Below are 116598 nucleotides of genomic sequence, written 5' to 3'. Positions count from 1 at the left end.
TTAAGAAAAGAATACTGTGGGGGCTTTCTAATCTGCTAAAGCAATGAGCCCGTCATGTATTTTTATGAGCACTCAACTATGAATGCCATCGTATGACATGCATCATGCCTACGCTCTGAGGTTCAGCTTGCACTGAAGTTTGAAGGTTACTTCCTGTTAAAAGTAAAACTGCACACTGCCTTCATGTCAAGACTACTGAATAGATACTTTTCGTTTTCGCCTTTGTGCCTAGTGGCCCAACATTTTAACTGGTCTTACAAGGGCTGGTCTTACAAAGGTCAATAAAACAAACGTAAAAGTACAATGGCTGCTACACAACTCTGAAAAAAATTGAGCTTTATTCAACCGAAGTATTCCCCACATCCACCAGTGGATACAACAAAATTATAAACAAGTTTAAGCTATTTTCAGCGCATAGGCCATACCAAGAAAAAAAAAAGACAGCAGGTAGATATGCATGTGCAGAAACACTCTTTCTCGTTGTCCTAATAAGCTCCTCTACCCTCAGCCAGTAAGCGAAAAAGCCAAGCCACGTTCTTCACATCCGCGTGATTTTCTTTCGGGATTCTGTTTTACACAGAAGGAAGTGGGAGTCACCCAAGGCGGTTACTCAATGTTGAAAACGGCATCTTTGACGTCAACTGGTCAACCGCTGTATAAATTAAGGAAGGGGGGGGGATTGAATATGTTGTTCGGATCCTGTCGTCCGATACCCGAGGGCAGGTTAGAACATCAAATAGTACGATTTTTTTTGTTGCACAACATCGCTGAAATATCTTCGACACATTTGTCTCCTTTTCTGTTTTAGAGCCCTTGCCCGTACGGTTATAACTATTGGTGCGTTTGGGTTGTTCAAACATCTAACCACCCACCCATATTCTTGCACGCTTTTGACTTTTCTGTTGATGCTGAAATATTTACACGCCCTCACATCGATCTCTAGCTAACAAAGTTGGCCATTGTATATATAAACAACCCCGAGAAAATTCTTGCGTGATGCCTTGATTCCCGATAATGTGAAACTAAACAAAAAGAAAGTCATTAAAGAAGTGCCTTTACAAGCGAGTTTTAAAAGGTATTACCTGAATAGACTACGTGATCTACATATGGGCACGGTAGGGTTAGAAATTAGTAAATATTGCCAGATTTCACAGAAGCACGCCCGTTTTGTGACAGACAACTATAAGGCAGTGAGCCATAGTGTAGAGAGTGAATGCACAAACTTTTGGAAACGTTCCAATCGTACACTGTAAACCAGTGTGAACCCCCAATGATACACTGTAAATCAGTTTGCACCCCTAATTGTACACTTTAAACCAGCTTGCACCCCCAAATGCACACTGGAAACCAGTTAGAGCACCTAATTGTACACTGTAAACGACTTTTCACCCTCAATTGTACACTGGCAACCAGTGTGCATCCCCGATTGCGTATTGTAAACAAGTTTGCACCCCTTGATTTTACAATGTATACCGGTTTGACCCCTAATTGTACACTGTAAACCAGTTTGCACTCCCAGTTGTACACTGGAAACAAGCTTGCATCCCCAGTTGTACACTATAAACCAGTTTGCACCCTTAACTATACACTCTAAACCAGTTTGCACCCCCAATTGAGCACTCTAAACCAGTTTGCACCCCCAATTGTACACTGTTAACCAGTTTGCACCCACAATTGTACAATGTAAACCAGTTTGCACCCAAAATTGTACACTGTATACTAGGTTTTACCTTTCAAGGTGCTCTACATGTCTCTAAATAACATCCTTATTGTAGGATGTTAGTTAGACACAAAAAAAACACCCTTAAATGTGCAAACTGCTTTACAGTGTAACCCGTCATTGTTTGCGTCTTTTTTTGTGTCACGGTGCACACTTTTGAGCCTCTAGAAACTGAGCAAGAGTTGAAAGGTGAAATAGTTCGTACATGTGTGAAGAAAGGGATTAAAAGCATTGCAACACAAAGGTGGTTTCGTGATTGTGGTGCTACACTGGTGACCCTGAAAACGTTGAATCGAGTGCTAGCCACGCCAGCCTCATTTCAAAGAAAGTGGAATGCTAGAGACACGTGTACCTAGACTTCGGTGTGCATTAACCAACCTCAGGTGGTCGAAATTTTCGGAGCTTTTCACTGTGACGTTCCTCATAGTGATATTGCGGTTTTGAGCGCTAAACTCCATCACTTATATAAAAAATTTTACACGCGTCACTACGCACATAAGGTTGCTCAAAACAACATAACGGTGAAGTAAATGAGCAGGGAGGATCGCCAGATATCGGTACTTTGGAGTATACGCACCGTCATGCGTTTTATTAAATAAAAAAGCACTGGCACATTCAGTGCATTTTCTATTCCTTGACGTGTCGTTTCTTTTAAGGGGGCTCTCGCAGTAGCTGCAGTCAGGGCATACTCTGCGCCCATAGTTTGTGCAGAACCCTGAAGTTTTACTTGCTTAAAACTCTTAAAATTTTATTATTAACAATATAGAACCTGGCAGCAATAAGAGGTGCTGCCACACGTACTGAACAAAGCGGCCCCGAAGACGCTTCGTCTGAGAAACGCATTTTATCACGTCCGCACTTCGCTGTCCTGGCTTGGCTCCGCCGCATATTGATGAGCGTTCTAAATTTCATACCACGTGCACCTACTCCAAAAAGCGAGGGTGCCTTCTCTCACTGGTACAGGCGCGTCAACGAATATGGTCCACCTTGAATGCGGCCATTTTTAATAAGACGCGACAGCACCTCACCTGCCTATTCGCAGAAACTCAAACACCCATGAATAAGAGAGGGAATTCTATGACGACACAGGGGTGAAAATTGAGTAGATAAAAAGGGAGGTGTTCTTTCGGTGCGCTATAGAAAGTTATCTTGATGGAGATGCATAGCAATCGCCTTACAAAATGCTAGACAACACTGCCGACGCAACCTGTACAGGGAGAGTGTTAAAACTGACTCGCTTGGCAGGCTTTAGTCGACAAAGTGTACTTAAGAAAAGCCTTGTAGCAAATGTTCGGGATGGTTGACTCTAGAGCACTAATACGATAGGAAACAGAGAAAATCGCACACCAATATGTATATGCAAACTTGAATGTACGTCAGTTGGACGAACAATCTTGAAATCTAGAGCCATCACTCCCATTGCTAACGCATTTTAGTTAAATAGTATTATTGCGGAGCGCATTTCTCTTCTGTAAACATATTTATGACTCACACCTGATATTGATAAGATATTTTCGAAAGACTGCGTACAGAGAGGCCTTGCGTTTCGAGGACTACTTTATTGGTGACTCTAGTGTCTAGTGGATACTGTGAGACACTCGGTAGATAGTGTGTCAGCACGTGATAAAATCACGTACTACGCAAAACCAACAAAAAAAAAAAACGAGTGTCCCACACTCTCCGCAATGGCAACAGGTGGCGCTGACTGACTCTTCCACGTTTTAATTCATATATATCTCCCATGGGAAAAAGTGGGGATTGCGCCGTGGATTGCCAATTTCGTGGAGCATCAAACACGTTATTCGAAGGTCGCAGGTTGGGTCCATGCCCACGACAAGCTATCTGTTCGTTCACTTTTCTTTCGTCGCAGTTACATACAATTACTTTTAATAACACTCATATACTTTCCTCCACCTAATTGTTTGTCAGTTTTTATTATTATTTTGTCTGACAAAAAAACCAAGCCCTTCAGTTTACCTTTCTTTCCTTCTATCTCAGAAAGAAGAAGATCAGGAAAAACAAAAACTCTTTTTGAGGAAACAGAAAAAAATTGAAAGAAGCACTGATGTACTTGAAAAAAAAAGGGAAGCCCATTGCTGTCAATATCAGAGCGACGCGCCGGGCAAGAATTGTGAGAGTTTGGACACAGTGGCTAAATTCATGGCCAACAGTAGTAAAAGCATAACAAAGAAAAATAGCGAGTTAGTTTAGGTTGATAAACTGCACTCTGAGATCTCTAATGTCATAAGATCCACCGCCATACGTTCATTATTAGCGACGACAATGAAGGTTAAAGTCGAACTTTTAAAATTCGCTCCACAATCTCCGCGCGAGACGCAAAAAATTCCCCAATGTGTTTTTGTTCTTACGTGACAGTGGTATGATGAAATCTTCTGAGTCTCCGTATGCTAAGTGTATAGAACCCACATATTAAAATGTACTTAAATTTTATGAAATAGAAACTTTGTCTGACCCAGTACACGCCCACAAAATTTATGGCGTCATACTGCCGGTTGCGGGTATCTGAAAAGGGCGTCTCCACCAACAGTTTCTTTTCGCATGATTTCTCCAGTACCAGGGCTTGTGTCGCGGTAAGAATGATGTTTTCGATATTGTGAAAATGTACTTATACGCGAAAAACCGCTTTACTATAGTTCCCTTAAATGATTAATTGGTCAGCCTCGACGGTTGAATGCCTAGGGTGCTGGGTAACTGACAACGAAGGTCATTGGTTCGATGGCGGCCAAATTCTGATGGAGCCGAAAATTCCGGAGTGCCGCACAACGGCATCCCTCATAATCAAATCATGGTTTCGGGGCGTACAATCCCACATACTATTAATATGTTATTTTGAGTGCTTGATTGTGGCAAAGTATTAGTAAATTCTTCAAAAAACGCTAAATTAGCTGATATTCAGCTTCGAATAAGCAGTGTTTTGAACAAAAGTTTAAATTTTATTTGAACCACGGAAGTTTTAACCATTTAGAGCAACTTTTAGCCAGCTATAGCTTTCATTTTAGCAAAAATTATTTGGGAGACGGACCTAAAAATTGTTCAGCTGAAGTTACACTGTATACTGAATAATCTGCATCCCCAAAAGCACTGCTCATTATAACCACACACACTAAAAAAATTCCTTCTTCCGATGCCCGAACGCAGTTTAGAACATCAGACAGTTTGATGTTCTTACTTTGTTGCGCAATATCGCTGTACTATCTTTGACACATTCGCTTTCTTTTTTTTTCTGACAGGGGTTCCGTAAGTGCTATGGCCACTGAATTCCCGCACAGCCCCGAAATTCCTAAGCTTGTACAGAGAAATGAAATGCTGCATTGTCAAAAACAGAGCGCCCGCGTTCTCGTGTTTCCTTGTTGCCGCACAAACCATGAACGCATAGTTTATGCGGCAACAAGGTTTGCGCTATATAGACCTTTGTTTTGTCAATATAGCTGCTCATTGACCCGTACTATATTCGCGCTCGGTAGATTAGAAGCATTTCTAGTGGCTAAGGTACTCGGCCGCTGACCCGCAGGTCGCGGGATCAAATCCGGGCTGCGGCGGCTGCATTTCCGATGGAGGCGAAAATGCTGTAGGCCTGTTTGTTCAGACTTGGGTGTACGTTAAAGAACCCCAGGTGGTCGAAATATTCAGAACCCTCCACTACGGTGTCTCTCATAATGATGTGGTGGTTTTGGGACGTTAACCCCCACAAATATAATCACTCAATTTGTTTAGAAGTGTGAACCTAGTAGCCCCTAAACAAGTTATGTTAAAATGTATGGAACCTTATACGTGCCAAAACTACGACATGAGCAGGAGGCTTTTGGTCTGATGGTCTTTGCCTGACATCGCTCAGTCTACTCTACCACTTCGACCCCATCAAAGAGAGACCACCAAGTCCTCGTTTGATCCCTCCTGGTACCCCTCATCTTCAGGTCAATTCAATTCAATATTTAACTTTAATGTCCAACCACTACCTTGTTTAAAAATGAAGCTATGATAGAGAAATAAATGACAACAGAGTTCTAGTTTACAGAACAATGTGGATTTTTAACTGTTTGAGGGAATTTTTATGAGCGCCAAATTACGAAGCACCGTTATAAAAACTGTTAAAAAAAGCTGGTAAAAAACTAACGCAAACAAAACATCTTGTTCTTCATTCGCAACACTGACGCGTCAATATTAGAAGGTCAGAGTAGCGTGGAGAAAATTGTCGAGTTTGGAAAATTGCGAGAAAGATTTTATATCTTTGTGCAGTGGTTCCTTTGGCGGGAACTGTTGTCGTTGCGCAAACAGCCTATAGTGAAGCCCATCTCGTCCTGCGTCGACAAAGAATTTTTTTTTTCTAGCCTACCCGTCTCATACGGCTGACAAGAAAGACGTGGTTCACTGGGTCACTGGGACGTGAACGGAGCTGTCACTTGCCAGATGGTGCTGACATTAGGGAGTATAGATCATCTTGTTTGAGCCACGTTTGAGAAGGTCGTTAGCAAGCAAACAAACATGAAACATCACGTGTGTTATTTTCCTCCTCCCAATGAATGTTTCATGTTTAGCATAATGGTTTTTCAAATAGCCAATAATTCTACATCAACAACTCCAAAATAAAACAGAGTATACTCCAAAAAATATAGCTTCTGGAACACACGCTCTCTGAGATAATTTCACTACTTTTTAGCCACGTAGCCTTGTATGCCCTTTAACGGTCATTCATTCTTTTCTGCTATCTCCACATATGACATTACCAGCCATGGTAGTATAGTGACTAAGGCATTTGGCTGCTGACCCGCAGGAGCAAATCCCGGACGCAGTGGCCGTATTTTAGAAATAAGTGAAAATGCTTGAGGCCCGTGTTCTTTGATTTGTGTGCACGTTAAAGAACCCCAGGTGATCAAAATTTCCGGAGCCCTCCACTACAACGTCTCGTACAATCATAAGGTGTTTTAATTTATGTAGTATTGCCATTTATAACATTTCAGCTGCTTGCTTCTCGAGCGCACATGTTCACTGTTTCCTATTTTGGCGCCTTGTGGTACACATACACGTTCTCTGCACGAATGTGCTCACATTCCTGTGAATGTTTTTTGTTATTTAAGCGGCGAAGCTCCTTAAGGTTGATGCTTGTGCAGCGTTGTTGTGTGCCGTGTTCACCGCCTACCATGACGATGATGCTGATAATGATTAAGAACCAGCGCGTTCCAGAGCCAGATTCTCTTTCTGCCATGACATGCAAGGTACCCACTATACACCATGACGACGACGCAGATTACGATTAAAATCATGACGGTGATGATCACGGACAATGACTGGCTTGCGCAGCAGATTACGTCTCGATGTCCTCTACGATGTATTTGTTATTGCTGTGAAGAATCCAAAACCACCATCGGAACCTGCCCAAACTTCGTCTTCATCAACATCATGCTACATTCGACGCCACAAAGCAGTAGCAATGAAGGCAAAACAAAATTCACATATTAACCCATCATACCAGTTATTATCAATAAACTTTTTTATATACCTGTACACAGCCTTGTCACTCGTTTACCTGCATGAGTGATGAATTTCGCGAGGTATCCAAATGCTCTCACTGCTTCACTCACTCATCATAACTCACTTCACGGATATGCCACGATTTTTTTCGCTCCATCTCACCTCGTTCACTTATCAAGCCCTATTGTCAATATTTCGCTGGAAATCAACATTCGTTAACCAGTTCGTTCGTTCAAAGCATCACAAAGAAGTTTGGTCGCGTGCTCATCTCTTAGGAACTCTCGTTGTGCAGCCTCGAAAAGCTTAACGTAGAATTCTACGTTGAAGGGTAGATATAACGGCTCAAGCTTGAAAAAGGAGCCCCGCCGCGGTGGTGTATCGTGGCTAAGCTACTCGGCTGTAGACCCGCAGATTGTGGGATCAAATCCCGGCTGCGGCGGCTGCAATTTCAATGGAGGCGAAAATGATGTAGGCCCGTGTGATCAGATTTGGGTGCACGCTAAAAAACCGCAGGTGGTTGAAATTTCCGAAGTCCTCCACCAAGGCGTCTCTCATAATCATATGGTGGATTTGCGACGTGAAACCCCACATATCAAATCAAGCTTAAAAAAAAGATGAAAGAAGAAAGAGAAGTGAGCAGAAAGGTTGGGCGCTCATCTTCAATAGTTTGTTTGAAAGAACAAGCCACCAGCTTTCAACTATCTCCGCATGCATGTATCAGTATTGGCAAGAAGTGTTCATACTAGCCTGTCAGAGAGCTGCTTCTCATTTTGGAAAAGTGACACACACGTATCACCGATAGCTCGTGCCAATATTCTTAGTGTGAAAGTGATAGCAATCAGTGATACATCCGTCTCACCTTTGAGAAGTGAGATGCAGCTCTTTAATATGCGTGTGTGACCACTTTATTCCGATCTACATGCACGCACGCGCGCATCTGTTATTTCAAATAACCAATCGCACTTTAGCGACTGACATTTCCGCTTCCTCTTACCTTTTTCGTGTCCCAGCAAACTACATGCAGTCAAATAATTATATATATATATATATATATATATATATATATATATATATATATATATATATATATATATATATATATATATATATATATATATGTGTGTGTGTGTGTGTGTGTGTGTGTGTGTGTGTGTGTGTGTGTGTGTGTGTGTGTGTGTGTGTGTGTGTGTGTGTTTATTCACTAGCTGAATGTGGTTAGGAAGGGCACTTCTGAAAAAAAAAACGTGAATAAAGCGTGCGTAGTTATACGAAGGAGCAACTGAGCAACTCTTGTGCAAAAGATGCTCTCGGATGGACAAGGATCTTGTGGCTCAGTGCCGCTTCCTCTTCGCTTGTGTATGTAGGGGGTACAGCACAACGAAAATAGCTAAAACATAGGAGATAGAAAAGAGGAATGTTCCTATTCCTGTCATTCCACTGGAGCACGCCACAGCGTCGACATTTCACAGCGTTTTGGAAGATAAATTGAATATCAATTGATGCTGTAGCGAGAAGAACAACCAACGATATTCCATTTTTTTTTTCAGTAAGTCAAAAATGTAACATCGAAATGTGGGGAGAACCGAACCATAAAAGGAATCGAAAAAAAAAGGTAACGCATAAATAAGAAAAGTAGAGGATAATGATGCGATATACAGAAAACGATAACAGCAAAGCATTGGTGCACGAGTCAAAGAATGAAATTAGGAAAGCCGATCCTCGACGCCAAGAGACAACTTGAGCTATGTGAACCGGCTACGTAATAACAGGTGCTACAAAATGGTACTTCAAGCCGTGCACAATGTCATCCTTACGAAACAAATACAACACACGTATGCTCACACAGTATCATAATTTAAGGGTAAGACTACGTCACGATGATATAAACTGAGACAAATGAAAGGAGAAAGGAAACACATTAGAGGACAAGCGTATGTTCTTGTGTTATCTACTTATTCAAAATAACTGTGCGCAAGCTAATCAATAATAATTGTAATATAACTAATACATTGTTAGAAGTAATCTTGAACATGTATAGATATATATATATCTGGGGCTAAAATAATGACTGAGAAACGAAAAAAATACCGCGTAAGTTCTGCACTACACTAGCACCACTTAACGCAGCCGGCTCGAAGATCTGCACAGGAAATTATTCGTAAGCATTTTTCCTGTTGTAGTCATATTTGGATATTTGAGGAGGCAGTAGTGTAGAAAAGGATATTTTATGCTTAGAATAACGAATTTGCTGGGCAAATATTTTTCAAGTCTAATAAATGTCATGAACAACCACAATTACTATCTCGACACGACTACTTTCAGAGAAAAAGTGCGTTCTTCTGTGAATTTATGTATTGAATTATCTCTTACCTGTAAAGTTCTCTTCACTTCTGTAATTTGTCTTTAATGTTTAAGCATGTAGCAGCCTATAAAAAGCATATTTTATGATCATGATTACTTATTTAGTCGATGAGTTATTTTATTAGGTAAAGAAATGCCACACAAAAATGGAGGTGCTCTGTTCGACTGCGCCGCAGTAAAGGTGTGTTCTTCTGTACTGACATGCATTGATTTCTTTCATTGCTACGAAAGACTCTCCACCGCAGATGAGACTCGTTGCAGGTATAGCGTAAAAAAAGGGCGATCGACAAAAATGTATCAAATAGCCATCTACTGCTGTAAACAGGTGTACGCGGCCTGGCCTGAGAGAGTAAACTGCCTTATTTTTGAACGAACAGGTTTTATTCCTGAAAAGTTGCAGAAATACAAAGCGAAGGTAAAGGCCATTCGGCCTGAGGTGGCTTCGCTACGCGGAATGGAGTGAGAAGCCGAGGATGCCGATTCGTGCACATTAGTTTCGCACAAAACCTAAGTGTCGTTTCATTTTGCCGCTAAAAGCATTCGACGCACCTGGTTTTCGCCTTCGCTGCACCAACACGCGCCGCGGCAATAAGTGTTCACTTGTCGTCCGTGAAAACAACTGCATAATTAAATTCTTTCCTCCGTCTTTCAAAGCAGGAATAGCGCAATATTAGTTTTCCCAGTTTGGTGAGCTAGAACATGGAAACCCAGAAAAGAAAAATAGAGAAAAGAAAGTGTTTTAGCTTGTTGCTTGTTCATCGCTAAGTAGAATACGCAGCGAAGAAAAGAAGACAGCACGTATTCTATCGTCTTGTGCTGTACTCTTTGTAAGTCGGACACCTCGAAGTAACAACTGCGATGCTTATTCGCGTTCATCTGTATCTGTGAGTACGTTTCGTGCGTCATGTGGGCCTGACAAATGCGGGGCACGTTCGGCCTGCTTGCCATTCTGCACGTGACCTTCCAATGAACAGTTTTCAACAATCTGCTAGGAAGCTTTTCAGTAAGGTTTGTTTTCCAATTGAAGAAGAACGGCTATTTGGGCTTGTTGGTTTGAATTCATGGTAATAAGGGCTCCAGCGCGAGCACGAAGGTGCTAGAAAAAACGAATGAAAGACGAGGCAAGAAAAGCAAAGAGGACAAAGTGTTTCTTCTAGCACCTGCGTGCTCGCGCTGCAGCCCTTATTACTATGAATTGTTTTCCAACCAAAAACTCTTGTCCACCGACTGCTTTTCTCGCTCATCTATCTATCTATCTATCTATCTATCTATCTATCTATCTATCTATCTATCTATCTATCTATCTATCTATCTATCTATCTATCTATCTATCTATCTATCTATCTATCTATCTATCAAGCTATCTATCTATCTATCTATCAAGCTATCTATCTATCTATCTATCTATCTATCTATCTATCCATCTATCTATCTGTCTGTCTGTCTGTCTGTCTGTCTGTCTGTCTATCTATCTATCTATCTATCTATCTATCTATCTATCTATCAAGCTATCTATCTATCTATCAAGCTATCTATCTATCTATCTATCTATCCATCTATCTAACTATCTATACATAGGCAAACGGATAGACAGACGGAGAGATAGATAGATTGATATGTGGGGTTTAATGTCCCAAAACCCCCATATAATAGATATATAGATAGATAGATAGATAGATAGATAGATAGATAGATAGATAGATAGATAGATAGATAGATAGATAGATAGATAGATAGATAGATAGATAGATAGATAGATAGATAGATAGATAGATAGATAGATAGATAGATAGATAGATAGATAGATAGATAGATAGATATTGAGCATGATCTTCACATTCAGTAAAAGGCCACTGAATTTTTTAAAGTTATTAACCACATGGTCAGATTTAGTACAAAACATGTGATTTTATTTGTTCAAAAGAAAATATCTTATGTTTTTAACAACAGCAAACGTTCATGAAACGCTCTTGCCGTACACTCTAGTGAGCGCGTATGAACATGTATCACATAGAATTGAATCACGTGCTACACATAGTACATAATTTCACAGTGCAATACGTAAAGACACTTTCACAGCTTGCACGCTCGGGATCACAAGGGGAATAAGTGGCTATAAGGGAGACGTATGGTTTGGCCTTTTGTGAATCCATGTTTGTGACATGCACTTTGTCTTTTTCATAGATGAGCTTATATAGAGTCGTGCTTTGTGTGTTCGCCTTGTTCACATTTTACGTGCAACTTAGAACTAAAGATCGTATTTTAAAATAGTTACGTGAGGTTTATTTACGTATCTCAATACGTGGTGTCCTCAACATATGGTGTCCAGGTGCCAGGTGTCTCCTCTGCACAGTTTGATAAAAACCAGTGACACAGTTGCTGTGATTCAAGCCCGATAGGTGATGGTTACCTCTGTAGCCAGTCATCTGTATACTGTCATCATTACTTCACTCAAAGGAAACCATTCTTGAGCTACCAAACGAAGCTTACAACACTCCTCTGAGCCTTTCTAAGAGAACCATTTTCAACAAAAGCTCGGGTTGACATCAGAATTGCATCATTACATCAGCATCACATCAGTGTTGTGAATAACAAGTAAGATGAGACATCCTGTCGCGATGAGTACGCTGCAAACGAAGTTAGACAGCCAGATCACATTACAAACGGTAAAACGTTTATTAACGTTCGCGGTGACTTTGAAGCACTCTAACACTCGGGAAACAGTCGGTTAAGTGGTTAGAAATCTTGCGTTACCTACCGCCATATTTGATGCATTACAACATATGGGGAATATATGCACGGTCGAGCTATCTGACAATTCTTGGTTAAACCCTTCATGGAAATATTTTTTTTCTTAATTTGTAGATGACAACTTCGTATTCACGTTGCGAAACACACCATTGTGTAATTAAACATTTGGCTTCGAGAGTGTTTACACAGTTTGCAATGCCCTCTAGCCGAAACCACCACACTTCTAAGTTGCAATGCCCACCGTGCAAGAGTTGCCAACAGACTTTTCGCTCAGGTATGCACATAAATATCTGAATAATTGATAGATTCTTTTGCTTTATGGAAAGCATTTTATTATAGCTAGAGCAAATCACCTGCACTACATTTAGTTTAAGTGCCTTGTTTGAAAGGAGCTACAGGTGATTGAAAATTCACTCTCCTGTGAATACGTGTTTTTTCTTCTCAGCTTTTTGCTTTGGCCGAGTGACGCGGACGAAACTCTTCTCTCCGCGATTGTCGGCCACCGTGTGGAAGATCACTAAGACCATAACATGCGTACATTTAGTTCATCTCAGCGCCACCGCTGGCGCTGTGTCACTTGGTATTTTACAAACGCAGGTAACCAATCAGGTCAGTCGTGCAAGAGACGTCGCAAGGCCTCACATCGTCACCAATGTAGCGACGTCTAAAGATTTGATATGGTGGCGCTGTGATCCGCACCAATTCTGGCATCTAAAAACCGGCAATAAATGACTTTATTCGGTGCACCTATGTCACTCTCCTGATTATCAGATATACTGAGGCAACCTTCTCAGAAGGTTTGCGAGTAGTTTCAAATATTGTTAGGGGTCTCATTAAAAATACTCGCAAAGGGACCCCATAAAAACGAGCTGAATGTTCTCAACTTCGTTTACAGCAGTCGTTGGTACCAGCGCAATGGCTCCAATCCCTGGTTCTCTTGTGTTTCCGTACAACATAGCGTATATCTTAAGCAAGTACTTTGCTCCAGTGGAAGAGAGACAATACACACGGGATTATATAGGAACACTATGCATTTGAGCTCAAGTATAAGACAGGCTGTGAGTTATTTTATGTGATCGGAAATAATCTTTTCTCTTAATTAGGGCGTGGCCTGAGAGCACAATTTTTCACACGAACCATGACAATGATACGTACACGAGAGAAGCGGAGTGCATCGCCAGCACGCATGCAAATGTGGGATGGTTTATACAAGTGCAATAATGTTTTTTTTTAGTTTTCAAAAATATAGACCACTAGATTATATCGTCGGGCATAACGTATGTAGAGATAAGAATGCGTTACTATTCTTCAGTGTATCTAAAGAGCGCCCTCCTTTATAAGGCGCTTTGTGTAAACAGGGTATCTATGAATAATTTCTAACACGAAGTCTCAGTCTTATAATCTAATTTATGTTCACCCTTTCATGAATGCCATAAACACGTGTCAATTACACAATGTTTAGCACGCCTCGGGGCAAATCACTACAAATCACCCCAATCACTACTAATCGCGTAGAAAAAACCTGATGCCCAGGAAGCAGCGCCGTTGGTCTTGGGGTTTCTTTGCGCCGTTACTCTTTGTCGGCGTCTCTTGTATTTGAGACTCAAGGACGGATTCATGCTTGACTTTTTTTTTTGTGAACGAGGCTGGTGCAGTTTTGAAGTGTAATCGCAGAACTTTCCAAGTTGATTACATTATCAACGTGCGTACATTTATACCAAAGCTTATCTTCCTTTGGTCGATTCTGTAAATTCACCTTATCTGAACACTGAATACTCCATTTGCAATTTTTTGGGGGGCGGAAAAAACTTGAATTACGTAGAACGGTGGAAAGTGTTGCTGTTTGGGTGCTGGGGCTGGGCTATTTCTTGTTAAAAATAAAGCAAACGGCGAAAAGACAGGCGCAGCAGGCTGGGACACATTAGTTGCCTAACTCTACTCTTATGCGCTCGAGTTTGTACGCCCTAAATTTTTTACTAATAGGCTCAAAACACTTCACCACGAAAATATTCATAAGTTTAACAACTGGAAAACCTGGATTTTAATAACTGGAAGCTTGCAAACAATCTAAAAGACTTCTTCAAAACGCATAATTTTTTAAGAAATAAAACACGCTTTTTCAACCAGACCTTTTATCCTATAAAATGCTGCTTCTTTGGTTGTCACATATGTAGATATTCTAGCACCATTCTGTCCATCTGCATCTAATTCCAAGGACCAGTTTGACGTGTGGAACGATTTGGAATTTAAACGCTCTTAAGGTACCATGATAAGAAAAACTAATACATTTGCACTTCCTTTCGTGCAATGAGTCAGAGCACTAATGTGGAAAGTGGGCTGTTAAATCTTTCTCACAGCATTGACCCTCTCCCGCCTCGGATATCAAACTAGAAATTCTCACCGAAACAACTTAATTTCTTTCCTCTGAGCTTCATCGTCACAGACGGAAGACTTGCTGTTTATGCATGAGCTGGAAAATAAGTGCAGTTGTATCCAATTGCAACTGTCTCTGATGTGGAATTCTTCGAAATGTGCCTGACAAGCTTGAGTATATCTTCAAGTGAAGTGCTCAGTATAAAGCGTTCATGATACATCATCGTCATGGCATTACACTTTCGTCAATTTGCAAGCCATTCATGTAGTAAAATTGTCTGCAAGACATATCAGCCTGTGGTTCGTTTTTTTTTTTGCTTCGTGACGTGTATTACCATCCAAACAGTCATAGGCACATAATACCAATTTTACCTATGAAAGAAAGTCCTTTCATAACCGTATAGTACGTATAGCGGACGGCATAGCGATAACCGCAACTAGCACGCAATGACATCTCGAGTTACAGTCGCACTTTTATGAGCACCATTACACCACCAGTCTTCGTTCGAATGATGTCCATAACACAGTCTTACTCCCACGCACACTTAGCTCCATTCAATATCACGTCATAGAGCTTCAATACGTGCCTTGGCGATATCAGCCAAACATCCTCGAATGCCTCTAGATACAGTAAACAAGTTTATTGTAAGAACATTAAAAGAGCATCAGCACCCATCCAATACCATCTTTGTTGTCACACCTTTATCTGCAATGTACACTTGAATACGTTTTGCGTGGCGTCATCCCCCGGTCAACACATACTCCAGAGGCTCTAGCCAAGAACTCCGGAATGCCGGAGGCTCAACCACATATACTAGTGAAAAGGCAGGGCACATGTGATTTCGCACTCAGTATAATCTTGTCCTTGCTCACAACAGTCATGTCACTACATAGAGACAGTCTAGCCGTGTATAATTGTTTCCCCGCACTTTGTGCTAAATGAGAACACAGTAAACCTACGTCAACCTTTCGGGTTGGCATACGGTTCTTGTCCCCTCCACTGTGTTCACCGTACATTTACAATAAACATGTCATACCTTAGCAACGCAACCTTTTGTAATGCCTGAGCTTCCCATGAGATGAAGGAGTAACACTTTTTTGATCAACAGCTTCGCTGAATTTGTGGTTTAGAGAACTGCACCGCAACGTTAGCACGATTTCTCATTTACTGTTTCCCTGCAGATCTTGAACGTCTTATTTCGTCGGGACTTCATTCTCACGCACACAAGGAAGGGACCGACTACTTTTCAAAACGACACTGCAGTACCGAAGCTCTAACTGAACTGCTGCAAAACCTACACAGCTTTTCAAGACATCAAATATCATAGTTCTGTAAGGGCTTGGACCTGGATCTCACTAATAAGATTCCCTTTTTTGTACCGCTTTCAATAGTTCTGTAAACGACACTGTTCGAGGACGGGGCTTAGTGTCTCAGACGGACTTCTCAAAACCACGATGTCTCCCCCCCGATGCACTCGTGCGATTAATCTTTTCTCGCGGCCCTTTATCAACTTTTCCTCGTGGCTGCAAGCTGAATGGCGATCATCACTGCGTGGTGCCTCGTCGTTTTGACGTCATTACCGGGTCGATTTGGGGCAACATTTTGGATACGGAAGGCAGGCTTCCATTTTCAGGACAGAAGAGATTGTGTCTTGTCAACATAGAGTCGCTCAGAGCCCGACGATGCTGTTCGGTCATGCTGTCGACCTGGACTACGTTCTTGGCAGCGATGGTGGCGAAGAGCGAGAGCAGTCCGGTGTCCGTGGTGGTGGCCGTGTCTCTGAGGACGTTGCCGTTGGCGAGTCTAGCCTGCCTCGCGTTCCTCAACGCCACCGCCACTCGATGCTGGGGGTGAGTCCCCGGGAGTGCCATGTGCGTCTGGGTGTCGCTCTGCGACCCACTGGACGCAGTCGACAGCAGGCTGGTTCCGTTCGGCAGCCGATGGAGGCGAAGCCGGAACGACGATGAATAGGCGGGAACCGCAGGCCTGCGATTGTGGTCACAGAAAGAGAAGAAAAGAGTATAGCAAAAAAAAATACCAGATGTTCACGCACCAATACATCCGGAGGTGGTCTAGTACAGAATATCTTAGATACAATTATCTAATGAAGAGAGGATGGTAGCTTCTTATAATATACCGGATCGCCTTTTACATGTAAGTATTTTTTATTACGATACGGGGAAGCATAGCCGATGTTTGTGCTGCTCATAAAACGAGTGCCCAATTCTCGAAATTCGAAGGTCATTATCATCAACGAAAGTGATAATTTAGGAATGGCGCTGGTACAAGTATAGACATAGACGCACTTGAGGGCGGGGGGTGTAGAATAGCGGTACACCTCCTTTAATATTAGAAGGGGGCTTCCAACTCAGTCGCGTACCTGTACTCAGTTGAGCCTGGGCGGCTATTACTCGAAGGACAAGGTTAATGCCACGCACGTTATTGATGATAATTAATGAGAGTTGAGGGCACTTGATCTTGCATTCTATGAACTGTTGCCTGCTTATTATTACCCTCGCAATGCCGGGAACGAAAGAGATACCGGGGCCTCAAGAAGTACGTAGTAAGACACAAAGAAAATTTTGCCTTCAAAATATTTTTACAAAGTACGAAAATGAATGTCGCTCAAATATCAACGAGACTTTAAATATGTTTTATTTGTTTTGCACAGTAAAACGTGCGCTACTGGTAGAAAGAAGCACACAGCTACTTTTCAACATTGTACCGAAAGTAGTCTCTATTCGGCTACATGTACAGTCAGCGTCAAATGAAACTCGCACAGCGGCAAGCCTTCCTGATGGTAGAAGGCTCGTCGTCCACTTATCACTATGGACCGCTACGCACATTTGCGCAGACTTCCTGAACAGCATGCGCGCACCTGCCAAGGGTGACAACTGGATGGCACGCAATATAGCATTACGAAGACTTGGCGCTGTTTGGGTTTCATTTGACCCTGAATATTTAATATGTTGGCCAGTGCATATTTATGAATACTTCTTGATTCATTCGACGTCACTTCAAAGCAACACTGAGCTAGTCAAAGTCAACGACGGAACAACTAAAATCATCATCACAAAAATAAGTACACTTGCTAGGGAAATGGAGATAAGCAAAAAAATCACGGCATATACACGAAGCGAATGATGATGAGTGTGGCGAAGCGTCCGTCTGCCCACCCGTTCGTGTGTCCGTCCGTCCGTGCATTCGTCCTTGTGTCCGATCGCGTTCGAGAATTCCGACGGCGTGCGGGTAACATCGACAATACACGAGCCAAGGAAGCTGAGCGCAAGCTACTCGCGAGCCAAGTCACAGCCTGCGCAGCAGCCAATAGGAGAGTAGCGTTACAGCGCCATCTAGAATATCCTCCCTCAACTGCAGTTTCTACGTACGTCTATCAGACAGTGCTGTCTCATATACTGTTCGGGAGATACTGCCTTTTTTTCTTTCTCATGTCTTCTTCTCTCGGTTATGCATGGCGCATGACAAAGTTAGGCTAAGAGTAGCTTCACCCCTAAAAAATGCGACAAGCTACTGTAAATTGCTAAGTTACTTGGCAAAAAATAAAACCAAGTCAACCTATTATAACTGAAACGGACACATGTGTGGTAGCGCAAGATAACAGAAAAGGGAAAACGGAAGTAACAAAAAAAAACTCTGAAGCTCCAAAGATGAAATGTATGGCTGTGAAGAGCCATATGAAAGCACTTAGGTGGAGAGCACAGCTTTGCACATTTCGTCACGTCCAGACATGGATGCTCAGTGACAAATCGGATATCCTCCATAAATGCCGGGTAGGCTTAATCAGAGCACAGCATATGATAGCGCAAAAGCCAATATTCCCTGTGAAGAAACTGCCACGTGCATAATTTAGGAGGATGTGGCGCCCACTCACTAGGCGTTGCGTCTCTGGCACCATTAAATTACATCATGCTTCCCTGCCTAAGTAAAACCAAACACAAATATGTAAATAACTGCGCTCTCACGTTCCTTCTCGCTAGAAGAATAAAAGAGGCAACTGCTCTAAAAGAGCCGGAAGTTCGCTTAGCAAGTAATGGTATTCCTCCACACACTGCACTACATAGAGCTTTGTATTTGCCGACTGAACTGCACTCTACGGATGTGGAGAACGTAGCTTAAATAAATCTTGTTTAAGCTCAACGACATTTACCCGGCTTTTCGTATTCACTATCTTTAGGTTTGCAGTTGCACGCCGACACACATGCACCATAGAGAGCATGAAACAAGATTAGCCAGACAAGACAAAGACAGACTAAGCGTTGACGTACAACCGCTCACTTAGAGCTTTCTAAGTCAGAACTTGGCATACGTCCTTGTAATATTTGTCTTTTCGGGCTAGTTTTCTTACTTTATGTACATGCACCAGTTCAACCAAATGAGCACCATAGTGCAAGATGCACCTGTACCCGTCTACATCGGAAGCTAGAAGCTACAGATCTGTGATATTCAGTGTCGAGTTTAGGTACTCAGGTACAGACGCACGCGCTTCCAGTTTGAACACCGCACCGTGAGGCCAGTGCTCCGTGGAGCGCCATTCGTGGGCGCTTGTGGAACTATCGGGCAAGTGGATTGTCATCTGTAGGTGGAGCTTTCGCCATGTCGTCTTTTGTAGCGTGGTGGCGCCGCTGAATCACAAGAATTTTGCGGTGAAGCTAACTTTGCCTTGCAAATAGGGGATCATATGTTCAGAAAAAAAAACACGAGCTTGGCGTTTTTTTTTAAACATGTTCATATGGCCATATTCATATAGCCATGTGTGTTCATGTTGATTGGGCCGAGTAGCCGTTTGATGATGTGCATTTCCCAGATGACTTAAAAAGCTGGAAGGTGAGTTCAGTTCGTACTTCAAGACTCTGTACAGCTGCTCGACAATATATGAACTTACAGGGGTGTGGCCTCTTTAAAGACGATGCTTAGATTTCCGCAATTCATTTGGTTCTACAACGTGTGCCCCAAATGGGGCTGGATTCTTTGAAACATATCAATAAACGCAGGAATTGGGAACATTTTGCGAGGGTAGGCAACCTTTGAGGCAGAAAGCTAAGCTGTATGAAGCGGACACCACGGGAGCTGGAGGGCTAATCGGGGAGAGAGAGCTTCCAAGACATCAGCTGGGGGCAAAGCGGACGAATTCGGTTCATTGACAATAATTCGCAAAACTAGAGTTGAATTAATGTATACTTTAGGCACGCATTTCAGAAGGTTGTAATAGCAATTAGACAGGGTCTTTCTACGTTCCTGTCTAACGACATTTAAGGTATGAAATACCAAGTCATTCTTCAGATAGGAAACAACTACGACCGGAGGGAGTTCTGGTGCCGTGCAGGGAGCGGGAAGTTTCCAACTTTGTCATAATGCATAACTCAGGTAGGCATGCAACAGACTGGTCACTCCGGAAGTGATATGACAAAACCGCATGCTGACGAACAACGGGCGGGGCAGCTCACTGGCCTTGCGGTGGGCGGCCAGCCGGATCTGGAATTGCAGCTTCCGATGCAGGCGACCGGAAGCAGGATGCGCCGGAAGCCGCCCCGGAAGCGCCTGCTCATGGCCGCGTAGATGAATGGGTTGACGCACGAATTGAGAAACGCAAGCAGGTTGATGCTGAGCATGGTGAAGAAGTAGTTCTGCTTTTCCAGGTAGTTGGTGCCGAACTGCGTCCACATGGACACCAGGAAGTATGGTGTCCACGACAGGGCGAATGCCGCGGCCACGACCATCACCATCTTGGCCACCTGCGAGTAAGACGATTGGTGCGTGAAGCTTCAATATCCACTAACAAAAAAAGTCTTTGGTAATCGTTAACTCATAAATTCATATATTAGTACATAATGAATGAAATCGTCGCGTAGCACTAATTTTAATGGATAACGATCAAATATTGTTTCATGGAACAAATGAGGGAACTCGCATCGTAATATGTTTAGGTCGAGCATGATGAACGTTTGTTAAGCTTCTCAGAGAGTAATGTGCATATTTTCGAAAGATTTCTGTGTGGTGGTGTAAAAGAGGTCTAGATGTTGAACGCGCTTTCTTACTTTTATTGTAAATATGGAATATGTTTAAATACTTTGTCACTCTAAAGGACGAGAATACTCGGCATAGTGGTGATGCAACTTTTTCTGAGCTGCTGCATGAGGTTTTAAAAGTTTCAACGCATTACGTTGTTGTGGTTAGTGAAGCGGACGCGTGCAGACATAATGTAGCAACCCTTTCTTGTCCGATAGTGCTCAATGTACATGCCAATGGCTGCTAATGGGGATCGCAGCGTGCGCGTTGACTAGAAGCCGAATGCTCCTGTCTCTCATTCCCCATTAGCTGCCATTGGCATGTACATTGAGCACTATTTTTTATTGTTAAACAACGCACAGAAGAAATCTCTCACCGGCACCACGTTGGAGGTCAAATGTTATACCTATTTCGGGTATGTGCCACTGGTGGTTACGTACTACGAGGGACGCCCAAGCCACGCCATAAGGAGCTTCGCCCCTAAAATATGTTCGGGCGAAAGTGCGTCGAGGGAATTCACATTCAGTAGAGAGGAAAATGTATGCCTTACAGGGGGTTGGTATCTCTATCTAACGGTGAATTGTCTTCTAGCGTGTTCTCCGATGCACGTAACAAGTTGCACAAAAAGGTGAAAAAATTCATTTCAGTTTTGCGAACATTACCTGCAACAACGTTGCAATTTTGCCCTCAAAGGTAAACATTCAGTTGTATGATAATCACAGGTATCGTATCAATCGTGAACACTTGAAGGAATACCTGTGGAAATGGTTTGAAAAATAATGTTCTGGGCGTCATTTTACCGCTCATATGACATTGGTAATCTCATTTTGAATCATTGATGAAATAATTATCGTTTGCTGCTGGTGTTCTGTCACGATGTCAGCCTTTCCGGAAAAGGCGAATGTACAGAACCATCACGCTCTGTTTTTTTTTAACATAAATTACGACCTTCTTGTATGGGTCACCATAATCGTAGATAATGTATAATCAATTTGACCACTGAAAAAAAGGGGCACTATATTTAAATGTTCCTCGCAGTACTTCTGCGGGCGCTTTGTTCCACCGCTATACTCCATGTGAAACATATGTACAACGTTCGAATATTTTCTAAGTACTTTTTTTTGCAAGGAAACCATTCCGCACATTCGATTAGCCTCATCGCGGTGGTCTAGGGGCTAAGGTAGTCGGCTGCTGACCCGCAGGTCGCAGGATCGAGTCCCGGCGGCAGCGGCTGCATTTTCGATGGAGGCGAAAAGGCTGTAGGCCTGTGTGCTCAGATTTGGGATCACGTTAACAAACCCGAGGTGGTCCAAATTTCCTGAGTCATCCATTATGGCGTCTCTCATATTCATAATTATTATTTATTTATTTATTTATTTATTTATTTATCTAATAATTTATTCTATTTATTTATTTATAAAGTACTGTAAACTCAAAGTCCAGGCCGAGTGGGTAATAGAGATACAAATAAAGTAATACAGATATGAATAAAGTATCAAAAGGAAAACTGAAACAATCAAGGGCGAAGAAGGTTATTTGGTAAGGCAATTCATTCATCACATGTATTTGTAAGGCAGTTTCATTCACATGTGGCTTTTGGAAAGTACGAAAATTTCAGTAGGTCGGTGCGAGCAAAATATGGAATCAAGGCTTTTGTGTGGTGGTGTCAAGTGGGCTGGCTGCTTAGGGGTGGAAAATACGGCGATGGCTCTAGAGCTAGTTTTATGTTGAAAAGTTTATCAAGAAAATTCTAATCTAGCTTTTTGTCTTCACGTCTGGTGGTTTTGGGACGTTCAACCTCACATATCATCATCATGAATTCAACTAGATAATTATCAAACATAAGTAAACAACACACGTATTCATAGGCCCAAAGTTCGGACAGATGGCTCGTTCCTCGTTCTTGCCCCAACTATTTTCTAGAGTCTCTTAGATAAACATGATTTTCCCTGCTTACTAAATATGTAAATAATGACCACAACTTCGTTATGTTTGCAAAAAAAACGAGAGGTTATTTTTAATCTTGCCTAGTGTTTTGTTATGATGTATAAATGCTATCAGAACAAAATCATTACTCTCTTATATCACGTTTTTCGTCTGTTAATTACCTTCACTTTCTTCTTGTTCATTTCATTCATGATCAAACATACATTGTTATTCAATCAACCAATCAGTAAACCACTCAATCAATCAGCCACACTACTGCGCATTGACAATGCTCCGGCCCTCTATAAAGCCCAGCAGCAAAATTTGTCTAGTCGAAGAAAAAAAACTGTGCTGGAAATAAAACACAGACTCAATGCACTAAAACGAATAGTGACAGCATATAGTAGCAGCTACAGGTTGAACACATAAATATTTAATTCTTCATGACACATTTTACGTAGTGAGACACAATGATGCGACTCATAAGAATAAAGGAGGCAAAGGAAATAAGAAAGGCGCGTCTAAATTGAAGAGATTGTAACCCATACAACATAAGTTGTTAGTTAAAGCCAACAAAGCACTACTAAGACAATTAATGCACAACAGAAGCAGAGAAAAATGAAAAGCAATGAAAGCGATGAAAACGCCATGCACCCAACAAATACGTATAAGAAATTGATTATCACAACCAGATGCTACTAGAAAACAAAATTGTATCATCACCCGATAAAAATTGAGTTCGGTGCGTTTCTGTGTTTTATTGTTCTATTTGAACAATTTTGTCAACACATTTTTGTTAATTTTTCCCGCTTTGGTTCACTCTAATTGTCAAGAGCATGAATTCAGAGGCTGCTGTAATCTGCGTAGACCCTCTGTCATTCTAAAGTGATTTTATAACCGCTTTTTTCCTGAGGCACCGCCAATTTGTTAAAAACGTGCATGTTGGAAGATAAATACTGATTTTTTTTTCATTTTGTTACATTGAAACTTGCGTCACTTTCTTGCAAACGTTCCTAAAAAAAATCCAAGGCAGCATTGCTATACTACCGCTAAGTCTGAAGGAGCAGCAAAGTTGGTTGGCCTTCTATAGAGAAAGTAGGCTTAAAGTGGCCTTGTTTCATATATCTTGCTTTTCTTGGCTTGTAACACTATTTCGCTTGTACTGCTTTTTGTGTATTTGAATTAACATGCTTACGGTGTTCTAAGCTTTCCCAAATTTCAATAGACTATTAACGAAAGTTTGACCCGCAGGTCGCGGGTTCGAATCCCGGCTGCGGCGGCTGCATTTCCGATGAAGGCGGAAATGTTGTAGGTCCGTGTTCTCAGAATTGGGTGCACGTTAAAGAACCCCAGGTGGTCGAAATTTCCGGAGCCCTCCACTACGGCGTCTCTCATAATCATATGGTGGTTTTGGGACGTTAAACTCCACAAATCAAATCAACTATTAACGAAAGTTGGCTTAGCAATCAAACACCATTGCCCCGGTAAATGCGCATTAGGTTCTTGTGTTATCCTCCTCCATTATGGCTCAACACCTTTACATCAAAAATGCTCACCCTCATTTACTACGCACAGCTATATTTTAGGAGCTGCTTGGCACATATCATCTTTCTGTGGTACCTACCTACTCTTTTTCCAGTTCAAGCATCATAGCCCGGCTTAAACAGCCCGGTCACTAAACAATTCAATAACGTATCACATATTAAGTGAAACAATATGAAGAAGAACCCATGAAGAACTAACAGATTCTTTCGAGTGACAAATGTCCCTTAAGTGTTCGTTCCATTGAAACTCAAGCAAACACACAAAACAGGTACGCAGAGATACACGCAAGCACGCGCACACACGTTCAGCCCAAGAGCAGTTTTTTCAGTTGAAATTTGGCACTTAAGTTCAAGACATTCGTTGCTAGACACACTTCAACTTGTAAACTCATGGGATACCTCAATTTCTATAGACTTTTATGGTCGCAAATAAATAGACGTTTCGCTTTTACAGCAATTTTCAAAATAATATTCATGTGTAATTCCCAATCGCTTCTTAATGTTTTTACAACCATCTTTATGATTTCCGTTATGTTACAAAAGATGAGAAGCCGGCGCAGCCCACAGGCAGGTGCAGCTTGCTGGAAACTGTGGCGAACGACACTCAAACAAATGCGACTTGAGCGTGCATGTGCGGAGCACATAAGTTCAAGCCGTGCAGAACATTAAGCGGAGATCTGAATTATGATGCACTTTCTAACATTTTTTGTATACGCAGGGATACATAATAGCTTTATGCAAAGTGTATATAGTCTCGTTTGCCAAAAGCCTGTAACACTATTATCAAGAAGGGCGCATAAAATATTCGCCAGATGCTGCAATACGCAATAACTAAAGGACGATGTGAGTACGGAGAGGAAGTGGCCCTGATCGAACATGCTCAGTAAAGTAAACAAACTATTCTTATAGAAGCACTGGCGCGAGTTGGGAACAACTATATACACACGAACACACAAAATCGTTCACTCGTCCATGATGCGAGGCAAACATGGTGGTGTTCATAAGGCTGCTCAGAGACAAAGTTCACATCCGGGCCTTTCAATTTTTCTTATCAGCAGCACCAGCTGCAGCGATTCATCGATCGCTTTGTTTATTAACACACGGCGCACTGGTTTCTTTCGAAAAATGTTTTCGCAAGAATAAAGGTGTCCTCAAGGTCAAGCTATAGGATGATCGGCATTAAAGGTTTATTTCTCATGAAGCATGCCAGTAAAAATGTTCACCGCTACAGAGAGCTCTGTGTGATGCTATAAATTGGTCAGTATGATATAGCCATTAAGGCTGAAGCTTTAGACACCGCATCAATTGAGAAAAGTGACTGTCGACGCCAGCAAAATTACGCAAAACACATCACATTGTAACAAAAGCCTGAAACGTCTTGATTACGTCAGCTTTCGCAAAATTTTGTGATATTATGTGATGACATAACACGATGGGCCAATCCAGAGACTTGCAAGTGACTTAGTATTATGAGCCTTTCGCTTTTGGGTCGCCTTAGCCAAGTGCGTCAGCAATATTGTTAGTTTCTGTTATTTCCTTTACAAGGTACTTTAAAGAAGAGCAATACCAGCAGCAAATATTTGGTTTCAGCTGGAGGTGTGAAAGGGTTAAAGTGAACCACGACTGTTATTTAATAACAAAATGAAATGTTTTACGTTCCAAACCCACGATGTGCTTGGGAGGGGCGCCATAGCGAAGAGCTACAAAATTTTTCCCGATTTGGGGCTCTTTCACGTACTCTGACATTAAAGAGTGCACATGCCTCTACAAAGCCGTGAATGTACAGCATCGCCATCTGTTTGGGGGAACGCTCAGCATAGCGGTTACATGCGGGTTACATGCCTTTGCAGCCGGCGCGGACGCGCAAGGAAGCTTGGCGGCGCATGCGCACAGAGACCCATGGGTCGTCTGCTAAGCGCGCCTTTCCGTATAGTAACCACCATGCAGTTTACTACAGTTTTTACTAGCAGAAACCCTGCCGCTGCAATCGTTCAGCCGCCGTGAGAATGATGGGTAGAACGCGGATTTGCTAATATATTGTCTCCGTGTTTTCGGGCTTTGGATGCACTAGGGGCCTTATTTATTATGTTTTCATTTTGTTTCAAATAAAAAAGCTAAGCGTTGTGAACTACGAGAGCCCATTTGAATTGCAGGAGCTAAAAAGGTGAAGATGGCGAAGCGTAACCCTTTGCTGAACTTCGCTTTGCGGCAAAATGGATTCAGGCCACACGAAGCCAAACGAAGCCACAAGAACGAAAAGTAGACAAATCTGTGTATAAACCGTCGTTCTCACGTCAGCCTAAGCACCGTGCGTCGCAGCCGCTATAGACGTTAGCGTAACATCTCTCTGTGTTGTACTTGTCGGAAACGCTATGTTGGTCGCCATGGCCATGGTGCCGCTCTCGCTTAGCTGCATGCATTGTTGCATAGTACAGAAAGAGCGGCCCATTCGTTTGCACCTGCGCCACTTTGATTCGATGCGTGGCAGTGCCGCGAACGCACTGGTGCTCCTCGTAGCATGTTCGCCCTGAGCCGTGTTCACCCGAAGAGCGTACGCTGCTGTACGTGGTGGTATGTTAGAAGCGCCGTTCTTAAAGTGTGTACATAGGATTGCTTAACAAACAAAATGTTTTATGAAGGTATCGATGTTCTTGAACCGTACGTATTTTTTTCAATAGTGTAACACGTACGAAAACGACATTTTACATTATTAATCATTTTCTTGAGCATTTTTTTTTTCTGCAACTCTCTCACATGCATTTACATCTCAAGTTTTACAAAAAAAAGTGTGTCTGCTGGTGCATTAAGACAAAACATTTTCAGGTAAGCTTTGAAGTTCTTTTTTTCTCTCGGACTTCATCAAAAATACTTGGTTTACCAAGCATGGCCCAGAGCTGGTTGGTGCAATACTTCCTCGTATTTTATTGCTGTTTACAAAACTGCAAAAGGTACGACAAATGAGAATTCACCGCCCTTTTATAGCGTCCAATCGTGCATATATATAGTCGCATTTCAACCGTAAAAACGGTATTCGCAGTTGAATAACTCTGGCGTCTTTGATCGAGTATCCATTTCTTCTATGTAAACACTAAATTATTAGTCTTTCATGTGTTAAGGTTTGGTCCGCTTTTCCGAAATCATATATCATGCGACTGCGATGAACCTTTTTGTGTTGGTATCTACTTAATCAATGTTATTGTACTGCAACAATGTTGCCTTTGCGGTTGCGCAGCCTGTGTTATCCTTTATGCGTTACGAAATACTAGATTTCACACCATTATCAGTATTGTTAAGCGCACAGGCGGAACCATTGTATATGAAGACATAAACACAGCAAATGACGTATTTCTGGAAGTACGCGAACAGAGTTTCTCAAGGAGCGCACAAAAAAAAAAACATGGGCATAAATTTGGGTTTTGTTTTAAATTTTACCTTCCTGTTATAGTCGAACATCAATGGAAAATATATATTCTTTCAATGTAAGTGTTTTGCGTGATCTATAGAGCTTTAAACATTATTCGAAGGAGGATGAAGTTACCGGGAAGTTAGGCGGTGTCCATGGCTGTTGGAACAGCCCAACGATAATTCAACAACAGCATTCTGTCAGCGTTGTGAAACCATGCTTAAGATCTGAAGACACTGAAACCAATGTATTTTGTTTTTATTTATTTATTTTACACGTGTCACCACCTGCAGCTTCGTTAATCGAGTGTTTGGACCTTTTCTATCTGATAACCCTGTCGATAACGCAGTAAAATTGCATTCTGGAATCATAAAGCACTAGGCGGTGATGTGAAACGAGAAAATATGGCGGTGTAAAATGAAGTCCTCTTATGAAAGACGTCCGCGTAATAGGTGATGGCTAGAGCGAAAACTTGATGGCTGTGTATATATAAAAACAGGTTGACGCAGGAGAGATATAACGCAAAGAACTACATGTATATGTATATTTCTTGCTGTTACACTCCTTTTGTAGATGCTCTCTTTTTTTATTGAATCACCTAGTACAAGTTTTGACATCTGCAATATCGCGTTATTCACATGATTTTTGTTAGTTTAGTCAGAATGCTTGTTTGTCAACAACAATTTACTGGTTATTGTGAGATGCTCGTTTTTACGTAACGCTATAATTTATGCTTCTCTCTTGCGTTCACGCTCTTGCATGACACGCTATGTGTGAGCGAAAAGCGAAGGAACGAACCACCACGCCGCAATGACGCACCAAGCATGACGTTGGTGGACCGTTGTTCATATTGGGACCGGGCAGCGGCGTTACGAAATTTACGACCAACGTCTCTCGAAGCTCGACGGAAAACATAAAAATTTGAAGGCCTCGTAAAAAGCATGCTTGCACGAGAACTCGCCACCATGCCCTATCGGCAATAAGCGGCCTCTATGGGCGAGAAGTTGTGAGAAATTGTTGAGCAGGGAACGAGCCCGAGTTGCAAGTTTCTGCGGAGCCAACAAATAAACAATCATTCCAAAAGAAGCTTGCAAGGGCAGTGTTGCTCTCGTGAAGTCACCCCAATATAGGCCGAATTCAATGAATTTTTGTTTCTGGGATATTTTTCATAGTAAAAAATGCAGCGCAGCCTCCACAAGTGGCACAAGGCTAGAACCAGCAGCGCAGCTATGTTGTCGTTTTGTTTCTTTTTATTTTTCTCTTTCTTTGTATTACCATCTTTATCTCTCTATTTCTCGCTACCTCTGTATCTATCATCAAAGAAACAAGTGTAAATTCAAGGGCTTGTTTTCTTCATCACCCTAAATATTATTGAGAACCAACAGAGAGTGATGCCAAGAAAATGATAGGAGATGTTATTAGAAGTAATTGTAATGTAATTGCGAAGAAAGGGAAGTAGACGAAAATATAGCTTACCAGCGCCTGGTACCGAAGCTACGACCTTCGATTATGGTGTCAGATGTTCGCAGCCACTGAGCTATGATGGCGGTCATCTCTCCGTTCACTTTATAGGCAATATATGTGCTTATAAACGTGGGAGTGTGATCAGTTCCCTTCCATTCACTTTACAGGCTATATATGTGCATTTACACGTGGGAGCGTACATCAGCGCCACCTCTTGCTATCACGGCAAATGTAAAACTCCCTTGATTGCCTGTTGGTGTCACGTAGCACGTAATCTCATTAAAACCCGGCAGGTGGTCAATAATCCCTGGCATATTACCCGAAGGCATAAACTCTACCAGAACGAGACGCTCGCAAGAAATTAGGGAAAGTGTAACATTTTATTTAGGAGATCATTTTCTTTGTCCAGATTGAAGACTTTGCGTGGCTCTGTGGCCGAGTACATGATTGCCGCGCAGAACTATTGTGTTTGGTGCCTGCTCCAAGCCTGATTTTAAATGCGAAATATTTATTAGCGAACTGCAAGAAAAATGAATCTATCTATCTATCTATCTATCTATCTATCTATCTATCTATCTATCTATCTATCTATCTATCTATCTATCTATCTATCTATCTATCTATCTATCTATCTATCTATCTATCTATCTGTCTGTCTGTCTGTCTGTCTGTCTGTCTGTCTGTCTGTCTGTCTGTCTGTCTGCCTGTCTGTCTGTCTGTCTGTCTGTCTGTCTGTCTGTCTGTCTGTCTGTCTGTCTGTCTGTCTGTCCGTCCGTCCGTCCGTCCGTCTGTCTGTCATGTATGTCTCTCGAAGGTTTGATAATACCATATGCGTTATCATCTACGCAAAAATCTACATGACATTGCCATTCGGGATTGAGCAAGGCACGAGTTATTGAGGATAATGCTTTTCATTAGACATTGAAATCCTTAGCACCGTTTGCGCGTCGCCCACCCGGCCATCTACAACGTATCTTCACCTCAAGCTCCACTTTTCACATTATTAGTACCATGTACATGTGGACAATGCTCTCTAGTCTTTTCTTCTTTATTTGGTTTTTTTTTCTGTAAAGTTGTGGCGATGGTTGTACACTCCGGTCTCATAGCTCTGGCTTCCACTTACGTGCCCCTCTTGAAAATTTGCTTGCGTTCTAAAGTGAAAGCACTGCATATGAAAGCAAGCCGTGTTTTGCCCCCTTCCCTTCTATGACGTTCGAACAACTCTTAACAGGGGCTACGCTAAATCGGGTAATTAATTAGTAAGTGCAAGTTATTATCGCGAGCCTAAAAAATGCTAGGGTAACTGCACCCTTCGCGCATGCAATCATATAAACATGGTGTCACTAATCTTAGAACTCACGTTCCGTGGAATCTAGCTCATTAAGGCGGGGGACGCTTTTGAGAATTATGGTGAAAATTTCGCACGACTTATTTTGCTTCCTCAAATACCATTTCTTGCTTAGTCGAGGTACATGCCATTGAATAATTTAGGAAGCAACCGGATGTATCTCTGGTTAACCTCCCTGCCTTCTCCCTTTCGTTGCTTTCTTCCTTCCAAACTGAGTGCACACCAATCTCTTGCAATCTAGAGGTCACGCCTGCACAAGTGGCTGATGAGGTAACAAGACACGATCTCAAATATCAGTTCAACGACCGTTATACACTTTTATGTCGTCGCTAGGTCAGTGCCCTTGCTCTTAGCTCTTCCTTATTTGATATACGGTTCGATGTTTCATCGCTTTGAGCAAAAGGCGCCTTTAAAAACAAGGCAGGAAAATTTTTCTCTGCAAGGATAGATTTACTGCCATATTATTTACTAAAGTAACTTGAGACACACAATACTTCTCGCTTCAAAAAATGGTTCACTAGCCTTTCATGCGGTGTCTTCACTAATCTGCCATTTTTGTTGTATCAGAAGCTGTAACCTATCACCTTTTTTTTCTTTAAGTGCTGTTTATCTTGAACTTTTCTGAATAAGTTGTGCAGTTGCGCGCCTGTGCTTTTCTTGGTTTTCATGTTTTACGGCTGGTTTTACAGAACAAAAAAAGCCTTTGTTGGCCGATAGAAAATACTCTTATTGCCTTAGAAGGGAAGCAAGATTCTGTAAACTAAGTTGAATGTCCTCTGGAAACTCGCTTTTAAGGCAGGCAACTGTATTGCAGTATACTCAAAGTGTGGAATGGAAGTGCGATGTTTGTCAAACATAACTGTAATGCAGCGTGGGTACTGAGTATCAACTTTGCCGACGCGAAGATGAATATTAGTGCGAACTCGTGATGTGTTAGCCAAAAGCAACGTACTCTGATTACTGACGTGTATCAGTCGGTAAGTACCTTTGTGATAGCAATACCACAGATAGAGTGGCGTGCAAACGTAACATGGGGTATAATCCACCCTTAAAGTGCAAAGCTCAATTGCACTTTCGAATCATGATTAGGAAGCTTGTATCTAAGGCTTAGCGCCTCGTTAACATATATTTTACTTGGAGTGTAGACCCAGACCCCAAGATTCAATTTAAGGTGAACCGCCGAGAACACTCTGCAAGCTTAAACTGGGTGTGGTGTAAATGATCGACATGCACAGGTGTGACTTCAATAAATAAGGGTTCAGAATCGGCAGTACCATTGTTGTGTTGACTGTTAAAAAGTTTAGGTCGATGAGCGAAAACAAAAGCTACAAAAAAACAAAACCGACAAGTTTTCATATGCGCTAATTGTAGACTACTCCAAGACGAAGAACATTTGGTAAGGCCATTTAACAGTGCTTGTAAAATAACTTGAACGCTGCTTTTGGTAGTCACACGAATGCCTCAAAGAGGAAGTGAATGCGCACATTACGGAGTCACGTGATATATCTGCTTTTGTAACTTTTGTCATTCTAACGGTGCCAAGACAAAACAAACGACTTGCTCAAGATCGATTCAGCTTTCTTGCTTGATTTTCTGCACACTTGCTTTTCCTTCAAGATCACGCTCGTATGTGACGTGCGTGAGTTTTTCCCTAAAAAAAAATCGCCCGCCTTTTCAACTCTACTAAGTTTACTATAACATATTTTATTATTTACAGTGACACTTTTTATTAAGACATCTCTCTTGCTAATAAGCTAAAAAAGAAGACTAAACTGAAGCCGACAAAATGGGAAGTGTGTCTTGACATTTCATTTCTGAATCAAAATATTCCTGGATAGGTGGCATAAAAACGCTCGTTCGAAATGTGTATGCAAGATGTACCATCTATCTCGAATAACGCTGTGCGCGCAGCGAGGAACTTTTTGCGCGAATGAAGGCTCAGTGTAATTTTTTTTTGCCATTCTACGCCATATTGCATTAAAAAATGTATAAACAGCTGCCTTACAAGCTCAAGTTTCACAATATTGATGTGTTTGATTTCGTTGTTGGGCGTTTATGAAACGCACAAGTACGAAACATTCGATACGGGATTGTGGGGGATTTGTTCGATGAATCTTTGGCGGTAATTAATGGCACGGCTAATTAATAAAATTTTGTGTAAACTACACTCTTTTTTTACTATCGGGAAACTACACGGAGAGAGTGAAAGATAAAGGAGCAACGCAGAACGCCACTTTTCTTGTCCCATCAAACATAGATGCATAGTTCGGCAGTGAAAGTCCGTGGCTGCTATGCAAAAAAAAAAAGAAATGACGCCAGTGCCTTACTTCAGAAGTTCGCTAAAGTCTTTAAACTCAGCACTTGGACTAATACACACAATTTAGCATGAGAGACATTTTGGATAAGCATATTCCCCCCCCCCCCCCTATTCCCCCGAAAAAAAAAAGCCCGCAAATCCCTACTCCTATATATAATTTCTCTCGTAATACTTAGTATATTCTGTTTATTATTCGCTGATGCTGAACTTTCTTTTGCGGGTAAAAGCAGTTTTCAAATGGGCGTTCTCGGATTCCTGACAATGCAGGTTCCGGGCTGGCCCTTTGCAACTTTATAGAAAGAGCTTGGTAATAAACACCCAGGCTGCATTTTCCACGCTCATTCGTGGTTCTATACAAGCCATGAAATAAATCGACAACTCTTTCTGCAATTGAAAGCAGATGAGCCTCACTAGGGCACGCTTCCTCTGGGTTTTTTATTTACACTTCAACTTAACGTCGCCAACGATGGCAGAAGGAGCAATTTATTCGGGACCGGTACAAAATGCGGGCCTGCTTCAGTTTCGACGATAATCTTTGGCTGAAATATTGATTACTAACACAGTGTTATTTATGTGATACCACAAAGACGTTTTTGTTGCCGGAAATCCTTATCTCTCCATAGATTTCTTGTTGCTGTCGCAACATACTGCCATTCCGATGTCAGAGTTATTTAAGGTGCGATGAAATATTGTTCTGTCAGTGTGCTTTCTGAATGGCAAGCCTAATTAACTAACGATATTTACTGCATTGTGATTGACTGAAAGAAAATGTTGTGGACAATGGCAGCGTCAGATGTTTTTGAGAACACATGCCCAGTTTTCACTGAAGGGCATGAGGGGAATGCTCCACATGCTTATCAGTATTACATGCCTGCTTTGTGCCACTCGCCTTTTTTCCTTCATTTGTTTTCAGTTGTTCATCTTTACCGATGACGGACATTTGCTCTATGTGTATGAAGCCGTTCGTTGCTCAAAAAAATTCAGTTTCTGGTATCTACTAGTCGTGACATCTGTTAACGTATCCATTGATAACAGCGCTTTAACATGGTAAGCAACGCTTTAAAAGCTGATTTTGTTTTTGCGAACGTACAGAGAGGCAAAGAGTATTACCTTTCGCCGGTTCGCCTCCTGTCGGCGCAGACTACCCTGTCGGGTGAGAGCGATGCCCCTGAGTAGACAGCGGGCGATGCGGCCGCACGTCCAGCCAATGAACGCCAAGGGCAGCAGGTACATCAGCACGAATAGGCTCGCGTAGTAGGCCCTGCATTGTTCATGAAGTCGTCAGTTGTAGAAGTAGTGAGACAAAGAGTCAATCAGCCAACATTTAGCTTTCACTTGGCTGAACTACCAACGTGTTATGTGCGTGCTGCACAGCGCTTGGTGAAAAGTTAGAAAAGGTCCATAAAAATTTGATCAGACGAACATGCTTCTTCGAACCCTACACCAAAAGTACACTACAAGTTGAAGAAATAAAATTTAACTTTATATGGTAGATCTGCAAAGACGAGAGAGATAGTGATTGCAACATGCACTTAAAACTGATTTTTGTTGCTTTATTTGAAATCACTTCAAGTTTCAGCACTAAAATGTGGTATTGTATTCAATCCTGTTAACTTTAGTAATATACTACTTAGTGGGCAGCTGGCCAGATTCAAAAGTTGTACTTTGACAGCGCCAGCATATAATAAAAAGAATATTTAATAACAGTAATAAAAAGTAGACACTACACACGCAACTTAATACAACAGCGCGGCACACTGACATGAAATATTGTTCATATATTTTTTTCCATTAGGATGTTTTAGATGATTTTTGTATGTCACAGATCATGCAGTAATGCCTGCTCCGGAAATAGTTCTGAATGATTAATGACGGAAGGAACAGATTTTGTTTGGTGCTTGTTGGTTTTATCAGGTAAACGTCCCTGCATTTCCCTTTCCATCTATTTCTTTCTCTCTTATTGTTTTGGCCCCAAGGATAGCTTTAAGTTGTAGAGCCAAAAGATCTATAAATCTTACAACATCCGGATAACAGACTGTAACGCGTGTATGTAATACGCAAATAGTTCTAGCAGACGATGTCTTTTTTTTATTGCCCAGGGTCAGAGAAGGGGTCAACAAAAAGGACTATAATCGTAATAGTCACAGTCCTAACAAAAATAGTCAACATAGATTTTGCGCGAATTTCGCTGTATGCTTGTGGCACCCTGTCTAGTACTTAGAGAATCCGGGTTTCGCGTCCTAAAGCCATTTAGTTAGTACTTACTTCAGAGTAAAAGCTACCCATAGGGCACATGCATTACAATGCCTGACCACAAGGGTGCCACAATAGTTGCCGATATACCAGACTGCGGGCATTATCAGCTCCTGAGCCACTTGCAAGCTTGCAAGACTTGATGGTAGTATTCGGTTTTTGGCGGAGTTACTGAAATTGAGGCCGCCTAATGTAGACTTGTAAGCGTGTGTCAACAGAAAACGCAGACGATGTCGCATTGTGACTTACGATACGCCCAATCATACGCGATCTCGAATGAAAGAGGATAAGTGGTGCAATCAAGCAAAAGCGCGTGCTCATGTTTGTTCCTTCGCCACGAGTCTTGCTAGCAATAAATTATCTAAGAGCCTCGAATCTTTCTTCGAAACATTTCAAGTGAACGCCGGACACTGTTCGCATATCTTTCATGCGTATGAAGCACCTGTGTTTGAATTATATTATAGTATTATTAGCCTTGTTTAGGACAAATTTCCGCCATTTTGGTGATAGTCACACTCACAACAATCACAATGGCAGTGTAAAGGTGGCGTGGTTGGGGCTTTTTCAGCATAGCTTCTCCTCTATAGCACTCATACTATCTCTGTGCCACCCACAATTTCGCTACGTGAAGCTACAATGCTTTCTCTGTTGGAGGTAAGCGTAGCCTTTCAGCTCATTCAGCTATAGCAATTGTGTAGCTGACTCGCACAACTGTAATCACTGCAACTGCGTTGAAGCTCTTTACCGCGTCCTGTGCCAATGTCCCGATATTCAACACGAAAGCCAGACTTTCCAGTATTCCTTGATGACACTGATTGATCGTCCCTTTACTTGAACAAAAATATTTGGTGCGTGGTCTCACAGTACATCAGCCCAGAATGCTGCACGAGCTCTGCTACAATTCTCGAAGGCAAGTTCACTGAGTGATCACTTGTGAAACTAGATATGCACTTTGTGTTGGTGTGCACTGTGCATTTCCTCTCTCTCTCCCTCTCGTTTACTCTCTGATTTTCATTTCTCTTCCCCACGTGTAGGGTAGCAAAAAAACGTATCTAATTGAATTGAATGATATGTGAAGTTTAACGTCCCAAAACCACCATATGATTATGAGAGACGCCGTAGTGGAGGGCGCCGGAAATTTCTACCACCTGAGGTTCTTTAACGTGCACCCAAATCTGAACACACGGGCCTACAACATTTCCACCTCCATCGGGAATGCAGCCGCCGCAGGCGAGATTCGACCCCGCGACGTGCGGGTCATCAGCCGAGTACCTTGGCCACTAGACCACCACGGCGGGGCTAGGACATATCTAGTTAACCCCTCTACCGTTCTTATCTTGCTACTTTCTCTTTGTGTGGGTGTGCTTTTACCTGTCCCTTTCGTAAGTTCCTTTGGTGGTAAATAAAATTCGTATTGATTTAAATTATAATCACCATGCTTACCTCCTGAAGCTTGGATCGAGCGTGATGAGGCAGCTTCTCCGTGAGATGCTGCCGTACTGGGACCACAGGGTGTCGGACTCGGCCCTCGCGGGCTGGAGGAATGGCGATGCCAGCAAGCACGGGGCGGCCCAGACTCCCAGCAGGATGCGTTTCGCCCGTGCCTTGCTCTGCTGAGCTCTAGAGACGAGGGGATGCACAATGGCCAGATACCTGCGGTACACAGAAGAGGACACCACATGATCGGACGAGAGCTAATCATGTCTTGGAACGCACATACTGAGAAGCTATCTGGCAATCTATCAAGGACTTCACACAAATTATAGCGAGTGCGTTTATCGCTACCCAAGGAGTGAAACTTCTAATCTATAAATCTTTGTTTTTATCTCCTGTTAACTACTGTCATCTAGTTTGGGGTACTACAACGTTACCAAATAGCCGCAAATTGCGCGTCATAAAGAAAAGACTGTTCGTGGCATTGCAAATATTTCTCATTGCTGTCACACCACTCCCGCATTTCAGGAAATTAATCCACTAACTCTAACAGAATGCTACCGTGCAGTGTTCGTGAAACGTTATCAAGCAGGATTAAGATGCCACAACTTTTTAAGAACCATTGCCGTCCTAAACCACCACAAAGTTGTTAAAAACACCCGTTTCAATCACACGTGGTTTATCACAGGCACGCGCAGCAACAACGGCAAAGACATGCTTCGATTTTCCTTGTCGTTTCACTTAAATGTCTTATCTGCCATCTGAGTAAAATTATGCGTATGTTTTATTGATCTTTCAAAACACTTTGTGCCTCTTATCACATAACGCATGCCCGATTAGACTTTGTGGTGCAATTGCAGTAGTACTTGTATCATTATACTCTAATAATGATTTTCGTATGTACAAGGAATGATTACAATTAATTGTATTTTTACAAAATAACCTTTTTAGTTTAATATTTTGCAATCTTTTGTTTTATTACACTTGCATAAAGTGGCACTATAACTGCTTGCTCAATTGTCCTATTTTTATTGCAATAAAAAGTTGTCTATGCCACGCGTTTCTGAAGGAGATGTGGTCCCAGAGACTTTCTGACCACTGCCCTCAGCAGCTCGAATGGTGAAATAACGAAAGTTTCAAAGTTTCAAAAGTTCAAGGCATTGCTGTGGTAAGAACAAGAGTAAAACTGACAAAAGGATTCGCTGCAAAGGTCCCCAAATAGTGTTCTTGCGAAGGATGGTAATGGCGCACTTAAAACGAGAACACAAACAAGGCACACACACGCACACACAAAACTATATGCTTGTGTGTGTGTGTGTGTGTGTGTGTGTGTGTGTGTGTGTGTGTGTGTGTGTGTGTGTGTGTGTGTGTGTGTGTGTGTGTGTGTGTGTGTGTGTGTGTGTGTGTGTGTCTGTGTGTGTGTGTCTTCTTCGTGTCCTCATTTTCAGTGCGCTATTACCATTCTTAACTTGGAATATCAGTATTCCCAGATATCCACCTTGGTTCTTGCGAAACAAGTTGACCAAGTGATCGACAGTTGTCTGTCGTATACGGCAAACAGATTCAATCTAATGCTATAGCATTTGTTCCCGTACATACCCCGATACAACTATCTCACATTTCTTGCATTGCAAGTCAATAGCCACACTTCGCCACATTATCTGGGAATGCAGGGAAGACGCCCCACCAACTCTGAATCTCCTTGCCACTGCCTGACCTGAGGGGTGGGAGGCATGGCCGTCGGCCGCAGAGGAAACAAAATGAGCACCTAACCACCCTCAAGCCTCGCTAGCAGTTGCCTCCCATGACCTACACCAGCACACCCTCTTCCCCTGCCGAGATGCAACACAAGTTTGCACACACAAAAACAAAGTACTGCCAACTGCCATAGTGGGAAGAGGTTCCGATTTTAACCCACATGGGAGTTCAGCTCAAGGCCATATAGTGGGCAAAAGGTGGTCATCAGACTCAGCCTGATGAATCGTCTATATCTGGGAATACTAACGACAATAACGTTGTGTTCTCGCAATCTCTTTCTCTCTCTCCACACGCAACTATTTTGTGTTGAAGATCCAAGGTTCTTAGGCCTTGGATAATTTGAGAGGAAATGTTGTGTTCTCTAAACCGATCGATATCGGAAGAAGGTGCCAAGAACATTTCACCACGAAACAGCAACAGCATCAACAACAACAATGAACTAAGTCCTACAAAGTAAGAGACGTTGAACACTGCACCCCTGGGGACAGTTTTCGAAAAGCTATCTTATGACCACGTTCCGAAGGCCCTGAAGTCATATCGCATAGTGAGCAACCGACAAAGGAAACTAAATACAAACCACTCTTGTATCTCGGGAAATGGGCTTTGAACCTAAGCCTAGCCTGGTCGGGGCGCACCAGAATGGTTCTCCTGGGAAAATGGCGTTGCACTGAGGTTACGCAACCCTGACATTGAAATCAATAGCCCTTCAACACGGAGGGGAGGAGGGGTGCTGCGGTGATTTCATCTTTGCTACGTGCATGACAAGACGTAGGCTATAAGACTGTAATAAAAGCAATGCTTTGAATGAGTGTGCGAGAAATAAAAAAACAGAAAAAGACACGCAGGCACGCGTGGGGGCGTAGGCAGGAACATTCACTTTTTCGTGCGGTTCTGTGAGCGGATTTTCGCTCGCCGTTCCGAATGACCACGTTTGTACTTCCTGTGTCAGAGCTCTTCCTGTTTTCGGCCTCTCACATTTACCTCGTAATGTGTACTGTCACGGGGTCGTGACGTGGACGAAGGAAGCCAACTTCAATTACCAGATGAAACTTTTCATTCGGTCGAACTTGTGGCCCGTAAATTGGATGTCAGATTACAGTGAAGCTCACAGGCACTAACAGGTGTGAACAAAGCGTCGGCGGTTGAGAAACTGACAAACGCTTAAGTGCGTCTGCATTTAAACACTTGAAATCGAATATTAGAGCGTTATAGCTAGCAGTGACGTTGATTCCAGGGCATTTTGTAATGTTCACGAGGTGGGTTTAACCTTAACAAAATGATATACTGCAGTTCTGAAGCTTCTGCAACACTGCAAGCGCAGTTGGCGGTGAGGATTACTTACAGAAAAATGGGGCGATAAGAAAACTTGAGGAAATGTGGTAATATTTGTTGTGCTTGCTGTGAGACTATGCGCTCTGTGTGGCAATATCTTTTCTTGACGTAGTCGCGAGGCTGTTTACTTTCTGGTGCATGACTTTTTCGCTTAGTATTTGGTCGAGTCTATTTTCCCCTTAACCTACCAAATGTTCTTGCACGACGTGAATTAGTTCTAAGATGGTCTCGTTCTTGTCACGTGTTTTTGCTTCAGGTCGATGTTCTGTTAAGCCTGATGATGTTCGCTTGCCTTGCTGGTGCATTTACGCACCTCATATGAACATTTCATTGGTATTTCGTTACGTCGGCATTCTCTGTTGCTTTCTAATAATGCATAATGTCCTAACAATATAAACCCCAGATGAAAAACTTAATTCAGCGCACCCCACCAAGCGGCTTGCCTCATACTATTTTTTTCTTTTTGCTTTGGCAGAGACACTGCGTACTATCGATCAAATGTTTATTATATAATACTATGCCAAAAATATGTGAGAGACTGAGAAACCATGCCATGCAATAGGACGTTTTAACAGGGCTCGCAAGGTAAAACTCTTCGAAAAAGCACCACGACTAACGAGAGACACGTTGAAAGAATACGAGCAAGACACCTTAGCGCTGTGTTGTGCCCAAATCCCTTCAGTTGTCCGTGTCGTTTTCTCGTCGAGTTTCAAAAGGGTCAACAGCCAATAACCAACGAACTCAGTTGTCGTTTCTTTCACGGCGCACTTTAAAACTCCGAGAGACAAGGTCCGGGCATAATTTCATCAAATATAAAGTCTATATCAACGTGCAATTACAACTAAGCCTTGTCAACAATTATAGCGAGTCGTTCACAGCGTTTACCCGTTAGCCGCACGCACGAATAGTCAGGAGTAAACGCCCCGAGTGACTATGGCGGGAACCCTGCTTTGTGCACTAATGGGTAGCGTTCAGATATTCTGGCCGGATGATCAATAATACATCAAATCACTTGCGGTCATGATTGAGTTATGAAGTCTAATAAAAAGGCTTAGTTCACGCAGGGTTTTTTGTAAGGGTGAAAAAAAGAGCACCTGCCAATGGCCGTAGCAGCGGCCCCAAGTGTTCACATTTGCACAGGGCCTTCTATTCATGTGCACTCTCGAAAAACCTACCAGCAGGCACGTTTACCTGTCGCTAGGCAGACTGCGCTAGGCAGCTTATCTTCAGCCTTGTGCCCACCAATGGGTTCCAGCTGGAATGTTTATTCACAGTGGTGAATCACCACCAATTTTTTTTATTTGGAAAGCTATAATACTTCTTCGTTTACCGTGTCTTGGACCTGCATGAGACATTAGCGTTTGGGCCTAAGTGTTTTAGTGGTTCCAAGCTCACACCACAAAAAAAAAGAGACCTTGAAGAAGTCCATCACGGTGCTGAATCACCCACGCAGTTTGCGAAGTGTCGTGGAGGGGGCACGGATTAGCGTTAGGAAAAGTATATGAAGTTTCAAAGACGCATACCGAAAAAACAGGCAACATTATAACGACTGTAGTTCTCATCGACCTTGTTTCGTCATCTTAAATCGCTGCCATTTGCATGAACAATACGTCCATTGCCATGAAAGTTAAAAGGAATTCTGGGCAAGCACACTCACTAAGCGCAGAGGGCTTCATCGTAGTTTAATTTTTTGAAGAATGGCGATTTTATTTGTGTTTCTTGGCATAACCTGATTTCCTTTTTATAAGGACTCTTAACTGTTCAAATTTCCGCATGCGGCCGCTTCGCTCTACGCATTAAGTGAAAGGATTCTTTTTGAAAAAGACTTATTCTGTCGGTTTTTTTTCTTCTTTCTCCGTGCCACAAAGGTCTCGTTGCTGATGTAGTTATCATTAAATTCTCCTCAAGTTTCAAGCTGCAACAACTGAACTGTGCATCAGTAGGTGGAAATTCATTATGTAAACCGCGAGGAAGAGCTCCGAGATGGAAAGCATAAATGATGCACTTGAATCGCATGATGCCATATTTTACTCTGCTTTGTAGTTGATTGAACTGACCCTTTTCAAATTATTGTCACCATTTTGATTCGCTGTGAGAAGAGGAAAACAACAACAACAAGGACGTTGCATCAGGTTATCTCGCCCATTATGTGTCATGGTCAGGGTAACCAAAACATACACGTCCTACGCCAGTTACCAAGGGAAGTTCTGGAAATCTACAGGACCACCACAAGTGACCACAGTAATAAACTCCGCTAGTGTGCAGAAGACTGAGGCGCAAAAAACATATCGTGAAGCTGGAAGAGCAGAAGAGAAGACAGAACAGCGCCGTTTTGTCTTCTCTCCTGCTCTTCCTGCTTCACGATATGTTTTGTTGCGCCTCAGTCTTCTGCACCGAGTATGCACCAACTAGCCCAAAAACAAGTCCTATTGGAATCCGCTAGTGTGTTTCAGTTTCTACTGATTGGTTCAATGCTCCAACTACTTTGAATAGGGAAATTTATAGCGTCTATATGATAGCTGCTGCGTGCACCCACAGTATATACTGATAGAGATAGAGACAGTAAAGTTATTGACACTAGATTCTTCGACACTGCAGTCACTTGTAAACAATTCAGATACACTAGCAGCGTTCAAGCCTTTACTACATGCACTGTAGGTGCAGTACGCATCGTAGATGCTCGTAATGTCTATGACGTTTAATTGACAGTTGCTTCAAGAAAATAAATGCTGCAGTGTAGTGAAGCAACTGCGTTATCGTGCTGAACGCACTTGCGTGCCTGACGCAGGCATGGATACCATGTATTTGAAGATAATTCCCCCGCGCCAGTGCGATATTACTGTAGTTGCATTTGAAGTAGGTGTGCGCGCTCTGCGACTGCCTCTCGCATAACTTCGACAGGAATCATAGACGGTTCCCGCGGCAATTTCGAAGCCACAACTTCAACCACTGGCCTGCCTTCACTCCTTATGCTTGAGAAAAAAAAAAGAGGAGGGTTGCATACATCCAGAAAAGAATTGGGTCTAGCGTCCCTTCTGCTCATCGATTTACCATTAGAACGTACGTGTATATTTCGCCGAACTTCTTTCTTGTCTGAACAGATTTCGTTACATGCCAAAATTAAAGCAGTTAAGCCGATAGTCTAGAATCAACACACCTATGGATTTCGAAACGTCATTGCAATAAAAAGACAGACATACGTACAAATACAAGAAAAGGAAATGAAAGGGGGTGACAAGATGATCGTCTCGTTCGCTACCATTCTTTGTTCGATGTACAAAAAACCACGAAAATCCACGAACGTCAACGAAACACCTATTCAGAGTGGTTGCCTTGCAGGTTGAGCACAACTGACAAAAAATAAAGTATAAATTAACAGGACGGTGAGAACATAAACCTTCCGTGGTAAAGGGTAACAACCGGCTTCGCTTTCAGAGACAAGGATTCTTGCAAACAACACGGATCATTGATTTCTCCTTGGAGATGGTCGATTGCCTCTTCATTCGGCCAGTGACCGCAGTCTCCTTGCATTGTCAGTTTGCGGCCGCCCTGGAGAAGTGATGAGCGCCTGAAGAAGGCAAGGTAGTGATGCTCGTCGTGTATGTTGGAAATTCCGAGAGTACTTGAAGATGTTTGCAAAGGAATTATTGTTGGTTGCTATACGCGTATTCTGGTTACATCCAATGATATTTTCGCGTACTGCAAAAAACACTCGGGTCAGTTTTATTCTAATTTTATAACATTTCTTGTTATTCTGGAGAAAGGAAGTGGGGTTGTGCGCTTTAATAACGGAGCGGTTCTGGTGTTTGCCTGTTCAATCGAAATTCGCTCGTTGAATTCCAGCCGTGGTGCTCTCATTTCCAGGACACGAGAGACTTGGAAGACGGACGCTAGAGTGCTGCGTAAGGTCAGTGCACGATGAAGAAGACCACATGTTCTAAACCTCCAGAGCCTCTCTCTACTGTGAATAGCCTTACTGTATTTTGGTTTTGATACTTAAAATCTCGTATCTTATCAGGAAGTAACGTTCCTTTTTTTCAGCTCAGTAATATGATTCGCACCAAAAAGGGGTTAAGGTCACCCTTTTACTCCCATACCAAACGAGAAGGCATATAAATAAGGGGCATACGTGCAGAAGTAAACAGGAGCGAGCCTAATCATTCGATGAAACGAGGACTCAAAAGACCCTGTCATATCGAGAAACGTACAATGGGTCCCTGTCTCATGTTACACCCGGCTGCGATTGTTTCCCTACGCGTCAATAGATACTTGTCGGCTGGGACATTTGACTGCTCTCCTTGAGTTCTTGTGTCACGTCAGGAGTGACCCTAGGGAATAGCAGTGTTAGGGGTAACCTGGTTTCACAATGGCATTCTTTCGTTTTAGTATTGATTTCTTTTTGTTCCTTACATCTCTGGTGTTTGCGAGAGTTATGTTACGAAATCGCTTTGCGAAAGTAGACTCCAAACCAAGTTCGGTTTCCTTTTACTTCGGTGTTTTCAGCTTGTGCAACCGGGAATTGAGGTCCGGTGTCTGCACTGTTAATTGTTCGGCGATAACTAAGAAGACCTCCATGCAGAGCTATCTGTTACAGGCGAAATAACAGAAGATTTGGGAGTGCAGAAAATTGTGGTAAAACTTGATCTGGTCGTGGCATCTACATAAGGCGGTGGATGCGCTATAGGTTTTAACGTGCTAGGCAGCCGTTAGGGGCGCTCTTCCGCTAACTGTTGGCACTCCCGCTTCGCTACCCGCCGCTCCGAAATGGCAGTTGATTGAGCACGGTTGGCCGCTTGCAAAGTTAACGCAACATACAGAAATCGCACAAAGAATGGTAGACGAGTTGTATCAATATGCCCACCCATAACTACCTATAGATATACAAGCGCGTGTATCATTGCAGGCTGTTTGATCGATTGATTGATATGTGGGGTTTCACGTCCCAAGACTACCATATGATTATGAAAGACGTCGTAGTGGAAAGTTCCGGAAATTTTGACCACCTGGGGTTCTTTGACCTGCAACCAAATCTGAGCACACGGGCCTACAACATTTCCGCCTCCATCGGAAATGCAGCCGCCGCAGCCAGGATTCGATCCCGCTACCTGCGGGTCAGCAGCCGAGTACCTTAGCCACTAGACCACCGTGACGGAGTCATTGCAGGCTGCGTCACTACTGTTACTTCAGCAGCTACATTAGGCTGATGTGTAACTGCAGGTGCGACTGTGTGCGTTCATGGGAATTCGTATCAACACTTTAGAGGCTACTGACACGCTATAAGTTGTCGATTTGCAGCAACAATATCGAGGTGGGACTGTCAGAAGCTAGCGGAATCGAGGCGCCTTTTTCACTTTATTTTCAATAGCGACCACTGCGAATCAAGCGATGTATAAGAATTGAGGCAATCCGCCATGAGTTCTTCCGTTCGACCTCATGTTTCTCACCATAGTACAAATCGTATTCTAATCAGAAAATTTGGGTTGAGACCACAAACACCCCGATGGTCATTTTGTTTGCTGCCGAGACAGTTCTTTCTTACGCCACAGTTTTGTTTACTTATGTAAATCTGGATGCTAAAAGAGTAACTTACTAGACTGATATCGAATAAAATTGCGACTCGTTGCTATGACATTACTGCTTCAGCCCTCTGGCGAAACTGGTGCTTGTTCGTGCTATTGTAGCAGCTTTCTGCTTTCTGTCTATGTAGTTCTTCCAGGAAACAAAAATGCAAATATTTAAGCCATCAGTCCGTAAAAAAAAAACTGGGGCATAATTATCTGGCGCTGACAAATAACAAATGTGCAAAGATAAAAATTTAAGAGTATGACCTACAGTTCCTGGAGGCTAATCCTGTGCTCTTAACGGCGCGATACGCATCCAGTCATCACCATGGTAACCATCACATTAATAATATAATTTTGTTTGTCGGTTATAAAAAGGGCAGTCGATAATATGTAATTGGTCTGACTTTCGTTATATTTAGCTGCATTTTGTTGTTCACTTCCCTAAAATTTTCAGCGGCCAAGTTGCTGCATGTCCACTTCGAGCAACCAGAAGTTGCTGGCTTAGTTAAAAAGACTAGGGATATATCGTGTATTGGCAACTCGTTTTTCATAATTATGATTGCTTTATCCGCAAAGTATTGACTGTTTATTGAAAAGTTATTATCTCATCAAGGTATGCTTTTTTTTTTCTTCTGTGAAGCACAACCCCGCATTCGTTCAGGAAAGATTTTGTTAAACGTTAGGTACTATTGCAGGATTTTCTTTAACCATATCAATTTCAGTAGTTTGAACATAGTTTTGAACGTTTGCTAAACATAGCTACGAAGCTGATTTAGTGGTTATTTGCTGTAAGCTAGGATTATAAAAAGTTTTGGGGGGTTCTTGTTGCTTTCTTTTTCTCTGTTTTTCCTTCGCTTACTTTTATTTCTTTTCATAAGCACCAGGAACTTTTTCCCTACAGCTTCGAACGTTTCGCTATGCCCAAATCATGCGTTTTTTTTATTCAAGGAAAGGCCCGCACCATGAGCGATGACTGCCACGCAGTTCATATGAACGACGCACTGCAAATTGAGTCAGACTAAAAGCAACAAATGCACGGTTTAGTTTGACTGCATCACTTGTTTGGTCTTAAAGACAAACAACCTTAACGCTGTGAGCTGACTAAGTCGTACTCTTTCAAACATGAAGAAAATGGTGACTGGTAAAGAAATATCTTCATAATTATCCGGAGATGCTTGTCTTGCTTTTCACCCGAGATGCTACGCTCCAAGCACTGGGTTATGATATATGGGGTAGTAACTACATTTCGACCCCACGACCTCAAAGACCTCCTTCGGCAGTATGTTCAAACCTAAAGGTAACCTAAAGGAGGCAAAAGTAACTGAGGGCACGTTTTCTTTGTTAGACAAAATACCAATGAGAACTAACAGACAATGATGTGAAGGAAAGTATACGGCATGTTATTTGTAGTAGTTTTATTGCAAATTTGAAGTGTGTCTCATCAAAACACTTTTATAGAAAGTACTTAAATTTTCCAACTGCAATTATTAACAATCCATATATATTATTTTGCATCATTTTCTGTTCTCACTGATAGAAGCAGCCTAACAAATGCTCCAAGGTATACCGATGCCGAGTTTCCAGGACCACAACTAGATACCTTTGCCAATGGTTAGAGCCACATCCGATCTTAATTATTCTTGTAGTAGATAGTCTTGCGCTTATTAGGGCACGTGATATATTCCCTTTATGGAGTTTGTTGAGACGAGGTCACATAATATGCAGGGTTATTCGGGGGTGATCACTTGTGAGAATTATCATTCGACGAGTTTTTCAAAAGAATAGGCATATAAGCGCGTCCTAGCAACATCGAATGTGTGAGGTGTGCACCTTACGGTAGAAGTCCTCTTCACTGCCCTCTGCGACATGGGATGCCAACAATGGAACAGAGCAATGATCGGAGAGATCGGGTTAAACAACCTGGGTGGTGCAATAGACGATAGTTCGGCCGTTCGCCCGTGGATTACGTTGAACGAAGATAGAGGGCTGTTGAAATGCATGCAAAAAAATGGCCTCACTTGCGCACTACTGATTTTATTGTACAAGGCGGCATATCGCTCTCTAGGGTGTTTTTTGTTGCTGCAAGATGGACGCAAAAAGCAATAAATACATTTTTTTGATGGTGTCAAGGTTTGGAATACGCCCTTTTGTAATGCATAACTTTCGTTTTCATATTATTATAGGTGGGGTTTAACGTCCCAAAACCACCATATTATTCTGAGAGACTCGTAGTGGAGGGCTCCGCAAATTCTGACCACGTGGGGTTTTTTAACGTGCACACAAATCTGAGCACACGGGCCTACAGCGTTTTTGTCTCCATCAGAAATGCAGCCACCACCCCCGGAATTCAATTCCGTGACATGCAATGTATAAGTTTCAGCTTCGGCCTTCCTACTTTGGCGGTCTGCGAGCAAGGACTGTAAACGCAGAAAGCCCAGCTTGTTTATGTTAGTTGTCTCACGAAATCACTCTATATTGTTGAAATATGCGTTTATAAACGGAAATACGTACGTTAAGCTTACTGATTGGAAGTATAAAACGTATGTAGGAGACGAAAAGAACCAAAACATGGTGTCTAAATAATTATGCCCAATTACCCTAGCGAAACACACACCCAGCATAGCCTAAAGTTATGCTCAGTTTCGTTTTTTAGAAAGTAGTCATAAAGTTAAATAATATGGCAGTCTTATGAGTGTGAGAAAGCAGCTGTTTCATAACCACAGAAGGGAGCAGCATAGCGCATTTCTTTAGAGGGATGCCTCAATAGAGCTCTTGTCGTGCAACCTAATGACTCTTGCACGAACGCCTGAATGTTTTGCACAAACATGAAGACAACATTGTTTTCATTTTATGAGCTTGCTCGTCAAACTTCGTATGCTCGCGCCTTATTCGTCGTCGGCAGCCTGTACACTGGTTCCCATTGCTCCCGCTAGAGGTGCCATTGTGCTTTATCGCAGCAGCGCTCTCTCCGGCGAGTCACGTAAACGGCGCGCCGCCACTGAGCCAGCGCCCGCACACTGCCCGCACACTCAGCGCTGCTTGATTTAGTTATATAAGTGACCGCTAGAGGGCGCACCGGTACGTAGCAATAGCACTTGACGCGCTACCTTTGTGTCCACTGGAAGCTGACCCAGCCAACACTCTTCATTACCGCTCCTCAGCCTCAACGCCCCAGAAGCCAAGGCATCAGTACAGTGGGCTTGCAGCGCAGCAGAAACGGCTCACCTCCAGACCTTGCGGTGAAAGCCCGCGGGACCGAAGTGGCGAGGACTCGCCATCAAGTAAACTCGTCGAGGCTTTACATATGGCAGATGAATGTGTACGGATGGGTCGTGGGTTAGCTGGTTATTTCCGATCAAGCTCATCTAACATCATTCACTTCGTAGACACGGTGGTGATCTTTTTTTTTTTCAACATTTTTATAGAGGATGCTGTGCCAGCGCTTCTTTGCAAATGACCGCTTTTCCAGATAGATGAAAGTTTTTGGTGGTAAAAGCAACGAAGTTTCGCTGTAGAGGTTTGTTCGAGCGCCTTCGACTCGACTGCGTCTCCAGCTGTTTCGTTCTTTCACAGCTTTTTTTTTATATTCACAATAACGTTTCCAAGCTTGTCTGCGTTAATCAGTGAATCACAGTTGGTTTTGGTCACAGTACATAGTTACGCGTGATTCCGTTCTGCGTGGTTAATTAGGTAACAAAAGGTCATGGGTTATGGCTCCCTCAGCCTACGAAGTTAATTAAAAAAGCTGACTTTATACCGCACATATTTTTTTCGCACACTAGTACTAATAAGCCATTATATCGGGTAGTTCCAAAGCTCCACGAATAGAGGCTGATAGCATCGCTGCTAATAAAACAAGAAAAAAGGTAGGTTACAAAGCTGTATTAACGATTTCCATGGCCATGCAATTACCCCAACTCAACCCTCTCAAACGCCAGTGCTGTCGTGGTCGGATCTCGTGAAATGTCGAGCCTTCACACGAACACTATAATGGACAATACCAAAGTAGGCGGTAAGCAGAAGATTTTCGAAAAGAAAGGAAAAAAAAAGAAGCCGGTTTTAATCACGGTGTCTATAGCTCCACGCTAACGCATAACGAATGCCAGTGCGCTGTTACCAGTAAACGAGGTGGCAGAATTATCGCGTTCACGTACTATTTACCACATATGTTCTTATTGTTCTCATTGTTATTGCTTTTCATTTTATTCTCCTTCACCTAATCATTTTGTCTTTATAAAGCGCAATAGCGGTTCTGCTTTCAATGCATAAATAAATAACAGTGTGATCTAATAAGCAGTTCTTTCCTTGCTGCTGGCGTTTGCGACAAAGGTCATGACGAACCCAGCTGCAACAAAACAATAATCTCGAGTTCTTCGCGCGCCGTGCCCATTGTCACAAGACAGACGTTTTCGCATGCTTATGCAGAGCTTCTGCGAATACCCGACTACAGACAGAGCTTTATTGTCGAGACTCTCACGTGGCTTACCTACCCAAGTTATTGCGTTCTATTGTATCTCCTCGGGTGCGGCTGGCCAGAAGAAGAAAGAGGGGTCGGTACAAAAGAACGCCAATATACGGGGACCCAATGGATGAGGGTTGCCAAAACTGATTTCCCTATTATTACCAGGTCTCGATGCCGGCTGTGTCGATGCCTTTAGGCAGAGTAAACTAGGCTTTATACTGGCCAGATGCCTGGGCCTAAAACTTCGCACAATACATTACACCGTCCGGTGTGATGTAATGTTAATCACAATGTCACACCTTAATCACACTTTCTGGCACTCCGAAGTTGGCGGTGCAAATATTTGTACCCGATGAAAAACATGACTCTTCATACTCTGGTGACCTGGATCGACTTCTGGGCGGAATTTCAGCTACGACGGTTGATCTGCCATGCTTGTCACGTCACGCTTAATTTTGTAGTTTCAACCAATGATAGCGCAATGATGAGCTACGGTGCCGGAAACTTCAGCTTACCTTTCATTCTGCAGCATGGTTGTCATGCTAGTGGATTTTCATCATACACTTAAAAATATTTTGCCGTTAGTTTAGGTGGTACGCATATTACAGTTATTTCTGGAAGCAGTGGCACCAGAATTGTTGCTGTTATTTGCAAGGAAATTCAATTTTTTTTCATTCGTAAACCAGTTATGTTAGCCGGTATTTGTGTGGACATATCACCTGCCTTAAGTACGCGAAGTGTGTTTGACGTCATGAGAATGAGCACGTGGATTTCTTTGATGAATCTGTACACAGCTTGTATCGGTTGAACAGTGAAGGCTGTGGACCGAGATTAGATTTATTCTGAGACTTTAACCGACTACAAAGCCCTAACGCATTAATAGGTATTTCTGTACATCAATCACAGCCTATAGCTAATGAACACACCACCATATCTTGTGCAGGTGCTACCGTTTTCTGCTTAGCCGGCTACCTGTTTTCTTTCATCACGTCTTGTCTTTCTCTCTTGCTTATACTTCGCAGGGCAAACGTTGTTCTGGCTCGAGTGTTTCAGTTTGCACTGTGCAGGAATGCTGGGACGATGCTTTTTAAAAATCTTGTGCATGAATGCATCCGCGTCTTTGGCACATTTTAGGGGATTTGTTTATCGTGGCGAGTCGTTATATATGGCCTAACAAGTTTTGTCAAGCAGGTACTACTTGATTATTGTACTAGGTCAGAATTTTAGAGCTACGAAGTCTCTCCTTTAGGTGGAGAGCGTTAAGGTGGAAGCTTCTGGCAGTTGTTTTTTTTAGTATGAGTAAGTGAGCGAAGACATCATTGTTAATGCCCGGTAGTATTTAGTGGGACGGGGCTACAAGCAACCCAGATTATAGGTGACGGCCTCGAGTCCTTGGACACGGGTGGCTTCCTGGGCGTGCCGCATAGCCGGCACTTTATCGGCCAGCCTGTGGCTGAACAGAGCCGTCTTCCATTGCACCTCCCGCTTCGAAACTGCCATGTCTACCTGATTAGTAGGATACTGCTGCTCCCAACCGGTACATTCCAAATACATATTCTGCAGCATGGCTCTGACTGATCACACTTAACAGTCATCGGATGTATAAATGTCAGGATAACAGAGGCGTGGGATCACTGGGTTCGAGTACATGTGAGTCTGTACCTTTCTTCAGGCACCCTTCTATTTTGTGTTTAGTTTGTCATGGGCTGGTGGATATTTTTTTCATATATTCGACCTGTAGTGTTGCGTGATGTCTCTGAAAGTGGTCACGTCATCCCCCTCCGTCCACGCCCGCATCACTGTCGAATGAGTTGCAATATATTTCACACTTATATGAAATCACGAAAATTGGTAATATACCTGTCTTATAACTGAATGTCTTAGACAGCGCCATCTCTCGTACATGTACAGGCTACACTTTCGAGCATGTCAATCATAAAAATAACTAAATTTAAATGTCCTAAACACCACTTCGACCGACCGTAGTACAGAAATTGTTGTCGCTTCCGAACTGCATCCTCATTTCTACTTATTGAAGGGACACCAATATGTGAACGCAAATCTTATTACGTGCGCAGATTCATTCTTCTTCTTCTTTGAAATAAAGCCGGAAACAGGGAATTGTCAGAAGCAATTGAAACGACGTCTATCTGTAGCCCCGAATCCTAGAGGTTCATATAGTAAGCTGCCTTGCTGAATAGCCCAATGCATAACTGAAATAGGGCAAAGAAAATGTAAATTTGGCCGTGAGAGCGAGTGCCCAAGAGAAATATTGGTTGTCACTCACAAAGAAAAAAAAGGAATTGTCAGTATGAGTTGTGCACAATGTCCAGGTGAGATAGAAAGTGCAGGCATAAAGGAGACCGCATTCACACGTGTCAAGACGTGTCGACCTCGTTGAGAGGCAAGGCAAGGTTATAGTGGACAGGTGGAGGATGTAGAGGAAATAGGGAGGCTAACCAGTTCTAAGATGTCACGCCGCGGTTGTCTAGTGGTTATGGCACTAGACGGCTTACCTGAAGGTCGCAGGATCGAATGAAGGCTGAGGCGAAAATGCTCGAGTCCCGTGTGTGCAAATACGAGTGCACGTTAAAGAACCCCAGTTGGTCAAAATTTTCGGAGCCCTTCACAACGGCGTCTCTAATATTCACATTGCGCTTTTGTGACTTGAAACCCCAGATATAAAAAAAATATTGAAACCATTTTTCAGGCCAGCTGGCTACCCTTTGCTGGGAAGAGGGGAGTAAAAAAAGTTGAAAAATATGTCACAAAGAGGAGATCAATAAAAAAAGAGGAGAATAATAATATGACAAGTGAAGCTGCTTCGAGTCTTTCTCTGAGACCAGCAGCCCGCTAAAAGCGCAACAACAGTCTCAATGCTTTGCATGCTGAGGACGGTCTCGACCTGTGTCCCGAGACCTTTTCCTCCGACAGCTGGGCGGCTTCGACATAAATGCAGGGGTTACTCTAAGGTAACAAATTGATTCAGCGGGAGCCACTTTTGTGTGAGGTGTTTCAACGTCGACTTATATAGCAAGGACTTCCTTTAGGTTACGTCACATTGCACACTTATCGTTCCATGTATGTCAATGACTTTCGTTTTCATTTATTGAAATTTCGTTCTTATTTTCTTTCTAGGAGACAAACAGAAACCCCGTCGTTTTTGTTCTTAGGCTGCTCGCAATGCACGGTGTTTTCCCGTTCTTTCTAAAGGATGAACAACAAAAAACAACAACAACAACAACAACAACAATAATAATAATAATAATAATAATAATAATAATAATAATAATAATAATAATAATAATAATAATAATAAACTAAGCAATAGGATAAGCAGTCTTCGGAGAAGAAGTCACTATAGCCCGTTACTTTTATTCAATGTTGGTGTTTTTATATGTGGTCGGCTGTAATTGGTCGGTTGGTGCATGTATTCAAGGCGCACTTGTTTCCTTGACATAAAGTCTTCGCTATAGCTTCGTTCTTATTTCAAGCGTAATTTATTCTTGTTAAATAAAGTCTACTTTTTCAATGTACGTTGGATTCGCTTAACAAGCCAAACTTCTCTAATTGTCCCTAAGGGCGCAACAAAAAAAAAAAAAACACTTTGCTGCAGTGATTCAGTTCACTACTTTATATGCAGCTAAACTTTGAATAACAGATTAGCTCAGTGAAGCTGTATTATGCGAAAGCAAGCTCAAAAATTACAAAAAAACTAAAAAAAAACGTCATTCACATCACAACCACTGCTGAACAGGTGGAAGATGTAAAGAAGTAAAGGGAGGCTAACCAGTTCTGAAGGTACTGAAGAAACAGGTACATATTTTCTCAGAGAGTCTCGCAATTCAAAATTGACTCAAGCTAGTCGTGCTTATGGGTTTGTCTAGCAAAGAAAAACTAGGACAAGGAGATAAAAAACATAAAGTAGGCAGATTATCCTAAACAGGTATGACAGCTGGACGAATTTGCTAGAGATTTCCGAAAAAACTTACGCAGCCTTTTTGTGTATCCTACCGCTTGCGTCGGGTAGACGTCAATCTTTTTTTTTTGCTTTCACATTACGAAAACTTATCTTTGAACCATGTGGCACTTTACAAAACAGTTTTCTACATTATTTGCCTTGTCAAATTATACTTCCTTTTTATCGGTCATTTTATTACCAGTATCTTCTTCTACTCAGGCAACTGGTGGACCTTGCACCACGCCACGTCCTTCGGTAACCCTTCAATACCTTAAAGAATGCCGAAGCCACAATTCAGTATACGTTCTGTGTTCTTAAGGAAACGTCAGTCTGCATGTTGGAAGAACTCTGTCTATATTTGTACAGGTGGCGCATTGCGTTTGCATTGTCTGGCGCTTTTCCATCCCTACTTTACATATGCACACAATGCGTTCGGCATTCAAGAAATGTTCCAAGATATTTGCTAATGTAACTTCTTCTTCCAAGGTGACTGTATATTCTGAATAATAAGCCATGCCTAAAAAAATCAAGAAGAGCACTTTCTCGAATACGGGTTGATTTAGAGATGACGCCATGGCATAGCGTCATGGCAGTCTATTTTAGTCAAGAAGAGCCTTTTCTCGAATACGGGTTGATTTAGAGATGACACCATGGCATAGCTTCATGACAGTCTATTTTAGTCAAGAAGAGCCTTTTCTCGAATACGGGTTGATTTAGAGATGACACCATGGCATAGCGTCATGGCAGTCTATTTTAGTCAAGAAGAGTTTTTTCTCCAATACGGGTTGATTTAGAGATGGCGCCATGACATAGTGTCATGGCAGCCTATTTTAGTCAAGAAGAGCCTTTTCTCGAATACGGGTTGATTTAGAGATGACGCCATGGCATATAGTCATGGCAGTCTATTTTAGTCAAGAAGAGTCTTTTCGTTGAAACGGATTGATTTAGAGATGGCGCCATGGCATAGTGTCATGGCAGTTTATTTTAGTTCTTGCTTTGTTACACGCCATCGCGCTGTATTTTACGTTTTCTTAGAAAGCCTAAAATAGACCACAGGCACGACATTTGACTTCAGCTGTCGCGGTGGTCTTGTTAAGGGGCTCGAATATATACCTGAAAGGCCGTGGGAACGAATCCCGGCCGCGTCGGGCACATTGCGATGCCACTGAAAGACCCGTGTACTTACATTTTGACTCTCGCTAAAGAATCACAGGTGGAGATTCTTTGCGGGATCCTCCCCCGCACCCCTCCCCCGTTTTTTATAGTGTAATATAGAGGATTTGGGACGTAAAATACTTACAAATGTACTGAACCATGATTAACACAATGTAACACCTAAATTCATCAAGTGTAATATTGTCACGTAAGAGTGAGGGTAGCCCGAAGACAGGAGACCGGGAGGTTAGTAGAAATAGAAGGAGATCCGTTTATTTGGCGGACTTGCGCCCACTAAAGGAAAACAGACGCGCCGGCTTAGCGGGTGGCGAACAGCGCGTTCGACGGCCGTCGGGGAACAGAAAGTCCCACTGGAACGCAAGGCGCGTTCACCATCCGAGATGCAGTCGCCGTAGCGTCTGGCGCTACGGCGATTCCTCGCGGCAATATTTTGCAATAGATGACAGATATTGATTATTACAGGGAGTCTGGGGAATCACAGCGTTGAAATTGACGAAAATTGCACCCCCGCTGGCATAGAACCGGGACATGCAACTACTCTCCAAGAAAGAAAGGAGTCATTTTGGCAGGTTTTTAGGGGCGAAGCTCTTTATAGCGGCACCCGTTCACCTCTCGTAGCTGTTGTAGTAAGTATAACATTTTGACCTCCGAGGTGGTGCCGGTGAGAGATTTCTTCTGTGCGTTGTTGAACAATAAAAAATAGGGCTCAATGTACATGACAATGGCTGTTAATGGGAAATAAGAGACAGGAACATTCAGCTTTTAGTTAAAGCGCATGTTGCGATCCCCATTGGCAGCCATTGGCATGTACATTGACTTTTATCTGACTGGAAAAGGTTGCTACGTTATACTCGCTGGCGTAACCTCCTTGGTTTTAGAAAGGTTTAGCGAGCGTTGGGCCGCAGTGCCATGAATACAGTGAACTAGTATATACCATGAACTAGAGGTGGTTAAAATTGGGAAGTAGACCCGAAGCGCAGGCCGTAAGAAAGTGTGCGTGTGCCACCTCCCGTTTAGTCCTTGGAATGTCCGCTGGATGGCGGTGCTTCTATATGGGGAATATATGATGAAAAGTTGCGAGATGGTGGTACTTGGAGTGTTGAATAGATGTACGAACGGACACAGAGACAGATGCATGGATGGACGCATGAACGGACGCAGGGGCGGCTGCATGGACGAACGCAGGGACGGACGCACGAACAGACGCACGCACGGACGGACGCATGGACAGACGGAAGCAAGAACGAATGGACGGACGAATGCTTCGCCCCACTATCAATCATTCACTCCATGGATATGCTGCCAATATTTTTTTTATTTGTGGCTTCCACGCATATCATTCTCTTGAAAGGGGCACGTTAACTCTACGCGACGTTACGCAACGTTAAATCTCTTGGGCGGAGATTATACTCTATTTTGAGAGTCATGTGACCCACAAATTGCAGAACGTGTCTCTTTAAAGAGAGTCGAATACGTGGCAAGCCAGTACTATCCGACAGAATTCACACGTACTCCTTTTGTTTTATCTGAGTACACCTATTGACGGCAGCATGCTCACAACCAACTAACAAGTATCCTAGAAAATTAATATAATTAAGTTCAATGCAAAATAAGTGTTTACAGTAGTAAGTTTCATGAACCTTTTCTGGAAAATTGTGATTGAATACACTTTTAGCGGTGATAAAAAACGTAATGTGATTCCTTATTTTTGTTGAGAAATAATCGCAGTGTGTTACATTTCATCTCTTTAATTTAAGCGCACCTGTTCTTTTCACTGCTTTAGTTTATTTTGAGTTTAAACTGAATTGGTTTAAATGGTGTTTTTGCTGAGCAGCGCAGATAGGACGAACCTATTTTAAGTTGCGAAGTTTTAGTGCATGCACGTTTGTGTTATCCCTGCGTGGTGTACTGCACTCGAAGCGATAAAACCTTGGTTGTGCATTTCTGCCTCCTACTTCAACTTCCATAGATGTGCAAAAAGAAATCAATTAATCAGTCAGCTTATTGGTGAAAACACCTGCGGTCTTTTTGCGTTCGTGGATTGCACTAGAAGATCGAAGGACAGTACCAGAACATCTGGGGACAGCTTCGGTACATTGGTTTTCGAACTGTCATTTTTCCGGGAGCAGTTGAGCTTCCGCCTTTGTAACTTTGGCTGTAACTGCTAGGCTTGACGCCCACGCTGCAGCTGTCAACCTCATCCTCTTTCGGTAAGCCTGGGATGAGTTGATATTGACCCATTGAGATGCCATGATTAGTTTCCCTCGGGGTGAACAGCGATGGCACAGTGGTGCTAATATTGGTGCCTCGATATTTGTGGTGACGTGAACGATTGGCTTTCAGATCGATAGCTCTTTTGTGATTTAGACACCTAGAAGGACTCTTTGGTTGGTATCTGTGATAGGCGGTGAAGTGATGGTAATTGAGCAGTCTTGTTTCTGGGATGACGATTCACGCTCCCGTTTTTTAATATACATCTCGTCGTCTTCGAGTTGTAGACTGAAGGTGTACTTGAATGCTGGTATTCTGCCACAGGCCCGCTAGGTTTGTTGGTGATAGGCGGATTTTGGCTTGCTTTTTCGCTGAGTCACTTGTGGAACACTCTAGTGGCTTGTCGCGTGTTTCTAGCTCGCTTGCATTTTTCCAGCTAATGTAGCTATTTTCGTTATAATTCGTTCATGGCCAGCGGGTTTCCCATTCACTAATAGCGCGTTTGTCGATCACTTCGAGTACTTAAGTTTTGAAATCAAACAAGCGCTGAAATAATCGAGAAGAAACGTTCGTAATGCGCTTGGAAACACACATTCAACCAAACGGGGGCTACCTAACCGAATATAATGTAAAGAATTCAATATGTGCTTTCGTTCATGCTTGTGCATATTTTCGCTTTACATCGTAAATATTGCGACTTCTTGTCCTTCATATGTGAGCAACATTTTTTGATAGAATGAAGAATATTTTCAGTAATGAGTGCATTTATTAAATTTCAGCATTCCCGGAGCTTCTTGTCAAGACACACGCCACTTTTGAAAACCGTGTCTAAGATGATTATTTCCTTATTAGCTTGGTCCCATCTGGCAACATTGATCTACGTTCACACACTTTTGTATGTTTCATCTTCGTCTTTATTCGTCATCAGCACAGAAGGAATAGCCAAGAAAACCCCCATTTCGGAATTTCGCAATGTGGCAAATAGTACATGCTGGTAACAAAGCAGTGGTGAACGACAAAATACACGAATCTAACAATATAACTGGTCAAATACGAAAAAAAGTGCTTGAAGCTTCAATTGCGTGCCAGTAGCTGAAATAAATCTTACGTATGTGTCAACGAAATGGTGGTGATGGCAAGTTATTGTAGCATACGAATGACGTATCAATAAATGCAACAATAATGACGAAATTCACAATCGCCAAAGATTTACTCACACTATGCTCTGTAAAGTATATTGAGGCCAAACAGAAAGACGAATAGTTTATTACATATACATATAAGAAAGTTCAAGCGCGAATTGTGAAAGGTTGTCGTTCACACCCTATATGCCCCTCTCACAGTTTGCGCTTGAAGCTTGAAAGCCAAATACATACCATGGAATAAAAAAATAAATTCGAAAGAAGTGAGAACAGTGGGCTGTGGAGAATATACAATATAAGTATTGCGAAAGCACTGGGCAATAAAAAATTACCCTATTTCTGTACGTTACGTGATGAAATAGTGTACTCAGTACACTGCAAATTTTCCATTTCTTCACTGTAAATAATTTTCCGAACGAAAATAAAGAGAATTTGTGTAATCGATTGCTTGCAAGTCATTGTTTTTGCTTCGTATACGTGCAATGTATATGTGTTTTAAATTATGTTACAATGAGACGCGAGTCATATTTCGTGGTGTCTACTCCATTGTATATAAGCAAGGGTTTCGTATGACTTGTTAACAAAATATCTCGTAAACATGAATTTCAATGTCAAACAAGGAATTTCGCGTCTCATCACATTTCCCTACTTATTGAGCTAAACACGACCCAGTTTGTCGGATTCAGATTTACAGTGAAACTATATCTGCATATTCATATCTGATCAACCTTTGAAGGATTGTTTGACTAATACTATACTTCTCTTGTGTGAGTAAATACGTTTATGTAATTTTTTCACAAAAACACAGTTCGAAGATGCTACGCAGAGGCTTAAATTAAAATAGACATTTTGACAGGTTGTTTTCGCGAAAACTTGATTGACGATAAACGCTGACAAAAAGAGAAGGAAAAGGAACAGCCAATCTAGCTTCATGCCTCAATTCTTTTTCAAAGTAGGCAGGATTTCGTCGCAGCCTACATACTCGAAAAGAGCGCATTCACTTGCGTCACATTGCCAAAATAACTGGATGCAATTTAGCGTGTGCGGCGATTGAACCCAACGCAGCGCGTCTCACAAGGGTGGGGCGTTTTCTAATCTGAAGGAACGCTGCCACGCGAAGCATGCAAGGCGCAATCCGAAAGACTCCTATTGCTTCGGGGTTTGTGCAATCGTCCATCTACATCTGCCTTTCACTTGCTCTTGCTCTCTTTTTCTCTCTCCATTTCTCTCTCCCTATCGCGTAACCAAAAAAGACGTACGATTAGTCCGAGTTTCGAAAGAATTCTGGGAACAATTTTTTTTAACATGGCTAAAAAAAGCTTTACGTTTCTGGGCATCTGACGACAACAAAAAGCACAGAACACTTCCAACACTCTCTCCAAGATGCACACTCGTACCCCCCTCCTCCAACGATGCAAGTAACTTAATACGCTTGTAACATGATTGTGGCAAGTCACAGTCGTGTTAGGCACTGCTGTTTCGTGCATACATGCACACATACATGCGCACATACATACATACATACATACATACATACATACATACATACATACATACATACATACATACATACATACATACATACATACATACATACATACATACATACATACATACATACATACATACATACATACATACATACATACATACATACATACATACATACATACATACATACATACATACATACATACATACATACATACATACACGCGACGGCAAGCTGATTCTTGGAGTGTGTCACGAATTACGTTCTTCATACTGTTTTCATTGCCTTACATCGGCTTTCATTTCTCGCTCAAACTTATGTCGCTTCTTGTCTATCTCACACAATCATGCGAACGAGTACTTGAGAGCAAGTCAATGAAACGTGTGCCTGCCCAATCACAGGTACGAAACCGAAGAAGTGCACACAGATGAGAATGGTCCGTGCGAAAGCTTGTGGGAAAGCAGCGCTCAGGAGTGGACAAACTGGCAGCCAGGGCCAGTGCTTATTACGTCACCCTAATTCGGCTCCAGGAAATTACTTTAGAGAAATTTATTCTTTATTCTAAGATGTCTAGCATTTATTGTTTATTCTAAGCTGTGTATTTACACTTTTAATTGTTAAAAGTCACAATAGAAGGCTGCCTTTTGCACTCGAAGGTCGAAGCAAGTACCTCCAAGGTAAAGGGGCTTCTCCTTCGTTACGAACAACACTGCACTTCTTCGAAGTCGGAGCTAATCAGCTGCTGCGTAAGATCATCTCAGTTTTTTTTCGCCAAGAAAAGAAATGAAAAAAAAAAGCCGTCACTAATATAAAAATCGTGATGATACGCTGATACCCTTGGGCAATCAGGAAGAAGAACAGTGAGCTTTTACTCAACCAGACTAGATAGCAATGGCATTTGAGAGAGGATTCTAGTTCCAAGTCTTTTTCCTGCTTCCTGTGACAGTTTGCAAGAGGGCTGCAGAAACCTAACTCAAGAGCTATTCCCCAAACACATTGAGACACAACTATAAACGGAACTTTGGTTTGTCTGTGTAAGGGGGCCTAAACCTAATTAAGATGTTTGACTTCTCCTGTTTTGCCTTGCTATACTCTCCTGAGATTCGCTTGTGCCTTTTTATCTGGGACGAAATAAAGGCAATGGAGGTTCTCTTTCAATACTTTCTTTAGGTGGCATAACTATAGTTCTGATTTGTCTTGTTGGTTATCCCATCTATCTATCTATCTATCTATCTATCTATCTATCTATCTATCTATCTATCTATCTATCTATCTATCTATCTATCTATCTATCTATCTATCTTTCGGAAATATAAAAAATGCATATAAAGTGTGTTAATTACAGTTACAATTGACAATGTGCGCTTAAGTAGACCTGATGGCATGCTCTACAGCCATCTGAGAAAGTCAAAATTTATACAAGCCATGAAATACCTAGTAATTCAGTTAGTTTTCAAATCTCGCTATGGCTCAATTATCAGAAAGTGTGTCCATGAAGCACTAATCATTAAAGTAATTGACCGGCTCTTGGTAAATATTCATATCGTCAATAAACGAAACATTTTACCACCCATTATTCTCAAAGATTCTCTTCAGAAAAGCAAAACCCTCAGAGTAATTGCTATGATCTCAATATGCATATTATTTAAAAGAAGCTTTTGCTGAAATATCAACTAACATCGTACTAAAATTGAAAGCCAACAGAAATACACAAGAACATTAGGGAGGTCAAGTCACCCATAGAAGTTAACATTTAAGCAACCCTTGATATGTTCGGCCTTAATTTTGTAGCTGAAAAGTCTACTACTACTACCTACTACTACTGCTACTACCGCCACCACTGCTGCTGCTACCACTACTACTGCTGCTGCTGCTGCTACCACTACTACTACTACTACTACTACTACTACTACTACTACTACTACTACTACTACTACTACTACTACTGCTACTACTACTACTACATCTTCTTTGAAAAATAGTTTAGTGCAAGGGCTTGTCTTATATGTTGTCGCGTGCGACTACACTTGGAAGTTTTACAGCGAATTCTAGACTCGAGCAGCTGACATAACTTGGTCTGCAAAAACAGGTACCATAAAAGCTTTGCTTCTCATTTCTATTAAAAATAAAGTTAAGCATCAGAGAAAAAAAACTTTTACTCTGAACAATTCTTTCGAAAAATATTAGTAGTAATTGAACGACGCCTATCAACAATTCACTGGTAAACAAAACATGGTCAAGTCTGTCCAGAATAAAGAAGCGTACATTCTAGTTAAGCGTCCTTCTTCTAAAAAATCCTTGATGTATTGAATAGGACGCTGTTGCTAAGACGTCTCAAGTCTACGGCAATGGTGCGGGACCAGCGAAGTTGATTTTTGGCCTGTTTTACGGGCCTCGTGTAAGGGCTATTTATATGAAAAAAAAATTACTTGGTTCAGTAAACTAAGCGTTTTCTTAATTATTTCTTCCGCGACAATTTTTGAAGCCCCTAAATATGATTCTGGCGCAAATCTGGATAAATCTTGCTTGGTGTAAGTGCACCAAAAATAGTTCCACGCATGCTGCGCCCAAGCACCTCGATGTGGTTCGGATGTCGACGCTTTTGCGGCAGCGGCAGTTTATGCGCCACCAAATCCATCGAAGTCTCGGGGCGAAGACGAACTGAGGAGCCAGAGCTCCAAACTGGTATGTTTATTTACACTGTTTTACACGTTGAACGTAGCGCGATATCAACAAGAATGAAGAAAGCATCCTTGGAGCGTCTTGAACTCGCGTTTTATGCCCTGGTTTTCACATGATTCCCTGCAGGGAAAAACTACAGAGGCCGGAACAGCTAGTTCAATGAAATTGTCTTTATTCGCACCCTCGAAGATAGAAAGTCAAACACCGCCTCCTTCCCAACGCAGGATAGGGGGCAGAGGCACGCCCAGTTCATCGCATGGCAAGATATAAAAACAGAGAATACACGGCACAGCTAGCTCAGTGCGATGACGGGAAGTCGCACGAACAGAGGTGACTCATCGATGTGGCATTGGTGCCAGAAAGGCTGCGGTATGTGAGAAACAAAAACGGGAAAAGGGCATCGTGGAATCCGAGAAACGTCCCAGAGGATGGTTTCCAGGCATTCGGCTCATTGTTCGGTGTATTTTTATGACTCAAGTAACGCGGAGGTGACCGCTTTTCCTAGGCAGCCCAGACAGCAAATAGCCCTTTCAAAGGAATGCGTCGGTAATGTGTGTCAAAGAGGCTATTAGCGAGGATGGCCGGCGGCCCTAAAGAATCCGTAGTAGGACTGCTGTGTGGTCGCTGATTTCGTACACATCAGGAAGCGTTGCCAAACCGCAACATCTCGGCGTAGATCTAGCCGTAACCATCCCACGCATCCAAGCGGTGCCAAGACATGGAGGCCAATCACAACAGGCACACTGTGAAAGATTACCCAGGGATGTACGCTCTAGTCAAAAATCGAATTCTAATCAGGAAAAAACATAAATCATCAAAAACAACCTCGGAAGAGAATTCAGGGATCTACTAGCGTGGGTTAAGATAAAGAAAGACACACTTCCGACGATATTGAATAGGGAGGGAAGCACCGGCGAACCCCGACCGAAATACGGAACGTCCGGATACGAACGAGCTCAATCGTCTTTCGTTCTTATGTCTACTGTGTTCGTGTTTTTCAAGCAGCCCAATATAATGTGCACTAAAGCTGTTTGGAGTATGCGCTACAGCCTCAGGTTCACTAAAAAAGACAACAGCAACTTTGCTGTTGTCCTTAATGCGAGAAGAAAATTGTGTACGCAAAGGAGATATGGAGGAGAAAAGCGTATTTTCTTGCCTTCATGCAAAACGTGACTCCATCCATTAAACAAGCAGCACTGGCAGTTCCATCCATCCATCCATCCATCCATCCATCCATCCATCCATCCATCTATCGGTCCGTCCGTCCGTCCATCCGTCCTTCAACCCACGAATCCCCATAGCCACGAATTTTTTCCGAAAGGGCGATGGACAGCCACTTATACCCGTGCCACACGGGCATAGAAAATGACATTCGGTGGCGAAGGCCTTCAGTTCCCGAATGACATTTTTTTTGGCGGCGCTGCTACACGTCCAAAGTGAATGACATTTGACTTGATGATGTCGATCGCAGCACCTTCCAAGTGAGCATTTGGTGAATAGCAATAAAAAAATGAACAAGCGTTTACAAGCTTCATACACATCAGATAATCATTAAATGTAGAAATAAGCATAATACGCTGCCCTAAGTTTTAGTTTCTTGCTTTGTCTTACGACGTTGCAGCCGACCGTAGCAACCTAGGTCAACACTAGTCAGATCCACAGCGTAAATAGAAAATGGCGCCTGTGGCATCGCACCTGTCACATCTCTCAGAACATGTTCGCAGAGTTCATTTTTTCATGGCAGCACTTGTGTGTTTCCGTGCAAAGCATCGTGCTCAAGAGCGAATAATTCTGGAGCAGAGACGAGTTGTTATGCGCCAGCTTCAGGACATTGAACTTCAATTGATTTCAAACCATTTCAACGTGATCTTCGTATAACGTTCAAATCACTTTCTAAGAGTTTAGTGCAAATAAGAGACAGGATATTTTAATTTTAGCGGAATATGATTTGTTTCATTTACTTTAAGGTAAATCGCACTTCCCGAGCTGTGTCGTCGAGAGTAGGCATTTCTCAGTCAACTGAGTTGTGGCGAAGGCATTTGGTGACGAATGGCATTCGGACGAATGCCATTTCGTTCGCCCGTGTGGCACCGCGCGATTGGCAATAAATCTGAAGGCATTCGGGAGTAAATGCCATTTTCTCTGCCCGTGTGGCACGGGTACTATTGGAGGCCTTCAAAAACACGTATTTTTGAAATTTTATTCCGTAAAACACCCCGATTCGTACGAATATTGAGAGGGGGGGGGGGCTAGGCGACACGGCTATGGGGGCTTGGTTGCTCCCATTAATTTTTGCTGGCTCGTCTGATAATGCGGTTCACATTAGTTTTCATTTCTGTTACCAGCATTTTTATTGTGCCATATCGTATTATTGTCTGTAAAAATGTAGAAGAAGAGCTATCATAGTAACACGCACATTGAGTGCGAACTGTGTTTTCTGTGTGTTACAAAACGAGTCCACTATCAATAAAGGCATTGTTGTGTGATCCTGTAACATTTATACCCGTGAGGTTGCTTTCGTACAGTGCGAATTTCTGGCTAATTTTTCTTTCTCCTCTAAATATTCACCCTTGTATACAGTTTTTAATAGGTGATAAAATATATACGGTTTTTCTACCTCCAACGTTTTTCTTTTTTATTCTATTTTTGATCTATTCAATGATGTGCTATATAAGTTGATCGGTCTATTTTCGCCATTCTAGTCGAGATGATACCTATTGGCAGTGCGGCCTGTCTTTCGGCCACTCCGATATTCACGAGCAAAGCAAGGCTCATAGCGCTCAGTGTTAATCTGTTTCTTTTCCGATGATGGTGGGCACCATTCTGGAATATCGTCCCGATGGCCATTACGAGCGTAGGCGATGAAATCAGTCCTCAGCTTCTTGAAGAGAATGTCTTCGGCCGGTGGTTATAGACTGATAATGTTAGGATTACTTTGACGTGCGCCTTGGAGTGCGCGTGCTCTCCTCTCTCTCCCTCTCTTCATCTTTCAAATTCCCTTATTCCTCTCCCCAGTTTAGGGAAGCTTAGGGCACTATAGACTGGTTAACATCCCTTCCTCTGCTTCCCCTTCTGTTCCCTGTTTCTCTTACTGTTTGTTTCATTTGTTCATTTTTTCCCGTTGCTATGTATAAAAAAAGTCAGCTTAAGAGAGGCAGCCGTTGTCTTGTCACATGTCTTGTAGGTATTGAGAGAGAGAGCCTTTTGTGCTAAAGCACCTAGAGAGATGAGCAAATTCTGACGTACCACTCTGTCCCCCCCCAGTGCCCACTCCAAGCTGCATATTTTTTTGTAAGCCGGTACTAAGCTGTCGCATTCAATGTGACGCTCCGTCGGAGACCACCCACTCGGTTCCTCTCTTGTCTAATTTTTTTCACAAGCTTGTGCGCTCACTGTCATATTGGAGGACACTTCCGGTGACTGGAACTGTCGTGTGTGTCCCAGACTCAAAAGAAGAATTGCGTCTGTACACAAGCAGTGCAGGGTCCAGAATTGAAACACGTCAGGTCGCGATGCAGTCATTTTGTCTGTTCGAGAAAAGTCGCCATGCGCGTCGAGAGCTTACTAAGGCTTCTGTAAGTGTGAAAGAGAGAAAGAGAGTGAGTGAGTTAGTGAGTGAGCGAGTGAGTGAGAAATTGAGTAAGGGAGTGACTGCCTCAATGAGTGAATAAGGCAGCGAAAGGTTGAGTGAGCATGTGCGGGTGAGCGCGCGCGCGCGCGCGTGTGTGTGTGTGTGTGTGTGTGTGTGTGTGTGTGTGTGTGTGTGTGACAGAATGAAACTGAGAAAATGAATCCGAAAAAGTATTAAAAAATTTGTTGCTGGGGTAACTACGGCAGAAATTCAAGAGCAATTCAATCCACCTAAATAGGTGAATGATCGATCACATTTGATACACCAGTCTGGCTTAGCATTACATCTCGTTGCAGTTGACATACTCTTCCGAGAAACGATGAGCCTTTACGCTATCAATTTATCATTGATGTAGCAAATAATAATAATAATAATAATAATAATATTATTATTATTATTATTATTATTATTATTATTATTATTATTATTATTATTATTATTATTATTATTATTATTATTATTATTATTATTATTATTATTATTATTATTATTAAAATAATGGTTGCATTTCCTCCAGTCCACAGTTGGTGGACGTGATGAGAATAAAACCGACTATCTGCTTGACTAAGTTTTCACCCTCTATCATCATCATCATCATCATCATCATCATCATCATCATCATCATCAGCCTGACTCCCACTGCCTGGAGACCAAGCAGTAGGAGATTATGTCATCGGTGCTAGAAACGCCAGACGCGAGCTACTAGTAGAATTCACAGAAAGAATAATTTACGGATTTTGAATAGCTTCTACCGAAAACGAGGAAACCGTAAGTGGACACGAAGGAGCCCTATTGGCGAAAATTAGAACGAAATAGACTTTATGATGAGTGCAAACTCAGGTATTGTGCAGGATGTGGAAGTGCTTGGCAAGGTACGATGCAGCGACCATAGAATGGTATGGTCTCTAATTCATCTAGACTTGAAGAAAGAACGACAGAAACTGATACGCAAAAGCTAATCACCCTCTATGTACATAACAAAATTGCTAGTTTGCTAAGCAACTTCCATTGCTGAAGACTCGCGTGAGATAAAAAAGCAAACAATAAAAAACAGTACTTATACATTCCTGTCCGAATGTCATCACTTATTTGTCTGGTTGAGATGTACCAAGCCGAAGCGCCTGATTGGCACCGAGTTCCACATGAATGCAACTACATATATTTCGGAGCGAACAGCAACTGTTCTGCGTAAATGACTTGCGCATTGCGAATCGCTACTTTGACTACGCGGTCACGAGTTTCTGAAATAGAGTAGGTACCAGTCCTGTACACAAAATCTGGGCCAAATTCACACCAGTTAAATCTTTGCACGTCTCTAAAAACAAAACAAGCAAAACATTGAGAGTGGAAGCAACACTCTGATTTACCGTCGGTTACGTTTTTCATTACATTTTGTTATTGCGAACTTCTAAACTAAGCGTTTCTTCAAAAGCTAAGTTCAAGAGAACAACACTGACGTTCGCGAGGCTTTACAAGAATTGCATAGCAAGATTCGGCAATAAAATGCCGCGTTACCGTTTCCTCGTGTTCTGGTCGAACGAAGACAGTCATCGAATTGCACAAACAAGTGAGAGGCCTTTGTTAGCATGGCAAGAAGCAAAAAAAGTTTGCATGTGTGTGCAGCTTAGTTTTCCATATGTGTTCATATGTTTTCAACTTTCCGTAGGTTTCCAACTTTTTTCATCCACTAAAGAAGAAATGTGAAAACTTGGAGAAATATATTGACAATGAAAAAAAATTGGAAAATAACTGAATAGTATCAATTTAAAAAGAATAATTCACGACTTGGGAATCTCAGCAATTTCAACGTGAACATTGTTGGCACCTTTAAAATGCCTTGCTGTATTGATCTGCAGGTTTTCCGTTCCTGAATTCGCTCTTTTGAACAATAACGTCTGAACAATTTCAATTTCAGGCTCATCCTATGTGTGACGACATAGTTGAGCGATTTTGAGGATTTCCGCAACCTAGCTCTAAATCTGCAAGCTTTACTGGAAGAGGGAGGGGAAAGATCTCATTGTTTTTTTTTTTGTTGTTGTTGTTGCTTGCGAAGCAAAACGACAATATCCCAGGTTTCCTATTTGTTTATTTTCAATTTCAGGAATAAATGAACGAATGAACGAATGAATGAATGAATGAAGTGCACGAGAAATTGAGTGAGTGTTTACAAAATGGGTGTTAGAACACTTTTATTGTTTTTATCGAGTTCTGTTTTTTATCAGCATAGACCTTGTTAACTCACCAGCAATAATTCCTTTACTTCATAGTGATTATTTACCCCATAAATTGCCATGGTTCACCTTGGTTTTTTATTATGGTATTATTCAGCGTGGTTTCTACGCTTGCATTATATTCTGTACTCATCATGTTTGTGTGGTTCACTCAGTATAAGGCTGCGTAGTCAAACAAACTGGGAAACACGTCACATTCACTGATGTTTCTTTTACAACTTCATTGCTTGTTCTTTTTACTTCCTTACACCCTGTCTTCCGGAAGTTGACCAACCCGGCATTGTCATCTCCGCTGCAAATGCCAACTCTTCTCTAGTCGACGGTGAAAGTCCTTGCGGGTTTCGTGAAGCACGTGCCCATTCACTAAAGCTTACCCGGGCGACGCATGGAAGTGATAAGCGACGTTGCCCCGGAAGTGGCGAACGGCGTCGCATCCCACCGTTCCGTATCGCGAAGGTTGGTTTTGCATTCGAAGTGGCTCTAAATACTCCGAGAACGCCTAAAGAGCATCGGCGCTACTACGCTACGTGCCTTTATCGAATTTCGGCTGGAGCGTATCTCCCCCTCCATACCGCCATTTCTGCCGACTCCCACGCGCTGAAGATCAAATGTCGTGAAGCCGATCTGGCGACGAAAGTTCTCGGTTATGCACACGAACAGCACGAAACAAGAGGAAAAACGGGAATAAGAACTTCAAGCATTGCGCAGGAGAGAAAGCTACAGGCTCGTGCCTTATCCTTTCGAAAGGCTGCTGCAAACTTTCCTGAGAAGAGAACTCGACGACACAGCACGTTGGTTGAATGCGTGGGTGTTGCTGTTCCCGGATTGCATGGCAACCTTTCACGATCACCAACGCGTATGTCGGATTTCAGTGAATTGTGATGCCTTACTAATACGGCTTCGATTCAATATGCAGCGAGCAAAATATGATACAAAGAAGCTAGATTTCAAGGGGGGGGGGGGGGATGGGTATCAGGAAAATGCTGTAGGCGCGTGTGCTCAAATTTTGGTGCACTTTCAAGAACCCCAGGTGTTCGAAATTTCCGAAGCCCTCCACTACGGCGTCTCTCATAATCTTATGGTGGTTTTGGGATGTTAAACACATCAGATAAATCAATCGTGGGTATGAGGACTCATCTTAGACTGCGCCGGAAGGATTGGGTGCAGGAGTTGGCTATTGTGAAAGAACTTAATGAAACGGAAATGCTTTAGCAACACAAATCTTCGGATTTTCGCAGACTCAACAAGTGACTTCAGTAAAACTTCAATTTAGGCTAGTTGAATCTCGATCCTAGAAGTACTTTTACAGCTCTGACACAAAAACACACCACAAAAAAGAGATGACACACAGAAGCGCTGACTTTCACCTGACTTTATTTTTCCAATTCTCAATGCCTTCGTCCTGCAGTGGACTTAGTCAGGCTGCTGCTGATGATGATGATCATGATGATGATTATGATTATGATGTGCCTCCAAGGCAGCCTTACCGCAAGCGTGCCGCGTAATCGACAAAAAAGAAAGATAAAAGCGAAACACAGTGGAAAAATGAAGCAGCCTATTGTATACGTGATGGAATGAAATCACACTCAGATTGGTACAGGGACCCTGGGCGCGCTTGTGTGTCCTCTCTTACTTGGTGGGGTGTCTTTGTGTTCCCGCTGCAAAAGTACTTGAAGGTTCAACAGGTGAGCCCGCTATTGTGAAGTGCGAGATGTTCAAACCTAATAAACGCGAAACGATTGAGGAGGGCAGCGCTGTCGTATGCTGTGGCCATCGTTTGGTGTAACGCAGTCAAAGGCATGTAGAGCGTAGCCAGCCGTAGTGCATCCTCGCGCCTAGGAGAAGCCTCCTTCATCTGCTTCTTCCAGTGGAATTACGGTGATTAGGTGCAGAGCATTCTGAATAAAACCGCATATGAAAGTTCAAAAAACAGAAGAAGAAGCCAGCGAAAAGCTTAAAGACAGATAAAAAATACGGAAAATATCAATAAGTATAGAGATAACAAAAAGACAAAAAAGACTATAAAATGCAAAAAAACTTATCACCACATATAGGAACCGGTATAACACGAAAGTGAATTGTGTTTTTACATGGGTAATTGAACGTTTATTGTGCATTGTTTGAGTAACAGCAAATAATTGCAAAGTCACGGTAGGGGCGGTAAGCAGTTGGATACTTGCAACGCACACCCCAAGCACAGAGCACGCACGAAATCAGCACACACAGGACGAGCACGGACTAACAACGATCCTAGCTGGACACTTAGAGCGACCTGTTCGAACAGGAAGAAAGACGCACGAAAAGAGTGCACAAGTAAACACAGGACAGGCGGGAGCAACTGTCGCACGGTCTCTTCAAGCGTGAGGCTCACGAACGCCTTTATGCTCTCCTATAGTAGAGTACCAAGTACTCTAAATCGTTAACCACTATTTAGACACCCACACCGATTCCTGGGTCGTGTGTGAGCAACGTGCCCCTTTTGTGAACGCTGCCATGGCAGCGTGCGAAGCATTCTTCCTCTCCTCAATTAACAGTCCCAGATGCGCTCGCGCAGGAGGGAATACACAGCGTGAAGGCTATACTGTTCGTCGAAGCGATCGATGACCTTTAGAGCGAGCCCAACGGGAGCTCGTCGAGCCATCTCGCCACTGATAACAAAAACGCACTAAAGCTTCCAAAATCTCAGGACTTCTAAACGGTGTATGGTGTATATAAATGGCTTGCCGTTAGCTCTCTTGTCAAGGTAACGCTCCTGGCAGAGTGGTTTTGCGCCGCGCACTGAGAATCGAGAGGTTGCTGGTTTCATTCCATGCAATGAATGTTAGCCTTCTGTATTTTAAAGACGAAAGTCTTTCTTGGAGACCTTCGATGCAAAAATTTTAGTTTGTCTGTCTGTCTGTCTGTCTGTCTGTCTGTCTGTCTGTCTGTCTGTCTGTCTGTCTGTCTGTCTATCTGTACGTTTGTCTGTTTGTCCACTCTTAACAGCACCAGGTACTTGAAACGGCCGACCCTATTCGCAGTGCCCAGTAATCTTGCTCAAGGTTTAGCGTTCATACTTGTGCAATTGTGAATTAAAAAGCAATTGTTGCGCATGTCTGGGGCATCATAACAACACGCATATGTTCTGCATGTGCGTCCTTCACTAGAAAAGGCATACGTAAGTAATTCTAGGGACCGTAGCGCTTACCACGCTGCGCTGACTATGCAACGCTTGCACGAAAAGGCAAGTGTTTCCACTACTTTGCTAAGACGAGACGGTGTTTCCACTGCTTTGCGAAGACGAGAGGGTGGTGGCACCTACCCGTCACCTTGCGTTCTACTCCTTATTACTTCTGAGACGGGAGCGCACACCCGTCTCAGAGCCATGCGCTTCGTTTCCAAGAAAACTGCCTGATGGCGCTCATGTCTCACGTGTGACGTGACTTGATGCGCTCGTTCGCCTCCGCTGCACGCTCGAGGCACTCTAGCGCAGCGCATCCAGAATACCATTCACCGGTTTTCTTGCGCAGATCATCAAATAAATGTTTCGTTCACTCTCTCCACACGCAAGACTATCGTCTTCCGACAACATTTGCAGATTAACATGCAGATACGGGCCCTCTTTTTTCTACAATCACTCGCTGTATGTTTTTCAATATCACTTCCGTGGCGGAATTACGTCAGCGGAGCCGTGGTGGACCCCGGTACAAAACACTATCGTGAGAAAAATAGAAGAAGAAAGAAAGAAAACCCCAAAGAAAAACAAGGAAGGCTGTCATGCTCCGCACTCCCTTTAGGCTTGGCACTTTATGGCAATGCTTCCTTTATTTACTTCTTTGTTTACTTACTTAGTAATGTATTATTAGCCACTAAAATTCAGTACGAACATAATTCGCTATATTTCTTCATATTCATGTTATATTTGCACTTAGCCACTCCTCTGAGTTTACACACACACTAGCAACAGACCATCAGGCCTCCACTATATACAAACCAATAATTGAAGTAATATTAACAAATTTTTTTATGTATAGGGGCAGAAGTACTCTAGATTGGCAAGAGCCTTCTAGAGAGATGGAACACCTTTCTTTTCTATCAAGAGAAGGGAAGAACTAGAGCAAAGTAAAATAGGAAGCAAGACGGGAGAACATAGCAGAAAAAGTAAAAATAATTAATCTAGGCTTGGATACAAATGATCCTTAAAAGAAAGAACAAAGCATGCGCGCATTTCGAAGAGGTGAATGCTGATTAAGGGGCGAAGCAGTGTGCATGGCATCATAAAGTGTAGCCTTCTCTTTTGTTTTTGTATGTGATCTTGTTAACCATTTTTTCTGTCATATGCATTTATTGATTGATATGCAAATGTCGGTATTTATTCGTGTTTTTGCGTTTTATAATGTTTATTCTGCTATAGGCAGGCTTCCGATAACGTTTTTGTTGTTCGCAGATGTTTCGGTTCCTACATATAGTGTAGACGCCAGCCGTTCGTTTATGGATGGAGGGAAATTGTGTGGTCTTTAGGTGGTTCTCCCGCAAAAACGTATATTTACCGGCTGTATATTAAGCTAATAAAAAGAAATGCGCTAACAAATACCTTCCCTTATTCTAATTAGTCAGACCATTTAATTTTACGCAAGTTGAAGCCCCCAACAGGCAAGGCTATCCATCACTAACGAACATTATGAAATACTTAGCTACACTGAATTTGTTTATTCTGAGATAATTCATGTGGTCCCGAGAAGGTATAATAATAGAGACATACAAGAAACACCGATCAAGGAATAAAGGCGTTTTGCAGTTTTTAAGTCACATCATTGGTGTTCGGCATTTCTGGAAGGTTTTAAACCACCTTGTTTTTGGCTGGAATTTCACATGTTATCGCTTTTGTTTTGTGAACGATGAAGCTACGGATAGCCAAGATTAGGTAACTGACCAACACATATGTCAAAGTTTTGTAATATTGGGCAAAATATAACCAACACTAAGTATATACGGCACAAGTAGACACATTGACACGAAGTCAATATATTTTGCCACTTCACGACCTCTAGTGCTAGGGTGTTAAAATATATAAGCGATCACCCACGTAAAGCCTCTAAAGAGTAAAACCTAAATCAGGCGTAGGCGAGCGTCTGTAGTTTCATCGCCGGCCGCCAGCAAAGACTTCTATTGCGACAGTTTAATTGAAGTTCACAACAATTGTTTGCTGATCCTTCGGAAAGACTGATGTGCTAGGACTGCAAGAACAAAAGAAAGGCCGATAGACGTTACCTTGAAACCTCAAGAATGTAGTTTACTAAGAAAAGACACAAACGCAAACCATCCCGCTTTTCGCTTGCTCTTTTTTCCGTGCAATGTCGTTATCGCTCTTCAAGCTGCGCGGTAAGAAGGCTTATCGAGAACTTCCGTGTTGTCAGGGGCTGAAAATAGACCTTATTTGTTCAGGGCTTCACACGTCTGCAAGCAATGAATGAATGACAATGCAGACAGACGCTGAAAAACAGTCAAAATTTTAATCGATATTGGACAAGAAGGTTTATCAAATTTATTTGTTTGGGTAACGTGCCCTTATAGACGCTCCCTTGAGACTTTCACGTAAAAAAACTATTACAGACAAATTATGTCAAGATAGGAAATAAAGAAACATATTAAAATATATAGTAAAGTATTTATCAAAGAAATGAACAAGCGGAAGATCACGATGTACTACAAGAAACGTTTAGTTCGGCAGGCCAGAAACTGTAAGCAAAAATAAACGTGGAACCTATTCACACCAGCCCAGTAATATGGTTCAAAAAGCTTAAGCGAGAGCAATAAAAATTGTTATATCACTTAATAACACAATCAAAACCACCTAAACGCAGTGAATTAACATTCTATGTTCTTGTGAATAATAATATGCTATAAAAACATGATTGCCTTTTCCCTGAAGCTGCTTATATGGTGAGCGTAGACAACGAAACAAGTGTCGAATTATCAATAACGTCTATAAGCTTTTGAAGATGATAGTCTTTCTTGGGGACCTTCGATGCAAAAGTTGTGGTCTGTCTGTCTGTCTGTGCAATTGTCTGTTTGTCAACTCTTAACGGCTTTGGGTACTTGGAGCAGCCGACCCCATCCACAGAGCCCACCAATGTTGCTCAAGGTTGAGCGTTCATGCTTGCGCAATTGTGAAATAAAAAGGAAATGTTGCGATGTCAAGGGCACCTTAACAACACGTACACATTCTGCATGTGCTTTTTTTTACTAGAAAAGGCATACATAAGTAATTTTAAGGACCGTAGCGCTTATCACGCTGCGCTGACCGTACAATGCTTGAACGGAACGGAGAGTGTTTAGAACGCTTTGCTAAGACGAGACGGTGGTGGCATCTACCCGTCGTCTTGCGTTCTGCACCTTATCGCCTCTGAGATGAGCGCACAAACCGGCTCAGATCCACGCGCTTTGTTTTCTAAGAAAACTGCCAGATGGCGCTCATGTCTCACGTGTGACGTGACTTTGTGCGCTCGTTCGCCTCTGCTGCACGCTCGAGGCACTCTAACGCAGCGCCTCCGGAATACTACTCGTCGACTTTCTTGCGCAGAACATGAAATAAATGTCTTGTTCACTCTTTCCACACGCAAGACTACTGTCTTTCGACGAGATTTGCGGAAACATGCAGATTCGGGTCAACTTTTTATCCGGAATTCTCAATAATTTTCAACGCGTGATAACTGTTACTGCAAAACAGGCAAAATAGAAACAATAAAACGCACATCATTACTCTCAATTACCGTTATGAATTCTCAATGTGTCATACGACATAATTGAATTGCTTCCTTGAAGTTAATTCTATTACTTGGTACAGGTTAGCCGCCGAATAAAAAAGGATGAGAACTGTTGACTAACAAAACAGAACCAAGACCATCTGCGAAACTGACTGGAAGATATGAAAAATTTTGCAGGGCCAAGCATATGCCAAAATCTGAAAAAATCCTTTTTCAGGAGGGTCATGAGGAACATGAAAGAGCGTTCCGGTAAAGAACACTAGACGGTCCAAATTTTCGATGCTCTACAACGGCCTCTTTCCTAATCCTATCTTCGTTTTATTATGTAAAACCACACAAAATAATAGTATCAAAGAGCGTCCGTTTCTTCGAAAATGAAACCTATTCACACAGCATTGATAAGAGCTAACAGGAATCGTATCAATTTAATGATGTGTCTTATTAAACAACGAGCCCCTAATTTACATTTAAATACTTATTCACACAGTGTCACACTATTTCTTCATTACAGGTGACACCTGCTGAATAACCAAGGTAGTCGATAAAACGATCATGAAACATTATTTATAGGTCGCTTTTAAATCCAACTCGCTTTTTTTCCGCATGAAGTTGCTTCTGCCCCCCCCCCCCCCCCCACATTTACTCATTATCACGAAGCTTTGTTATGCAAAATGGGCGCGAAAGGCTGTTTCTCGCACTTTTATCTCCCTTGCTGTTCGCAGATTTCAACCAAAAGTCTTTTTTTTTACCATCGCTTCCTCTATTATTGAGGCGCTGTCTAACATAGCTGGTGGAAGTACCAAGCACACAATGCCCTGTCAGGCAGTAATGTTAAAGCAATTGCGGGAGTAAAAATTTACCATAGCATCAAATTCCATGTAGGCGTACTTCTAAAGCAGTGGAAGCATTCCAACATTCTCATTTAAGAACATCGCATGGCGCTTTGTCTCTGCCAGCGTACATCGTTCTTTGCAATCTAAGTCGCACAAGTTAGCATAGTTCTATATATGTTAACTAATTCTGTGGGGGGGGGGGGGGCATATAATAAATAAATCAATACTTAGGGAAGAGTAGCATTCGTACGACGAAAATTGGTTCTTTAATTACACATGAATTGTCACGACTGAAGCACATCGACAGGCAGAACCACCACGACAAACAGAACAAAACGAGAAGCTCGGACCACAGAGAACGCTTAAGCAGTTGGCAGGAATAAAGCGTCATAATGTTGTTGAAGCGTAACTTCAACGAGAGTGTCCCCGTGAATATCGACGTTGTTTAAGATGTATAGTTAGCACATCCATGCCAAGGTTGTGACTGTTTGTGCTTTAACATGAAGCTACAAATGACGTAGAATCAACTATCTAAACCTCAACAGCGGGGTATAATGAACTAGATTAGGCTTCAGAATAGTCCAGTTTGACTGTTTCAAGCTTCGCCTCTTTGTTGTTTTTTTTTCATTCGAGAACATATTGAAGAGCTTCGCGAAACTATTGTGCCAAAAGAGGATACAAGCCTTGTTTTGTCATACAGGATGAAAAAGACTTGCATCTTATTTTGCACAGTAAGTTGAGGAGTTATGCACAATTGTACTACTGTGAACTTTTTCCAGTGTTTCGTGTTTTTGAAGCACCTTTCGCCTCTTTGAAGCTATTGTTTGTACAATTTGATACTGATGAACTACCTCTTAAGTTACTAGCACCAGAGGAACAAAAATTATTACCCGAATATAAAGAAGCGCTCTCATACAAACTCTTCAAATGAGGAAATATATTGACACACGCAATTATGAACCAGATATTAGATATTATTAACTAATTTTATTATCAGATACTTAACTGTTGTGTTTGATGTTTCGGCTCAATATCAAGTGGTTGAATGAGTACTATATCGTGTAGAACTGCAAACAAAGGAATTCATTATACAAGGCGACTCCTGATCTGTGGTTCTTGTCACAGTGCGAGGTGATTTAAAAACTTATAAGTCGAGTACCATTACATCAAGACCAGTTGATTGGGTTTATACATCTTTGTTTGAAAAGCCCATTGCTTTCAGAGAAAGTCGAGAATTCGAAGTACAACTCGGCCAAGCCTTATAAAAAATGACCTCTATACTTTCCACGTCCCTTCAAATAAAATATATTTTTTTTCTAGAACGCTGATTGGTTGAGGCAACACGTTTCCGGGCTTCTAGTATTAGCGGAGATACATTCTGAGTTGATTTTCCCTCACGAAGCCTGCATGATAACTAAATTCACCCCAAGCGATATAATTGTCAATGTAAATTAGGAATTCAGAACGGGCACATACACTCTATTACCAATGCACGTCTTTGAATGCATCCTTAATTATTGCTGCACCCGTATAAGTTCCTATTTATTTTAGTGGTATATTGTCTGAAAAACAGAACTTCTGGAAAGCAGTTGAACTCTAGTTGAATTAGTGGTCACCGAAAAAATCTGAAAATGTCCTTGCCAATCAGCCTACAGGTGCGTGAGTCAAACTTTATAGAATCAATTTGTCCAAATTAGCATAATAGAACCACGCATGGAGTCTCGAAAGCAATTAGGAGTGTGTTTGTGCAGATGTGTTAAGTGCAGAACAACAAGGAACAGCATATCGCACCAGACAGGGAAGTAGCTCTCCATCTTGTCCAAAGCGCTGTTTACCTCTTATTCGTAGAGAAATTATAGCAGGAGAGTTCCCTGTTTCTCTCCACCAGTTTTCTTTTTATTACTAAGGTGAGCACCTAAAACATCAATAATGTGAATAAAGCCAAATAAAGGCATTTCTTTTGTTTACGTGCTGGATTCACACGATGAAACCAATATCTGAGTTAATAACAATGCTAGTTGACTACGACAACTCTCGTTGATGCTAGTTACCTTAAAGCGGAAAGAATAAATCAAACCTTTTTTACACAGCGTTAAACAGAATAATTTCCGAATGAAGATTTTTGGGAAAGGTAATTTTCGGAGAGTAAATGGTACGTGAGGTGTTCGCGGGTTAACTGATCATATTCGAGCAAGCTCATCTAAGTTCATTCACTTTGTGGATATGGCGGTGGTATTTTTTAGCAATCAAACACCTAACCGTGTGGGTCGTCCCCTCCTCTGTAGTAGTGAAGTTAGTAGAAGTGGTATGTAGCCACCTCCAGTTCATGAATTGCTCACTGGATGGCGCTGTGTGTGTATGTCGTTGGAAATAATACTACTAGATGGCGTTAGGGATTCTGTATAGTTGGCAATTTTGTATTGTTGTCTAATAGACGGACGCACAGACAGACAGACAGACAGACAGACAGACAGACAGACAGACAGACAGACAGACAGACAGACAGACGAACGAACGGACGGACGTACTGGCGCTTCGTCCCATTCATCATCATTCAATCCGTGAATATGCTGTGAATTTTTTAGCGTACAAGTTGTGCCACGAGTATTTCGTTAAGATTGCCTGTAGCAGTTTGCTTTGAGCCCGCGACAAAATTTCCGTGCTTCATTCGCATGTGATAGATTCTCATGCAAATGTTCATGATAAGCAGCAAGTAAAAAGAAACATAAATAATAAATGGTCATTCTGTTGGTTAAGCATTATCATCAGCAGCAGTAGCCGATTCTTCGCCCATGGTAGTACATAGTGATCTTCCAATCATCTCTGATTTGTCCTGGCTCGTGCGAACTGGTTCCTGTTTATTCTCACAAACTTATTTTGACCCCACATAATACACTGCCCTTCTCGGTGGCGCTTTGTAATGTTTCGTACCTATGCCGTTGAACTAACTGGCCGGTGCTAATTTGACGCCAGTCATAACTGACCATGTGTCTAGTAAAAATATAGTGAGATAATATACATCGCCGTTTACCTCTCGTTACTCAAGTTCTGAAAGCGGCTCAGGAACGTTAGTCATTAAGCACGTTGCCACCACCAGAGCCATACTGTTACTCCATGCCCACCTCAGAGCCGTTTCGCTTCCACCGTAGAGAACAGCGCTTAAGTAAAAAGAAAGAAAGAAAGAGAGTGTGAATAGGTCATGGGCCCACTTGCTCTAATTTTCCCAGTTCGGGAAGGATTCGTTAATTTTCCTTTTACAAATATACATATATCAAAGTAACATAGTCGTAGCCAAGAAACTACGCTTTGCTTGGCATCCATCTTCAACTCAACCATAGTAAAATAATCTAACCTTGAAAGATGAAAGACTGTCAGGCAGGTTCATGAAATTTTCTAAACTTTCATTTTTACAAACCTAAGGTTTTGTTTTCCTTCACTTAGACCTTGCAGAATACATCAGCTTCGTCCATGTAATATTTGTCATTGATCCTAATATCCGTAATCGCGAAAGTACGCTACATCCCAAAGTTTGTCTGACCGAAATCTGTGTCCACAAATATTGATGTGGCCATTGTTTATTGCTTATTCATGCAGTCATTGATGTTGGTGCTTCAGGCCGATGCAGTTGCCTGACAAATGTATTCTGGCCCCTGTATGGCTCCAGGCTGGTGAACAACAAGGATATATTGAAGTAGTATAAATAAGAATAAAAACACCTAAAGGGTAGACATTATTTTCGAGCAACTATATAATATAAATACCAGACAGTGCCTTATACTTCTCCTTTGGCAGCATTTGAGATACTGTTTTAGGACGTTTTCCTGTTTGTCGCACATCTTAGCCCCTTCATCTAAATTTTTCTAAGCTCATATTTGCTTGATGTATTGGTAAAACAAATCGCCATCACTTTTCAAAAATATCAAAAAACCATAGCCGACATACCTATGTTTATTACAGTGCCTAAATCAAGGCGAGCCATCTGTCTCTGATATTTCCGGGTAATAGCGTAAGAGAGGCATTCATCCGGGGCTTCGCATTCCTAAGCCTACGTTCAGTACAAAAGGCATGAGGAGATATCGAGCCAATATATATTTTTTTAATAACCCCACAAAGATGCAGCCGCACGACTGCAGAGCTTAAAATTTGAATTGATGAGTCTGTGTTTCTTGATTCTCTGGCACCAACGTATGTTGCTTTTTTGACATTCCAATATATGAGCCATGATGTTTTGTTCAAAAACATTCCGGCTGTGAATTGATGATGTTTACGAGCCGAGAAAACAGATAGGTTATTATTTGGTTCTAGAGATGATTGATAGAAGATGAATTTTTTGAGACAGATTTACTGTATCCGTGTTTATTGTTTTTGATCTGTTTCTGACCCTTGCTCCTGATTGGAGTTGTTCACTGGCCGAATCTTTCAGCTCGAGTCCAGCCCGGCGCTAGGGCTTTGTGACCCCACCCGGCCAGGCCTGACGCAACCGTTGATCCAAGAATGCTGCGCTGATTCTTCAGGCCCGGGTCTGATAACTTTGCTTCCCACTGTTCTGCCGTTAGTATAGTGACTCCAGGGCTTCTGTGCATCCCCATATCATATGGGATAGTGTTTCCAGTACATCACAGAGCTTGCAGGTGTACGGGTACTCACTTGGCGAGATGCGGTGAAGCAGCGTACAGTGAACGTACGTGTTAGTTGCAGCTTCGTGAGGGTTACTGTCTCTTCTCGAGTCAGGCAGGGGTGAGCTAACGGATAAACTTTTTTGTTTAGCCGGTAGTGCTGCAGTATATTGTTGTACTTTAGGGACATCTTCTTTCCTACTTAGTGCGTCCTGGGGGATGGCTAGAATCAAGTGTGTGCGTGCGTGCGTGCGTGCGTGTGTGTGTGTGTGTGTGTGTGTGTGTGTGTGTGTGTGTGTGTGTGTGTGTGTGTGTGTGTGTGTGTGTGTGTGTGTGTGTGTGTGTGTGTGTGTGTGTGTGTGTGTGTGTGTGTGTGTGTGTGTGTGTGTGTGTGTGTGTGTGTGTGTGTGTGTGTGTGTGTGTGTGTGTGTGTGTGTGAACTGTTCTGACAACAGTATGAAGTACGTATAGGACGCGATGACAATGGACTGGTTTCTTGAATGAATATGCACTTGATATGGAAGCAAGCGAACAATTAGAAACGAAAAATAGAAGCATATATCGCATAAATACGGTCGAGAGACTCGAATGGCTGGCATAACTCTGAATATAGATAATGGTTTACAAGATTTGACAAAAGCAGACTTCTGCGATACTCACGAACGAGCTAGCTGATCTGAAAAGCCCTTGTGCATACTTATTCAACTCAACCGATATTCAAAACATTCTCTTTCAACACGATAGTGTCGCAATCAGCCGAAAAAAAATGGAGATCGCTGACCTTTTTTCTGCCGTTGTCTTGATGCAAAAGCTGAGCCAATTGCAGAAATTTAATTCACCGATGTCTTTCGTATTCTCAGGCTCAGGTAGGCATGGAATGTGAACTCCAGCAAAGTCAGGTGTATCGGATCATCGACCTTTCTTAGGATAACAAGCTAAAGGCAAGAAGCAGGTAAGATAGAGCTGTTCGGATGACGTCTCATTTAAGATTCAAGAGTCATCGTGTAAGACTCCCAATCTCTCCATGCGGACATAAAGCTTATCATGTCTCTCTGCGAATAAAGGCATTAACTGTGCTGCTCGTGTATCTGAGGACATTTCCATCGCCGTGAGAGTTCAGTGAACCTGCATCGTCGATACGGCGACTATTTCCACGTTTTCAGATCGTTGAATCCTTTTTGTGCTGCTCCCTGACATGCGCAAACAGGAAGATTCACCTCTGAACTGTTCTACATCAACTGAACGAAGGCGAGTTTCACTGTCGAAAAGGCGTAAGGACATAGGCACTGCACGTCCCAGTTCTGAATGGCTATTGCGACTGCGCTTTTGCGTTTTCTCAAGGACACTGTTCTGACTCATCGTTTGTAATCTCAAGCAAGAAGCTGTCACGCGTCGCCTCAATCATTGACTTTTGTCTCCTACACTAACACTTCCCTCCCCCTTCACCTTTCCCAGTGCAGCGTAGCCTACCGGCCTCAATCCTGGTTAACCTCCTTGCGTTTCATCATTCTCTCTCTCTCTCTGCTGACGTTTCAACACAGTGTTCATTCTCTCTCTCTCTCTGCTGACGTTTCAACACAGTGTTGGGACGACGACGAAGTGATTCTCTCACAGAACGCTTGTGCCCGTGTCTCAGTGTTTTCAATTTGTTTTCCTGGAAATCCTGGGAGCTGCCGCTCCCTCCTTTGCGGTGATGCTTCAGGACACACCTGAGAATGTTCCAGGCGTGCAACCGTCGCGCCGGACTTCGTCATCCAGGAAGCGTAGCAACGCGTCCAGCGACACCGACAGTGAGGCAACCGATTTGTATTCGGACGGCTTTGAGTCATCGGATGATGACTTCACGGTCGTCATGAATCGATCTACAAAACGAAGACTGCTGCGAACGGCATCGTCGGCAAGTGTTTCCACCGTTAAGACTGCACCACAGCGGTGGCCACACACCATGCTGTTTATGCCTGAAGACCCTGCATCTAACTTGCGACTCCTCAACAGGCAAGTTCTTTCTGTGCTTCTCGAGGAAACCGCGCCGAATGAGATCAAAGACGTGAGGATCAATGCACGAAAGAATGTCCTTGCTGTAGACGTTATGCACCGTAGCGCACTGCAAAGCCTTCGGCACATAACAGAAATCGGCAACGTGAAAGTTCGGCCAATGGTCGCTACAGGTTGTAATGGCACTGTTGGCGTCATTTATGATGTGGATCTTTCCATCTCAGCTAATGACCTACCAATACTAATAAAGCCAGCGACTGAAGGCACCCGCATTACGCACATTACCAGACTCGGCAACTCACGCTGCTTGAGGCTTGTGTTCGAGGGAGACAGCCTTCCCTCGTATGTCAAAGTTGGCCATGTTCGCCACTCAGTGCGTCCTTACATACCGAAGCCACTGCAATGCTACAAGTGCTTCAAGATGGGACACGTAAAAGGTGTCTGTGAGAACAAACATGTGTGTCCGCGGTGCGCTGAGTCTCACTCAAAAGACGCCTGCAGTGCCACCATACTACGATGTCCAAACTGCCACGGCGCTCATGAGGCCTCATCCAAAGATTGCCCGCGGGTGCGAAACGAGCACGCGGTACTCAGGCGTATGGTGCGTGACAATTCAACACACAAGGAAGCTGCCGCTACACTACGCCGACGACGGCGTCGTGGGCGAAGACCATCACGGAAAAACGCCTCTACCGATAGAGAGATGTCATCCTCTATCAAAGAGGCTGACTCACGAACACCGAGCTCACTCAAGACGGATACTGCCAAACAGAAGAAAGGGACAGCAGTCGCGCCTTCCGAACAGTGGCCCTCTCTTCCACGACGTCAACCTACTTCGGAGCTGCATCAAATCCCGCCGCCCTCGACGACCCCTCAAACCAGTGATGCGATGAATGAAGATCAAGTGATAAGCTTGCTGCAATCGCTGATGAGTACCATGCGTGTCCTACTGAGTAATATGAAGACTTCTGCTGCGCAGACCGCACTGGATGTGCTGGACACCCTGAGTCCGGTGCTTGCAGCTCTAAGGTAGAACCATGGCCAGCGAGGCACCGTCGTTTCGAGCGGAAGTCAAGAATGCATCTGTCTTTCAGTGGAACGCCAGAGGACTGAAGTCGCGCATGTCTGACTTTAGACAATTTGTATTTGTGAACCGCTTCCCCATTATTGTGATTTGTGAACCCAACCTATGTGCTTCAATCAAGCTGTCAGGATATGAGTGCTTTATGTCCTCCACTCACAGAGACTGCAGCAAAGTTATTGTATTCATGCGCCATGACCTCACTTACGTTCACCACAAAGTCTCGCCTGATGAAGGGAATCAGTATGTGTGCCTTACTGTGAAGAAGGATAAGGTTGCTTTCACGATTATCGGAGCTTACTTATCTCCATCAAGCCGCCTTGACTGCGAGCGCTTACGCGGTATTCTGACATCGACTCCAAGGCCATGGGTGATCACTGGCGACTTCAATGCCCACCATTTCCTATGGGGAAGCTCCAGGGACAACTCTAGAGGAAGAAAATTGGTGTCCTTAGCCTCGGAGTACGAACTCTGCGTTTGTAACGATGGAAGCCCTACATATTTACGCGGATCAGCCTATAGCAGCTGCCTGGACCTTACATTGGTTTCTCGCTCACTTATCAGGAAAGTGCACTGGTTTTCGGATTTGGAAACGCGGGGCAGCGACCATATACCAACTTACCTGTGTATAGAAGGTTTCACCAGCTCCAAGTCCTCAAGAGGCCTCAAGTACACCGATTGGCCAAAATTCAAAATGTGAATGGAAGACTGCTGTACCGACGGCTCATCATATAACCTAGAGGACTCGATAAAGGATGTCTTGCAGAATACCACGCATACACATTTGACTAGTCACAAGCGCACCGATTTCGACATCGAGCTTGAGAAACTTCGCGCAATACGCCGTCGTGCAGAACGAAGGTACCGACGGACAAAGTGCATGGATGATTTGAGGCTGGCTAGACGCATTCAAAAGAAAATGCAGCGGCACATGGATAAACTGGCTAGGCGACGTTGGACATCCTTTTGCGAGTCGTTGGATCCGCGAAAGCCCCTATCACTGATATGGCGAACTGTCCGGGGTCTTAGCACAACCTTGGGTCAGCGACACCCGTTTACATCTCTGGCACTTCACCTTCGATGCAGAGAGATTGACGTCGCAGAATCTTTCTGTAGAAGAATTGCCGGTGATTCCATTTTCACAGTATCAAGAACGGGAACTTTTGACAACCCACCGCCCTCACGTGATCCCCGTATGGAATGCCAGTTTTCTATGGATGAGCTAGAGGCGGCACTGGCTCTGTGCAGACGTTCTTCAGCACCCGGTCCTGACGGCATTACCTATCGTGCCCTTTGTAATCTTGGAGACGAAGCTCGGAAGGCACTCTTACGCCTATACAACGACTCCTGGCAGACTGGTACTGTTCCCCAGGCATGGAAGTCAAGTCGCCTCATTCCACTTCTAAAGGCTGGTAAATCTCCTTTGGATATTGCCTCATACCGTCCTATCGCACTTGCCAGTTGTGTGGGAAAAACGATGGAACGAATGATTCTAACACGAATGGAGTGGTATTTAGAGCACTACGAAATCTATCCAGTATCCATGACCGGATTCAGGCGCGGCCATTCGTCAATCGACAACGTTGTTGATCTGGTGACATATGTTCAACACCAGAAAGCCTGTAAGAGACTGTGCGCCGCCCTGTTTCTAGACGTTAAGGGGGGCTTACGACAATGTCACCCATGAAGCCATCCTTAGTGCTTTGGAAACAGTAGGTCTTGGTGGCAAGATATATATGTGGGTGTACAGCTACTTACAGCTGAGATCATTTTACGTGATGACAGCGAATGGCCCAACACCTGATTATTACAGCAGCCGAGGAGTTCCTCAGGGAGGAGTGCTAAGCCCTACCCTTTTCAACCTAACTCTCATTGGTCTAGTCGAGCAGCTACCTAGCACTGTAGAACTTTCTGTCTATGCTGATGACATCTGCATTTGGACATCAGGTGTGACAAGGCCTCAGCTTCGCGCCCGCCTTCAGAAGGCTGCTACAACGGCGTCATGCTATCTTCGTAAACAAGGCCTCGAGGTGTCCTGCGGAAAGTGTGCAGTGGTAGCGTTCACGCGGAAACCAATGTCTGCTTACAGTATATCGATTAATGAAGAATACATATCATTCAGCAGAAGCCACAGGTTCTTGGGAGTCATAATAGATAGAAACCTGTCGTGGACTCCACACGTGAACTATGTGAAGAAGCGGCTGATCGCAACATGCCACATGCTCAAATTCATTGCAGGAAAAAATTGGGGAGTGCCCATATCATCCATGCTACAACTGTACAGGGTGCTGTTTATCGGATTCTTACGGTACAGCTTACCTGCAATGTCTAACACCGGCAAGACCAACCTGCGCGCAATTCAGAGCATTCAAGCCCAAGCACTTAAGATATGCCTTGGAATACCCCGCAGTGCTTCAACGGCTGAAACCATTGCCATCGCTCAAGATCACTCGATAAATACGCATATTATTACCGAGACAATGCGCATGCACCTCAGGCATTATGCCAGGACCCCTTCTCACCACCTGGCGAGTCTAGCTGCTGAAAGGCCCCGCACGACATACGGCACTATTGTCTCCAAACATCGTTCATCGTTTGCTGAGACATACGCACCTGCATCAAAGCCACTGCTTCCTCCTTGGAGCTTGAGCCGGCCGCGAGTTCACTTAATGATTCCAGGAATGAGGAGAAAATCGGACTTACCGACACATGCCCTGAAACAACTGAGTCTATCCCTACTGGAAGAAAACTACAGTAACCACGTGCACATTTACACGGATGGCTCTACTACGCCGTCTAGTTCAGGTGGAGCAGTGGTTATACCATCACAAGGGATAACTTGGTGTTTTAAGACTTCACATATGACGAGTTCGACGACGGCAGAACTCGAGGCTCTGCGCAATGCACTGGAACACATCAATTCAGAAGAAAGACCAGGTAAATGGGCTGTGTTTTCTGACTCAAAACCAGCGTTACAGTGCCTGATATCAGTTCTCCGACGCGGATGCCACGACCAGTTGACCTACCAAACCGTGAAACTACACCACCTGTTAATACAAAAAGGCCATGACATCGTCTTTCAGTGGTTACCTGGGCATAGTGGTATAGGCGGCAATGATTCTGCAGATCATGCTGCTCGCACGTCACATGAAGAAGGGAACAGTGTTCCGATACCGCTTTCAAGAGCGGATGCGGCGAGGCAGATTCGTCAACTGGCCCGCAGTCTCACATTGACCGAGTGGAACACACCAAGCATACGACGTACACGACTGCACGAGCTCGACCCATCACTACAACTCCGGCCTCCACCCGGCCTACATCGACGTGAAGCTTCGCTTCTCTATCGCCTTTGGCTGGGAGTTGCTTTCACGAAAGCTTATACCACGTTAATCAGAATTACTGACAGTGCGGCGTGCGATGTTTGCGGCACCGACGAAAATATCGAACACCTGCTGTGTCATTGCCCTCGATTTGCCTCAGAGAGACAAGTACTTGCCAACGCAATGCGGCGACTGGATGATCGGCCTCTTTCTGTGCAGGTGCTATTACAGCAACGTACACATGCCTCGACAGCCCACAAGACAGTGAAAGCCCTGCTGCGTTTCCTGAGAAAGACAGGCTTGTGTGAACGCCTCTGACATGCGGTAGATTTCTACACGCTGCAGTGAAATTACTGTCAGTCTCTCCCCCACCCCCTTTTTTCCCTCTCTTCCCTCTTTCTCGTCTTTCTTGTCCCCTTCCTTTATCCCCCAGTGTAGGGTAGCCAACCGGATGTCTTTCTGGTTAACCTCCCTGCCTTCTCCCTTTTTTGTTGCTTCCTTCCTTCCTTCAACACAGTGTTCAGTCTCAGCTTGCTGCAGAGCACTCCGACAACTAGGTGGCACTCAGACACCTATGCAAGTCACCTCTTCGTAGCTACCGAAAGGACAAAAACTGAATAAGAAGAGAGGCCCATTATGATCCTTGAAAAGGAAGCGCTTTACTGTTTCCTTCGAAACGAGGTTACCTTGAAACGCGTAGTTATAAAGCGAGATTCAGTAATGAAGAAGAACAGTGCGCATGATGTAGAGAAGATAAGAAAACAACAGACCATGCTGTGATTGAATGTGGAGGTATAAGCCCTAGTGTGTTCGCTTGGACGCGAGGCTACATGAGGTCTTGGGTTTTAGGAACAGCAATGGAAAGCTGAACATTCCCGCTGTGAAAACAAGTAACAGGATGTAGGGGTACTGTTGGAAGAAATCTAGAGACAAAGAAAAAATAGGTAGCGTGAAAAATTAGGCCTGCGGTAAAGGGCAATTAACTGGGCGACGAACTTGCATTTTTTCTATGGTATATATATATATATATATATATATATATATATATATATATATATATATATATATATATATATATATTCGTAGAGCCTGGTGACACACTTGTTACATCCCCGTTATAAAAGGGAATCTGTAGCATACATCACATTCATACATCCATTCATGCATACAATTAGAGTTACTATAAGCTACCTTTAGCTAGCATACACAATACCTTATCGTAAATTAGGGTATAGTAAATCCCTCCATACGCAACTGGAGGTAACATATACAGTCAGTTTTTACCCAATAAGTTGTAAACGAGTAAAGTGTTTTAGTATAGCGTAGGTGGTGCTACGCCATAAGACATACGGTGACATCAGAGTTCGCACGTGCAGAATGAGAAGCGCTTAGAGTACCTGCGCTATTTTCGGAACTTAACGCGAGGCAGCAGTTGACATCCGCAAAAACTGTTCAGTGAAAAAAAAAAGAAGAAGCAGTTCGTCAAAAGAGATGGCTGCTACCGCAGATATAAAACGACACAGATGCTATACCATGAATGATCCAAGTAAGTAACCCTCACAGTCCGTACTACTCACGCGGCAAAACTGGCGCTCGCCTGGATTTTGTCTGCTTGGTGCTCGCCGATTATCTGCACTCGGCTAGGACATTTCTGCTTTCCAACCCAATTACCACTGAACGATTTTAGCAATGAAGGGCTTTCTTTTTTTCTAAAAAGATGTTTAGCGCTGTTCCATATTGTTGCTGTAAAAATATCTGCAAGCGTGTTCGGAACGTAGCTTCATTATCCCACTCACCGAATACGAAGCAATGCATTCAGATTTTACCTGAGGGTTAAGGCACTTTCTTGTCTTTCCGTTTGCAAGCTTTTTTCTTACTAAAGTGCTTATTTGGGCCGGTTGGTACATGGTCAACGAAGTGAAAAAACAGCGCGTAACACAGGACACAGGACAGAGAACAGCGCCTCGTCCGTCTCTTCTCTGTCCTGTGTCCTGTGTTACGCGCTGTTTTTTCACTTTTTTCTTACACTTTTTATGGCGAGTTTGTTTTCATGGTCAGGGTCTACATAGCTTGAGCCACTGAAGATCGCTCTGGTTGGAAATGAAAGACTTACAAGGACCTGTCTAACCATGGTCCGAGTTAGAGAATGAATATCCCACCGGCACTTAATTTCGTTTCCTAGTTGCCTCCTGTACACTCGCAGGCCCAAATTAAGACAGCGCACAATAAAAGAAATACAAGCAGACACAAGCACTGATGCGCGTTTTATTTAGCGATAATTTTAGGGGACGTTGCCATGAATAAATAAATAATTTAGACTCGTAGCTGCATCACATATATTACTTTTACGTTTCCTGCCGGAATATCTGAATGCGACGCCATGGATTTGAAAGCTTTTCTGTATGCGCTGGCCATAACGGCTGAAATAGCGTTCCTGAAAGCTTGCTGCGTTACGTCTCTCGCTGCCTCAGAAGGCAAAATGCAGCATCTTTATGAATAGGACCTGGGCTGGCATTAGTAGCGGCCATCAAAATTTACGGAGTCATGGTGACTGGTGTGAAAAATTTAGGGTGCATCACCACCCTGAGTTTTTCTAGGCAAGTTCCTTCACTTAGATAGCTTTTCGCACAGTAACCGTAGAGTTTTTCGGCGTCGTTAGATAATAATTTCAAACTACTAAAGAAGGAATCGTTTTTTTGTAGTGTTGCTTGCCGACTATCTCACATGCAGACCATAGTACGTTATATCGCAGTCCGCCATAGTTGGACATGAAATCATGATTTACTGAGAAATCGCTTTCTTCCTCTAGAAGCAGACGTTTACATATTTTTTCTCAATGCCTCTAAACTCAAGGAATTATTAGGAAAGCTCCGCTGGTGTACTCACCTTTCCAGGCAGGTGGCGACAAGCGTCAACACAGACGCAAAGACGACGACCGTCTGGGAATAAAGCAGTGCCGTGCAGAGCCAGTCGGTCATCAGGGACCACGATGCCGGACCGGCTAGTTCCATCAGCTTGACCGGCAGAACGAACGCACCAACGGCCAAGTCGCAGGCCGCGAGGTTGACCATGTAGTAGTTGACGGCCGTGTGCATCTTGCGGTCCGAAAGCACAGTGTAGCACACCATCGAGTTGCCGACTAGCGCTAGCACCATCACTACAATGTACAACAAAACGAAAGCACTGCACACTCCCGGCAGCTGCGTGAGGTCCGGGTAAGGGACGCCCGGATAGACCAACAAGGGGTCCTGGTGGTCCGAGTCGCCCACGGTCGCGTTCCAGGGGTTCCTGGGGAAAGCGGACGGCGACGAAGACATAGATGACGACGCAGCCGCGTCACCCATCACGGCATCTAGACGTGACGAAGCGTTCCACACGTTTCCGAAGTCACCGATGCCAGTCGCGACAGGAGTGATTGGGTCAAATAGCACCACAAGAATGGCCAAAATACAGCACGCCTTTGAAACAGCCGGTAGTAGTCTACCTTGCACCAGCTTGCGGCGTAGTCACGGAACTCTGGCGATTTGTGCAGTATCGCAAAAAATCGTGAGGAGAGATCAGAGTCAGAAAAAGTACATACATGGTGGGAGGATACCACTGAGACACGCAGAACTTGGAGACGAGACGTTGTGGAAGAGTAGACTTGGTTGTTGCGTGTCAGTAGGCGTCACAGGACACAAGCTCGCGAGGTTGCCTCACGCAAGTTTACGAAGCCAAACCACAGATAAAAATGGTTTCGGGAGACCCTATCACGATTCAGGGACGCCTCTCACAATATGAAGCAGCTAGAAATCACGCACAACCTAGTCATGACTCTAAAGCCGGTCAAGTTCACTAATGCGGGCTCAGCAAGTGGAATAATAACGACAATGCGATTACAGCAGAATAGTAGAAAAAGAGGTAGGAGTAATGAAAAAAGCAGTCTTCCTTGCGTTCTCAGTAAAAAGGTAAAAATTTATGATTAATGTGAGAAAACTCACGTTTCAAATGAAGGCGGCGTATTCCACAATACGTTCGAATGAGCACTATTGTTATAGCGCAGTCACGTAAGGAAGAAGCACAGCCGCGCACAACTCGAACAAATGGTGAGAGCGACTCGGGGAGTACGGAAGGCGAACCGAAGCACGCACTGGCCAGGAAAAAAAAAGGAACAGAAATTATTGCGCGTTCACGAGCACACGTTCATATCGCAAGCAAACGCGATCGCAGCAACTGGGCCACAAGTATCCAGAAGCCGTTTTCAAGCAGATGTCAGTAAAGACACCCTAGTACAACAATAAGCCAAAGTTGGGATCAAAAATTTGGCCAATGACCGACTAGCGCCCGCCAGGTTTTCGCACGGAGCAAAACATCAGCTGATGCGAGCGCGACTGACAGCGCATCCCTAAGGAGGCATGGGGAGACGAGGAAGAGCAGACTCCCGCGCCGGTGCGTTTCCCGGAGCAAACTGGTATCTTCCCGCGGGCGCGCGGGCCGCTCTAGCGACGCCTTTCTCCTTTCCCACCTCATTCTCTCCCTCTTTTTCCCTAGGAGTTTGCCCGGCGGAGAGGAGGCGAAAAAGTTCGTCGCACGGCAAATGGCCGACTCTCCTTATTCCTTCCCTCACCATCCCTTTTTCTCTTCGGTCTCTGACAGAAATGGGGAAGGTAGTTTGCCCCTTTCCCGCAAGTACTCATCCTCTTGTTGCTCTGTCACCTGTTGGAAATGAAGGCGCGCGAGACAAAAGGCAAAGCGTCCGCACTTTGCTTGTTTTCTGAGCCTCCCATGCTATTCATTGATTCTCTCTCGGCATTATAGAGCACATCTTGGTGGAGGTCAGTACCCTAAGTCATGAGGGGGTGCGGGAGTAGGCAGGCGTGGTCCTGTTTGTTTTTCGGCTGGGGGGGGGGGGGGCAGGGGGGGCATCTGGTAAGGGCCCTATCCGTCTGAAGTTGAGATTTATCTTTCAAACATCATGCTGGTATATCGTATTAAGTAATTGGTCCCACTGTATTGAATATTTCTTATTTATCTTTTTTCAAGTCTTTTTACTATGTAGCGGCAACAGTGTTCATTATTCGAAGTACCATGAAACTGTGTCAAAACTCCAACTGTCATTCAATCTGTTCCCGTCAAGACTCAAAAGTTCCATGCAAACATGTGAGGCATGCCCAAATGCTGGTTTATTTTTCTTGAACTTGATTCAAAATGTTTGTGTCATAAAAGATAAAACATTTATTTAGAAAAACATAAAGGCCACCGCAGCAAGAGGTCTGTCTGCTCTTGTGATGTTTCTGGACTTACGTACTGGTTTGTATAATGGGCGTGAACGATCACTTAGAGGGTTGGGATGCAAACGGTGGAATATATTTCTCTAATTGACTTCCTCCACATACTGTCGCGCTTCCCGTATTTAAACATTCGATGTTATCGTACGTAACAAAGCAATATCCAAATGCCACACTAGCCCCGCCACGGTGGTCTAGTGGTAAAGGTACTCGGCTGCTGACCCGCAGGTCGCGGGTTCGATTCCCGGCTGTGGCGGCTGCATTTTCGATGGAGGCGGAAATGTTGTAGGCCCGTGTACTCAGATTTGGGTGCACGTTAAAGAACCCCAGGTGGTCTAAATTTCCGGAGCCCTCCACTACGGCGTCTCTCATAATCATGTGGTGGTTTTGGCACGTTAAACCCCGCAAATGAATCAATCAATCAACGGAATGCCACACAAGGGACAAAGTCTCAGCAAACATGTCGCACGCATAACTGAGCACACATAAACTCCCATTGTGTAGAAATGGAAGAAACGTAAGCTTCTATTTTTTACGCAAAGTTTATTTCTTCGCAATCTTCGTACTATTGCGAGACCTTGGAATCGTCTAGATAAACACAACTGATATAAATGACTCAGCGGCTTTCTTTTGTCTATCTCGTATGTCCTCATTAAGGCCGAGTCTTAAAGCAACAAGGTGGCCAAATAATGCGATTATCAAGATAAATAAAGCAAAAAGCACTCAGGGTAAGTAACACCGAGTTGCTAAACACATAACGAGTATGTACCGGGAAAATAAAGGGCGAAGGAAAAGTGCTATTCATTGATCGGCTTAGAGCAAGAAAGTGATCCCTGTCTTTCAGGTGAAACGGGTGCACCGGCACGTCTGAATATGCAGGCACTTCCATCGTTTGTTCGCATGAGCGTCTAACGCCACCGAAACAGCGTCAATGCTTAGTGGGGAGAGGTCAATACACTAAGTCCATCCGCAATTGTCCACGGAGATGCCGATCAATCATTCCTACGCTTTCGCGAATGACATCAATGGCTCATTCATTCACGCATCGGATATTAAAGGTAATCTCAAGGCATATAGAATCTTGCTGCTTCAGGAGGGTTTGTGTACTACGGAGCAGTGAGGTAGGCCGTGCCATCTACGAGCGAGACGTCGAGACTACACGCACCACAGGCTCTCGAGCTTATCGTAGCTCTGAGATGGCTTCTCCACACGCCATCTACCGTCTCGCTTAATTCCATGCAGTGAAGCGAGTTCTACAGCCGCATCTTTGTGTATGAGGAATATAAACGAGTAGTACCGGGGTTGCCGTTGATCCCTACCCAATTGGCTACTCTTCAACCCGTTTGGCAACGAAAATTTCGATTTGGTGCCAAGGCTTTTTACTGGCTACTTTTAAATATCTGGTTTTATTTATCCAAATGATTGTTTAATCCAAGAATAGTAAATACTTTGTTCATATTACCATTTCCATTTTTCTAGCTATAAATTTAGGGATAATATTAAATGCCACGGCTCCTTTGGTTAGATTTGGCTTGAGTTCTGCCGCATTTTTAATTACGCCTAATGGCGACCCAGAAGAGTACGAAGGTTGCAGATACATACAAAAAAAGAGATATTCCACAAGAACGCTTTCAATTTTTCCGCAATCTTTAAGTATTTAAACGAATCAATATAGCGCCTGATAGTATATATAAAAGTACTTATTTTGTGAGATCCTCTGCCCGTAAACTAAGAATCTATATTGTCGGCAATAATGCCCTTCGCTTGATATTCCAAGTACTTCGCCGGTCTCTTCTTTTTCCGCCGATCGAGTGTCGTGCTGATCCCACGGCACAGCATGGTGGCGAGTGCAGGATGGCGTTCATGGCACGCTTTCCTTGCCATTTGTGTGGTGGCTTAGAAGAACGCAGTCTGCTGGACGTGTAGTATGCGAATGTCTAACTGGGGCAATATTATAAGGTGCTGTCAACAAGGAACAATAAGCGAGTTACTGTTTGTTCAAACAAGAAAAAAATTACAGGAATCCTTAGGCACTCCTCTAACACCACTCGACTGTGGACGCCATCTTTTTATTTCTGTTCTCACTCGCTGTATTTTTTCGCACTTTTCAACACCTTTCTGCACTCGACCTGTTTCTCGCATTGGCTCGGTGATCGGCCCGGATTGGCCAAGTGACGATGTCGTGTGATGACGTCATCATATGACGAATATTTAATGATGTCGTCAAGGTGGTAATACAAAATTTATGTTATCTGTGATTTCATGTTGATGTGACATAGGGACCTCACCACATGTTGATGATTTTGGCGTACCACTCACGTTGATGCAGACATCAAGTTTTTCCACTTGAATAGACAACTAAGAATTGGGCCATAGTAATGAATGTTTTGCTTCACGGATTGCTCGTGGGACATCACGAATTTCTTTGGTAGCGCTGCACGCTATTGATAATCAAAGCGCTTGTTGCACGCAGTGGGGCTTTTGTGGAGCTTGAAGCTCTGCGCTCAAAATAAGGGGAAGGATGATTGATGTGTTCGGCCGGTCGCGTGCTAAGCGCTTTGTCTTGGACATAAAATAATTTTCGCCTTGCCCTGATCTTTTTTTTCTCTTTATTGCCTGCTATATGTTTATGGTGTGGGCGGATGATTTATTTTTCTCACCTCGCAATACAGAATGAATGTTTCTTTATGTTCACGTGCCTAAAGATAATGCACTGCAAATAGGCGAGACTGCTGCCTCAAAGGTCACCTCTCAATTGCTGTATTAGTGTGTCCGTGAGGACAAACTCCAAGTCACATTAGAGGAAGTGATTTAGAGTTTGTCTTTACCTTTGTTGATTCCACCGCTGAATGCTTATTACTAGAACATAATGGACAGCCATACTTTCTTTTAAAACGAAAGTGTTTTATGCCCAGGCCACCAAGATTTCAGTGACGTATGTCTGTCACGGAAATGACGTCAAAATACGCACGATGAAAAGACAATGAAAAGATGTTCTGCGAACGAGAGTAGAACGCATGACCTTCCGGTCTGCGACAACTGGTGCCGGGCATGCTATGCACTGCACCATGGTCCCATACTTTGAAGACTTTGAATGTACGTATTTTATGTCTACCACTGAGTTCTGACAGCGTTCTTGGTAAAGTTCATTAATGCATCATGACTGTGCCAAGTGCTGTTATTCCCTCCACGCGTCGTTTTGAAGGGTCCGTCCCATTCGACGCGTTTCTTCTAGAAGTGCAATTTCTTCAACACATTAACACAACCATGGGTGGAGACATTACCACAAGCGTCGGCGCTGCTCATAGCATACATCCATGCCACAGCAATCCATACCAACCATAATTCGGCGACGGACGCTGGCTTAAACTTCACGTTCCCAACTCACCCAGCGAATAATCGCGGCTATCCAAACGGACGACACGATTCGCGTTGAGTTTCATTCTGATCGGGCAGTGGTATGTATGTTTTAGCCGAAGCAATGATAAATTCTAAGAAGATGAAAGCAACTGCTTAAACCAAGCGGCCAAAACATAGCGTCTAAGGCATGTAGTTCGAGAAATATCAGGGCAGGGGCGCTGAAAACCAGTACTTCGCTGACGGGGTTAGTGCGGAAAAACACCATAAATTGGACGATTCAGAAACTTGGTGCTGAGCGGTAACTTTTTCTAACACAATCATAAGCCACAATCTTGAACTCGATAGAAAAAAAAAAGGTGCCAAGGTGCCTTTCACCTATGTTACGAGCACACTTTATGGTAGTCAAATACACATACACACAAACACGTGGACCAAATAAGACGGGGCATTTCAAAAGAGGGGCCGAAAAAAAAAATATCTGTGTCTACTGACTTCACTTATCAGGTGACTTTACGAGAATGGTGCGTGTAAATCGGCGGAGATATTCCAACTTCTCCGAATTCCTTTCACAGTCGCTGGCATTTCTACATTGCTGCAGCTATTCCCTTTCTCCCTTTCTTTCATTTCGTATTTGTTTTATTAGCGCAGGACGAAACTAAATGGCACACCAGCATGCGTCAATTTATAAACGATGTCAGGTCGAAATGGCGAGAGGATAAAATAGCGCGAAAACGGACCGGGATCGCGGCGACGTAACGAGGCAGTTTCGATGTCTTTTTGTAATTTCTTCGCGAAGCTCCATGAACCTGCCTACAGTGGCTTCGTCGTTTCCGTGCACCACAGAGACATAACCTCCCTTGGGCTGCACGGAATTGCCTAGACAACGCAGGCTTTCAGAACGGCTTCTATGGTTGTCGACCTTCCATTGATTCCAACGAAGTGCGCGGTGCCCTGCAGTTGGAAATGCCGTCAATGTCGCCAATCTTACATCTCTATGGCGCAGTGTCAAGCTTTTATTGTGTTCTTCATGGTACTATTCCAGTAGTCTTTGTGTCCCTACCATGACCTTTGACCTATAAAAACGAAGGCGACGCAAATAAAACAGAGCATACAGGAGTCGTAATGACGCTGCTTTTTTGTTGATTTGATTTAGGACTAACCGGGAGGGTGACGCTGAAGCGCGGGATGGTGATACGCCACAGCAGTATATGGGATGGCTTCTAATAAACTCTTTTCCTGTATGTTTTCTGGGATACTTCCCCTAAGTGCAGCAAAAGCTTAAATTCTAAAGCTCTAACTTGCTTCCTAGATTGTTCGGACAAGACTACTTCGGGAAGGTTACTGCTAGATGAATCGTATAATCTAACTGCTGTATCGTAAATGTCAAATTGAGCTTCAATGCGAAGGAATTGAAAGACGTTTTCATATGCGCTCAAGAGAATCTGGCTTCGTCGTTTGGGTACACTTCATGGCATTGCAAATAATGAACTTAATTGGGTTTCTTTTGTCTCCATTTTGCCGTGAATCGTCCAAGAATGAATGGCCTGGTCCGCTTATTGCAGATAAAAATATAGTTCGGAAACTTTCTCCAATTCAACTCCAGCTTCTTTTAAAACGTTCGATCAAATATCTTGTCATGTTTGTGTTCGTTGTTAAAACGGTAAACAAAATGGGCTTCGACAGACACAGGCAGAGCAAAGGTGGGGAAAGTTGCGAAACTTTCTGCTGCATAAAATAAATTGCCGTAGGGAAGGAAACAGTGGGCATTTGATGATTTATAAAATGTCGTTTAAAGCAGGTGCTTTCAGCCCCATAGTTTACTTTTGGTGATTCAGCTGTTAGGCGTAGTTCTACGACACACTGTACAGCTTTTCGCGCCTCAGGAAAAGAAGTTATACTTGCCCAATCGTGTTAGAGGATTTGGTAACCTCAGACATAACGGACCATTTTGTTCCTTGCAGGTTGTTCAAATGTGTCGTAAATATGCGCTCTGTCGGAAAATATTCCAGTCATTTCATTTCCAGTTCTACAGGTGAGCGCTCGAAGGTCGGTTATCTCTTTCCGTCATTAAGGTGCTCCGATTTACGAAATCAGACACAAGAACGATAGTTTCACCAATCCGCTAAAACCTATGTTTACAACCCCTCGCCATTTCTTATTGCCATGAAACCCGGTCGAATTGCATTGGGTATACCAAAACGCAACCCCAGAATGGTTTTCGAAACAGGGCGGGGAGTAAGCGACCACTGCGTAGTACACCTAGCACGCTGCTCATAGATGCACGCGGAACAAACTGCCTGGCTTGCACGACGCAGTGCTTTCAGCCCATTGCACGGAAAGGTGAAATTCCTCTGACTTATACACGACGTTGATTCAGGAACGCTCACTGTTTACTGAAATAAAAAAAAACATTAACGATGTCCTACAGGTCACGCTATATTGTCCTAGTTCAAAGCGGGCCGTTCTCACGTTGGTACGGAAAGACTTAGCCTGTCAGCCACGTCGTGGGCCCATTTTACTACCCATAATTGTCCCTGTATTGTAGAACTGCGTAGAGCTGTGTTTCAACGTTCTTCAGTGCCTTCCTTGTGGTGAGAAATAGGTGGAACTTGGTAGGACACCCTTAAAGCACAACAGACATATCAGGGGTGACCTAAACTCATTGGTGCCAGGCATCTATGAGAACTTGGAGGGCGCTTGAGCTTCGTCTTCAAAAGTATAACGCGACAGCGTCAGGAAAAGAACATCTGTTCACGTAACCATAGAGTTTTAAACTTTACTGGAAAGCCTACTGCAAGAGCAGTTACGAAGTACACACCGCACGGTGAATTTTCCTTGCGTGAGCTGACGAATTACTACATATCGATCAGTTGGCATTAATATGTATACCTGGGCAGCTGCACACCCTGTGATTGATGAACAGCTTTAAAGCACTCATCATTATCATCATCATCATCATCAGTCTGACCATGTCCACTGCAACACAAAGGCTTCTCCCGTGTTCCGCCAGTCAAGTCAGTCATGTGCTTGCTGCTGCCACTCTATATCCACAAACTTTTTAATATCATCTGCCCACCTAACTTTCTGTCTTCCCCTAACCCGCTTGCTTTCTCTGGGAATCTAGTCAGTTCCCCTAATGACCAGCAGTTATTCTGCTTACGCGCTACATGCACGGCCCATGTACATTCCCTCTTCTTGATTTGGTTTATGATATCCTTAACCCTGGTTTGTTCTCTGATTCACTCTGCTCTCTTCTTGTCTCTTAAGCTTACACCTTATACTGATATTTCCTGCAACAGCGACAACGACGAAGATTCGGTTATCTCACCAGACGTCATCGACAGCTGCGGAACTTGCTGCTCTACGTAGCGCAGTTGAAGTAATTAGACACCAAGAAGCCAGGAAATGGAGAGTGTTCACGGACTCCAAAGCAGAACTACAGTATTTGGTGTTCGCCTCAAGCCGGAAACCTCGCGAACAACTAGTGTTGGAAATCAGGGAGTTACTTCATCTCCTCTTCGACGAAGGACAGGAAATCACGTTTCAGTGGCTTCCAAGTCACTGTGGCATATTGCGCAATGAACATGCCGATGCAGCTGCTCAATCAGCACACGCAGATGGTGAAGAAGAATCCATTCCATTTGTAAGGATTGATGCTGCAATAAAAATCCGAAAAGTCGCCAATGAAGAAGTGCAATCCCAGAGGAACGCTGAGTGATTACGGCACACGCGACTGGACACGTCTCGTCTACTTCAGCTTCTTTGGACTATCTCGACTTGAGGCAACGGTGCTTTGCCGACTGTGGCTTGGTGTCGCTTTCACCAAAACTTTCGCCTTCCGAATCAACATGGAAGACAGTGCTGTGTGCGACCATTGCGGCAGCGATGAAACGATAGAGCACGTTCTGTGCCAGTGCCCTCGTTACAGCGTGCAGAGACGGCAGCTAGCTGCTGCGTTAGCTCGTCTTGATGAGAGACCCTTGTCAGAGCGGTCAGTGCTTGAAAAGCGACAAACTCTGCCTTCGCACAGAAAATCAGTGAAGGCCTATTGATTAGGCTGTAGCACCCCAGCTCAATTTTTCTTGTTTTTCTTTCGCGCGTCTACTTCGCTCTTCGCTTTCTTTCTGAGCTTTATTCCCTTTTATCTCTTCCCTTAGTGCAGGGTAGCAAACCAGATGCTCTAATTTCCGGTTAACCTCCCTGCCTTTTCCTCATTTTATTCTCTCTCTCTCTTTCTGTTTCATCGCTTGCTGCGTTGTCCTCAGTTTATGCTGAATCCTCTTTGAAAGCCCCCAGGTTACTGCTCTATAGGTGAAAACCGGCAATATGCAGCTGTTATGTACCCTCCTCTTGAGGGATAGTGGCAATATACCAGTCATGATTTGAGAGTGCTTGCCAAATGTGCTCCACCCCATTCTTATTCTTCCAGTTACGTCAATCTCGCGGTTTCGTTCTGTGGTTATTACCTGTCCCAAGTAGACGTAGTCTTTTACAACTTCAAGTGCACTATTAGCTATATCGAAGCGCTGTTCTCTTCCGAGGTTGTTGTACATTACTGTCGTTTTCTGCAGAATAATTTAAAGACTCACCTTTCTGCTCTCCTTGTCTAACTCTCCAATCATGAGTTGTGATTCGCCTCCTGAGTTACTCAGCAATACAATGTCATCGGCAAAGCGCTGGTTACTACGCACTCACTGTTTGCTAAATTCACATGCTTTGGCACCTACGGCGATTATAAAATTCTGCCACACAGTATTACATGCGTTAGGGAGACTTCCTGTACTTCATGCACAATATTTCCGACTTTATTTCCCCGAGCGCTTCGAAGCACTGGTATGTCTTCCTGCTAAAACGCCTGCTTTTCCTTTGTTATCACTCAGACTCAAGGTTTTCTTTTATCTGCCCATCAGCACCTCGATCGCTGATTTGACCATGCAGTGTCATCGAAAAGCGTTATAGCCGTTCCATACCCTCCATTGACTACATGTATAGGTCTGTCTTATTCACCATGAATGAGTGTGCATGTTCTTTTAATGTATTTGTGATTCTTCAGGGAGTTCTGCAGCAGTCTTTCACAGTGCTAAGCTATCCATTTGTGATACACAGTACACAACTTTTGTCCTGTTTAGCAGTATTATGCACCAGGTTTTCGGTAACGTTACTTGTCCAACCTTTCTTATTGCAAACTAACCGAGCAATAACCTTAAACCTCCACATTTTCTTGGTTACAATGCTTTTCTACGTTACTACGTTCTGCTTTTTGCCCACCATTTCTGTGTCTTCATATAAATATTTCGCAGTTTAGTAGAATAGATAGATAGATAGATGGATAGATAGATAGATAGATAGATAGATAGATAGATAGATAGATAGATAGATAGATAGATGGATAGATAGATAGATAGATAGATAGATAGATAGATAGATAGATAGATAGATAGATAGATAGATAGATAGATAGATAGATAGATAGATAGATAGATAGATAGATAGATAGATATACAGACAGACAGACAGACAGATAGATAGATAGATAGATAGATAGATAGATAGATAGATAGATAGACAGATAGATAGATAGATAGATAGATAGATAGATAGATAGATAGATAGATAGATAGATAGATAGATAGATAGATAGATAGATAGGAAGGTAGGTAGATAGATAGATAGATAGATAGATAGATAGATAGATAGATAGATAGATAGATAGATAGATAGATAGATAGATAGATAGATAGATAGATAGATAGATAGATAGATAGATAGATAGATAGATAGATAGATAGATAGATAGATAGATAGATAGATAGATAGATAGATAGATAGATAGATAGATAGATAGATAGATAGATAGATAGATAGATAGATAGATAGATAGATAGATAGATAGATTCCCTCGCAAATGAGTACTTGTAGCAAGGCATGGCTGCTAACATGTACCATGTGAAGAAAACGGTTGGCGCATGCAACTTATTTTAATGCAAATTGGTGAACTAAATTGCCCATACGGTAGAGCCGGTGGCCGTATTCTCCATAAATGCGAAGTTTGGCCATCCCATTTGGGAAGCGTATTTGTACGCTTTGCGTAAAAGCTACTTCTTTGTGCACGCAATTTCCATACAGCATCGACATTACCGGTACTTTTCTGCTCGTGTTCCTCTAAAAGGAGAGTGCCTCATTGCAGTGCATTAAGGCACGTTCCTATAGAGAAGAAGATAAAGTGTTTTATCGAAACTTCTTCGGAGGGGAGTTATTCACGTTTTGTATTATGCCCGTAGAAAGAGGCTGCTTCCCAATGGACCGGTGATGTGACTATCCATTTATACCTTGACGCCAGCTGTCTAACCAAATCAGTGTACGAGCGTACTTACGTGCAGCCGGCGCATAAGAACTGTGTACTCAAAACCAAAAGTGGATTTTTCTGTAATTTATATGTTTGATTATTGTCATTATTTACGTCAACATACAATCAATACAGTGATACTCAAGGTTAGAGCATAAATGGTCAGAGAGCAAGACGTAGAAGGCCCAGTGACTGCCTACCCTTTTGGGAGGAAGCACAAGGAATTTCAGTGACACAGGAGATAAGGTAGGAAAGTAAAAGAAGAAAAATGAGTATTTGGGGAAAAGGAGAGTAAAAACAAATAAAGAAATGTCCGTAAATGAGACGCGAATACAATGCGGATCTTTCAGGTTGCATGAGTGGTGCATGACAAAAATATCAGAATATTGAAAGCCCAACAAAACGGTAAGGTGGTTATAAACTGCTCACACAGAAAGTCAACTAAGGCAAATGTTGTTTGTATATCCTGTCATCACTCTGCAGAAGTCGATTATTAGGCCAGTTGGTGATGCATACTTGGTGAAATAATGCGCAATAAATGGGGCAAAATAAGGTGAGACAGAGCGTACCATACACATCGTCTTGTTGCACATTTCGTTGACCCGTTTATTGCGCTTCATGTCACTAAATATGTGGTTACTCCATAACCAGATTTTCTTCCAAATCCACTAGTTGAAATCGAGAAGAAGAAACGGACATGGGCCGGGCACGTAGCACGAAAGCAGGATAACCACTGATCTTTAAACGGGCACTGACAGAAAATTTCGGGGCACACATAGTCTGTGGAGCCGATTGCCAGGAACATTCGTGTATCATCTGCAAAATATCAACAGCGAATAAAGCTTGGAAGGTATTTTGAAATAATCTTGAAGTTTGTGTGAGCCCTCGACTCCATCGTGCCATTGACACTCTCGAAGGGGACACTTAGGGGACCCCTTACTTCTCTCACGTCACCACGCTGCAGTCAACAAAGCAACTTATGATGGCGTCATAGCCACGATTTTTCTTTTGCCGCATTTGTTACTGCACTCTATATTTCTCAGTGGCCGGTTGCGAGTGCGTGGCCGTAGCGCAGGCTTAGAAATTTTAGTGTTTGGCGACATTGCTGTCTTATTTCCCATTCGTATGTAATTCTCTATTCAGACCGTGCGTAAGTGTATCAAAGCTCAGTGTGCTGATGTTGTCAAAAGCTGCACACGCTAAGTGGCGACAGTTGCACCCAGTTTTTGGAGCTCTCTCGAACCAAAGCTGAAAGTGATGAATAATGAGGGGCCTGTAATTAATTATCTGTCGCGTGCTGCAACAAATGATGTGTCGTATCATCACTAACAGACCCCGAACAACACACTGCAGCATAAAAACGCGAGGCAAAATTATTGATTTCGATACCCTCTACTTCCAGAGAAGGCGAACGCATGAAGGGGAGACAGAAAGTTAAGTAAGCCGACGAGATTTAAAAGTTCGCTGGTATAACATGGCAGCAGAAACTACAAAACCAAGTTGATTGAAGGATCATAGGAGAGGTCTTTGCGCTACTGGGGACGTAGTCAGGCTGATGATTATGATGATTATGATGCACTTGACATGACCAGGAACTATATCTTTACATGCCTGGTAGGGTGATAGTGAGAATTTTTATTTGGTTTCCAAAACGGAGATTTAAGTGAGGATCAAACAGACAACTTGACTTGAAATGGCGTCTGCTTTGCTACCCTGCAGGTAGACGTGCTAGTCGGGAAAGGAAAATAAACGGACTAAGTAAGTGAATAAGTGACTGGAGTGTTAGTGAAGCAAAGCAGTGCTGCCGCCTATAAAAGTGTATAACCACAAAAAAGTCACAGCTTTGCCGCAAAGCCGAAGAATGAACGTCATAGCAACAAATGTGAAGATCACGCACAAAATGGCAAGCAGATCGAAACGTGCCCCACATTTCTCACGCACTTATGAAGCACAAAGCGTACCCACAGGTAAAGGCGAACGTGAATAAGCGTCTCAGATATTACTTCACTGTGTCTGAAAAGCGTGCCGTTTTTTGCAAACAAAGGCTGTGCAACGATTTCAGTGAACTTTGTGCACCCTGTAACTACAACAGAATCATCCGAGTGCAATCCCAACGCCAGCCAAGATGGATGATCCTCTCAACTAGGATATAAGGGGGCGCGAGAGATCGTCCACTCCCCTCCTCTCCGGGGGCCACAGTACGCGTGAATATGAAAGCCGCCGCGCGCGTATTGCTCCATCTTGCTTATAATGCTGAAAACACGACAGTTCCTCCGCAACATGTCCGCCCACAGCGGTAAGTGGTAGATATATATAGCTTGCCGTTTCAACGTTGTAGGAGGTGTCCCTCGGTGGCTCAGTAGTTAACGCCTCGCATTCACTACGTGGAGATCCCACATTCAATTCCGCGGGCCGAAGTGCTTTTCTCTGGATTTCTTTTTTTTTTCGTTCTTGCGTTTTCATTTATATAGATATGTATACATATACGGTGCATTACGCTGACGCCGACGCCGGCGGCTAAATACAGCTGAGAGTGTCCATGAAATTGGTATAGCAATAAAAGCTCACAGTATGCGAATACCCGCAAACACGTTTACATCGTTGTTCGTCGTAAAGCCACTAAACAGCGTCATTGAACAGTTAGTCAAAAGACTAATGGATCCTGGCTATGCACCGTAAAAACTGGCAGGTGAGTTTGGAACCATTATACATAGCCTTCATAGATTGCGAGAAGGCGTTTGATTCAGTAGAAATATCAGCCATCATGCAGACACTGCGGAATCAGGGCGTCAATGAAGTGTATATAAACATCCTGGAAGAAATCTACAGGAGATCAACTGCTACCATATTGCTTGATAAAGAAAGCAACGCAATACCAATCAAGAAGGATGTAAAGCAGGGGGATACAATCTCCCCAATAATATTTAACGCGTGCTTACAGGAGGTTTTGAAATGCCTAAAGTTGGAACAGTTGGGGATAACAGTTAATGGAGAGTATCTTAGTAACCTGCGATTCGCCGATGACATTGCATTGCTGAGTAACTCCGGGGACGTATGGCAACTCATGATTACGTAGATAGACAAGGAGAGCAGAAAGATGGGTCTTAAAATTAATCTGCTGAAAACGAAGGTGTTACAACAACCTCGGAAGAGAGCAGCGCTTCGAGATAGATAATAGTGCACTTCAAGTTGTAAAAGACTATATCTACTTAGGACAGATAATAACCGCGGAGCTGAACCACATGATTGTACTAACTAGATGAAGAATAAGAATGGGGTGTGGCACATTTGGCAAGCACTCTCTAATCATGAAAGGTAGATTGCCACTATCTCTCAAGAGGGAGGTATATAACAGCTGCATATTGCCGCTACTTAGCTATGGAGCAGAAACCTGGAGACTTAAAAAGAGGGTTCAGCTTAAATTGAGGACGACACTGCAAGCAATGGAAAGAAAAATGGTAGGTGTAACATTAAGAGACGAGAAGAGAGCAGAGTGGATTAGGGAACAAATGAGGGTTAAGGATACCATAGTGTAAATCAAGAAAAGTACATAGACATGGGCCGGGCATGTAGCGCATAGACAGTATAACCACTGGTCATTGAGGGTAACTGACTGGATTGTCAGAGAAGGGAAGCGGGTTAGAGGGAGACGGAAGGTTAGCTGGGTAGATGAGATTAAGAAGTTTGGGGGGTATAAATCGGCAGCAGCAAGGACAGGACCGAGTTGACTAGCGGAACATGGGAGAGGTCTTTGTCCTGCTGTGGACGTAGTCAGGCTGATGATGATGACTTTGGTCAAAATAAAATGCTTACACTATAGATCGCTACAAAATTACATTTAAAAAATCTTTATTAACATTCATGTTTGTGTTACTTTCTTTTAATAAATGCATGAGCCAGGACAATCAGATTTCGCTTCATATGCACGTAAAGTACACTATAGTGTTGTTCGTCTCCTAAAAAGCCTTAGGATGCCTCCTAATGACACACATTCATATCTTCTTAGTATTTGTCCTGGAGGTGTAAGAACATTCAGCACACTGCATGCATTTGTAGAAAGAAAACTATGCTAATGAAAACTAAACTAAGCTAATGGCGCGCAAATGGTGTAGGTTTACGCTCGCAATTAAGGCAGCCAGCGCAGGCCGAATTTATAACTCCTTCCGGTCTGCCGTTTAGGCTGGTTGTTCTTTTCTGTAGCCTTCATAGTGAGTAGCTAAGCATCAGCTGCTGCAACCGCTTCCTGAGCTGTAATTTCCGCAACATTTAGGCGTACAAAGCTAGCGGAGAGCGGACCCCCTGAAGAGGCGAGACAGATTTCGTGATACCGTATTTACTATGACCAAGGCAGTAATCGAGGACAATGTCCCCTGTTTAGGCAAAGTGGATTAGAGTGGGGGTGTACTAGCATTGTTCGAGTGATACGTGTATGTAAAATATGTGACATCCAGTTTACACTGCTAATAAAACTAGAAAACTCTCTAGGTGTCTCCCGCCAGAATCGTTCCTTTTTCTCACAGCCTTGAGATTGAAGTTCGAGATTGTAGATTGGAACTTAGCTTCGTCGTTGAATAAAGAATATGTACGCTATTGAATATATAATCAATATTCAACCTCGCGCCAATATTATGAACTCCCTGAAAAAATGAAAAACACATATACAAGACGGTGCTTGCGGAGTCCTTATTTTAGCGCTAAGACTATGATTCCGGAAAAGCACTAACTAGCTCTACAGCCTGTAATACTACTCGTTGATGTTCTCCACCCCTTTTGTGATCAAAGCAAAAGCTACAGCTACTGCATTAAACGCAAAAAGTGCCGTCGGTGTCAACGCGACTGAATAAATAATCATCAAAATGAGGTGAAGTCACCATGATGACGCAGCTCGCCCAATAATGAAATATCATCACTGTGTCACGATGTCGGTCCATAACCTAACGTCACGTAGTGATATTGCCTCATTCCCTTCTCAAGTTTTGTTATCCCCCTGTTACACTGTCAGTGAGTTTCAAAGCAAACCACGTCTGCAGTGTTCGAGAAGCTTCAGGACCGTAGTAAATGATTTTGTTGGGATAACGCCCACTTCGCGAAGAGATTAGATGATCCTGGAACCTACGTTGTCACTAGCGATAACGCTAGAATATTGTACGGTACGTGTATAAATGGCGACGTGCTTCACCGCTTGTCAGTTGATGTACGGCCGACGCTCCGTTCACTGCTATCAATGCCATTGGGTATCGCGATAATCTGACCTTTTGTTTAAGAGCCACAGGTTCGAAATAAACAGTTTCATCATTTACCTACAGTCTGCTCCTTTCGTCCACGTCACAACCCCATGACAATATAATGACGTGACAATGTCATTTGGTGAAATTGGGTCGATTCAAGAGTAGTTTGAAAACGAGGCGAGGTGTACAAATATTTTGGTAGTGCGTTGGAGGTGTCCGTATACAATTTCCTGAGTACCAGCAAACTAAGACAACTGCTTTCACTGTCGAGTTGTCTTCGCCATATGCATTAGGCTAGGGACGGTGTGATTTTCGAAAAGGTACCAGGAAGCTCCCATCAAGGAGCCGTAAGTACCCAGCCCCGTCGCTAATGCTAGGGTACAAGAACCTCCTTCCGGCGAAATGGCGACAAGGGATTGGAGTTCCCTGCAATCATTATCTCCCGGTGGGGCGCAATGCGATGTCCTTAGTCCAGCCGACTATGGCAAAGTTGAAATGATCCCCTGAGGAAATGTCCTGTGATTACCGGCTCCCTGCGTACTAGCACTGATGCCCTGAGACAAAGTGGCTAGCCAAGATTGACAGTGCAACTTTTCGAAGCCTAGTAGGAGCACGTGGCATAGATATATGAAGCAGACACGGGAGGGTGCAAATTGGCATGTTTTATTCTACGTTCACTCAGCGCTGTCGTCAGGCAAGAGAAGTGGTGGGCATGTCACAGGGGCCTGTTATCTGCGTGGGAGCAGCCTTATCTCCTGGTGAAGTGATCAGAACGGACAGTAATTCGACCGACGCAAGCCAAAGCTGCCCCCCTGCCCCCCCCCCCCCCTTTTTCTTTTTTTCTTATAGTCAGACCCGTTTCACAGCAGTGGTTCCGAGAATATGGAGTCCCTTTTCCGGATACAATCTGCTCAGCAATCTTGTCCATACTTTCTTATTTATTGAAAACCTTGGCGGCAAACGTTTGTGTAGGTGCCTTCCTGATGACGACATTCATAGTAGTCACTGCTGGTCGGTTCGTTTCATACAATAAAATATTCCGCATACGCGCATTCTACATCCGCACCTTTTTTCAGCCTGTGCATGCTTGTCGTGGATGGCTGTGGCTTTTCTGTGGCTCTTTACCATCAGCTAGAGTGGGCAAACTTCCCACAAATTTATGGCTTCTCAGCAGAGCCCGAACTACAAAACATTTATCGAAAGCCGTGTTTGGTCTTGAAAAAGCAGGGCGGAATAACATAACATTAAATCTTGTGGTAAGCCACTCAAATTGCAACACCATCTAGGTTTAATTTCATTTCTTTCACTCGACAGCATCGCCCTCGCTAATGTTCAAATGCTTATTGGGACACAAACGACAGGTACAGCTTGGTGAATTGGGACCCATATTTACAATTCGGATTGTCCTATCCTCTGTTATGAAGCTGCACATGTCACCCAAAATACTCTAGAAATAATCGGGGTGTGCATATCAGTGTAGCCGACTTGCGTACGCAACTGCGCGTGACCCAACTGCACGTGACCAAAACAACAACTGCGCGGGTACCCAAAAAGTGATCTCATAGCAGTTTTTGCTGTAAAATATTTCACGCAACAAATCTTTTCGAAAAGCGACGACCACAAATGGTAGCTTTAGTCGAGGGGTTCATTCAGAACAGTGACCATCTCGGAGGTTGCCCGACGAAAGCGAACGATGATGTTCTACTCACCTGAAGCTGCTGCAGAATGTTCAATAATAGTCGAAAATGGTCAGTTCTGGTCGAAGAGCAAAGGAAAGAGTGAATTAAGCAACTAAGTAACTAGAAAGGAAGGCAAGAAGAAAACATTGAGGCAGGAGAGAAGAAACAAAGAACGAGAAGGAAAAGAAGATAGGAAGATCGAATGAACCATGGCTGGCAGTAATAAAATCATGAAAAAAGGAACAATCAAAACAATAACCTAAAAAAGACGGAGGGAATCTTTCGTGAAGGTCACGCCGTTACCCAGTGTTCCGTGTTCCTGTATCCCTGATTTCCGCGCCCTTGCGTCATCGTCTGGACAGCCATAATTCGCTCACTGGTGCGTTCATAACGTTTTTTTCCGAGCCCGAGCGTCGTGTTTCGTCTGGCGTGGGCGAGTGTGAACGCAAGGTGCAGCGGCTGAAGTCTCATTAACGACACGCCGTGGTGAACAAGCTTCGCACCGTCGCCTTAGCCTCGCAGACAAGCTAGCGCATCACTGCGAGTCTCGGTGCCGTACTCTCCGTCGTTTCCCAACAAACGTGACCGCGGTGCCGATGTTTGCTCAACGCGTTGTGTCCTTGTGAATGAACGAGATCCGCGTTGTCACAAGGGGTGGGGCACCGGAGGTTTGCTGACGTGTGAGCTGATGTACGAACGAACAGAAGTATTGCTTCACGGGATAGCTCTTTACGTCCTTTATTACGTGACTAGAAATAGGTTTTTCTAATAGCGAAACATTGTAGGCTGTCGGTAACTTGTGCTCTGTCGTAAAAAAGAAGTATCCTTACTCGGCACACGGTTTCTTCAGTCTCTTTGCAGTAAGACTGTTTAAGTTATTGGTAACTTTTGCTTCGTCATTCTGATCTCCTCAGGGAGGTTGCGACACAGGAACTGGGCAAACGCCACCATCGTGCAAACAGAAAACGGTGACGAGCACGTCAGAAAAAAAAAAGAGAGACAGGAAGAGATAAAAAACAGAGATAAAAGAAACTGAGAGACAGCGATCGAAATTATGGAGAAGAGAGAAATGCAGAGAAACAAATGAAATAAACACAAAAAAGATTGATGGACTCAGAAAGAGAAAGAGATATAAAAAAAGAGAAGTTCGAAAAAGGTCGAAAAGAAAAAACATGAGTAAGACCGAAAGGTAAATAAATAACGAGAAACAAGCAGATATAGAGAAAGAAGCAGATAAGAAACTGAAAAGAAGTAATAATAGAAAGATTGCGGAACCTAAATAGAGGCAAAAAAACAGAAATTGGGAGAAGTACACGAAACAGAGATACAACAGAGATTGAGATGAAGAAAGAGAAGTAAGAAGGATAAAAGGAAGAGAAAGATGGTTGGTTACCCAGGTGGGCTTTTCCTTCAGGCTTTCCGATAAGCAATGCGAAGATCTCATAATTGCATATATTGTGTGGGGGCCTTCTAAAAACCACTAAATGACCTCTTAATTTGCGCATTAGTATTTTCTTGCTTTCCCCGGCTTATTGGCATAATTCCTGACGCCAACGGTCAGTTCAAGTGACGTCGCGAGGAAACGAGCTCTTGGTTGGCCACATACAAGAAATATCAGTCGTAAACTGTCGCCTACAACGCTTTGCCACGCAACAAGGCACCCGATTTGCCTAGCCTTGGGTGACTATCGACTGATTTCATCTCATTTTGTTAATTTTCAATTGCGCAAGCGGGGACAAGAGCAGGTAGCAAAAGAGTGCGAATGCCTGATATGCTCAACGCTCAGCGCTGACATCTTACACGCGTTTTGTGAAGTAGGGAGAAAGATATGGCACTTGTAAAAAGGGTAGCGAGGACAACAAAGAAAGGACAGTATACATTTCTAACTCGCCATACTGAAAAGCCCTTCGCTTGTAGCACAAAGGCAAGTCCCCCTGAAAAAGTCTCGCTCCAATTTTTTTTCTTAGTTCACTCGTCTGTGGTCGCATTTTTCATAAACAAACGCAACGTAGAACTATCGCAAGTCTTCGGAAGTGCTCATTACATCATCGAGGCACCCGTCACGTCAACCCTCGTCTTCCATCCCTCTTTGTTTAAACCCCCACTACTAGCCTATGCTTACAACCTGTATTCTTTGTTGACACACGTGCCCAAGAGAAACAGCTGTTCATGACTAAGATGCCCACAAGTACGGCTTACAAGTATGCGGGAGTACACGGGCTTAATAAACTGCTTCATGTGGCGTATTTGCAGAGCGTGCAATACTCAGTGATGAGTGATTTATACTGGGAACCACGAGTGTTATTGATCCGCGTGAATTCGCTTGGTATGTCCCAATTATTCTCCTCCAGCAATCTTTCTGCTGCGTGTATCCAAGGGCCAGCCCTCCTAGGATGCGGTAAACAGAACTGTTCGGTTTGCACGGAAACACTTGCGAAAGGCACATAAGTCCACTTACTACCACAAGGTATGGGTATTCTGAAGACCGGGATAAATATTTCAGCTGCACACCGATTCAGCGCTTGCCTGCCTTTATCATCGAGTTACTTTTCTATTTTACACCATGCATGGTGTTCTAGGTAATATGACGCTCAACTGTTCGGTAGGAAGTCCTGGGATTGAATCCCGGCCGATGTGGTCGCATTTTCAATGTACGCGAGAGTGATTTAGGCTAGTGTATTTAAATGCGCACGTTAAAGAATCCCACGTGCACGAAATTTCCAAAGATCTCCACTTCGACGTCATTCATAACCATATCGCGGTTTCGAGACGTTAAATTTTAAAGATGAATAATAATCTAATGGATACTTATCAAAGCAGATTTTATAAACGTAGGGCTGTAATTTGTTTTGTTTTTTTCGTTATGCCGTGTTTATATTATAAACACCCATTTTGCTTCAATGAAATATCTTCTATAGTGACGTATTTGGCGAAATCGTCGCATGATTACTGTGCCTTTTTGCGCAAATAATGCCATCTTTTCGCTATGTACTTGAGCCCCCGTAACTTCACGACCCTAAACTCAATTTTTTTTTATTTTGGAACTAATTACATTGGCCGGCTCATTGTTTTAACAAATGCACTATTGAGACGGGACCGCAAAGGTCATGCACGTGCATCGGTTGACGCGGGTGTTAGGTTCGTCACAGTATCAAGGACAGACCATTCAGTACAAAAGAAGTTACGAGTCGCCATACATGGTTCAGTCACTGCGAGCAACGCTGTTACTCCGTCGTAAGATTGGTTGCTAAGTGACATGCCCTTTAAATATGGTGAGCGCCATTTTTTTTATTTTTCTCACTTTAAAGATTACCTCGCTCTATCTCCGTATCTGCATATAAAAACATGTTTATACTTTTACACATCTGCTTTAAATTTTAGCCCCTACTCATAAACCACGTGCCTGCCCTGATTTGAGAAGCTTTCGCCATGAAACTCAAAACAATAGCGTTACGAAGAATGAACTAATGAATGAAAAAGCACCCAACTGACGTTAGGTACTTGTGATTACACGTGACAGCTTATTGTTCACGCTTTTGTTTAGCGATCTTGTGTATGCTTTTTTTACGGTAATCCAGTATCCGTTGTCCCTGCTTTGAAAAGCTCCACCCTGCGAATTTCTTCACACGCACTGACTGTGGCGTACTTAAACGGACAACGCATTTAAAAAAACCATATTTCACGTTTAATCCGGGAATCGTTGTATTGACTCGTTCTCTGCATTATACCATACCGCTCTATTACGGGTATTTAATGAGCGCACTTCGAATGTTTTCCGCACGATCAGTGTGCCACACGGGCATAGGAGATTATGCTCTGAATACACCGCGTTCAAACTTTTTCACTATGCTATTCACAGAGAGTGGGCTAAAGAGTTCGAAGCGTTCATTCTATTGTTGGCGTCCAGGAAATGAAGTCATTTGAGAAACCTCAACTGTGGAGCGAATGTTCTGATACGATGGTTTGCGCAAGTGTCGCCGTGTGTCTGGGAGTGTGGAAACGCTCAAACCAACTCTACCTCAAACAAGTGAAAGAGGTCCCTCAGGAGCTCAATTCTCGCCGACCAGCAGTGGGCCGTACAGCAGGCCCGCGAAGTGGCTGTCAGGTACTCCCTAGCGGTCCCTACGTGGAAGACACCCGCTTCGCACTAAACGCGCCCTGCAGGAATAAAATCAAGTTTTTCAGTTACATTCCATGGTTTTAGCAGTGAACGGACGTCAACGAAACGCTCAGCGTTCGCGTGACGTCCATCCTTGTGGTGTTCAGCATAATTCGGCTTTGAAGAGGTGTGCTGCCGGTTCAATGGTAAATGCACAACTATTATCTTTCTGGAGGAGCAGCAAAATAACGCGTCATATTGCACGTGTGGATTGACTCGGCTGCGTAGGCATATTTTAAAGGGAGATTAGGGAAAGGTCAGTGGGTTCCTTGTCAGATGTGGGCTGTCGCAGTGGGGGTGGGGACGGCACCACCGACCCCAGATCTGCGACGTCGTGCGACTAAGAAATGATCCGAATTTAAAAGGCAAACTGTGCATGCATTTATAACCTCATAGTTGAATCAATTTAAGCAAGTAGTAAAGTTGGCAGCTGGTAGTATAACTGGATAATGAGTCACAGACTAAGTATCTTTAGTTACGGAAGCTCACATATAGCCACAAAGTTATTCCGTTTTGTTGTGGGAGTGTAATAGTGAGCGCCTTCGAATTATGTCATGCGAATTAGATGTGCTCATGCCAGTACATCATAATTCGTGACATGGATGTTTTTTCAAGAAAAACTACATGAGACTTCATTCCCTTGATTCACCTTAGACTAACTGCGAAGTTCTAGGAGAGGGTACATTTGTTGATATTTCGCGGCTCTTGTAGAAAAATAGCACTTTTAGTGGTCGTGATTTACTGACAATGATGCACTTTCTAAATGTAAAATACAAACAGAGTATCTCCTCCGACGCTCATTCACCTCACAAAGACGATAAACAAAGAAACATTATCTCAAGCGATGCCACCACTTTTCACTGTCAAGCGCCTCACAGCCTGTTCTGCCGAGCTACTGCACTTCTTCGAGGACGTGTGTTTCAGTTGAGAGAAGCTAACAGGTATTTTCGCTCTGTTAAATTTTCATAAATTCAGAGAAGGATACTGGTGCTCAAAACTCTCGTCCACACATTATGTTGAGAAGAGACTTCGTTAACATAACATGTACTATGGCGTGGTAGAAAAGTAATATAACAATAATGCTGGTACCCACTCTGACCTATGTAACCAGGAGTCACACAGTACACATTTGGTAATGAGTTCGAAGTTCAATGCTTCCACCAGATTACAACGGTTGCTGCCATAATTCATCGTAATCAGTCACCGCATGAACAAAGTGCGCGTAATGCCTTACAAAAGCGTAACGGGTATCTCACCCCGCAAAATGACGAATAATCAACAAAGTGCACATCATTCCTTGCATATGCGAAGCGGGTACATCACTTCTACGAAAATTGATGAATATTCAACAAAGTGAACATAATTCTATACAAATGCGTAGCAAGTACCTCACTTCTCTACGAAATGACGAATAATCTACATAGTGCACATAATTTCTTGCAAATGCGTAGCGGGTACCTCACTCTTCCGCGAAACTATGAATAATCAACAAAGTGCATATAATTCCTTGCATATTTGTAGTGGTTACCTCACTCCTCCATGAAATGACGAATAATCAACAAAGTGCACATAATTCCTCGCAAATGCGTAGTGGGTACCTCACTTTTTCGCGAAATTATGAATAATCAACAAAGTGCACATGATGCCTTGAAAATGGTTAGCGGGTCAAAGTGTGCAGCGGATGACACGAAAATGATGATTTATCGCTCAGTGGGTACCTTGCCAGCGTACTTGCGTTAGTGGTACCTACAGAGCTTGCCACGGGTTCTGGCTATGCCGCTCTTCCAGCGTTTGCTGTGACTCTGCAGTGCTTTCCGCGCTAGTCGACATCATACATTTTTATCACCATCCATTTATTGGTACTGGCTTCGAGAGTTATTTAACACTTGTGAGAGGGTGCTATACTGATATCAAGTCGCGGAGATCAGAAATGTATGAGCATAAAGAAGATCGCCTATTTTCCTTGTTGCCTAACCGGTGAGAGTGGTTTCAAAGGTGGTTTCCCGAACTAGCCGAGCCAACAAACTTTCGGTTTCTTCCACAGTTGCCGTGGAGACAGCGCAAATTAAGGCACTGGGACGGTTTTGTATAGCTCTCGTGTTGATTGAAAGCGTGAGATCTGTCTTAGTTGCAGTAACTATCTTACTCTTTTGCTTGATTATTACTTCTTTGTTGTTTCTAGTGAGCGAATCGTGTGAAAGTACCAAGAAAATAACAAAACAATTTGAAAAATGCTAGACAAGACTCGAAATATCAGTTCATTATTTTTTCCTTCACGACCTCATTAAGCGCAGACCAGCACTGTCTTAAGAGAGATAGCCCAGTTTCGGTTCACGCTAACCCTTACTTGGTTAGTCGTTAAATGAACGTGGTCCCAGTTAATAGTGTAATAGGAATAAACCTTCCCAGTAGGCGGTTTCGGCTTGTGGAGATTCTCGGCTTTTGTTTGTCGCTGCTAAGGGCCAAGGCGCGTATTCGATTCCCGGGATCGAATTTCGGGAGTGGCGAATTGCAGAACATCATGTTTTCAAGGCTGATGTTCATATTGTTACAGACAGGTGAAGTGAAGCAAGATAAAGAGCAGGAAATTGCGACACGCACGCGACTCTGTTGGTCAGCCATCTTGAGTCTTTTCTGTTGTCTTCTGTATATGCATCTGGTGTATATGCAAGCAGCCCAGTAAAATGTAGTTGAAGGTGCCATTGATTTAATGGTCAGGAAGGTTACGAGTTGAACTCAATCCTAACCCCTGCTCCCACATTCTCCTCTGTGGCATACTGTGTGCTTCGTAAGCTTAGTTTTGGCCTATGAAGTCTCAAAATTTTCATGTTTTCTTTTAGTTTATGAAGAAACACCGTTTTTTTTTTTTGCTCCTAGCAAAATTAAATTTTGAGACTCGTGTAGGAAAAGAATGATCATTTGTGATAACAACAAATTAAAATTCATTTCAATAAAATTCTTTTCTTGCATTTTTTATTGACCGCATGTTATGCCAGTGTGAAAATACTTTTATTGCTCTCACGTCAAATGCAACCTTGAGTGTGTTCTATTATGGAAAAACTCAGTTATTCTATGTTTTCTAGCCGTATACTACTGCTCTAAACTGACTGGTGCTCGTTACAACAACGTAGTAATGCAATACGCGAATAAGCGGTGTTTCCCCTAACTTCATTTATCTAATCGCACACGACTGCAGTTCCTCATAGCAACAAACTGACACTGCGTTTGCCTGGTTCTGTGAACACGCTCGAACGAAAAAGCTCAGCTTCAAGGTGTACCTGTAGCGAGGAATTCTTTTCGAGGGGGGGGGGGGGGGAGCACTTGCTCAATGTCATGAACAACACCTAGTTTTTATTATGTGACCTCGGTAAAACACCCCCCTTATTCAAAACTTTCGGTATAATTGCTGGCCCTTAGACCCTCCCCACTGGTTATTTGCCTGCTTCAAGGTCAATCACATACGTAAAAACTTTCTCTGGGTTTGTGTCGTATAAGGAGCGCTGCTGTCGCTCTCAAATCACTGGACATTTTTCTTTTTTTTTTCGTTTGCCTAAACGCGTCTGACCATATTTTATTCCGCCTAAAGCCAGTAGTCCGACATCTCAGTTTGTTAAAGGAAGTCTGATGCGTGCGTCAAACAAACGCAGCTCAAGGATAGCGCCTGGTGAGCTGCGCTGCTCGAAAGCTTCTTCTTTTTTATTTTTCTGCTGGTGACTTTGAAGCCCTTCGATGGTTTAAACGAAAAAGGCAGCAATGCATTTGTCTTGACCGAGTTAAGTTCTTGGAATGTGGGTCCCGGAAACTGTACGGTGGCTTTTAAATAGTATGGAGATCGGAAATAGATCACTAGGAAGTAGAAGTAGACTTGAACAGATTTTGTCAGAAACGGGCCTTTAGAGTGCGCCAAACCGGGA

At 43.1% G+C, this 116598-nt stretch overlaps 1 protein-coding gene across 1 annotated transcript; it reads right to left on the bottom strand.

Moving 5' to 3' along the window:
- Positions 1–11459: 11459 nt before the first annotated feature.
- LOC119165205 (galanin receptor type 1) lies at positions 11460–91108 on the bottom strand. The gene is made up of 5 exons (XM_075871068.1): positions 89532–91108; positions 36422–36631; positions 33836–33986; positions 20162–20449; positions 11460–16682 (listed from the first exon to the last, which is right to left on the bottom strand). The coding sequence occupies exons 1-5, from the start codon at positions 89987–89989 to the stop codon at positions 16500–16502; spliced, it is 1290 nt and encodes a 429-aa protein (XP_075727183.1). The 5' UTR covers positions 89990–91108; the 3' UTR covers positions 11460–16499.
- Positions 91109–116598: the final 25490 nt, after the last annotated feature.

This window comes from Rhipicephalus microplus, chromosome 8, assembly GCF_043290135.1.
Source record: "Rhipicephalus microplus isolate Deutch F79 chromosome 8, USDA_Rmic, whole genome shotgun sequence".
Classification (NCBI taxonomy): Eukaryota; Metazoa; Arthropoda; class Arachnida; order Ixodida; family Ixodidae; genus Rhipicephalus; species Rhipicephalus microplus.
Note: the sequence above shows the minus strand (reverse complement) of the source record. Positions and strands in the feature narration are given on the sequence as shown.

What these genes read in the sequence shown, in the direction of transcription:
- LOC119165205 (XM_075871068.1), bottom strand. Translation starts at nt 89,989, where the DNA reads ATGGGTGACGCGGCTGCGTCGTCATCTATGTCTTCGTCGCCGTCCGCT. An exon ending in CTCGATCCAAGCTTCAGGAG is followed by an intron (nt 33,987 to 36,421) that starts GTAAGCATGGTG and finishes TGAACAATGCAG; the next exon opens with GGCCTACTACGCGAGCCTAT. An exon ending in AGGAGGCGAACCGGCGAAAG is followed by an intron (nt 20,450 to 33,835) that starts GTAATACTCTTT and finishes TCTTACTCGCAG; the next exon opens with GTGGCCAAGATGGTGATGGT.